At 36.7% G+C, this 144,179-nt stretch overlaps 1 protein-coding gene across 1 annotated transcript; it reads left to right on the forward strand.

Moving 5' to 3' along the window:
• The first annotated feature begins 21,334 nt into the window (after positions 1-21,334).
• Positions 21,335-72,345, forward strand: PPP1R3A (protein phosphatase 1 regulatory subunit 3A). The gene is made up of 4 exons (XM_056118631.1): positions 21,335-22,126; positions 64,281-64,339; positions 64,430-64,554; positions 66,485-72,345. The coding sequence occupies exons 1-4, from the start codon at positions 21,339-21,341 to the stop codon at positions 68,840-68,842; spliced, it is 3,330 nt and encodes a 1,109-aa protein (XP_055974606.1). The 5' UTR covers positions 21,335-21,338; the 3' UTR covers positions 68,843-72,345.
• Positions 72,346-144,179: the final 71,834 nt, after the last annotated feature.

The raw sequence follows: 144,179 nt of genomic DNA on the forward strand, positions 1-144,179 counted from the left end.
TATAGTAAAATCACATTGTAGTTCTTTCTTTTTATAAGTTTTCTGACATATAACAAAGTTGATTTTTTTTCCCATTGAGATATCTGCCTTTCTAAAATGTCATCAGATAAGTAGATTGACTTCTGTAAGAAACAAGAGCTTTTCTCTCTTTGTGTATTGTTTTTCCATTATGTGATTTCTGTTTTCAAAATACAATGTTCTTTTCATAAGTAGAATGCATTTTAGATAGAATTCATTTGCAATGTCTTAGGTAAATTCTTTATGACTTTTGTTTCATATTTAGGTCTATAGTTCACCTAAAATTAATTTATGGCTAGGAAATAAGGCAGAAGAATTAATATTTGTTTTTGCTTAATGAAAATTTCTATTTTATTCATCACTATTTATTGAAAATATTGTTCATTTATCTTTACACTGTGGTGTTACCGTAGCACTAAAATTAATGACCAAATGTCTGAATGTCTATTTCTGTATTCAAACAGTACAATTGGTCACTATTTATTTCTTTTGTTGTTGTTTGCTTGTTTTATATATCACATTTTAAACCTTATAATCTGATAATAAGTCTTTAAGTCTTCTAAATAAATGTTAACTTTTCCTCTTCCAAAATTTCCTTGACCTTTTTGCAAATTATTTGAGTTTAGAACTAGCTTGTCAATTTCTACCCCAAAACCTGCTTTGACTTTACTTGGAATGTATTATGTAGATTATTTTAAGATAATTAACAAGCATATGATATTGAGTTTTCTAATATACAACATTACATATTCCTATATTTTTCAGTTCTTTTTAATTTCTCTCAATAATAATTTGCAGTTTACAGTGAGAATCTCTTGCAAATGTATCATAAGATTTACTTCTTGATGTCTGATGTCCTGTGCTAATATAGTGTTATTTAAAATACTTAATTTTCTATTTTTATTTATGCTGGCATATAGACATATAATTATTCTTGTATACTATATTTGTCTATATGTATTGTGAGATTTATTTATTAGCTTTCATAATTATTTAGTTTTTTTATATATAGAATATAATCATCTATTAATAGTGAGTTTAGTGACTGGAAAGAGAACATACAGTGTGGTTGGACATTGGCCTTCTGGTACCAGACTGAGGTTCAGTTCCAATACCTCATGTGTCCCCAAATGCCTTCAAGAGTGATCCCTGAGCACAGTGCTGAAACTTCCTGTTTTATAGTTTTTTGTTTTTCAATTTGGGTTTTGTGTCCGTACTTAGAGGGTTTCAGGGCTTACTCCTCACTCTTCACTCAGGGATCACTCCTGGAAAGCTCAGTGGACCATTTGGAGTGCCATGGACTAAACCTGATTCAGCTGCATTCAAGGTAAGAGCTTTACCCAATAATCACTGTACTATCCCTCTAGCCCCCTAAGTTACATTTTCAGAGGGTCATAACCACTGTTGCTCAGGGACTGTTCCTGTCTCTGTGTTCAGGAATCAGTCCTAGAGGGTTCTGGGGACCATATTGTGCTGGAAAAACCGGACGGCTACATGCAAAAAGGTGGGCTCAGATCTCTGCCTAATGCCATGCACAAAAGTAAGATCAAAATGGATATATGACCTAATCATCAGACCGGAATCCATAAAGTTCACTGAAGACAAAGTTGGCAAAACCCTCCATGATATTGAAGCTAATGGTATCTTAAAAGATGTCACACCACTGGTCAAGCAAGTGAAAACAGAGATAGACAAATGGGACTATCTTAAACTAAGAAGCTTCTGCACCTCCAAAGAAACAGTGACCAAAATACAAAGACAGTCTACAGAATGGAAAAGGATATTTGCCAAATACACATCCTACAAGGGTTTGATATCAAGGATATACAAGGTACTGGTTGAACTCCACAAGAAGAAAACACGCAATCCTATCAAAAAATGGGGCGAGGAAATGAACAGAAACTTTCGCAAAGAAGAAATCTGAATGGCTAAAAGGCACATGAGAAAATGCTCTACATCACTAATCATCAGGGAGATGCAGATCAAAATAACAATGAGATATTATTTCACACCACAGAGACTGGTCCACATCCAAAAGAACAAAAGCAACCAGTGATGGCTGCTGGCGCGAATGTGGTGAGAAAGTGACCCTTCTTCACTGCTGGTGGGAATGCCGACTGGTCCAACGCTTTTGGATAACAGTGTGGACGATTATCAGAAAATTAGAATTTGATCTCCCATTTGACCCAGCAATACCACTCCTGGGAATATATCCCAGAGAGGCAAAAAAGTATAGTAGAAGTGACTTCTGCACTTGTTTGCTCTTTGCAACACTGTTTATAGTAGCCAGAATCTGGAAAAAGGCTGAATGCCTATAACAGATGACTGGTTAAAGAAACTTTGGTACATTTACACAATAGAGTAGTATGTAGCTGTTAGAAAAGATGAAGTTATGAAATTTACATACAAGTGGTATTACATGGAAAGTATCATGTTAAGCGAAATGAGTCAGAAAGAGCAGGATAGACACAGAAAGATTGCATTCATCTGGGCAACATAAAGCAACAAAATGGGAGACTAACACCCAGCAGTGGCCGATATTAGTACCAGATATTTTGCTCCATGACTTGGAGGCCAGTCACACATGCTAGGGGAAAAGGAAGCTCAGATAGAGAAGAGAGCACCAAATAAAGGGTGTTCGGAGGATCCTCCCAGGGTGGGAGAAGCATGCTGAAAGTAGACTATAGACCAAACATGATTGCCATCCAATGCCTCTCTTGCAAACCACAGAACCCAAAAGGAGAGAGAAAGAGAACAAAAGGGAATGCCCTGCCACAGAGGCAGGGAGGGATGGGGGGGATGGGGGTTGGGACGGATGCTGGGGTTCATGGTGGTGGAGGATGGGCACTGGTAGAGGGATGGGTACTTTATCATTGTATAACTGAAACCCAAGCACAAAAATTTGTAAGTCTATAACTGTACCTCATGGTGTTTCACTAATAAAAAAATTAAAAATTAAAAAAATTTTAAAAATAAAAATAAAAAAATAAATAAAATAAAATAAGAGCAAATCTGAAACCAAAGAAATTTAATGACATTTAACTAAGAATTTATATATATATGCATCTATATACATATATGTGTATATATGTATGGCATAAGACACTGGTAAAACTTTACAAGAAAAAACATTCCATCCCATCAAAATGTGGAAAGAAGAAATGAACAGAAACTTCCTCAAAGGAGAAATACAAATGGTCAAAGGCACATGAAAAAATGCTGTGCATCACTAATCACCAGGGATATGCAAATCAAAACAACAATGAAATATCATCTCATACCAAAGAAACTGATACACATCAAAGAGAACAAGAGCAACCAGTGCTAGTGCAGATGGAAAAAGGGACTCTCCTTCATTCTTGGTCAGAATGCTGACTATTTTAGCCTTTTTTTTAAAAACAAGAACATTCCTCAAAAGGCAGTCTCCTGCCCCTGCGCCTGACTGTCCTCACCGCCGGGGCCCCTTGGAGGGGAGCGGGTTGAGCTTTCTTCCCGCCCCGACCAGGGCTCCGGCAGCCAAAGACCTCCAGGACCAGCCACCACCATGCTGAGACCACTCTCCGCACACATGAAGGTACTGGCAGAGGGACAAAGTCACGCGGGTTCCGGGGCCGAGATCTCCAAGCCTACTCGGATTTGGGCCGAGCATCCTCCACCCAGATCCTCCAAATTCCAGTAGGCGGGGGTCACACCCACCAACTGGCCCCCGGCACCGTGTAATCCCATCAGTGGCCAAGACTCAGAGACTATAAAAACCAGCTCCCGGACCACGGCCGTGGGACTTCCTATTATAACATCTTATTATCTCATTCCTACTTTGGACAAACTGGCAGGCTACTGAATGTAGCCTGCCCACACGGCAGAGTCTGGCAAACTCCCCGTGGCGTACCAAATATGCCAAATACCAGTAACAATGATGGGTCTCATTCTCCTAAAGATCCTTGAATATAATCTCAGGACTAGGATGAAGGAGACGTTACTGGGGCCTGCTCGAGGCAATCGACGATTAACAGGATGATTCGTGATTGGGTGATTTGTGATTCCTCAAAAAGATAGAAATTGAGCTTTCAATACCACTTTTTATAAAACAAGGGCATCCCCAAAAAGTTAGAAATTGAGCTTCCAATACCACCCAGCAATACCACTTCTATACCATATACCCTGGGGCCTAAAACCACACTGCAGAAAAGCCAACTGCACTTCTCTGGTCATTGTAGCACTATTCAGAATAGGCAGAATCAAGGATGACTCCAGACATTGCTAGGGGACAATATACAATACTGGGATCAAACACAGGTTCTGGATGTGTGCAAGGTAAGCGCCCTACACGCTGTATTAATTCTCAGTCCCTATTTCAGGTTCGATCACGATCACGACCATCCTGTTGTTCGTCGATTGCCTCGAGCAGGTCCCAGTAATGTCTCCTTCATTGTAGCACTGAGATTTTTTTTAAAAGTGCCATAGTCAAGGCTCTTTCAGGGTTAGGAGAATGAGACCCATCATTGTTACTGGTATTTGGCATATTGGGTATACCACAGGGAGTTTGCCAGACTCTGCCATGTTTCAGGTTATTTTTTAATAAAATATTTTCTGAGTTTAGATGGCAGTCAAAACATTCATGAAACCTATGCTAATCAGGGAAACAAATGCACTTACATTTAATTTTAAAAATTGTTTTGTTGGGTTTTCAACCCCTGATCCGCGTGGGACGGGCACAGAGGCCCAGCTCTGGGCAACAAAGCTGAACGGCTCCAATTCCAACAGGTACAGCCCGCCCCCAAGGGCCTGGGTTCCTCTCTGGGCACGCGCAGCTAGAAACAGCCCCGAGACAGCCGGTTTTCAACCCCTGATCCGCGTGGGACGGGCACAGAGGCCCAGCTCTGGGCAACAAAGCTGAACGGCTCCAATTCCAACAGGTACAGCCCGCCCCCAAGGGCCTGGGTTCCTCTCTGGGCACGCGCAGCTAGAAACAGCCCCGAGACAGCCGGTTTTCAACCCCTGATCCGCGTGGGACGGGCACAGAGGCCCAGCTCTGGGCAACAAAGCTGAACGGCTCCAATTCCAAACAGGAGACATTCCCAACTCCTCGCCCAGTGCCAGGGACTCTTTCCGGAGCCGCGGCCGCTAACGCGGCCGCGAAATATTTTCCCACTACATATGCCATAGGAACCATAAGCTAACTTCTTAGATGGAAACTTCTCTATTTTAGCTCAGCCACTAGAAATACAGTTGCCAATAACTCATAAGCCTATCTTAACTCACACTGCATATCAAGCAGAATAGTAACACTGAACGTGAAGGACTAAACCACACCTCTCACAATGGTAAAGCAACGCAAAAGCCCACCAAACATTCATATTGAAGAGTCTAGCCCAGATGACACCAACAGTACTGTAGTGTTAGACAACCTCTCTGACAAGGAATTCAGAAGGGAGCTACTTAGGATGCTTAGGGAATTAAAAGAAACAATGGAAACCAATGCCAATAGAAGACAAGAGGATCTGAAGGCAGAAATGAGGAAAATGCAATCAGAAATGTCAGACCTGAAAAATCTCGAAGGCGAATTGAAAAGCTCAGTGGAAGGCCTCAGCAGCAGAGTAACAGCGGCTGAGAACAGAATCAGTGAGCTCGAAGATGAAGTTCAGAGACTCTCCCGAAAAGAGCAGAAAATGGAAAAGAGACTCACAATTCGGGAACTGATGGCAAGAGAAGATCGTGATGAAGCCAAGAGGGGTAACATAAGAATTATTGGAGTCCCAGAGGGACAGGAAGAAAACCTCGATGAAGAAGAAACTGTCAAAGACATCATTGCTACAACATTTCCAGAGCTGAAGAAAACTTGTGACCACATTCAGGAGGCCCGAAGGGTACCAGCTAGAAGAAATCCGAATAAAAATACCCCAAGACACATTCTGATCAAAATGACCAAAACCTTAGACAGAGACAAAATTCTGAAAGCAGCAAGATCGAAGAAAGAAATCTCTTACAAAGGAGCATCCTTAAAATTCACAGCTGATTTTTCTGATGAAACCCTCATGGCCCGAAAACAGTGGTGGGACATAGTAAAAAAACTCAATGAAATAAATGCCTCCCCCAAAATACTTTTCCCAGCAAGACTCTCATTCATAATAGAAGGAACAACACACAGTTTCACAGACAAACAACAGCTCAGGAACTTCATAGACTCAAAACCATGGTTAAAAGAACAACTAAATGGGCTACTTTAAGGCAAGAAAGGCCCCTCAAATACACCAAATTTTAACAGAACAATGGGACAAAATCCCATAACAATAATCTCTCTCAATGTCAATGGGCTAAACGCACCAATTAAAAGACATAGAGTGGCAGGATGGATTAGAAAATTGAACCCAACATTCTGCTGCCTGCAAGAAACGCATCTCAATAGTCAAAGCAAACACAGACTCAGAGTCAAAGGCTGGAAAACAATCCTACAGGCAAACAGCTCCCATAAAAAAGCTGGGGTAGCCATCCTTATATCAGACCACATTGATTTCAGAGTGAGGAAGGTCATAAGAGACAGTGAAGGCCATTACTTATTGATCAGAGGATCTGTACAACAGGAAGAACTTACAATAATAAATGTATATGCACCTAATGAGAGACCAGCAAAGTACTTAAAACAACTACTCATAGATTTGGAAAAAGACATCAATAGCAACACAATATTAGTGGGAGACTTCAACACTGCTTTGTCACCTCTTGATAGATCAACCAGACTCAAGCTTAGCAAGGACATACTTCATTTGAGGGAAACAATGGAAGAAAGGGACTTAGTAGATATATACAGGACACTTCATCCACAAAAAGCTGAATACACATTCTTCTCAAGCGTACATGGAACATTCTCCAAGATAGACCACATGCTGAGCCACAAAACATGCCTCCATAAAATTAAGAAGGTAGAGATTGTATCAACAATCTTCTCAGACCATAATGCGCTGAAATTAGAAGTAAATCACACACAAAAACAGAAAACTAAATCAAACACCTGGAAATTAAACAGTGCACTATTGAACAACGAGTGGATTAGACAGGAAATCAAAGAGGAAATCAAAAGATTCCTAGAAACGAATGAAAATGAGAACACGAGTTACCAAAACTTATGGGACACAGCAAAGGCTGTGTTAAGAGGAAAGTTTATACCTCTACAAGCATTCCTCAGGAAGGAGGAGCGAGCACACATAAGTAACCTAACCTCACAGCTTAAGAGCTTGGAGAAGGACCAAAAAAAGGAGCACAACCCGAACAGGAGAAAGGAAATAATAAAACTCAGAGCAGAGATTAACGAGATGGAAACCCAAAAAACAATCCGAAAGATCAATGAAACCAAGAGCTGGTTCTTTGAGAAAATTAACAAGATCGATAAGCCTCTAGCAAAACTCACAAAGAAAGGGAGAGAGAAAACCCTAATAAACCGAATCAGAAATGAAAAGGGGGTCATTACGACAGAAACCACAGAAATTCAGAGGATCCTCAGGGAGTACTTTGAGAAGCTTTATGCCACGGAACATCAAAACCTCGAGGAAATGGATAAATTCCTAGACTCCTACAGACTCCCAAGGCTGAACCAAGAAGACCTGGAATACCTGAACAGACCTATCACCATCAAGGAAATTGAAATGGTAATAAAAAGTCTCCCCAAGCACAAAAGTCCTGGCCCGGATGGATTCACTAGTGAATTCTTCCAAATCTTTAAAGAGGACTTACTCCCAATGCTCTTTAAGCTTTTCCACGAAATTGAAATATCAAAAACACTTCCAAACAGTTTCTACGAAGCAAATATCACACTGATACCAAAAGCAGACAGAGATACCACAAAGAAAGAGAATTACAGGCCGATATCCCTGATGAACACAGATGCAAAGATCCTCAACAAACTACTAGCAAATAGAATCCAACTACTCATCAAAAAGATCATACACCATGACCAAGTAGGATTCATCCCAGGGATGCAAGGATGGTTCAACATTCGGAAATCAATCAACATAATCCACCATATCAACAAAAGAAAAGATAAAAAGCATATGATCATATCAATAGATGCAGAGAAAGCATTTGATAAGATCCAGCACCCCTTTATGATGAAAACCCTAGCCAAAATGGGTATAGAGGGGACCTTCCTCAACATAATTAAAGCCATCTACCACAAGCCTACAGCAAGCATCATCCTCAATGGGGAAAAACTGAGAGCCTTCCCTCTAAGATCAGGGACGAGACAGGGATGCCCACTCTCTCCACTGCTGTTCAATATAGTACTGGAAGTACTTGCAATAGCGATTAGGCAGGAAAAAGATATTAAGGGCATTCAGGTAGGAAAGGAAGAAATCAAGCTCTCACTATTCGCAGATGATATGATACTCTACTTAGAGAACCCAATAACTTCCACCAAAAAACTCTTAGAAACAATAGACTCGTATAGTAAAGTTGCAGGTTATAAAATCAATACCCAAAAGTCCATGGCTTTCCTATACGCAAACAGTGAGAGAGAAGAAAGCAACATGAAAAAAACAATCCCATTCACAATTGTGCCCCAGAAAATCAAGTACCTAGGATTCAGCTTAACTAAGGAAGTAAAGGACCTGTACAAAGAAAATTACAAAACGCTACTTCAGGAAATAAAAGAGGACATGAGGAAATGGAAAGATATCCCCTGCTCATGGGTCGGGAGACTTAACATTGTCAAAATGGCAATACTACCGAAAGCATTGTATAAATTCAATGCAATCCCTATAAGGATACCCATGACATTCTTCAAAGAAATGGAGCAAACACTCTTGAAATTTATATGGAACAATAAGCCCCCACGAATAGCTAAAGCAATTCTTGGGAAAAAGAAAATGGGAGGAATCAACCTCCCGAACTTCAAAATGTACTACAAAGCAGTAATAATTAAAACAGCATGGTACTGGAACAAAGGCAGAACTGCAGACCAATGTAACAGGGTTGAATACACTGACATCTCTCCTCAATCATATGCTCATCTAATCTTTGATAAAGGTGCAAGTAATGTGAAGTGGAGTAAGGAAAGCCTCTTTAACAAATTGTGCTGGCATCACTGGACGGCTACATGCAAAAAAATAGGCTCAGAACTCTGCCTAACACCATGTACAAAAGTAAGATCAAAATGGATTAAAGACCTCAACATCAGACCAGAAACCATAAGGTACATTGAAGATAAAGTTGGCAAAACCCTCCATGACATTGAAGCTAATGGTATCTTCAAAGATGCCACGCCACTGGCCGAGCAAGTGAAAACAGAGATAGATAAATGGGACTATCTTAAACTAAGAAGCTTCTGCACCTCCAAAGAAACAGTGACCAAAATACAAAGACAGTCTACAGAATGGGAAAGGATATTCACCGAATACACATCTGACAAGGGGTTGATATCCAGGATATACAAAATACTGGTTAAACTCCACAAGAAGAAAACATCCAACCCCATCCAAAAATGGGGCAATGAAATGAACAGAAACTTTCTCAAAGAAGAAATCCGAATGGCAAAAAAGCACATGAGAAAATGCTCTACATCATTAATCATCAGGGAGATGCAGATCAAAACCACAATGAGATACCATCTCACACCTCAGAGACTGGCCCACATTCAAAAGAACAAAAGCAACCGATGCTGGCGTGGATGTGGCGAGAAAGGGACACTCCTTCACTGTTGGTGGGAATGTCCACTGGTTCAGCCCTTCTGGAAAACAGTATGGACGATTCTCAAAAAATTAGAAATTGAGCTCCCATTTGACCCAGCAATACCACTCCTGGGAATATATCCCAGAGAGGCAAAAATGTATAGTCGAAGTGACATCTGCACTTGTTTGTTCATTGCAGCCCTCTTTACAATAGCCAGAAACTGGAAGAAACCTGAATGCCCAAGAACAGATGACTGGTTAAAGAAACTTTGGTACATCTACACAATGGAGTACTATGTAGCTGTTAGAAAAGATGAAGTCATGAAATTTACATACAAGTGGTACAATATGGAAAGTATCATGCTAAGCGAAATGAGTCAGAAAGAGAGGGATAGACATAGAAAGATTGCATTCATCTGGGGGATATAAAGTAACAAAATATGAGATTAATACCCAAGAATAGCTGAGATCAGCACCAGGAGGATTACTCCATAACTTAGAGGCCAGCCGGGTATCCTAGAGGAAAGGGCTATTCAGATAGAGAAGGGAGCACCAAATAAAGGATGTTTGGAGGATCCTCCCAGGAGGGGAGATGCATGTCGAAAGTAGACTATGGACTGAACATGTTTGCCACTCAATGCCTCTTTTGCAGACCACAACACCCAAAAGGAGAGAGAGAACACAGGGGATTGCCCTGCCACAGAGACGGGGGGATGGGGGGATGGGGGTGGGAGGGATATTATCCATGGTGGTGGAAAATGGGCACTGGTGGAGGGATGGGTATCTGATCATTGTATAATTGAAACCAAAGCACAAAAAATTGTAAATCTACAACTTTAAAAAAAATAAAATAAAATAAAGGGGGAAAAAAAAAAAAGAATTTACCAGCTTTCACAGAACTAAGATCTCATCATAAACTTTTTTTCTCATGAAAAAAAAATTGTTTTGTTTCTTAGCTATGCTGATAAACAATAGTTTTTACTCGTGACCTCCAATTGGATCAGAGCTTGAAAACTCTTAGATATTTTAATTTAGCTTTTTTCCCCTTGAACTTGTGACAATAAAACTCTAGCAATGTAAATATAGTTGACAATAAAATGAACTATGTATGAAGAAACACACATATATACAAATTCACATATAGTACCTGAGTGTATTTATACATGCATTTACATACTAAATTTTTCACCACTGATATATTTTGTTGGTTTTCTAGATCCATTCTTTTTTTAACCTGCTATGTATAGCATACTCTGCTTAAGGAGACCAACCTAAAAGAACTGTACTTGTCCCAACAGTTTATGGACAGTGGGTAGCCCTATTAGGACAAATGAAATGAAGAGTTAATTCATTGAATTTTGTCATTTGGTCACTCCTGACAGGGTCATCTTCAGTGACTATTAATTAAATAATGATGATCCTGCGCAACCAGCAAACAATTTTATAATACTCAAGTTTTTCAAGCTAGGGTGACTACTTCATTCCCATATCTCTTAAGAAATGATAAAACTGATGCAAATGACCCTCACTTTACTGCACTAACTGTGGCTTTTATGTATCTGTACTTCATTATATACCCTTGTAAATAAAAGACCACCTATAAGTGTCTTATTTTGAACATGCCATTGATTTCTTGTAAACAGGGGTCCTGAATGATGTAGTTGCTTACATTTGCGATATAACTATGGGAATCTGGGGGAAAATTTTGATTGAAAAGAGAGTGTAATGTGAGAATACAAGTTGCGGTTTATAAGAGTTCTACATCTGCTTTTAAAATGTTGTGTAAATGCAGTATATCAGAAGTGATGAAGAAGAATGTTCTGAAAGCCATGTTAAAACTCTGGTAGCAGTGGCTATGATGAGAAAGTGGAATGCTGGTTTAATCCAGAATATGGAAAATAAACAAGATGATGTGAGTTTTAAGTGAATACAAACACTAAGTCACAAGACTGAGGCTCGTAGTGTTTCTTTACATGCTCAGAAGACACTTGATCTGTGATACTGCATTCATCTGGGGGCAAATCATTAACAGAATAATATAGTAAGGCTGGATGGAATTCATAGAGGAGTAACATAATGATAAAAAGCACTGGAGGATTGACATATGAGTAGAGATTAAAAAAGATGAAATCACTCTGCTTCAGCTATGTGGTGACTGAGGGGGAATATGTCAACCATCTACAATTATGTCAAGGTTATAAACTTCAGAAAAAAGACAATGATTACTGCAAATTAAAGCAGTAATGCTCTGTGTAAAGAGACAAATTAAAAAGGGAAAAGTTTACCTCAAATATCAGGACCGTTTATTACTATAGAGCTATTTTATGACATCTAGAGCTAAGTGATACATTATACAGTTCTTGGAAAAGACAAAAACAAGTCATATTACAAAACATGGCTTAATATTTTATCTGTATATTCTGGATAGAGTATCTGTCTATTTATCTAACCAGTATATCTTAGCTTATCTAGGCTCTTGATACGTTACCTGTCTGAATGCAAGGTTCCGTCCTAATGGAAAACCAGTAGGACTGTTCTACTGTACAAGAAGGGAGACAGCCATGACATTGGCAACTATCACCCAATCTGCCTGTTGTCTGTTGTCTACAGGCTGCTCACTCGAGTAATCCTGAATAGGATTGGCAGAACACTAGATGAAGGACAACCATGCGATCAAGCCAGGTTATGGAAAGGATTCAGCACCATCAACCATATCCACATGATAACCAAGCTCATTGAGGTTTCTTGGGAGTTCAAGATGCCTCTCTGTCTAACATTCATTGATTTAAAGAAGGCCTTTAATTCTTTAGACTGAAGTGGTCATTGAAGCCCTAGTGAAACAGGGCTTTCAAATTCAATAAATACATCAGGATTCTCCATGACCTGTATTAGAGATTCACTACCAGGATCTCACCATTCTGCAAAGATGTGATCATCCATGTCAAGAGAAGGGTTCGGCAAGGTGATACCATTTCACCCAAACTCTTCAGTTCCACCCTCAAGAACATTATACGATGACCGGAATGGAAATGAATGGGAGTGAAAATAGATGGTCGGCAACTACACCACCTCCGCTTTGCTGATGATATCGTTCTAAAAACACCAAACATTAGCCAAGAGGCACAAATGCTGGCTCACTTTGACCATGAGTTTGGAAAGGTCAGACTGCAGCTGAATCTCACGAAGACAATGTTTATGAGAAATGGACTCATTCCTGACCTTCCATTCGCTCTCAATGGAATGAACATCTCCAAATACAGCAGTTATGTGTTCCTAGGTAGAGAAGTCAACATGACGAATGACCTGGCACCTGAGTTGCGCAGGAGCAAGAGAGTGGCTTGGAATGCCTTCAAGAGTGTCAAAGAAATAGCTAAGAGGATGAAGAACCTCCGGCTCCAGGCACATCTCTTCGATTCCACTGTTCTTCCTGCATTAACATACACCTCAGAGACCTGGACTCTAGGAAAACAGGATGAGAATGCTATTCGGGTCTCTCGAAGAGGAATCGAAAGAGCTATGCTTGGAATATCACGATTCACTCAAATGAGAGATAGAATTCGGAGTTCTGATCTCCATCAACGCTCAAGAATCAGGGACACTGTCTCATTTGCCAAGGCATGAAAAATCAGATGGGCTGGACACGTAATGAGATTTAGAGACGACCGCTGGATTAGAGCCATTACCGACTGGATTCCACGGGATGTCAAAAGATCGCGTGGCCGCCAACCTACAAGATGGTCAGACTTCTTTGTCGAGACCCTGAACAAACGATTTGAGGCTCTTTGTGTTTATTTCCCAATAGTAGGTAAAATAGTAGTCACATTCAGGATACCAACTAAGGGTCTTCATTTTTCTGCCTTTGACTATAATCCCAGTAGAGATAAATTACTTTAATATACTTTTGTATCTGCTAATTTTATTTTTATTTTATTTATATGATTACATGAATTATTCACTAATTCTGAGAAGTGTTTTGTTACAAATATTCTGAATATCCAGTGACATAATTTTGGTTACAATATATTTATAAAACTGCTTTCTTATAGAAACTATGCTCTAGGGTTTTATCTTTAAAAATAATTACCTCTCATGCTTAATTTAATCTGGGTTGAAATTACATGTCTAATATTTCAAAAAGCACAAAGACTATAACGTAAAGTGGAAGAATCTCTTTCCTTCGATAGCCCTTGATCTCAGTGGTTAGTGATTGCCACTGCTAACAGTTTCTCTTATGCCTTTCTAGGAATTTTCTATGAACATTTCTGTGTAACTTTCTTTTTCATCCCTTAGATATACCTTTATTATAATCATTCTATATTAACACATAATGTCATTCTTTTTAGTGACTATGCAACATTCTTATATATGTTTGTACCATAATTTATACACTTATTTAGTTATTAGAGTTCAAAAATTTATAACTTGTCTGGAAATACATCTATGTTTATCTTTGCATAATTATTACACACTCATAAAAAACTTTCTAGCTGGTAGAAACAGCCCCTAGACAGCCGGTTTTCAACCCCTGATCTGCGTGGGACGGGCACAGAGGCCCAGCTCTGGACAACAAAGCTGAACGGCTCCAATTCCAACAGGTACAGCCCGCCCCCAAGGGCCTGGGTCCCTCTCTGGGCACGCGCAGCTAGAAACAGCCCCTAGACAGCCGGTTTTCAACCCCTGATCTGCGTGGGACGGGCACAGAGGCCCAGCTCTGGGCAACAAAGCTGAATGGCTCCAATTCCAAACAGGAGACATTCCCAACTCCTCGCCCAGTGCCAGGGACTCTTTCCGGAGCCGCGGCCGCTAACACGGCCGCGAAATATTTTCCCACTACATATGCCATAGGAACCATAAGCTAACTTCTTAGATGGAAACTTCTCTATTTTAGCTCAGCCACTAGAAACACAGTAGCCAATAACTCATAAGCCTATCTTAACTCACACTGCATATCAAGCAGAATAGTAACAGTGAACGTGAAGGACTAAACCACACCTCTCACAATGGTAAAGCAACGCAAAAGCCCACCAAACTTTCATATTGAAGAGTCTAGCCCAGATGACACCAACAGTACTGTAGTATTAGACAACCTCTCTGACAAGGAATTCAGAAGGGAGCTACTTAGGATGCTTAGGGAATTAAAAGAAACAATGGAAACCAATGCCAATAGAAGACAAGAGGATCTGAAGGCAGAAATGAGGAAAATGCAGTCAGAAATGTCAGACCTGAAAAATCTCGTAGGCGAATTGAAAAGCTCAGTCGAAGGCCTCAGCAGCAGAGTAAGAGCAGCTGAGAACAGAATCAGTGAGCTCGAAGATGAAGTTCAGAGACTCTCCAGAAAAGAGCAGAAAATGGAAAAGAAACTCACAATTCGGGAACAGATGGCAAGAGAAGATCGTGATGAAGCCAAGAGGGGTAACGTAAGAATTATTGGAGTCCCAGAGGGACAGGATGAAAACCTCGATGAAGAAGAAACTGTCAAAGAAATCATTGCTACAACATTTCCAGAGCTGAAGAAAACTTGTGACCACATTCAGGAGGCCCGAAGGGTACCAGCTAGAAGAAATCCGAATAAAAATACCCCAAGACACATTCTGATCAAAATGACCAAAACCTTAGACAGAGACAAAATTCTGAAAGCAGCAAGATCGAAGAAAGAAATCTCTTACAAAGGAGCATCCTTAAAATTCACAGCTGATTTTTCTGATGAAACCCTCATGGCCCGATAACAGTGGTGGGACATAGTAAAAAAACTCAATGAAATAAATGCCTCCCCCAAAATACTTTTCCCAGCAAGACTCTCATTCATAATAGAAGGAACAACACACAGTTTCACAGACAAACAACAGCTCAGGAACTTCATAGACTCAAAACCATGGTTACAAGAACAACTAAATGGGCTACTTTAAGGCAAGAAAGGCCCCTCAAATACACCAAATTTTAACAGAACAATGGGACAAAATCCCATAACAATAATCTCTCTCAATGTCAATGGGCTAAACGCACCAATTAAAAGACATAGAGTGGCAGGATGGATTAGAAAATTGAACCCAACATTCTGCTGCCTGCAAGAAACGCATCTCAATAGTCAAAGCAAACACAGACTCAGAGTCAAAGGCTGGAAAACAATCCTACAGGCAAACAGCTCCCATAAAAAAGCTGGGGTAGCCATCCTTATATCAGACCACATTGATTTCAGAGTGAGGAAGGTCATAAGAGACAGTGAAGGCCATTTCTTATTGATCAGAGGATCTGTACAACAGGAAGAACTTACAATAATAAATGTATATGCACCTAATGAGAGACCAGCAAAGTACTTAAAACAACTACTCATAGATTTGGAAAAAGACATCAATAGCAACACAATACTAGTGGGAGACTTCAACACTGCTTTGTCACCTCTTGATAGATCAACCAGACTCAAGCTTAGCAAGGACATACTTCATTTGAGGGAAACAATGGAAGAAAGGGACTTAGTAGATATATACAGGACACTTCATCCACAAAAAGCTGAATACACATTCTTCTCAAGCGTACATGGAACATTCTCCAAGATAGACCACATGCTGAGCCACAAAACATGCCTCCATAAAATTAAAAAGGTAGAGATTGTATCAACAATCTTCTCAGACCATAATGCGCTGAAATTAGAAGTAAATCACACACAAAAACAGAAAACTAAATCAAACACCTGGAAATTAAACAGTGCACTATTGAACAACGAGTGGATTAGACAGGAAATCAAAGAGGAAATCAACAGATTCCTAGAAACGAATGAAAATGAGAACACGAGTTACCAAAACTTATGGGACACAGCAAAGGCTGTGTTAAGAGGAAAGTTTATACCTCTACAAGCATTCCTCAGGAAGGAGGAGCGAGCACACATAAGTAACCTAACCTCACAGCTTAAGAGCTTGGAGAAGGACCAAAAAAAGGAGCACAACCAGAACAGGAGAAAGGAAATAATAAAACTCAGAGCAGACATTAACGAGATGGAAACCCAAAAAACAATCCGAAAGATCAATGAAACCAAAAGCTGGTTCTTCGAGAAAATTAACAAGATCGATAAGCCTCTAGCAAAACTCACAAAGAAAGGGAGAGAGAAAACCCTAATAAACCGAATCAGAAATGAAAAGGGGGTCATTACAACAGAAACCACAGAAATTCAGAGGATCCTCAGGGAGTACTTTGAGAAGCTTTATGCCACGGAACATCAAAACCTCGAGGAAATGGATAAATTCCTAGACTCCTACAGACTCCCAAGGCTGAACCAAGAAGACCTGGAATACCTGAACAGACCTATCACCATCAAGGAAATTGAAATGGTAATAAAAAGTCTCCCCAAGCACAAAAGTCCTGGCCTGGATGGATTCACTAGTGAATTCTTCCAAATCTTTAAGGAGGACTTACTCCCGATGCTCTTTAAGCTTTTCCACGAAATTGAAATATCAAAAACACTTCCGAACAGTTTCTACGAAACAAATATCACACTGATACCAAAAGCAGACAGAGATACCACAAAGAAAGAGAATTACAGGCCGATATCCCTGATGAACACAGATGCAAAGATCCTCAACAAACTACTAGCAAATAGAATCCAACTACTCATCAAAAAGATCATACACCATGACCAAGTAGGATTCATCCCAGGGATGCAAGGATGGTTTAACATTCGGAAATCAATCAACATAATCCACCATATCAACAAAAGAAAAGATAAAAAGCATATGATCATATCAATAGATGCAGAGAAAGCATTTGATAAGATCCAGCACCCCTTTATGATGAAAACCCTAGCCAAAATGGGTATAGAGGGGACCTTCCTCAACATAATTAAAGCCATCTACCACAAGCCTACAGCAAGCATCATCCTCAATGGGGAAAAACTGAGAGCCTTCCCTCTAAGATTAGGGACGAGACAGGGATGCCCACTCTCTCCACTGCTGTTCAATATAGTACTGGAAGTACTTGCAATAGCGATTAGGCAGGAAAAAGATATTAAGGGCATTCAGGTAGGAAAGGAAGAAATCAAGCTCTCACTATTCGCAGATGATATGATACTCTACTTAGAGAACCCAATAACTTCTACCAAAAAACTCCTAGAAACAATAGACTCGTATAGTAAAGTTGCAGGTTATAAAATCAATACCCAAAAGTCCATGGCTTTCCTATATGCAAACAGTGAGAGAGAAGAAAGCAACATGAAAAAAACAATCCCGTTCACAATTGTGCCCCAGGAAATCAAGTACCTAGGAATCAGCTTAACTAAGGAAGTAACAAAGAAAACTACAAAACGCTACTTCAGGAAATAAAAGAGGACATGAGGAAATGGAAAGATATCCCCTGCTCATGGGTCGGGAGACTTAACATTGTCAAAATGGCAATACTACCGAAAGCATTGTATAAATTCAATGCAATCCCTATAAGGATACCCATGACATTCTTCAAAGAAATGGAGCAAACACTCTTGAAATTTATATGGAACAATAAGCCCCCACGAATAGCTAAAGCAATTCTTGGGAAAAAGAAAATGGGTGGAATCAACCTCCCGAACTTCAAACTGTACTACAAAGCAGTAATAATTAAAACATCATGGTACTGGAACAAAGGCAGAACTGCAGACCAATGGAACAGGGTTGAATACACTGACATCTCTCCTCAATCATATGCTCATCTAATCTTTGATAAAGTTGCAAGTAATGTGAAGTGGAGTAAGGAAAGCCTCTTTAATAAATTGTGTTGGCATCACTGGACGGCTACATGCAAAAAAATAGGCTCAGAACTCTGCCTAACACCATGTACAAAAGTAAGATCAAAATGGATTAAAGACCTCAACATCAGACTAGAAACCATAAGGTACATTGAAGATAAAGTTGGCAAAACCCTCCATGACATTGAAGCTAATGGTACCTTCAAAGATGCCACGCCACTGGCCAAGCAAGTGAAAACAGAGATAGATAAATGGGACTATCTTAAACTAAGAAGCTTCTGCACCTCCAAAGAAACAGTGACCAAAATACAAAGACAGTCTACAGAATGGGAATGGATATTCACCGAATACACATCTGACAAGGGGTTGATATCCAGGATATACAAAATACTGGTTAAACTCCACAAGAAGAAAACATCCAACCCCATCCAAAAATGGGGCAATGAAATGAACAGAAACTTTCTCAAAGAAGAAATCCAAATGGCAAAAAAGCACATGAGAAAATGCTCTACATCATTAATCATCAGGGAGATGCAGATCAAAACCACAATGAGATACCATCTTACACCTCAGAGACTGGCCCACATTCAAAAGAACAAAAGCAACCGATGCTGGCGTGGATGTGGCGAGAAAGGGACACTCCTTCACTGTTGGTGGGAATGTCCACTGGTTCAGCCCTTCTGGAAAACAGTATGGATGATTCTCAAAAAATTAGAAATTGAGCTCCCATTTGACCCAGCAATACCACTCCTGGGAATATATCCCAGAGAGGCAAAAATGTATAGTCGAAGTGACATCTGCACTTGTTTGTTCATTGCAGCACTCTTTACAATAGCCAGAAACTGGAAGAAACCTGAATGCCCAAGAACAGATGACTGGTTAAAGAAACTTTGGTACATCTACACAATGGAGTACTATGTAGCTCTTAGAAAAGATGAAGTCATGAAATTTACATACAAGTGGTACAATATGGAAAGTATCATGCTAAGCGAAATGAGTCAGAAAGAGAGGGATAGACATAGAAAGATTGCATTCATCTGGGGGATATAAAGTAACAAAGTATGAGATTAATACCCAAGAATAGCTGAGATCAGCACCAGGAGGATTACTCCATAACTTAGAGGCCAGCCGGGTATCCTAGAGGAAAGGGCAGTTCAGATAGAGAAGGGAGCACCAAATAAAGGGTGTTTGGAGGATCCTCCCAGGAGGGGAGATGCATGTCGAAAGTAGACTATGGACTGAACATTTTTGCCACTCAATGCCTCTTTTGCAGACCACAACACCCAAAAGAAGAGAGAGAACACAGGGGATTGCCCTGCCACAGAGACAGGGGGGATGGGGGGATGGGGGTGGGAGGGATATTATCCATGGTGGTGGAAAATGGGCACTGGTGGAGGGATGGGTATCTGATCATTGTATAATTGAAACCAAAGCACAAAAAATTGTAAATCTACAACATTAAAAAAATAAAATAAAATAAAGGGGGGAAAAAAAAACTTTCTAGCTGGAACATCTATTAATAAAAGCATGTGCACATTTAAAATTTTTATATGTTTTACCCAATAGCTCTCTGAAAAATATTTTACATTAACACAAAATATTTTTTTTAATTTATTTTTTTTTATTTTTAGTGAAACACCATGAGGTACAGTTGTAGATTTACAATTTTTTGTGCTTGGGTTTCGATTATACAATGATCAAATACCCATCCCTCCAGCAGTGCCCATTTTCCACCACCATGGATAATATCCCTCCCACCCCCATCCCTCCCATCTCACCCAGCCTCTGTGGCAGGGCAATCCCTGTGTTCTTTCTCTCCTTTTGAGTTAACACAAAATATTTTAATCCATCCAAGTCACCAACTTATATCAAACTCCAATGTACCATGGCATTATTTCTATTTTGTAGAATTAAGATAGCAACGATGAACATTTTTTTCACATAAAATTTTTACTGTTCGGTAAGGATTACATTTGACCCTTTATATTTTTCAATCAATAGTATAACTCTTCTATGTGTTTTGCTTAATTGAAAGAAAGTCACTGTCACTGTCCTCCCACTGTTCATCGATTTGCTTGAGTGGGCACTAGTAACATCTCACAACAACTTGTGAGACTTGTTACTTTTTTTTTTTTGTAATATTGAATATGTCACAGGTAGCTTGCCTGGCTTTGCCTTGTGGGAGAGATACTCTCAGTAGCTTGCTGGGCTCTCCAAAAGGGATGAGGAATCGAACCTGGGTTGGCTGCGTGCAAGGCAGACGCCCAATCCGCTGTGCTATCGCTCCAGCCCTGAAAGAAAGTAATGTTTAAAATAACTGATTTGATGAATTCTTTACTCGAGTCATGCTAAATCTGCCTCAGTCCAAGTTTGCATTAGATATTAGTCAATATATTACCCAGAAGGTTTATTTCAAGTGTTATCTTTATCTAAATCATGTTATTTTTTCCTCAGAACACCCACCTACCCACTATACTATTTCTCGAGATTAAAAGATACGGAGTCTTCCCAGCTTTATCTAAAAACTATCCTTATCTTCAGTTTGTTCTTGCCTGCTCCAGTGGATTTGTTTTTAGTTCTAAGTACATGTCTAGTATTATGATATCATTTTCACTTTCTTTTTATTATTACCTTGCTAAATAATATTTTAATTGTAATATTTAAAAATTCTGTACACACAAAGATTTTGAAGTACCTCTAGGAGATAGGTTTATATCAATTTGAAGAACTCAGAGTTAAATCTGAAACATTCTGGTGAGATTGGCATGAATGCTATCATGTTAAAGGCTTCTAGAGGCAAGCTAGCATAGTTTACACGCCAGCCGACCTATTTATAGAGCTGACTCCTTTCTGCAATGTCAACTGTAACATTATACTTATTTTAAGCTTCAGCATCTCAAATATCAGCGTCTACTAGTTGTACAGTTCTCTCTTATTTGATATCAGAAAACCCAATGGAGCCTTCTAAAGAACCTAGTAGGATTAGCAAAGATAACTTTTTAGAAGTTCCCAGTTTATCTTTTTCTTGTTCTGAAGATGACGAAGTTGAAGCTACTTTCAAACCTGGTTTCTCCCCTCAGCCTGCTAGGCGAGGTTCTGATCCTTTTGAAAATATGTACTTGGACACACCATCTTCAGGTACGAGAAGAGTCTCATTTGCTGACACCTTTGGACTCAATCTTGTGTCTGTCAAAGAATTTGATTCCTGGGAATTTTCAAGTTCTGGAACCAATTTTGACATTAAAAAGGACATTTTCCATACAGAAGAATATGTTTTATTTCCACAGTTTGATTTGCCTCCTTCAAAAGAAGATCTTATGCAACAGCTACAAGAGCAGAAAGCAATTTTGGAGTCAACAGAGTGTTTTCCTGGGTCTACATGCATGAAAGGCATTATTAGAGTGCTGAATATTTCTTTTGAGAAGTTAGTATATGTGAGAATGTCCTTAGATGACTGGCAGACACATTATGACATTTTAGCAGAATATGTTCCGAATTCATGTGATGGGGAAACTGACCAATTCTCCTTTAAGATTGCATTAGTTCCTCCTTATCAAAAAGAAGGCAATAAAATTGAGTTTTGTATACGCTATGAAACTTCTATTGGTACGTTTTGGTCAAATAATAAAGGCAAAAATTATACAGTGGTTTGTCAAAAGAAGGAACAAGAGCTGGAGCCCATGAAGCCACAGGAAGAAGTTCCTAATAGACAAATAAAAGGCTGCTTAAAGGTAAAACCAAGGTGAGGATATATCTTAATATTTTTACTCTTCATGATCATAAAGTTTAAAAAATATTATCTCATATTTGTAAGAAATAGCCATTCTGTTTAAGACATAATTTCTGTTGTGTGTGAAACAATGGTGGTAGGTCAACACTATTTAAATAACAACACTATTTTTTTCTTCTTCGATGAAAGGGAAAACATAGATATAATGTAACAGACTTTGAACACTGTGTTTATTATGTACCTAATGAGTTATGAATGGCTTAAGCTCAAACCATGGAATATAGTTTATGAACATGTAAAACTATTTTGTCATTTAAAGTAAATTTATTTCCAGAGGTTTTGAAATGTCTTTCCTATACTTAAAAAGCATTTCTCCCCAGCTGTTTAATATCAGCTGGTAAGAAATATAAAATTTTTATATTTTTAATATAGAACTGTATAGAACTGTTTACATACCTACCTAGTGTTTATAAATTTGCATACACCTCCTAGAAGTTGTAACAAACTTCTTAATGATTAATCAAGTCACATAGACAAACTTAGAGTTATACATGTAAAGTTAAATCACAAGAGCTATGATTTAATGATAAATGTAGAGAAATACATAAATATATAAGTAATGTATACATTACACATAAAATTTTATAATTATAATCAAGTGTAACATTATGGAAGATAAAGTAGTATAATTTAATAAAAGTAAATGGAGCAGAATAAAAATGACCCAAATAGAAATAAGAATACTCAGCTTTAGAGATTTGGGATATGAGCTCTCATTAGTAACCTTGTTCTCTTACTAATATAAAAATATAAATAGAAGTGGCATTCAGTTCTCTCTACTGCAAAGTTAACTGATTTTTGTGACACTAGGTTAGTAGATAAAATACCCAGAAAGCATATAATCTCCCCCTACTCTTCAGTGTGTGTGTGTGTGTGTGTGTGTGTGTGTGTTTGTGTGTGTGTTCATGTGTGTGTGTGTGTGTGTGTGTTTCATAACTGATATACTAGATACAGCCAAGTGTTTGATTCTTTGAGAGGTCCATACTATCACTAAATCCCAAGATTGTAGAAATTGTTCTGGAAACAGTATAATATGATGAAAATAAAAAAGTGCACAAGGAATCAAAACACCCAGATTCTTATTGGAATTTAACAAAATTCAAGAAATCATTTTTTTAGCCTCTTTATGCTTACAGTTTCTTTTCTTTTCTTTTTGGGCCATACCTGGTGATGCTCCTGGGTTACTCCTGGCTCTGCACTCAGGAATTACTCCTGGTGGTGCTTGGGGGAACAGCATAGGATGCCAAAAATTGAACCCAGGTCGGCAGCATGCAAGAAAATCACCCAACCCACTGCACTATTTCTGCAGTCCATTATCATTTGTTATATGTTAATAAGTTATCCTATTAAATGTGTATTCTAATGTTTAATGAACTAGCACTGGCAGAAGAAATTTAATCAAATAAAAATTCCTATTTGCATAATCTTATAAAGTCATTAGAAATATTGACTATTTCGTTAGTAAATTATGTTACTTTTCTTAATCCAAAGTAAGTCTTTACAGAATTTAATTGATGCAATTGATATACATGCAAAAACAATTATTTTTGTTTATAAATATACTCAGCAACATATTAGCTTAGACAAAATAAGTTCAACACTTTTTACAAACATACATGAGCATAAAAAACATCAAATATTTTACAAATAAATAGTTGTCAGTATCTGTCAAAAATGCTGCATAAACAAACTTTACAAAAAGTTTAAAAGTCAAATTTTGGCTCAGTTGCTTTCCTGAAAGATCAAGCTGAAGCTTTAACTCTATTAGCAGTATATATCAAATAATGGTATAGATTGGTATATCTTTCATAGGGCAAATTCGACCCGATATCAAGAAAAAGAGAAACAAATAAAGCCAGTATTCTACCCTGTTCTTCATATTTTTGGAATTTTTCCTTTAGCTATGTGTAACTATATACACATATACATTTGTATACAGAAAAGTAATCACTTGGATTCATAGTGGTCACCTTTCAAGTTTTAATACCTGATTTGGGGAAAAACCTGAGAAGAACTAAACCACAAGCCAGTCCAAATGCTGTAAAGTTTCCTAATGACTTATAAAAATGGAAAAAAACCCTCCCTTTTTCAAAACCACAAATACATTTTCTACACTTCTATAACTTAAAATGACCAACATAATTCATACCACATTTTGAAAAAACATTTTCCTCTGGAGGAGGCCTTTTGTGCTACATTTCAGTCCAACATGAATTTCTACATCTGATTTATATACCACTCAAAATGGAGTGCATAAAGGAAATCCTGACATATCTGTAGAACAGCGTATGCCATAATATAATATTTATACAGCTTTTCCATGATATAATTTATATGCAATGGGGTTTCAAATATTTCTAAAACTCACACAAGAGAGCATTATCAAATTTCTAAATGAACATTGCAGTTGGATTTCACTGCAGAGTATTTGGTTAGGGGATATAGAATACTTTAGTAGTATTATTTTACAAAACATGGACTTGGCTTCATACAAATGAAATAACACTTATTTGATCAAAAATTATAACTTTTAAAATATTCTCTTTCTGCAGAGTTACAGAATTTATTTTTTTTGTTTTTATTTTGGCTAGTCTTTAACTTTTTTGTCCTTTGAAACTTAGAAGTAATTTCTTTTAGAAGATAATATAAAAGATAAATTTATGTGGATTTTTACTTCTTACATGCAGTGAGATTGGTATTACTCTATAATGAAAGTCAGAATTAAAATGAAGCGAAGACTTTTCTAATGCAGAGAGGAACACTTAACTTGAATTATTTTTAATACCAAAATTAATTTTATATCAGAACCTAGAGATTGTTTTTCAGAATGTATCAATCAACTTTCCACCAAATACAGATGAACTGTGGGAATAGATTTAATGGGGTAAGATATATGATATGTCAATCATTCTAGGCACTATGGTTAGATTTTGAAAATCTCTACATCAGTGTGATTGTGTATTTTCCTTGATACTTCTTAAATCTATCCACTGTGTCCAGAAATAGATATCTAGGTGAAAAGGAAACAGAGTTCCTTTAGTAGGAACATGTGACTTAGAGTGACCCAAAGCTATTCAGTTGCACTGAGAGGCATGCATCATGAGATACTTCCTAAGTGACACCTATATGTGGCACTGGGATATGTGCTATCAAACAAATTAAGCAGATTGCTGATCTGCAGCCAGTGGGCTTTATTTCAGAATAAATGAACTTAAGTGACCAAAATATATAAATACACTGATATAAAAATTACATTAAATATACACAGATAATTAAGTTGAAATTTCATGCTGAATGAAAGAACCCTAAAGTTAAGAATATGGATATTAAAGTTAAACATAATCTTCACCACATTTTAACTAGGTTTTTTAATCTGTTGCTTGGGAATCATAGCACCCTTTCATCCAGGGTTGTCTGAGATTTCCAGTATATAATACAATTTACTGGTAGATAATACTTTTTGATAGGGCTATTTCGCTATATAATGAAGTTATCAATAAATACTAACTCTATAAGTTGACAAACTAACTCAAGCTTTAAATGGTTTTGTAAAATCCTAGCAAGAGTCAACATGCCCCAAAGTCTCCACTCTCTGACTCAAAATACTGCTTTAAAGAGTCAGTTTTGTCTTTTGAAGGATTTTAATAAACAAGCAAAAATACTTTAATCATAATATTTTGAGAAAGGCTACCTTATATCCAGAATATCTAACAGCTGGAAAATGTCTAAGAACTACTGATAATTCCATATTTAATGGATAAAAAAAAGAAAGACCAGCCTAGAAAGTGTTTTTTTCAAATATAAATTTTATTTTTTTGATTCAAAACACATTTTTAAATTCGTTTATTATACAACATGATCATTCAAATATTTAACCTCTCTCTTAATCATAATTTTATAATCTCTTATTTCTTTTTAATAGTGAGACATCATGAGGTACAGTTGCAGACTTACACATTTTTGTGCTTGGGTTTCAATTATACAATGATCAAATACCCATCCCTCCACCAGTGCCCATTTCCCACCACCTGGGATCCCGGTATCCCTCCCACCCCCCACCCCCCATCCCACCCTGTCTCTGTGGCAGGGCATTCCCCTCTGTTCTCTCTCTCCTTTTGGGTGTTGTGGTTTGCAAAAGAGACATTGAGTGGCAATCGTGTTTCGTTTATTGTCTACTTTCAGCATGCTTCTCTCATCCTGGTAGGATCCTCCCAACACCTTTATTTGTTGTTCTCCTCTTTATCTGAGCTCCCTTTTCCCCTAGTATGTGTGGTTGGCCTCCAGGTCATGGAGTAAAATTCCTGGTACTAATATCGGCCATTCTTGGGTGTTAGTTTCCTATTTTGTTACTTTATGTTCCCCAGATGAATGCAATCTTTCTATGTCTATCCCTTTCTTTCTGAGTCATTTTGCTTAACATGATACTTTCCATGTAGTACCACTTGTATGTAAATTTCATGACTTCGTATCTTAAACTAAGAAGCTTCTGCACCTCAAAAGAAACAGTGACCAAAATACAAAGACAGTCTACAGAATGGGAAAGGATATTCGCCAACTACACATCTGATAAGGGGTTAATTTCAAGGATATACAAAGTACTGGTTCAACTCCACAAAAAGAAAACATTCAACCCCATCAAAAAATGGGGAGATGAAATGAATAGAAACTTTGACAAAGAAGAAATCCGAATGGCTAAACGACACATGAGAAAATGTTCCACATCATTAATCATCAGGGAGATGCAGATCAAAACCACAATGAGATATCACTTCACACCACAGAGACTGGCCCATATCCACAAGAACAAAAGCAACCAGTGCTGGCGTGGATGTGGTGAGAAAGGGACGCTCCTTCACTGTTGGTGGGAATGCCGACTGGTTCAGACCTTTTGGAAAACAGTATGGATGATTCTCAAAAAATTAGAAATTGAGCTCCCATTTGACCCAGCAATGCCAATCCTGGGAATATATCCCAGAGAGGCAAAAAAGTATAGCCGAACTGACATCTGCAATTGTCTGTTTATTGCAGCACTCTTTACAATAGCCAGAATCTGGAAAAAACCTGAGTGCCCGAGAACAGATGACTGGTTATAGAAAGTTTTTTTTAAAAAAAAAGCTAGTAATTTTGTGTTGAATAGACATGCACCAAATAGCTACCTATTTGGCCACAGACATATTATTTTTATTTCTTAAAGCATCTGTTTATATACTTTTAACATAGGGAGAACAATTACTGACCTATAAATTAAATCCAAGTAAATAATGTCTTTTTTAAAAGTTTAATATTTGAGCTATAGCACCGCGGGTGGGGTGTTTGCCTTGCATGTGGCCAACCCGGGTTCAATTCTTCTATCCCTCTCAGAGAGCCTGGTAAGCTACAGAGAGTATCCCACCCACACAACAAAGCCTGGCAAGCTCCCCATGACTTATTCGACATGCCAAAAATAATAACAAGTCTCACAATGGAGATGTTACTGGTGCCTGCTCGAGCGAACTGATGAGCAACTGGAGGACAGTGCTACAGTGCTACCATGTTGCACATATATTAAAGTTGTCATTGAAATTTAACTATCTCTGCCATTGTTTTCAAATCTTGTCAAACTAATTTCCCAGTATTTGAATTTGTCTTCTTACTCTGGACATTATAGGTCTCTTGATGTTCCCAAATTCATTCAATAAGACTTCATTAAGGGCTAGTGTAGAGGTACCATGTTATTAAGTGCCAGGATTCAACTGAGAAACCTGGCTAAAACTTGTGACAGGGTGGTGTGAAAGAGAGGTTCCAAAAAGAAAGAGAAGTAGGGGTTGACAGCAATAAACGGGAGAGAGAAAGAGAACACAAAAATGGAGTCAGAGTCTTTGAGAATCCATCAAAGTCATGGATATAAAATGAAATAGCAAATGTTTATATTGTGTTATTTTGTTTTCTAGTATATGGCCTGTAACCAATCTTGTGCACTGGTGAATGGGTGTATTTTTTGGCGTTCTTTCCCCCCACAAGCTGTTAAATGTATGTTCCTAATAGTTGAGTACATTGACTGACTTCATCTCATCTTGTATTTTATGAAGTGAAACCAATATTGTTATTTTATGTAAAGAAACACCATGATATAAGTGTTATATGGCATTTATAACTTGGCCATGTGAATGCAAATAAATTCCTGAAAGATTTTAATGCCAAAGGAGAATTAAATTGATGTCAATTTTGGTACCTGAGGAATAAAAGAAGGCATATTCAAGATTGGGAAGAAGAGAAATACTTTTTACAACATGATCTCAAGATAACAAAATTTATATGTCAAGTTGGTAAAACCACTAGTACACAATCGAGGAAAGCATTAGAAAATGGGGCATAAGATAGGATTATGTTGCAGGTTTCAGAAAGAACCTTTGGATTGGACACTGCCTTAATTTGCAGTAGAATCTGCCATCCTGGAAATATTCCAAAGGTGTAAAAAGTCTCATGAGGCTTTTATAGTATTCCAGAACTAACTTATTTTGAGTGCATACTAATTGTGGAAGCCACGTCTGATTAAGGGAGGGAGCTCTGACAAGGGCATATGGAAACATAAAGTGCAGCTGCACAGAACGCATCAGGATGACTGTTTAGATTCTGCCAGCTGGTTGACAGCAAGGAGCCAACTCGCTTTGTATTTCCTTAGACTTGTACCAGGGCTTTGGGGCTTCCTGGTGTTGTGGAAATCAAAACCTTCTAAGCCAGAGTTTCCCTAGTTGTGAAACTTTTCTGGTAGAAAAGGAAGAATATGGTCTCATCATTCAGAATTCCTCCCAAGCCCCAGTTTAAAAGAATCGTTACAGATGCCATGGGTTGGAATGGATCCTTTGGGGTCTCAATGAGCCAAACTTCCCCATTTGAATCCCATCTGCAGTCTGTAAACACTAGGGGCCAAGAACTCTGAGCCAATACAACTCCAGGCCAAAAAAAAAATTGGAAAGTGAAACAGGTTCTTTTTTCACCTTCTTCCAATTCTATTGACTATGACTCTTGTTTTTGTTCTGTTTTTATCCCAAAAGGAGTAATGTAAGACATGACTTAGGGTGGACATCTGAGTGGCTCTAATTGTCTAGTGTTCTGCTGATTTAAAATATCTCCTATGCTCTGACACCTAACTATAAAAATACATTTGTATATTTAACTTATGTGTATTTTAGGTATATTTATAATCCATTTATTCAGGTATCCTTTTATTCAGATGGGTAATAATTTCTACTTGGCAGAGTTGTCATGAGATATATATTAGCTCTCACATGCTAGTACCTATCCCAATTGTTGACACTTTGGGAAACAAAATGGCATTGGTGATAAAACTCACGTGTTAAATTTTTTGAGTGTTAGCTCTAAACCTGAGATTATTGGAGGAATGCTGTTTTTCTCATTATCATTAAAAGTGCCAGGACCCAAATTAGTCCAAATATTTTCAAGATTAGTTACAGGTTCAATAATTTGGGACAAAAACCATGGTATAGTATTTATGGCATTACTTATGAAAAAAAATAATTTCCAAATTCCAACAATGTCTATACTAGCAAAGAATTTTGGAACATTACCTATTCCTAAGTTGAACACCAGTTATTTTGCGTGTGTATGTATGTGTTTTAAAATAACTACAAATTTTCTCCAAAGGTTGTTTATAAGATTAGTGTTTTGGAGTAAATAGCTGAATACAAAGCTAACAACTCCACCTTGCCATATCTGCATAACTAAAACTAGAACATGGAATTAAATTTTGTATACTATTTTTCTCAAAAAATATATACAGTTAACTCTTGGCCTTTCCTTTGTTTTAACTATATTCTGTTTCTCACCACCAAGTAAAAAAATAAAAGGTTCTTCACACATATCTCTCAAATCTTTTTAAGTATTTATTTTATTTCTAATAATTTTCCCTGAGTCACTTATTTTAGTTATATCTAACACAAAAATAGACATTAAAATAAATAGGATTATCTTTTACTTAAAGATATTTATGGAAAATAAGAATTAGTTTCTTTTTATTTATTTATTTATTTATTTATTTATTGCTTTTTGGGTCACACCCAGCGATGCTAAGGGGTTACTCCTGGTTCACGCACTCAGGTATTACTCCTGGCGGTGCTCAGGGGACCATATGGGATGCTGGGAATCGGACCTGGGTTGGCCGTGTGCAAGGCAAATGCCCTACCCGCTGTGCTATCACTCCAGCCCAAGAATTAGTTTCCTAATCAGATTATTTTATTATATTGTTCAATGACTAAGTATATTAAACAAACCTGCTTAAGGAATTTGGCCATTCCTTTCCTCTAATGCAATTCCTCAAATGGTCTGTCTGTGTTGTATGCCAGTTGTTGAAATCACAATTGCAAATGGAATACTAACCCCCTAAAACAATGATTATTCCTTCTGTGGAGCAGTGGCTTTGAATTTTATTTACCATTGGAGAAAATTGCAATAATAGAAAACATCAGTATATCTGTCAAATTTATTTGTAAAACATACCAAGTGTTTTTTCTAATTTTGTAAAACATGTTTTATCATTATTTTATACTGATGGTATTGTGATTACTTGTGAAAAATTAAATCATGGTCCGAACCAAACTGATGTCACTCTAAAATTATAAGAAAAAATTTAATTCTAACATCCATTGTGAAACATAGGGGCATTGATGGAGGGTGTGGGTACTGCAGTGATGGTGATGTGAAATAATTTTATACATCAATTACTCGATTTTAACACTGTATTCCTAAACTATAGTGAAAAGTAAAACTTTTAACCAAATAGATAGCAGAGTTTTTCAGGTGTTGCCTTGCAGGTGTACCTGAGTTTGATGCCCAGGACTACACCTGTTCCCTGAGGCATGCTGGGAGTAATCACTGGGCACAGTCAGGAGTAAGGCCTGAGCACTACTAGGTGTGGTCCTCCAGGAAGATTTTTTTTTAAATTGTAACTATATTTACACAGTTACTTAGGATTGTTCTGATAAATACCACATTTATCAGACATCTATGGAAGAAGCTGGACAAAATTCCAACATTTTACTTTCTGTGAGAATTAGTCTCTGGAATTAGTTCCTATGAGAATTCATCTTTGGAAATAACTAATAATTGTTACATCTCAACTTTTTCAAACTTTTTTGAAGTTACCAATAGAAAATCTGCACTTTACAAAAACGTAATCCTCATTATGATGCTAGAAATAAGACTTTTCTTTAGTGCAAATAAAGTTATAATCATTTCAATGTTAATACAGAACTCTATTTCTGAACAATTTTGATTGAACTGTACTGCAGAAGACACAATTTAATTCTATCCTTTGCTTTCAGGCAGAATGATTCTGAAAACTACCCAAGCCAAATGGTTAAATATTCTCTCCTGGGAAGATTTTTATTCTTCAGAAATGTATCCTATGGGGAAATGCTATGTATTTTTTTGTGGGCATTAGTACTATCCTATGTATTTAATATTGTCACTAGTTTACTTTGATTTTCATTGAATTAAGTGTTGTAATTTCTATATTCATGCTTTCAAATTGAGCAGAATTATATTATTTCTGTGACTGATTTCTACTTTCTAAGTAAAATAACGTCAATATGTTTAGATTCCTTCTGCCTCCTTGTGGAGGTCCTAATAAACTAACAACCAGTTTGTAGTACTTTAAAAGGAATCTCTCATATTAAAAACATCCTGACTAGATTTACTTGAAGGTAAATGATGTTGATATTACAAGGATCATGCAGTGCCAGCACTAATACATCAGGGGTGGCTCAACAAATTGGTAGCAAATTAGCTAAAGAGGTTTTCCAATTCTTCCCACTCAAAAGAGTACCATTATTATTCTAGTGTTATTATTCCTGTACTTCGTATAGGTGTCAGGAAAGGAAAGGAGATGATATTTTACAAAATTTACAGTGCTTTAGAACATTATTCAACTGATCAGTTCTATCAAAAAGATTCCTGTGTTAAAATTTCTAAAACACTTTTTTTGGTTTGCTTGATTTGGTTTGGGGGCCATACTGGTAGTGCTCATGTCTTATAACTGGCTCAGTGCCGAGAGATCAGTCCTGGTGGGCTTAGGGAACCATATGGGGTTACAGGGATCAAACCTGTGAGAGCAACATGCAATCAAGTGCCCCATCTGCTGCATTATCTCCCTGGTTCTATAAAATTTCTAAAACATTTTTAGATATGTAAGGAATAATTTTGAATTGCAGTTAGGCTAGTTTTCTGTTATATAATTTGTAAATGAAATTTCATTTAAGACTAATTGTATAGAACTGGAAAATCATCCTGTGGGTATGATGCTTTCCCGAATCCCATAGGGTTACCCAGAGCCTTACCAGGAGTGAATCCAGAGTGCAGAGCTAGGAGCAAGCTCCAAGCACTGCAACTTGTGACCACACCCCGAAAACCAACCAAACAAACAAGACTACTTGTATAAGATGTTGAAAAGTTGAGCCTGGAATTCCTTAGCATATTTTATGAATAGAAAAAACTTTATTTCAAGGATTGCATTTTGTTCATACCTACCTTTATAGTTGCCTGACACTCCTAAAATGTAAGTGCAATATTTGATCACCAGAATATTGGAGTTACCAAGAAACCACCAGAAGATGTAAACATTTTCTATCTTCTTAATTTGTTTCAAATGTAATTTTTTCCTTTACTGAAGGTAAAAATTTATTTTCTCAACACCATAAATACTTGAAATCTGTTTTAGTTGTGAAGAACTTTCACTCAGATTTCTTCCTCAGGGATGCCTTGAAATTCTGAAATAATTTAACTTTCTACTTTACCCAAAGTGAAAAAAATGTTGGAAAGAGATTTTAAATAGATTTGTAACAATCAAACATGAAATAGACTAGGTGATTTTTAAATTGATATAAGTGTATCTTTTGTAGAAAGGCTCTTTTGTATTATTGTCGATAAGCAGTATTCATTGAAATATGTGTTAGATTTTCTTATTCTGTATGTATGTAGTTTACTTCAAAGTTATTTGTACTATTCCAATTGTGTATGAGCAAAAACTGGAACAACTAATCCAGTTGATTATTTAGAAAATTTATCATAACAGTATAAGTTCTGCAACACATCTACATTCAAGTTATGATTGATGCATTACTGTTTCTGATAAAAATTAACACACAGACATTTTTTATTTAGACCTTGTCTCTATTGTGTGTGTAGTACATATAGAAATACATTTTTCATAGTTTTGTAAAAATAATTTCCTATTTTAGAGGCTACTGCCTTACATGTTGCTGACCTGGGTTCTATCTCCAGCACTCCATATGGCCCCAAATCCAGCCTGGCGAAATCTCTGTGCACAGAGCCAGGAGTAATCCCTGAGCATCTCAGGTGTGGCTCAAAACAAAATGACAAAAATAGTATTCAATATTTTCTGTGTTGATAATATAGTCGTTCAAAGCAGTGACAAACCAAGTTGTTTTTAGGTGATGCTCGTTAAATGAACATTCAAGGAATTTGTTTACCTATTCCATAAAACGCTTGTAGATTAGTTGGACTCTTATTTCTTTTGTAGTTCTCTTTACATGATGTCACTTGATTTTGTATTTTCATTACTTTATGATACCTTCTGTAAGCCACACATATTTCTGCCCATATCTTCCCATGAAGTTGCCATTATTGAGATAGGAAAGAGAACACCCAAAATGAAACAGTGTTGTCTGTCATATTTATAAGCTGCTATGTTACTGGTCAGAAACAAAATGAACATTTAATATTTATAATTTTTATATGCCTGGACTGTAGTCAGATATTAAAAAACAAAGTATAAAAGGGATATTCATGTTTCTATCAACCAAATCATTGTCATTCAAAATTCAAAATCATACAGAATTGAGCATATTAACAGTTTTAACATCTAATAAACTCCAAATTTAATCATTTATCTTTAATTACCAAGACATCTTACTGTGGAATATTCTCATTATTGACTTCCTCTCCCCCACTTCCCCCCGCCAAGCCTTCTTATGTTAAGTAACTGTCATTGTCCTCCCGTTGTTCATCGATTTGCTCGAGCGGGTCCAGTGACGTCTCCATCGTGAGACTTATTGTTACTGTGTTTGGCATATCGAATACAACACGGGTAGCTTACAAGGCTTTGCCGTGGGGGCGAGATACTCTCCTTGCTGGGCTCTCCGAGAAGCGCGGAGGAATCGAACTTGGGTCATCCATGTTGGCTGCATGCAAGGCAAACGCCCTACCGCTGTGCTATCGCTCTAACCCATGTAAAACTAAATATCTTAGATAAAAGAAATATTCATTGATCAGACTTTAGCTTTCTTCATGCTATGATCCAGATCAGTAAAACCAGAGTCAGAAAAATCTAAGAAGCTAAATAGTGAAAGATTGGAGGCAGATGCGATGGAGGCTGTTGTCTCAATAAATGTGATTCTCACTGGTTCTGACACTCTGGATTCTTGGTCTACTGGTTATACTGTATGCTTTTCTTTACCTAATGACTTCCTTTGACTGGGTCTTTTGCCTCTAACATATTTCTCCTGTGCACCTATACCAAAACACTATTAGGTTAAATAACAGTTTTCATTTGTCTTTAGATGATAATCTTGGTCTTTTTTTATATGAAACAATAAAAAGAAATAGAGATAAATATGTGATTCATTTTGATGTTTGATGTTAAAATCAACAAAACGGTAACATGCTTTGAATGTTTTGAAACTTTAAAAAGAGAGTTTTGTTAAACAAAATTTTTCCTGCTTTGTAGTTAGTTACTTGTAGATTTTTCAGACAACAAAAACATTTTAAATGATTTATGAATATAGTAACATACCCAAATGGTAGTACTGGTATCTTTAGCTATAACGCATTTAAACACATTTAAACAATACTGTATTTTTTGTAGATATGAAGAATTGTAAAATATTTTAGAAAATTTGGAAAGATAACTAATTTTATGACAATAGTAATAATAATTTTATGATATGTATATTTTCTATTGTTTTGGGGACTGTGCTGGAGTGCTCAGGGCTTATTCCTGGCTCTGAGCTTGGGGATCACTCCTTTCAAGCTCTGGGAATCATGTGGAGTGCCAGGAATTGAACCTGGGTGGACTACATGAAATGCAAGTTTCCTGCTCTCCATAGAACACTTAATCTTATCAGCACCACCCTCAAAGCTCTGGGGATACAGCTCAGTGGTAGGGTACTTGCTTTGTATATATGAGTCTCTGTGGTCATTGACATACCAAAAAGTAAGTTTCATTGTAATTTTTCTAATATCCTAAAATTTTTTACAGTATAAAACCAAGTGTCCAGTTCAAATACAAATGTATTATTAAAGTTGGCAGCGCCTGGAATTTCTAAAAACTTAATTTTTGTTTTTCCATAAGTATCACAATAAAATAACTGCAAATTAAAGTTTTATCATTTACATTTACTTTCCATTTAGCTTTCATTGTACAAATGTGAATGAATTTTCATTGAAAATGTTTCCTGTGATACTAGATTAAATAACTTTTGGGGGAAAATCTAAGTATTGATGGATATGAAAGGAAAAAAATATCTGTTTGTAATGAATTGTAACCTCTGAGAAAATTATATTTTTGGAAGCACTTTATAAAATCACTGTATCACCGTATCACTGTCATCTTGTTGTTCATTGATTTTCTCGAGCGGGTGCCAGTAATGTCTCCATTCGTCCCAGCCCTAAGTTTTTAGCAGCCTCTCCTTACTCATCCTTCCCAACGGTGCTGTACTGGAGGTTCTTTCAGGGTCAGGGGAATGAGACCCATCATTTTTACTGTTTTTGGCATATCGAATATGCCATGGGGAGCTTGCCAGGCTCTGCTGTGCTTTATAAAATTATGATATGTAATTATGTGTAGTTTCCAGCATCCCAACCCTTGTATTTCTTCAATTCCTGTAGAATTTTGTGACTGCCGGTGGTGGTTTGGAACCAATTTGGAACCAGTTTTCCTCATTTTGTATCTGAATTATAACATTTGTTAGAATTTGGCTATAAAATCAAGATGGAAGTTTCATCATATATATGGACTATAACCTAGTGACCACTTATATCCTATACTTTGTGACTTAATAAGTTTGATTATTTAAAAAAAGAAATATCTAATTATATAAATTAAGAAATAGATTATAAAATTTTACTACTATTACCTAAGTGATATAAAAATTTCTCTCAGGGAGATAATGACTGGAGCACATGTCTTGCAGCTGCTGGCCTAGCTTTGATCCTTAGCTCCACGTGGTAACCTGGTATTTCTGAGAGCAAACCTCTAGCACAGAGTCAGAACAATCTTTGAGTACCACCTGGTGTGGCCCTAACCCTTCAAACAATAAGCATTAAAAATGAAATTATTTCTCAGTAGATTACTTTTATGTATTACAGAGTTGATAAAGATCGTTTCATTTCACCTAAATAAGAAATGAAGAAAAAAAGGATTTATTCAACCAAGTCCAAGAAACACTTAAGAAGGAATACATGTTTTTCAGTTTAGAGCCAACAATTCTCTAAAATGTCAATAATTCAGAAAGAATCATGAAATTCTTTTTTTTAAATTGTAGTCTAGATAATATGTTTACAATAGTATCAGCATTAATGGCTTTGTTGTATATTTACCACACCTCATCACCATCAAATGCTCACTCTAATCTAGCAATGTTCCTATTGTATATAACACTTTTATGGGAAGTTTCTACCCTCAAGTGTTAATTTTGCTAAAGGGTAATATTTACATACATAGCAATTTAATTGTCAACACATTGTGTGTTAAATGTATAACACATAATTAGAGGATGACTTGGAACATACCAAGCCATAAACATTAGGGAAAAGATTGTATGTAGGTTGTCCCGATTAGAACCTTTCTAACAAGGAATTGAACTTAAAAGAGAAGAACTTGAGCAGATGGGATACGGGAAGAAGAATATTTACAAAGAGTAAAAAACATCTGTTACAATGATACCTAGAAGGACAAAGTAGGGTCAAGCTTAAAGTACCTGGAAAGAAAATAACTGTGATAACATGGCTGGAAAAAATAAGGCAGAAATGTTGAAAGAGAAATATACAGTGTTGTTTGGCTGTAGGTTTTGAATTTAATTCTTAGGTCAAAGGTCAAAATACTTTAAGTATATTATTGTGAAAAAAGTATTTGAATATTGAATTTGAATATTATTTTCCCAATTTTTCAAGATGTTTATATCAACAATTTTACATAAAATTTTATTATCTTGAAAAATTGCATATGGTATTTATGAATTTCACCATACTTAAGATTAGATTTGGTGTATATAATCATTTGTGTTTATAGCCACTTCACTTGCTGCATCTTTTTTAGAATGCTTAAAACAAAGTTTTAATCAATTTTTCACTATTAATATTATTTATGAATAGGGGATATTTAACATAAATATATAATAGGTATTATGATGTTTATTTGAACCAATTTCCTACCTATATTGAACTAATTTCTTACTAATTTCCTTACTACTTTGATCATGCTTAGGCAAACATCTACCTTAAAAATAAAGCTTTAACTTTTCATATTTATTAAAACTTACTATTCTACACGTCCCAGTTTTTGTTATCTACACATCATCCCAGTTTCTGTTATTTGTATAACGTATTGAAATAAAATTGGTATGATTTATTCTATAGTAACAATGACCTCAAGATTGATCAAAGACGGGTAGTAGATTACATCTGTCACTGTCACTGTCCTCCCGTTGTTCATCGATTTGCTGGAGCAGGCCCAGTAACGTCTCCATCATGAGACTTGTTGTTACTATGTTTGGCATATTGAATACATCACGGGGAACTTGCCAGGCTTTGCCGTGCAGGCTGGATACTCTCCATAGCTGGCCGGGCTCTCTGAGAGGGGTGGAGGAATCGAACCCGGCTCGGCTGGGCTGACTGCAAGCAAGGCAAATGCCCTGCTGCTATGCTGTCGCTCCATACTCTGGTTTCTCTTCAGATGGCACACATCTTACATTACCTAAAAGAAAAGAAAATCAAGTTAGTTTCAACACACTCTTTAGCTTGTGCTTTGATAAGGAATAAAACAGAAAATACAATGACCTGAAGAAATGAAAGAAGGACTTATAGATTCACAAATATTAATTGAGCACGCACATGAATGTAGTGGGCACTTTCCTATACACTCGATCTACAACAGTGGAGTAATGGCAATCTACGTCCTCCTGGAGCTTCCAATTAAATGGAGGAAAAACTAACAAACAAACATTGGAATAAATAAATTATGTTAGAATATGATACATAGAATTGAGAATACAAAACATAGAGTGAGGTATCAAGAATAAGGAGCAAAGATTGTACTTATATTAAAAAGGTGCCAAGGGTTGGAGTGGCAGTACAATGAGTAGGGTGCTTTCCTTGCACATGGATGACTTGGGTTCAACCCCTTGCAACACATATGATCTTCTGAGCCCTCCAGGAGTGATCCCTAAGCACAGAGCCTGGAGTAAACCTTGAGTGCATGTATTGCTCAAAAATAAAAAAATATATATATATATATATTACCAAAATGATTACACTCAAAGTCTGTCATGAAGAAATCTGTGGCAAGCATATTCCAAGTTTTTTCAAAGACTCAGAGCAAATTCAAAAGATTTTCTCTAGACTAAGGCTTATTTCCCATAGGACAATCATTACGCACAGGGTTCTGAGAGATTTTGTGAGGGTAGGGTAGATGCAGATGAAATGCAAACATGCAACCAACAAATAGTTTGCTTTAAATCTAAACTCTCAGAGCCTTTATCTTTTGTGCCTCTGCTTTTCAGGAGTCTAGACTTCCATATTCTGTCTTTTTCATTTTCCTTTCCTGTGAAGAACTGAATTTCATATCTGTTTCTGAGACAGTAGAGTTATACTATAAATAGTACAATTAAGAACAAATTCTACAGTTAAGTTGTCTATAAAACATTAGATAATTCTATTTGCCATTAATTTTTTTTTTTTGCTTTTTTGGATCACACCCAGCCATGCACAGGGGTTACTCCTGGTTCATGCACTCAGGAATTACTCCTGGCCGTGCTTGGGGGACCATATGGAATGCTGGGAATTGAACCTGGGTCGGCTGCGTGCAAGACAAACGCCCTACCTGCTGTGCTATCACTCCAGCCCCTACCATTAATTTTTTCAAGATGCTTTGAGTATCCTCACTACAAGCATTATAGATACAAGCTATGTTTATATAAATTGGTACTTATAGAAAGAAAAATTTTAATAAAATGAATTTATATATGTATAACTCAAGTAAGTCACTATAAAACTGTGGTTCTGAAAGATAGCAATATACTCCTGTAATTCCTTCATTTACATGTAAAATTGGGAATAACAAGGTCATATTATTTTCTGTGGAATAGTCTTTTATGTATAATAAATTGCAAATACATTAAACTATTAGTCTCAATGGCAGATATATTTAAAAACAATTAGCTGAACATCTGTCTTTAAGAAATACTCTCACTTGGGCATATAGAAAGAGTACAGGGTTTGAGGGCCTTGCTATACGTGCAGCTGTCCCCAAAGCATGAATGGGAATGATCCCTGAGCTAAGTACCAGGGCACAGTCACCAGAAATGATCCCTGAGCTCAGGACAGTAAACTGTAAACACAGATGGATGTGGTCTGTGAAAACAACAAAAAGAAAACAAAACAAATAACAAAACCCAAGAAAACAACAAAAATGTCAACTCTCCCCTTTTATCTATTAATTTTCACCTTTAGACTCTCATTGTTTCTTTTTTTTTTCCCTAGTGTTTGTGTCGCCGCACTCAGGTGCTCATAGATGACTCCTGTTAGGGATTAGGGATCATGTCAAGGATCACCCCCCAACAACAGCCAAACCACATGCCCTATCTGTAGCTCTCCAGTCTGCTAATCATTTCTTGATTGTTCTTAGTTTTCTATGCATTACACTTTATACTACCTGTATTTATAATGGTTGTCTGGGTAATTCACCACTTAATACAACTGTAACACTGTCCTCCTGTTGTTCATTGATTTGCTCCAGCAGGTCCAGTAACATCTCCATTGCGAGACTTGTTACTGTGTTTGGCATATCGAATACGTCACAGGTAGCTTGCCAGGCTTTGCCGTCAATATGTCGAATATGTCAATACGTCGAATATGTCACAGGTAGCTTGCCGAGCTCTCTGAGAGGGGCAGAGGAATCGAACTCGGGTCAGCTGTGTCGGTCGCATGCAAGGCAAACACCTCACCTGCTGTGCTATGGCTCCAGTCCAATACAACCATATAAATGAAAAAGAATTTAGTAATCTGGATCTAAATCTTCACAAATATGATCAGCTTTTATAAGGAGTAATATAATTTTAAACAGAAGTAACTAGTGATTTTTAATGATTTTTAGCAAGATTTAGGATTTTTTTCTTAAAATATAAGGAAATTAAAAATCACTGAGGAATATGTAGGAAGTCCCAGGATGAACAAAAATGTTTTATAGACCTAGAAGTGGGAGAACTGTTGTTTATATAAATTTACATTAATTCCTACATTGTTGTGTATACTCTTTTCTACCCACATAAAATATTTGCGAGTATCACTTACATACAAAATGCCATGCACCTATGCTTTCATAGAGCAAAAACCATTATAGAAAAATATTAAAAATCTTTGTTTCTCAATTATTTTTGCATATAGTAAGGAAAAATTACAGCATCCCTACCCAGGATCCAATAAAAGATTTAAAAAAGGCTCCAATAAAAGATTAATATAAGTAATTTGGAGCTGGACTATGTCTAATATAGAGTATTTTTAAATTTTTCCAGATAATTTTATATGCGCTAGGGTGACTGGTATAAACAGAAAACATGTTATGGGATAATTTTTCTTTCATTTTAAAATGATGTAGTAGTTGCTAAAAGAAAAAATATAATTTAAACAAATGAATATTAAAGTAGCACTTTTGAGAATATGAGAATTTTTTATGTTTACAATTCTTTTTTATTTTTATTTTTATTTTATTTTTAAAATTTTTATTAGTGAAACACCTTGAGGTACAGCTGTAGACTTACAAATTTTTGTGTTTGGGTTTCAGTTATACAATGATTGAGTACCCATCCCTACACCAGTGCTCATTTTCCACCACCACTGATCCCAGTACCCCTCCCACACCCTGTCTCCCCCCATTCCACCCCGCCTCTGTAGAAGGCCATTCCCTTTTGTTCTCTCTCTCTTTTTGGGTGCTGTGGTTTGCAAAAGAGGCACTGAGTGGCAATCATGTTTGGTCTATAGTCTACTTTCAGCATGCATCTCCCATCCTGGGAGGATCCTCCCAAAACCCTTTATTTGGTACTGCCTTCTCTTTCTGAGCTACCTTTTCCCCTAGCATGTGTGGCTGGCCTTCAAGCCATGGAGTGACCCTCTTGGTACTTATCTCGGCTATTCTTGGGTGTTAGTCTCCTATTTTGTTACTTTATGTTCCCCAGATGAATGCAATCTTTCTATGTCTGTCCCTCTCTTTCTGATTCATTTTGCTTAGTATGGTACTTTCTATGTAGTACAACTTGTATGTAAATTTCATGACTTCATCGTTTCTACAGCTCAATTGTGTAGATGTACCAAAGTTTCTTTAACCAGTCATCTGTTTTGGGGCACTCTGTTATTACAGTGTTAATAAGTCTGAAACTTTCTTTTTCTTTTTGGGTCACACTTGGGCGATGCACAGGGCTCAGGCACTCAAGAATTACTCCTGGCGGTGCTCAGGGGACCATATGGAATGCTGGAAATTGAACCTGCGTTGACCGCGTGCAAGGCAAACACCATACCTGCTATGCTATAACTCCAGCCTCAACTCTGAAACTTTTAAGGCCAGAGAGATAGTCTAAAGATTACAGTGTTTGCCTTGCACACAAATGACCCAGGTTTGATCCCCAGTCACCTATAAAGTTCCTGAGCCCACAAGGAGTGATCCCTGAGCACAGAGCTAGTAGTAAGCCTGAGCAAAGCTGGGTTTGGGGCCAAAACCACAAACACAAATGAAAAATTCTGTGAGACTTTAAATACAAAATAAAGGACACATTAGAGTGATTTTATCTTTCATTTAGAATGAAGTGAATTTTTATGAATTATTCATTTTGTCTTACTGAAAAATGTATCATTTTTAATTCAGAAAATCAAACTTTAAAAATTTCATTGCTAAAGTAATGTGTTTACAAGGATGTTGACAGTAATGGTCTTTTAGTACACAGTTATCTTCCTTCCTACGACCAAAAACTTAGATATATAACATGCAACCAGATTATAAACCCTGACCCTCCTTTAGCTTTGTCTCCTTTTTGAGTCCATTAATTATACAGCAGCTGCATAATACCATTCCTGGGCACTTCCTTACCTGAATTTTAGGTAACTCTCTTATTAAGTTCATTTTTAAAATTATATATTTTTTCAAATTCTGAGAGGTGAAATTTTAATCCTAAACCTCTAGTTCTTATCTACTCATCTTTAGACTGCAAGAGTTATGAAGTTGGAGGTGCTCTTTTTTTTAATCTGCTTGTACAGGTGCTTTAATTTTTAGCATGAGACCTAGTACAGTTATGTTGAGTGAATGCACGCTGAATTTTGTCTAGCATTATTCTGAATTAGAGCGATATTCAAAAGTAGCACAGTCTATTTTTAAACTTATGTGTATTCTACAGAGTGATAACTACAGATTCTCGTGCTGCCTTGTCAAGGTATGGAAGAAAACACCATTCTTGGCAAAGTCTCAGGAGGATTTGGTTTGTACACCTGCTCTCTCAGTCTGTGCCCAGCTACTTTAGACAATCACCTGCTCCTTGCCCTTCAGTTTATATCTAGTTTCCAGCTCATCCTTTCCAAGCATCATATTGCTCTTGACCTAATAATCCCCAACCATAGTCAATCTTACTGAGGAGCTCTCATTTCAATTTAGCATTCCCTGGTAGTTAACTTTGCTCTGTTTAATCAGGGATCTAGAAGTCATCAACTGGGAAAGACAAGTGTCAAACTCCTTCATTTTCACTGCATTTCTCCAACTGTAGACTTAGAGAAATAAGAGAAATTTGTACTTAAGACATCTTACATCAATTAAACTTCTTTGAAAGCACAAGTTCACTTGATTTATCTTTGAATCTGCTTATAACTATCAGTCTAGCACCTGGGGAAACAAATGTCAGATTATTTTTCAGTATTTACAATTATATCTTTTACTAAGAAAGATAGTTCTATTAACATTATATTGTGTCCTACTTAAAGGATTTTATTAATTATAATATATGTATGTTTTATTCAGGAAAACAAAAAGCTTAAAGCTTATTTAAAATTTATATTTAGAGAGTAACCAAATCAAAAGTTTTTGCACTTGAAAAGATATAATCAAGAAAGAAAAATACAACTCACAGATGAATAAATATATTTATAACTCATATACATAATGGAATGACATCCATAACAGAATAATAAAATAAAATATGTTGATAGAAAAATGAATGATGTTAGGGAGAATTTGGATAAAATTTCCTCTGAATAAAAGCATATAACTATTGGTTTGTGCCAGACCCAGTAGGGCTTGGAGCTTCTATTGATTGTGTGCTAAGGAGTTGCTTCTGGCATTACTCATAGGGCCACGTGGTTCCACAATTAAATCTGGGTCTTCCACATGTAAACCATGCATCATTAAACAGTGATTGCTCTGCCCTGAAAATACACTGAACACAGACACACACACACAAACACACACAAGAAACAAAAGCATATAAATTGTACTGGACACTACTGATCACTAGAAAAAAGTAAATCATCCATAATGCGATGTCACTTCATATCCACTAGACTGACTATAATCAATAACACAGAATTAGTGCTGGTAAGGGTGTAAAGAAATAAATGGTGCATTATGGTTAATAAATCCCTTCATGGTTGAATTGAAAAGTGGCACAAACATTTTTAAACTAGTGTAACAGCTTCTCTAATTGTGAAAGGAAATATTACCACAAAATAAGCAACTTCACTTCTCAGTATCTTATCCAGGGAAATTAAGACATATACCCATACAAATAATTGTTAAATGTTTATGGAAACATTATTTTAAAAATCAAAAGGGGTCACAACTTAAATGCTCAGCTACTTATGAGTGGATAAACAAAGTGTAGCCTTCTATACAATGAAACACCAGTGTTTAGAAAAGAAGTAAGTTTCAATACATGCTACAAAGTTGATGAAGTTCAAAAACTTGCTCTGGAGTCCAAAGAACACATGTTACATAATTCCATTTGAATGAAATCCACAGAATAACAAATAATATAAACATTTGAATAATTCATAAGCATTATTTAGAAATGAAGGTGAGAATGCGAAGTAAGTCTGATACATGTAAGGTTTCTCTGTGAGATGATGAGGATTATTTGAATTAAATTTGTGTGACGGTTGCATAATTATAAAAATACTTTAAGAATTGAATGGATGGATTTTATGATATATGGATTAAAACTCAAACATGTTGCTAAGAACAATGAAAATTATATGATTTATACAGAAATAGGGATATTTTATGATAAATATAGTCTGACAAATTTACAGCTTTAGAGCATTTAAAGGTAAAGGCCCTCCCGTTGATCGTCGATTTGCTCGAGCGGGCCCAGTAACGTCTCCATTGGAGACTTTGTTGTTACTGTGTCTGGCATATCGAATACGTCCCAGGGAGCTTGCCAGGCTCTGCGGTGCGGGCGAGATACTCTCGGTAGCTTGCCGGGCTCTCCGAGAGGGGCGGAGGAATCGAACTCGGGTCGGCCATGTTGGCTGCGTGCAAGGCAAACGCCCTACCGCTGAGCATTTAAGTTTAGAAATAAGGACTTTTTTTTCTCCTCATATTTAGTAAATCATTCATTTTATTGAATTACCTTTGGAAGAGAAGGAAGGCCACAACTCTAATTGAAGGCTTTATATATGTGAAGCAAAATTTTCTCCACTGAGCTACATCCTCAGCCTTACAAATGTATTAAGATAAGTGTAGAGTTACCAGGTAGTTAGAAAATAGATATATGATGCCTATAAAATCCAGCTGATAAGTTATGTCATCATTTGCTTGTATGCTGTGTGATAAGAAAAATTACCTTTTCACTAATTCTGTAGTTAATTTTAGAGAAATAAGAATAGAAATTTGATCCCCTTGATTGTACGTTAAAGATTAAGCAACTTTTAACTCTTTTGGGCTTGGGGATCACACTTGACAATTCTCAGGGGTTACTACTGTCTCTGCACTCAGGAATTATTCCTTGCATTGCTCCAGGGACCATGTGGGATGCCAGAGGATGAACCCTGGTGGGCCGCATGCAAGGCAGACACCTTAACCACTTACACTGGCCTCAGACTGAGCAACTTTTACTCTAATATTTTTCTTTTTGTTTCAATGAGATAGTCGATGTTTATATTTTTGCATAAGTATAAGATCCCAACACAATAGTCAATTGCTTGTTCTATGCAGGACACTAGAGGGTGTTACATCTATTTCTCATTAATCTATTGTGTTTATATTAGTATTTGCTGGATTTAATTGCATTTTTTTGTGTGTGTCACTTTTGAGCTCTGCTGGTTATTTTTTTTTCTTCTCCACAACTCTTTTTTCTACCCATACTCAATCTAGATCACTCAGTTGCTCGTTATGCTATTCATGTTTCAGACTCTCATTTTTCAAAAACAAGCACAATGTTCATGTTGCTATGTCTTCAGCCAAAACCAATTTGACATTTGAAAAAAAAATCAAATCAGATTTTGTACTGAATTTTGATTGTGTTAGTCAAAATGTTCAAGTGGGTTTGTATATGTAAACCTTCTTGAAAAAATTTTTTAAGAAAGGGGCTGAAGGGGAGGTCTTTGTGAAAGTCAATTCTGCGATAAACATTGGAAGAAAGAAAACAGTTCACGAAAAGTATGGGTGAAAGGTTGGCAAGGAAAACATGTAACAGAATGTGGACGTTTATGAGGTATGCCTCGGTGCATTGCATTAATGATTTGCATATTAAGAAGTCACAAGTCTTCACATTAATGAATTTCTAACTAGTCTCAGACACAATAGACTGAACCGTCCCTGGAGTAGTCATTATGGCCTATCATGTCAATGATCCGCATATTAATGAATCTCTTACATACTCTTCAACAGGTAGCCTAATAGGTTTCCATTGAGTTCTTTTTCATTTGCTTTTTAAATGTATCCTCTCCTCCCTTCCTTTTGTAAAACTATTGTGAAGAATTGACAAAAAGGTGCATTAAGATCATTTTAATGTGTGACGTAAGTTCACAAAAGCATTAAATTTAGAAATAATGCTTTAAATCTTATGGAGTCTGCCTGGAAAACTTTTTAAATGCAGTTAAATACAAATCCAGTTGGATAATAGGGTTCTTATTTGGATTTTAACACAAACCAGCCAATCCAATTTACCATATTTTTCTTTTGTCTGGTATATCAATTTATTCTGTGATTAGCATAAGTAGAATAGTTAGTTTGAAAATATGTTTGTGAAATTGAATTGCTTGAAAACAAATTAATTCCAACAGATTTCTTCAGATCACAGAGGTTAATAAACAGTTATTAAAACAAAAAGCAGTGCTTGATACTATAAAAATTGAAATATAGAGGAAATACTAAACATATATTAATTAAATATCAATAAACGATTCCAGAATCTAAACTAAGAGCTTCATGACTTTTAAATTCATCACTTAATTAAAAAGAGTCACAGGAAGTTTTAGGCACTTTTCTCCTTTTTCTTTTCCTTTTTTTTTTTTTTTGGCTACACCTGGCTGTGCTCAGAGGTTACTCCTGGCTCTGTGCTCAGAGATGACTCTTGGCAGGGCTCAGGGGATCAGATGGGTTGTGGGGGATCAAATCCAGGTAGGCCAATACAAGACAAATGCCAATGTACTATCACCCAGGCCCATTTTCACCATTTCTAATTTGCCTTGGCATGCTTTTATTTTTGTTGTTCCAATTATTGATCTTAGATATATGATATTTTTAATAAACATCAAAGCTATAGCATCCTATAAGAAGCACTGACAAATTGTTCTGCTATTTTTACTGAGTGAAATATTTTAATTGTGAATTCACTGGATTTACTACGTCAAGAGAGAGAACTGGGATAAAAGCTTGAGAAAAAGTTAAGGTTTGAAACTTTGTTCCCCATAAAAAAATAACAAGTGATCAACTACTTGTAACTGTTAATCTCTTGAAGAATAGAGTGTACAGATGTTTAGGCTGCAGTTTGATAACTGTGGTCTCCTACCTTTACCCCAAGCTTGGTAACAAATCTCTTTTTAGACGGGTTGCTTCTGAAATCAGTGATGTGATTCAAAACCTGGACTCCCAGGACCCTTTGTGGCAGCTCCTCCTCCTGACCTTCCCAAGAATATACTGAGGATATCAATTTACACTTTAAATGATCATTTCCTAAAACAGTTTTCAAAACAAATTAGTGTTCTTATGTAAAAATACAAATGCGGGAGAGCTTAAAAATGTCAAAGCTAAGGTCGAGGAACTAAAACCCTTAAGTGATATTTGCATGTGTACTCTAGAAAAGACATTAGATGGGAGTTTTTTAAAGTTTAATTAAATGGCTATCATGACATGTAATAATTTCTTTACACAACCTCAAAGAAATAAATAAATACTACTGTGAAGAAATGTCTGGAATTACTCTGACAAAAACAGATATAGACAATGATCAAAATAATCTTCATAATTTGAAATTTTTGAAATATGGAAACATGTAAAGCTATTAAGAGTCATTTTGTAAGGGATTTATAGAGAAAGAAAACTCAGAATCAGATGAACAATCTACCAGAATATTATCACCTAGATCTTTCTGTGGGTAACATTATCACCTCAAAAGCTCAATAAAAATAAGAACTATAGGTTAATATATTAATCATTTTTCTTATATTATTATAATTTAAAGTCTCTATTTTTCCAGGGTCCATCATTTAAAACATCTTTATATCTCTTTAGTAAGTGTCAAGTTGTGTTAGAGATTACCTTTATTTGGTTTACCTACTACATTTATTCAGAATTCATGTATCTGTTTGTAATTACATTTTTTTACACAAAACAATCTACTGTCTTTTAGTTCACACCTGGATTTTCATATACTATATATTTATATACTATTTGTTCATTATTTATTGTCTGGTTGTACATTAGATATTCTTAATGAAATAATTGTTTTTAAAAACTTTAACAGGGTACTTAAATTTAATCATGGGCTCAAACCTAAAATGTCTTTTATTCCTTGATTCCTGTGGGATATCAGGAAAACAAAATTAATCTTTAATTTTGACATGACAGAGCTGATTAGATTTGTAATTCATAAATATGAAACAAAGGATTAGGAAATGAAAAGAACTTTTAGAAGAGAAACTTACCAAAGAATTCTTCCACACAGTTCTGTTTTTCAGTTTTTTCTTTCTTCTACTGCATTTTTTTCTAATTAGAAAGGCATGGTGCCATCCATCTCTTTCAGTTCATTTTCAGGATCAAGCACTAAGGCAATTGGATAGTGTTCTAATATAAAAAGAAAATTTTTAGGAATGTAGTAATTGAGCTTTATGGAAAAACAGAAAAATAACTCAATAAGACCATCTGGTCACTAATGTTGTGGTATGTTCTTAGTTTATTGAATGATTGAACAGTGAACTAGAGTTTACTCAAGGGGCCTATGGTTTGCAATGGGGTTATGACTATGTCTAAAAGTAATAAATTAGGTCGTGTAATATATTTGTACCTAATACATTTGTTTTTCCTAATCAGTTATAGATATAGATAGTGTTCCACCACTTGAAAATTTTTTGCGTAGAGTACCATGGAATAAATCATTTTGTAATTTATACTGCAAATAATATCAAACTAGCTTACAAACTCTGCAGGTAGGATTTCTACCAATTTGAAATGATAATGTTGACTATAAGACTTAATTTATAATTTATCTTTGAACAGAATTTTAAGTAAACTGTTATTTCTGTTGATTCTACTAGGAATTACATTCCTTTAAAAAGAAAAAAATTGCAATTGTATCTTTCAATTCGTTAAGTTAATCATACTATGTATATAAATATAGAACTCTAAACCAGGATTATTTAATAGAATAACTGAGTGCAAATTAATATCAAAAATGAGAAGAAAATAGTTCATAAATATAAGCCTACTAAAGGGGTTTATAGGTAGTAACTGCCTGACTATATAGAGGAAGGTGACTTACCTCAGAGTGTTCTTGGGCTAATTCCCTGCTCTATCAGCAGTGATTGTTATCCCTAATTTAATTCAGAGCTTTCATTTCGAAGATCAAACATGTGATCTTACAGACAAACCATGTATCTCGCCATGATAGGTATTAGCTCATAGATTCAGAGTGTGTAGGGAATATACAGTTATTTCAAATGTTTGACATTATTTTCTTGAGGTTATTTTTTACCTTATTTTAATTCCTGTTAATGATCATAACTATATCAATTTAGATTTTCTTTACGGCATTCTCATCAAGGGCCTGAATTTAAAGCGTTTTTTAAATCAAGAATATGTAGCATATTATCTCTTCAATTTTTTCCTTAGATATCGCTGATCACAAGGTCTCTCTCTAATATATTTTGGTCAAATATCTTTCTTCTTATTTTCAGTTTTATTCCTGATCAAGAGAAGGCTTCTGGTATTCTAACATCCAACAAATGGATAATAAGCTTTATTAGTCCATCAGTGTATTATAAATTAAGCTTTCATTAAGTACCAGTTTTGAATTGCTTACTTCCTCCAATTCATTAGGCATTAAAATCTTAGAAAACAATAGGCTAATTTTAAGGGAAATATGCCCCCAAATTATGAAAACAGATAGTATACAATTTGATATTATTTACCATAATCAAACATTTTCAGTGTATCTCTGATTCAAATTACGAGTGCCAATACTAACATACTGTTCTAAGTGTGTGTTTCAAAATATCTTAAATTAGCAACTTATCATTTCTAATTTCATAACTCTACCTTTAATTATTTCCCTTTCCATTATTAGGGAAAAAAAGAGTGAGGTAATAAATGAAGTCAGAAGTTTCAACAGAAAACAGGGTCAAACCTCATGTGCAATTTAATATTTATTTATCATAAAGTTGGTTATTATAAATTAGAGGGTGATGCCCAAGCATTCCAAGTTTGATTGTCTTCCAGCAGTGTTGAGCACATGTAAGAAAAGTGTTAAAATACAAATATATAATATTCACAACTCACTTTGAAAACAACCACCCATTTTGATGCCAACCATTCAATTTCTCTTGGAATAGAGTTATATTTGCTGCCTATAACCTAATTCTGACATTTATCCAGAGTTTGGGTATTCCATCATATCAGACATCATATTAGATTATGTGGAACAAGTCTCTGAGAAGTTCCTTTCATATTGAAGAGACGTATGGATTTTAAGCATACTAAAGAACCAAAAGAAAATTCTAGATTACTACATGCTATAATTTCAAAATTAAACCTTAGTTTCAAAAGCTATGTATCATGCTCCCTGAAAATGCAATAATATTAACATAGTTCTTAAATTCTAGCACCAAATAAATCAATTGAGTAATATCATAAAGTGTAAATTTGCATTCTCATTGATTGTTCTACTTGGAGAGGAAACTTTTAGTATTTTTAAAATAAAATATCTTTATAGCAATATTAATATTTATGTTCTAGGCTTGTATTGCTACTAAATCACACCTATCATCTTCCTTCCTCCCAACCCACCCATTGTTTTCCTCAGGTCTGTTAGCTGATATCTCGAAGTTTGTTTTCATTGAGAATTGTGTCTATTTCCTAGTTGTATTTCCTTAAACTCCACATGAGAGAGGTCATGTATATTTTGATATTTTCCTTCCGGCTTATTTCATTTAGCATGATGCTCTCCATTTCATTCATGAATACACACATGTAATATGCACATATATATTTATAAAGTTACATTATTGCTTGGGCTAGAGCTATAGCACAGCCAGTAAGGTGTTTGCCTAGCATGCAGCCTACCCAGGTTCGATTCCTCCGCCCCTCTTGGAGAGCCTGGCAAGCTACGGAGAGTATCTCACCCACACAGCAAAGCCTGGCAAGTTACCTGTGACGTATTCAACATGCCAAACACAGTAACAACAAGTCTCACAGTGGAGATGTTACTGGGCCTGCTCGAATAAATCGATGAACAACAGGAGGACAGTGCTACAGTGCTACATTTTGCTAATGTGTCAAATCATAGATGACTCCTTTGAGTTCAGTATCGTATAAAGTTTTTTTTAATTATCTCAGTGTATTTTTCAGCAAAAAGGAAATTTCATTCACTGTGGGTGAGAATACTATGGAAAGTTCTCAGAAAATTAAGAATAGAACTTCCTTATAACCCAGCAATTTCACTCTTTGGCATCACAAAATATTATTTTGTAAAGATATATTTTTGGGGGCTAGAGCTATAGCACAGCGGTAGGGCATTTGCCTTGCATGCGGACAACCCGGGTTCGATTCCTCTGCCCCTCTTGGAGAGCTCGGCAAGCTACCGAGAGTATCTTGCCCGCACAGCAAAGCCTGGCAAGCAACCCATGGCGTATTTGATATGCCAAACACAGTAACAAGTCTCACAATGGAGATATTACTGGGCCCGTTCAAACAAATCGATGAACAATGGGAGGACAGTGCTACAGTGCTACATATTTTATGGATTTGGGTCCAATAGTGTGTTCTTTCATGAATTTTGAGTTCAGCTTTTTTGCATGCTATGAAACAGAGGTGCTTTTTCTTTTTTGGCATATAACTAATGAGTTTTCCCAACAGCATTTGTTCAGGAGACTTTCTTGACCCAGTTACTGCATTTCTCTCCTTTAAGTCTCTATATATCTAAAGGTTAATTATAAACTCAACTCTCTTCCTGCATGTGAAATATGCACATTAGGGCTGGAGAGATAGTGTAGCAGATAAGGTGCTTGCCTTACATGCAGCTGACCTGGGTTTGATCCCAGGCAACCATATATTTTCTTAGCCTACTAGGATTGATGCCTGAGTGCAGAGTCAAGAATAAGCTGTAAGCACCACTGAGATTGGAGCCCCCAAACAACTTGCCACTGAGCCAGATACTCAGCATATGGGGGAAACAAATGTTTAATTTTACATATCATCTTACATATTCTTCAGGTAATGGTCCCCTGACAATACATTCAAATATATGATAGTTTTAGGTAAGAAAGAAGTGTAAGAAATGTATAATATTATAGTGTAGAACTAATGATCATTGTGGCAGTTGCCAAGTTTTACTAATATTAACAATGGCACAAATAGTAATACTAAGTTTCTTAATCACTTCCACACATACTAAATAAGTGTAAACACAGTAGGTGATATTTTGGGGAGGAGATAAAGAAGTTTCATATCTTATTATTGAATGTAGCCTGCCCACACATGCAGGGTCTGGCAAACTCCCCGTGTTGTATCCAATATGCCAAATACCAGTAACAATGATGGGTCTCATTCTCCTAAAGAGCCTTGAATATAATCTCAGGGCTAGGATGAAGGAGACGTTACTGGGGCCTGCTCGAGGCAATCAACGAATAACAGGATGATTTGTGATTTTTGATTTGTGATTTGTGATATCTTATTATGACCACCTTGCTAGTAAATGGTTTTAGTAATAAATAACAAGTCCGAGAGGCTCATACAAGTCTTCTATCCTTCTTTACAACTTAATCACATTGTATAGAAAAATTACTGAGCTAGTGTCCATCAAATGCATCTAGTGGTTATTATTTGGTTTGTGTGATTTATGTCACGTGGAGGTAGAGGAGGTAGTGGAGGTCTGCTGGGCTTCGGGGAGTAGGCAGAAGATCTCTCTGAGCGAAGCCCCACAGAACCAGTGAAGCATAACTCTGTGACCTTGGGCTCCAGGCTCAAAGAACCCAGGAACAGAGATTCTCTGCCTGCTCCCAGTAGCCCGGCCGACTTCCACCACCTCCATTACCCAGCCATGCCACACTCCAGCATGCTTTCTGGACTCACGACACATCAAAAAACACTTAATACAAGATTACTGAACCATATTTGGTGGGGTTCAAATATGGTCTGAACCATGGGAACACAGGCAAGGATGATTAGAAGCCGCCCTAAAAGCCACTATTCCTCTCGTAGAGCCTGGCTAGCTACTGAGTGTCCAACCCACACAGCAGAGCCTGGCAGGCTATCCGTGGTGTATTCGATATGCCCAAATCAGTAAATACAATGAGTCTCATTCCCCTGACCCTGAAAGAGCACCAATACAGCAGTGTTAAGGATGTGGAAGAAGAGGTTGATAAAATCTCAGGGCTGAACTAGGCTGCCAAAACGAAAAAGGACAAAAATGACTGTCTGTACTTTCAATGCACGTACGCTGGCATCCGATGCATCCATCAAGGCCCTGATGGTGCAAGTGCGAAAGATCAAGTATGACATCATTGGTCTGACTGAGATGAGAAGGCATCAATCACATCACACCGTTTTTGAAACTGGAGAACTGTTCCTTGGAATATGTGACAAAAGAGGCATCTGAGGTGTCGGTGTCCTTGTCAACATGAACTTGGCCATAAACATTGATTCATTCAATTGCCTAACAACCCAAATTGAACGATTACACTTGAATAGATGTGGCTTACTGCTGGCAGTTTCTATCTTCGTTGTCTACGCAGCAACATCCAATTGTGATGAAGGAGAAATTGAGAAGTTTTACATGGAGCTGGAACAGTTCTATAAAGAAGACCACACCTTCTACAAGATCATTATTGGTGATTTTAATGCCAAGATAGGACCGAGAAGATAAGCCAAATAACTCCACATCGGAACCCATGGCCTAGAATAGAACAAAGAGGGTGAGAGACTGTCTGAGTTCATCATGTCGACCAAGAACATCCATGGTAACTCACAATTCCAGAAGGCCGAATCTAAATGTTGGACATGGGAGTCTCCCAGTAGATGGTTCCACAATGAAATTGACCACATCACATTTAATTGTTTTCACTCTTTACAAATTCTACAAATAGACAGGAACTCATATCTATAAGGATTTCATACTTCTATTAAATCATATTATAAAATCCATTTAAACAATATGGCAGAAATCACTTGGTCACTTGATCACTTGACATCCCATTACTCGTCGATTTGCTCCAGCGCACGCTAGAGAAAACATTTGTGTAAGGTTTTTTGTGGTGGGTACAGCGAGGGGGGGTCTACACCAGAAGTGCCAAGGGTTACTCCTGGCTCTGCACACAGGAATTGCTCCTGGTTCTGATCATGTGACAAAATGGATGCAAGGAATTGAATCCGGGTTGGCACATGCAAATCAAGCATCAGAGTTTTAAGATTCAGAATTAGGGAACCTCTAGGACTCAATTTCAGAATGAATAGTTAATATAGCAAAACAAATTAACATTTTTTGTTAATTAAGTTACAAGTATCTCAATTCCTACACTACCTGTTTTACAATTTTAACCTTTTACCCAATTTTATAAGACAAATTTACTAGTTTTTACAGTTCATTTTTTTCTGGGAATCCATGAGATTCATAAGCAATTTTGTTCTTCTATGTCTAGAATTACAGTTGTACTTGCATAGATGGATGCGACTTGCTGAAAATCTAAGGCATAAAGAAGAAATTACTGAACTATTCTCCTTGTGTCTCAAAAATGCCTGAAGTCCCTTTCTGTTTTGAGCCAGCTCTGTTTAGGGCTTCCATTTTGCTGTGTTCTCAGAGATCCATCCTGGTGATTCTTGTGGACACTATATGGTGCTTAGGTATTGAACTGGGTTCAGTGGAATGTAATGTAAGCATCTTGTCCAGTCTAGTATGTCTCTGGCCGCATCCGGTAGCTCCTTTTTATACATGAAGTTATAACAAACTTTCTCCAATTATTAGTATATCTAGGAACCTCAAATTTTAGCAAGGAATACAGATTCCCACTCCTTGCTCATAACGTACTAATTTGATAGTTTTAGTGTTTAGTTCCCTGACATATTTGCTATTACTACCAGGTCATTTCTCATGGAGATGTGATTTACTTCACATTTTTAGAAGTTACTGTTAGGATTTAAGTTTGTGTTCCTGAAGCTGATTGATTACAGTCAGTGCCCAGATTTTTCATCTTTCATTTTCCTGAATCATACTTTCAATGTTTGACATATTTAGAATCATTGTGTTGGACTGATTTGGCATTTGCACATGATTCCTTACGGTTTGAGTTGTTACTTGCTCTTCTCTAATAATACTACTCATTGTTTTGATGTCAACTTAGAGGTCAGGTTCTTCTGGAATTCTTTCCTGACCCACTCTCTACTTTTCTGATCACACATTTACTACACTACGGGTTTATGTCATTATTTAATTGTCTTTTTTCCCACTAACATATAAACCCTTTAAAAGAGAGGAATCTGCATATTTAATACTTACAATCTTGTATAATATTTGAAAACTTGCGGACACTCAAATGTCTGTCAAATGATCAATGAACAAATTAGATTGTTCTATACTTAAAATTACAACTAAATATATATATATATATATATATATATATATATCTAGTAATCATTTGGAAACCATTCCCTTTACAAATTAGGACATTTAATACCTACTTGAGGCCATCATGTAAAATTTCAATTCTAAGTTCCATTTCTCCGAAGAGGAGAAAAATTTACCTAAAAATTTATCCTGTATTTTTATTATTAAAACTTTTTGATATTTTATTTAATTGGAGGTGGGACGAATTTTTGGTACACATCAAGTAGTGTTCAGAGTCTATTCCTGACTCTGCTCACGAGTGGCATCTGCAGATTTTCCCCTTTTGTGCTGCTGAGGACTGAACCAGGTCTGTCACAGGCAGGCAAGAACCTTACTTCTTATACTATCTCTCTTACCCACTATCTCAAATTCTAAAGATTGTGCATGCTAGGAAGTCTTTCTGCAATTAGATTGTGAGAGACTAAAGAAAAGGAAAAATTCAGGGCATTCTTAATTCAATAAACTAATTTGGAGGGACAAAGTGATAGTACAGAAGTTAAGTTTCTTGCCTTGCACATGGTTGACACTGGTTTATCCCAGACACCTCATATGGCTCCCTAAGCACTGCAAGGAGTGATCTCTGAGTATAGAACCAGGAATAATGCCTAAGCACAAACCAGGAGTGAGTGCTGAGCATTGCGAGGTGTAGCCCCACAAAACAAAACATATAAAAAAAAAGCATTACTTTTTATCTGCCAAAGATTGTCTTTCAATTGATCTGGTTTTCCTTTTTATTCTCCTTTTGAATTCTCCATCTCAAGTGGTGAAGTTTCCTGGCTTTTAAATTCTCAAAAGAGAAATCTCTACATTATTATTTTGTTCACTTAAGTCATAACTGCTCTCTAAATAATTGAAAAGTATCTACAAACTCATAAAACTAATGAATCGAATGAGAACTATATTCAGGGTCAGAAGTCTGAACTAAAGAGGAGAAATGGTTCTCTCAACTGTTTATCATTTACCAAAGAGGCTGTATTACTTCTCTGAATACAAAGGGCTTAGTTCTCTAACATACATTGTCATCTGAGGGTCTGCAAATCTGGCCTCCTATGTCATTCCTATGAACTTCTTCGCATCGTCATTCTCCAGTCCTCTCCCTTATACTATGCACATGTCTCTTAATTTAGAATTTACAGAAATAGGGCTTGGATTTCTTTGGAACTGCTGTCATGTTCAAGAGCTATGGTGTTCTTGCTAGAAGAGAGAAGTGATGTATCAAGTTTCTTGAACAACTGGAAGCTTAAAGGTCATTTGTAGTTTGTTTTTCTAGTTCTTTGGTAATTCTTCCATTTGGAATACTCAAATAGAACAAAGTACATTGGTTATTACTCATAGATGTGCTAAGAAATACTTAGGAATATTATTAATCCAAGTAAACAAAGTATGAATGGGGAGGCGTTTTAGAATAGTATTAATCCAAGTAATACAAATATGAATGGGGAAAGGTTTTGATTTTTCTCCACAGAAAGACTGGAATATAAACCAGAAACATGTGCATGATCCGTAAACTTGCTGAATGAGTGTCCAATAATGTGACAGGATATGGAGAAAGACTGAAAGTGATGTCTACATAGGCACCTGAGATACATGGCCCAGCAAAAGGTGAATCAGAAACCAGTCTATATAGTAATTCAAGACTTACTGACTACATTGCAGAAGTTGCAGTCTTAACTTCTTTGCTCTTTGTCTTGTAAGAGGCAATATAGCATTGCTAAATCTCATGAGTGCAGCAAATTTCAAAGATTTCAAAGAAAGACATTTTAAACACTTTGTACCAGGAATTAATCAATAAATAATATGGATGTGACACACAAATCTGTAATTCATACTTGAATCATTGCCAATATCTTTTACTCTCATTATTTTTTGTGCCCAGTGGTCAGAGTTTCATAGCTCTTCTTGTTCCACTGTGGGTCTTTGAATCTCAGCTCTCCTGGAAGTTTCCAAAGTGTTCTTTCTGTGATTGATCCTGAGATTGAATGTAAATCTGACAATGTCTCTCTTGTGTCTAATGGACCACCCTCCATACTGGTTAAAAGTGCATAAAGAATTCAGACTGATTTTGCCTACCAATCTAAGCCCTCTAATCTGGATTCAAATTTATTTCTGTTCTTTGATGTTCTCTTTTCCAAAGCCTAATCTAAATCACCTGAACATCTCATTGTTCTTGCTCCTGGTTATTTATGCTTTCTTTTTCTTTTCTCTTTTTTTAAACTATGTTTTCTCTTTTCTCTTTTCCTCTATTTTTTAATTTTCTTTTTTTCTTCTCTATCTCTTTATTTTTGGGGGAATACTGGCAGTGCTACTGGCCGGACTCCATGACAGGCTGTTTTCACTTGGGAGCTAGGCTGTTTTCACTCGGGATGGGTGAGAGCCTTCCCCGCCCCAAGGCACCCAGCCCTAGCAGCTGACCTCCACTACCAAACCGTGCCACACTCCAGGCCACTTTCCGGACACACTTTAAGACACTTCCTATCCATTTTCCATAATTACCACACCATATTTGATGGAGTTCAGACAGTAGGAAACAAATCATAGAGATAAATATACATGTAAATATATATGTATATAAATATCCTATATATATCACATATCTATATACACACCTTTCGGAGAGTCCAGCAAGTTACCGAGAATATCCCTCCCACACGGGCAGAGCCTGCCAACCTCCTTGTGGTGTATTCGATATGCCAAAAACAGTGATGATAAGAGGTCTCATTCCCCTGCCCTGAAAGAGCCTCCAATCATTGGAAAGATGAGTAAGGAGAGGCTGCTAAAATCTCAGGGCGGGGAGGAATGGAGATGTTGCTGGTGCCCACTTAAGTAAATCAACGAACAATGGGATGACAATAATACAGTGATACTGGCAGTGCTTGAGGACTACTTCAAGGGGAGCATGTGGTGTTAGGATGCTGCCCGGGGCTCTTCCATGGAGAGCATATGCTCCAGCACTCTGAGACATTTCTGATCAGTTTTGTTACTTACCCTTAAATCCTTGAAACTTATTTCCTCTACCTGAATGACCTTACCTTCTACTTTAATTGGAAAACTCCTAGTATTTCCTAAATAAAACCTTGTAGTATAGCTTCCTTAGTGAAAACTCCTCAATTCAGCCCAAAGTGCCTTCCTTTTTTTTTTTATTTGTTTTGGGGCCACACCTTCAGTATTCAGTCCTGAGTCCTGACTTTGCTCCCAGAAATCACTCTTGGAGGTGCTCTGTGGCTGAACCTACATCAGCCACATGCAAGGCAAGAACCCTCTACACTATGCCTCCAGGTCATTTCCATCATGTTTAATAAAGTGATATCAAATAATAATTATTTATTTTAATATCTATTATAAAAACTTAAACAATTTCCTGATAATAGGTTTATATCCACCATTCCATTATAACTTTATTGAAGGTAAGACTACCAACAACTTATTTTTTTTTATCTCCTATTCATTAATACAGTTTCTCTAACGACTGCTCAAAATATTTTAGAAGAATGTCGACTTATTTCTATTTATTTTTATTGAGGAAAGGAACCATTGACTAGAACACTTTCCATATTAGTGTTTCATACTTCAGTACTACTTCATTAGTACCACCTAAGGGTGCCTATCTCTTTCCTATCCATGAACATGGTATATGCATTAATTTTACTAGTTCTTTAATATTTCTCAATCACTTGATCACTTGATCACTTGACATCCCCTTACTCATCAATTTGCTTGAGTGGGAACCAGTAACATCTCCATTTGTCCCTGTTGCGTGCTAGTGTAGACCAATGGCGTCTTCTCTCTCCAGGAACACAAAGAGCCTCAAACCATTTGTTCAGGGTCTTGACAAAGAAGTCAACAGCCACGCGATCTTTTGACGTCCTGTGGAATCCAGTGGTAATGGTTCCAGTCCAGCAGTCATCTCCAAATCGAATTACATGTCCAGCCCATCTGATTTTTGATGCCTTGGCAAACAAGACAGAGTCACTGATTCTCTATGGTCGACGGAGGTCGGAACTCCAGGTTCCTTCTCTCACTTGAGCGAAGTGTAATACTCCAAACATAGCTCTTTAGATTCCTCTTTGGGAGACCTGAATAGCATTCTCATCCTGTTTTCCTAGGGCCCAGGTCTCTGAGGCATAAGCATCTTCCTTCCAATGGAGGAAGAACGGTGGAATCGAAGAGATGTGCCCCGAGCGGGAGATTCTTCATCCTCTTAGCTATTTCTTCGACACTCTTGAAGGTGTTCCATGTCGCTCTCTAACTCCTGTGCAACTCAGGTGCCAGGTCATTCATCATATTGAGTTCTCAACCTAGGTACACATTTAAATCCTGCATTCAGAGATGTTCGTTCCATTGAGAGCGAATGGAATGTCAGGAACGAGTCCGTTTCTCATGATCATTGTCTTCATGAGATTCAGCTGCAGTCCAACCTTTCCACACTCATGGTTGAAGTCAAACAGCATTTGTGCCCCTTGGCTAATGTTTGGTGCTATTAGAACGATGTCATCAACAAAGCGGAAGTGGTGTAGTTGCCCACCATCTATCTTCACTCCCATTCCTTCTTATTCCAGTCGTTGCATGATGTTGTCGAGGGTGGCACTGAAGAGTTTCGGTGAAATAGTATCACCATGCTGATCCCTTCTCTTTATATCGATGATCACTTCTTTGTAGAACGGTGAGATTCTGGTGATGAATCCATAATACAACTCGCAGAGGATCCTGATGTACTGAGTTTGAATGCCCTGTTTGGCTAGTGCTTCAATGACTTCTTCAGTCTCAACAGAATCAAAGGTCATCTTTAAATCAATGAACGCTAGATAGAGCGTCATCTTGAACTTCCGAGAAACCTTAATGAGCTTGGTTACCATGTGGATATGATCAATTGTGCTGAATCCTTTTTGGAACCCGGCTTGCTTGCATGGTTATCCTTCATCTAGTGTTCTGCCAATCCTATTCAGGATGACTCAAGTGAACAGCTTGTAGATGACAGACAACAGGCAGATGGGGCGATAGTTGCCAATGTCACGGATGTCTCTCTTCTTGTACAGTAGTACAGTCCTACTGGTTTTCTACTGGGACAGAGCCTTGCATTCAGAAAATAGTGTGTGAATTGCTGAACCAGTATATTTACTTTGTGTGTAGTCTACCTTGGTTCAACCCCTGGCACCACCTTATGAGGTCCACAGACCAGGAGTTGAGAGCCAGAAATTAGTTCAAAGCACTCCCAGGTGGCCAAACTCACTTCCTCTCTAAGCCAGTTTTATTTTTTTACTTCTTTCTCATGCAGCCATTAAAATTAATAATAATAATAATAGAATTTTAGTGAGACAACTTAGGGAAATAATTTGGATGATTTTTGTTAGGGCAGAGCACAAACAGATAGTATAAGGATTAAGGCCTTGCAAGCTAACCCAATTCTATGCTGTGCACTATACTTACTTGCTCCCTGACCAGGAGTGACCATAGAGCACAGACCAGGAGTAAATGTTGAGAGCCCTGTGTGTAATCCATAAAGTTAAAAAACAAAAACAAAAAACAAAAACGAAGACTTTAATAGGCTATGGCAGTTGTTTCCTCCTTACAAATAAAAAAAGTAATATTGTCATTTGAATAAAGAGGAAGAAAGAATAATGTTCAATGGCTTATATGTTTTTATTAAATTTAAAATTTTTATTCTGGCCTCCCAACTAGTGCTCAAGGGATTCAGAGGTCCCACTGGCGATCCTGTGACCCATGCTATCTCTTTAGCACAAGGCTCAAAGATGCAATACTTCTGGACTTTGCAGTGCTGGGGATATGCAGGCAATCCTTGTGATACTGGAACCTCCAGGCCTGCACCCACCAATGCTTGGGAAACTGCATGGTCCCAGGAATTAAGCTGGGTCTGGTGCACGAGCTACTATTATCTCTCAGCCCCATCAATGGTTTTACTCTTTTCAAACACACAGGCATTATGCTCCTTAAGAAAAAAAGTTCTGCTAAATCTGTAGTTCAAATATACAAAAAATTGTATTCATTTATTGGCCTCATTAAACAATATTAATGATAGACTAAGTAAGAACTAATTATGCAAATACTATATTTTTCTAATAAAATTCTATTTGTGTGGAAGCATTTTAATTTATGGGTGCACAGGAAAGTGCAAAATAATTTTAGTAAAGCTAGAAGCATTATAAATATATAAAATGATTAATAACCTTCTTATATAGTCAAAGGGCTGGAGTGATAGCACAGCGGTAGGGCGTTTGCCTTGCACGCAGCCAACATGGCTGACCTGAGTTCGATTCCTCCGCCCCTCTCGGAGAGCCTGGCAAGCTACCGAGAGTATCTTGCCCGCACGGCAGAGCCTGGCAAGCTCCCTGTGAAGTATTCGATATGCCAAACACAGTAACAACAAAGTCTCCAATGGAGATGTTACTGGGCCCGCTTGAGCAAATCGACGAACAACGGGAGGGCCTTTATTATTATTATTATTATTAGTATTATTATTATTATTACTATATAGTCAAAGTAGAAGAGTTAGCGCATTTCTTGTGATTTGTTGTAATATGATTCTTTCTTGGGTTTTGATCAAAGTTGCCTATGCAACAAAGGCTAGGCTTCTCAATAAAGTTTATCAGCCATTTCTAAGTCTCTAGATTTATTTTATTGTAACAAAATCATTGTGACAAATCACTGGATATAAGATAGTATAAGAGATAAGACAGTATAAAAATTGTGAATACTAGAACAATAATTCCTTAAAGGTTTATCAGTGACAAACCTATATACAAAATATTTTCAATAGCATTTCCCCTACTTAGTTTTGAAAACAAAACTAAATTCTAATGATCTCACAAATATTACCAAATATTTTTTAAAAATCTGTGTTTTTCAGTATACAGCATATAATAAGAAAGGGGATAAAGCATGAATAATTATAAAGGTGATATTGAAGCTTCAGTTATAAAATTATCCTGTACATCAGACATGAAAATTTTTAATTGAGTAAAAATTTAACTTTCAGTTTTTAATAAGTTTGTTTCTACTCCTCCTTATTTGTAGACACAAACCATTAATGTTATCAAAATAAATAGAAGAATCTCCATAAAATGGGGCACTTATAAACAAATAATTTAAACCTCAGAATCCAATACCCATAACAAAATAGATTGTCAGTTCATAAAACTTTGCATTTAAACCAAAAGAAAAATATTCTCTCACAAAGATTAAATTCTTGAATGATGGAACAATTTAAGTTTACATATGATTTTACTTTGGTTATATAAGTTATGGGCTGGAGCGATAGCACAGCGGTAGGGCGTTTGCCTTGCACGCAGCCAACATGGCCGACCCGAGTTCGATTCCTCCACCCCTCTCAGAGAGCCCGGCAAGCTCCCGAGAGTATCTCGCCCGCACGGCAGAGCCTGGCAAGCTCCCTGTGACGTATTCGATATGCCAGACACAGTAACAACAAAGTCTCCAATGGAGACGTTACTAGGCCCGCTAGAGCAAATCGATGATCAACGGGAGGGCCTTTACTTACTTATATAAGTTAGATGATATATGTAATATGTTATATATGTTACATATATATTACCAACACACTTAGAAAGTGTGAATTTTCTCTTTACAATAGGCAGAATCTGGAAGAAACCTGAGTGCCCGAGAGCAGATGACTGGTTAAAGAAACTTTGGTACATTTACACAATGGAGTACTATGTAGCTGTTAGAAAAGACGAAGTCATGAAATTTACATACAAGTGGTACTACATGGAAAGTATCATATTAAGCGAAATGACTCAGAAAGAAAGGGATAGACATAGAAAGATTGCATTCATCTGGGGAACATAAAGTAACAAAATAGGAGACTAACACCCAAGAATGGCTGAGATTAGTACCAGGAATTTTACTCCATGGCTTGGAGGCCAGCCACACATGCTAGGGGAAAAGGGAGCTCAGATAGAGAAGGGAGCACCAAATAAAGGGTCTTTGGAGGATTCTCCCAGGGTGGGAGAAACATGCTGAAAGTGGACTATAGACCAAACATGATTGTCACCCATTGCTTCTTTTTCAAACCACAACACCCAATAGGAGAGAGAGAACAAAAAGGAATGCCCTGCCACAGAGGCAGGGTGTGATGGGGGGGTGGGAGGTGGGAGGGATACTGGGATCTGTGGTGGTGGAAAATGGGCACTGGTGGAGGGATGGATATTTGATCATTGTATAATTGAAACTCAAGCACAAAAATTTGTAAGTCTACAACTGTACCTCATGGTGTCTCACTAATAAAAATTAAATAAATAAATAAATAAATAAAACATTCCAAATAAAAAAAATCAATAAAAGTTTAAAAAAAGAAATAGTGTGAATTTTGAAAAAGTCTACAATGTTTACTATTACATCATTTTGAGTGATCAAATTAATTTTTTAAAATAAAGTAATGCAAGAAAAAATGAGAGTTATATGGTATTTATTTGATTTACTTCATTAAATTTCTTCCGGCATAAAAATATTGAGATGATGCAATATCATAAAAAAATAATGCTCTGTTTTACTTTTAACAGCAAAGAAGAATCATCAGTAACATCAGATAAGAATAAGTTTGAGAATTCAAATATTACAGGTAATATTTAATTTTTAAACCAAATTTATGTTTTCCTAAACTCTACAATTACAGAAATCTCACATAGTTACAATTATATTAAATTTTCAGATACCTCTATTCCAGCAATTGTTTGTTCTCATGAAGACAAGAAAGACTTGGAAGCCAGTAATCAAAATGTAAAAGATGTAAACAGGGAACATGATGAACACAATGAAAAAGAATTAGAGTTGATGGTAAGTGTTCTGGTTGCAACAGTATTAGAGAAGATGAATCCATTTATGCTTCAGAGATGCTGCAATGCCTTAAATGGCTTCAACTAATATAATTTACAAATGTGAAAGCACAGCTATTCTGTTTCTGGATCTGTAGCTTGATCAACAAGGCACTTTGATTTCAGTGCTTCCCTTCTGGTCGCTGCAGTGGTAAATTAATGACATTCATTTCTTATCTTTTTACCAGAGGCTCTGAGTAATAGTTTGCAGGAATTACAGAAGAAGTGGTTGTATCCTGATATGCATTTCTAATCTTTGTGACAAGTGTATACTTAACATAAACTCTATAAAATGAGAGGGCTGCACTAGGTGATTGTTAGGGTTCTTCCAATACAAGTTTGATTTTTTTCCCTAAGCAGCATTAAAAAAAATTACTCACATCTTTATAAAAATCTCAAAGTTCTATGTTATTGGGGAGTTTTAAACTACCAAATAAGGATAAAACAGCCTGTGCCATGATTTTTGAACAGGAAACAAATTCAGTAATGTACAATTTAGTATTAAATTTTTTATCATGAATTTCACACTTGGTGAACATTCAATCTATTTGGAATTGGGCGGAGGCTGGTGATTTGGATAGCATTTTTATTACAAAGGAAGGAATAAGAGTAAATGAGTCACATAATGCAATTTATCCTTTACTGTATGTGGCTGGAGCTCATATTCTTAGGATACACGTATTCATAATCATCTAAGATTAAAATGACATTTGCCTCCTCAAGTGTCAGTGCTGAAACAGAAAAAAAAAATAGAGCTCATCTCTTTCCCACACATTCCACCTTTTCTATAGTGATATATAGAAACTGCACCACTAAAGTATGCAATTTACTATGCTCCAACTTTAAGAAACTACAAAGTTGTCACCCATTGTGAGGATTTTCACCAGCTGAAAGTTAACATCGCCATTTTTTTCTTCAAACCATAGAATATAATGAAAGAGTCTGAAAAATCACATACTCCTCCAATGCACCTCATTACAATGAGCAGGCTCAAATATAAAAGTTTATTTAGAAGTTCCTGAGATTGTACGTCCAATAAATGAACAGGGAGCTGTAATTTAGATGCTAATTTGCTCCATGCTGACGTTAATGCATAAAACAATGAAGCTCTATAATAGATGGAAATACAACCAAATCTGTGGAACCCACAGGCATTGGCTTACAAGACAGCTGTGCAGTTGACAAGTAACATGAGCCTTATGTGAGAAGAAGGGGAAAACGTAAGATTTGCATATAATTATTGAGATCATGCAAATGTCAGTTATGAGGAGGAAAAAAAACACACAGGCATCTCACTGTTAAATCCTGACAGTTGGCATCACTGAAGAGCTCAAATACATTTGAGTACCAGTTGGCAGAGGGTCATTAAAACAGAATTTGCAGAGACATTAACTCCCTCACTTTTCTTTGAGTGACGTTTTGCTATTAATAGTTTGCAGAGGCTTTGCAGAAAACATATTAATAAGAGAAACTGTAATAGGGGCACCTACAGCAAGTGTAAATGCAGCAAGGGGCACCCAGGAGCGGCTCTCTAATTGATTAGCATGGAGCTATCAATGTGTATATCCTAAGTGAGGAGAAAATGCAATGACAAGCAAGAATAGTTGAATAATACAATGTGATATTTGGAGACTGGGAAGGAGAATGATTAATTTTGGTCCCTTTTCTTACTAATCTCATTCCTAAGTCATAACCTACGAGGATTTCCCCAAAACATCCAGGTTCCAGAATTTTTGCAAAAGTTACAAATGAAATAAATCTAGGAAATCTACCGGTGATAAATCTAGAAAATCGATCAGAGAATTATTAACCATGTTAATGAAACTTTTCTAATTTTCATATATTTAAAATAATTTGATCGTTTTTTTGTTTGTTTCTTTTCGTCTCTTAAGATAAATCAACATTTAATAAGAACCAGAAGAACTGCTTCCAGAGATACAAAGGATTCATTTTCAACAGGTTCAGTCGATTTTCCAAACAAAGCTGAGGAGCTAGAGAAGAAAAAAGTCTGCGAGGAAATATGCATTGACTTGTTTAAAAGGCCATTGTCTCCAAATTCATCAGTTGAAAACTCACTAAACAGAGGTCTTTACCACAAAGAAAATGAGTGCGCACATCAACCATCAGAGGAAATTACTCCCAGTTTGGAAGAAATCAAACAGTTGTTGGATGATGATACCAGTGGTGATGACTATGTAAGGCTACATACCAATGGCAGAGACATGCTGGATGATAATGCTAATCTAGCCAAAGGGAAGGGTAGTATGCAAAGATATTTTCTTTCCTCAAACCAACCAGTGGCAGATAATGTTAATGAGAAGCACGAAGGAGAGGCCAAGGCAACAGAAGGAAAGGACTGGGAATGTTTAAGAGGGGAGTCCCACTTGAAAGACTCAACAGGAAAGGGTTCTTCTGAGAAAGTTTATAGCAAGAGTGAGGAAGAGGAAGGGGAGGGAAAAAGAACATACTTAGTCATTAATGAAAAATCAAATATAAGTTTTCAAGACCAAGATAGAATGACTGGTCACTCTGAACTAAGTATGGAAAGGATTGGTGCTAGTAACCAAGACCTAGCTTCTCTGCCAAGAAAAGATACAATTTCTGGTCACACCATCACAGAAGATATGTTTTCTTCACTACAGACAAATCTAAGTTGGAAAGAAACTGTGTTAACACGCCCAGAGTGTGATCTTTTGAGCTTTAAAGGCACCACTTTAGGAGCGACAACTGATCAAGTTTGGTCACCAAAGAATGGGAACGTTTTGAGAAATGATGATCTGTCCCAAATTGAAAAAGAAAAATCATGGGTTCATCCTGAAGACCAGAAAGAGAAAACACAGCACAAGCATAGTTGCAATGTCCTAGAAAGTCAGGGACAAACAAAAATGAGTAAGACAAGTAGAACCGAACAGATCAAAGAACTAGCAGATTGTCAAGACACGTGGGAAAAAAGAGATACTACAAGGAGTTTGAAAGCTACTCCTACAGAAGAATTGTTTACCTGCCAAGAAACAGCAATCTGTGAACTGTCTTCTCTAGCTGATCGTGGTGTTACTGAGAAAGCAGAAGCAGGTACAGCTTATATAATTAAGACAACATCAGAAACTACTCTAGAAAGCATGTCTGCTAGAGAAAAAGCAATAATTGCTAAGCTACCTCAAGAGACAGCACAAAGTGACAGGCCCATGGAGGTAGAGGGAACAGTGTTTGATCCGCATGAAGGGAGAGATGATAATTCACATTATACTCTTTGTCAACGGGATACAGAAGGTGTAATCTATGACAATGATTTTAAAAAGGAATCATGTTTAGGTATTTGTAAGGTACATGTAGATGAAATAGGCACAGAAGAAACCAAATCCAGGTGCCCTCCTGGGAAGATATATGACACGAAGAAATGTAGTATTGGAGATAAAACATTTGTGGAAGAATCCTTACAGGTCATCACAGACAATCAGAAAGCTGCCTCGCAACTTGATTTTCATTTGAGAATGTTGCCATCAGACAAAAACACATTTCCAGAAAATAAAGGTCATGAACAGGTCCAGGAATTACCAAAGAAAACAGATACAGTTATTCATTCTGCTTTTAACCCAGATAATAATAGATCTTCTTCTAATGATTCTTACATCTCCAAATCCCACTCTAAAATGTCAGTATTGTCTGATAAACAGGCATTTGCAAGAGAGAACACTGTTAGTACTACGAGTCTCCAATCTATTTCTATGAAGTCAGAATATAATTACAATCCAACAAATGCAGTGCAACATGCTGAGAAATGTTATCCTGATTCTAAACCTGGAGATATGTCCAAAAATTCAGAAATAGAGACAGCAGGATATAGAAAGGATAAATGTGAAGACCAGATTTGTCAACAAGGAGACTACAATATGGAACAATCTCCAGGGTCAAAGATTTTGATCAGTGGAGATTTTGAAAATATGGGGAAGGCATACCATGAAAATGAGGGATTAATAAACTCTGGACAATCACTGTGCTCTTCAGGTGACAAGGAATCCGAGAGCTCTGTGTCTACAAGTCTCTTTGCCCAAGAAAGTCAAGCTGAAAGCAGCAAATCACTCCTTTCACGATATATGCACTCTAAAATATCATATTTTCTTTTGTTTCTGATCTTTCTTGCAACCATCTACCACTATGACTTAATGATCGGATTGGCATTCTACCTGTTTTCATTGTACTGGCTCTCATGGGCAGGAGGGAGACAAGAAGAGACTGTCAAAAAGAAGTAACCTCAGCACTATTACAATTGTCTCATAAAAGATAAGCTATTTAGCCCCAAACATTTGGTCTGGTGAGAGAGACTATTCATTGTTCAAAGAGCCAGTGCAGTTTTTCTCTTGAAGGATCATTTAAAAAGGAATGCGTATGAAGTTTGCTCCTTCATATAAGTAATTATTCTATATAGAACCATTATGTTTGGATCATTAAATACCTATATGAATATGAGATCTGAAGCACGTCAAGTTGAAATTAGGTACAGCTGTTGCTCCTTAGCAGGCTATGAAGTTGCAATGCTTCACATCTCTTCACTACTTAAAGTGCCATTTCTTGCATTCATTTCTTTTGCAGTAAAGCTTCATTTTTTCCCCTGAGAATATTTCTCCCCCATAGACTTTATAGAAATAGATAAGACATGGACAATGGCAGAGGACTTTTTATTATCTTTTAGTATTGACCATGTAATTTTCATTCATCACTGTATAAATTAGCATATTTTGATAGATCACATATTTCAACATCAATTTAATATTTTAAAGAATAACACATTATAATTGACATTCATAAAATTAAATTTAAAACCATGTAGTTTGAACAAGACTTTATATGTAAACACAGCTTTTCTGCCTTTATAACTACCAAAAAAGCACCTTCATAAATGAAATATGACAATGATTGAAGAAATTTGGAGATGATGTCTTAGTTACACAAAATTTTTGTGGTGACCTGTCTTTAAGAAATGTTTTGCCTTATAAAGACAGACTCTATAACACAGCTGAGCAAATTCAATGTCAACTAGCATTCACAGTTGGAAATTTAAATGAAAAGTTCCACAAGCGTTGCTTTACAATGAATTTGTACCTATAAAGAAAGCACAAAGCATTAAATGATAATGATGATAGAAAATTTCCAAATCAACGATTCCACTTGATAGTATTTTTTTGTCTTTAGAAAATTTAAAATTTTTCTCATTATGCAACTTGAAATTATCTTCAGCTAATTATTATTACTAGGTTGGCTATGTAGTGAGTAGATTGCTCACAATTTTAAGTAGGTGAATAGGTGTACAAAAAAATGAAACGAAGAGAAAATGAAAATACAATATTGCCAATATTACACTATCTTTGGCTAATGTCAAAACATAAAACTAATTGTTTTAGTTACATTGGATTATAATATAAAGTTTCTTATGCAATTTCTTTTAACTATTTCAACTCTTGATTAAATAACTATTATACTGTGTGATCTGTTCTATGGCACAACATTTTCTTTGCTAATCTATATAGCTAGTCCTGAGGAAGCATGAAAATTTTTTATACATTTTACCTGATTAGAAATACAGAATAGTTTCAAGGAAGTCATTCTGGTGATTCTTTTTTCAAAGAAACCTCTTTTATATTGTATGTAACATTAATCTTCAGAGAAAAAAGTAATGTTTGTTTCTCTGTAAATGAAATTCAGTGAACGAAATGTACATTCACCAAATCACACATTCTAGGAAATAAATATTTTTGAAAGACAAAATAAGAACGGACGTTTAGGCTGACTTTTTGTAATAGTAAATTGTTTCCTTAATTTTCATTAGGTATACAGTTATTTCCAAATTTCCTAATTGCATGCTTGTCTCAAGTACCACTGAGATTGAATACTTGACTTTAACTTTTAGTTGAACAAATACAAACATCCTGAAGTAGAATTCAGGGCAAATATTTGATTGTTTGAGAAAGCTCATTTACGTTAAGTAAAAGCGGAATACTATAAGCAGTACCTAGAATATTATCTCTAAAATTACTATGCTGATAATTTTGTTGGCAGGTCTAAATTACAATGGAGTTAAGGTTAACATTTCTTCAGTTCTTAGTAGCTTTATTTTTGTATTATACCCTTAAGAGTTTCAGTCAATATGCTTTGCTTTATTAATGTAAAGAATACTACATTGCTTTATGAACACAGGTGCCCAAACTATAATTATTCCCCTCATACATAAAAGAATGTAACTACTTTTATCTTTTTATTTGACTGTTGGTAATATTAACTGACTAAAACTCTTCATGCATATTTGTAGTATGACAATAGAAACTTCAAAGAATTTAAAACACCCAACTGTATATTTTTCTGCATGCATGGGGCAAATGATTGGTGATTTAACTGACTTTCCAAATAAGAAGAATTTAAATAAAATTATAAGAACTTATTAAACTAATACCAAGTGAAGAAGGAGAGTTTTTGCAACATGTTTAGGTCAAACCATTGTGCTTAATAAGAAAAGTAGGTCTCAGGAAGAACTGGCAGCCACTGGTTAATAAAGATTCAGCTTTAAATCTTCATGATTCAGGTAATCATTAAAAGCCAAGATACTTTTGCTGTGATTCCTAGACTATTGATTGAAAGCCAAAGAAACTTGTGGACCTAGAGGAAGCAGAGAAATACATCAATTACCTGTTCTTGTTCTAGGTAAAAATGTGATTTAATAACCATCATCTTTTTTCTTGCTGGTCTTACAAATAACAGAAACAAAATTCTATAACAATGTCAAATAGAGCAAAAGTAGGTAATAAACATTTTAAAATATCACATCTGTATACGTCATCATTATCTCACTAGATTTTACAACAGGAGCATACATGAGATGACATTCAGCACTAAATATGCAAAACATGGGAATAATGCATATTTAGTGCTTCTTTTTCAGTGGTCCCCTCCTGAGCTCCGGTATTGCGATAGACATTATTTGAAAGAACACATAAGCGCGTGCACAAACACATCCATATATAGTACAATTTTGTCAGAGAAAAAATTTTTATTTATCATTTTTTTCAGTCTTCTGGTTAAATGCAGTACTTAAAATATCTAAACCAAATTTGGGGAAATAAATAAAAGTTATTTTTCCTAAAGAGAATTAACTTTCTTAATATACTTTCTATATTTTTAATATTTTCAGCTGTGAATATTTCTTCTCACCATACCTGGTGATCATGCTGAAATTTGCATATGAATAAATAAAGTAAACTAGTCAACAAAACACTCTAGCAGAAGCACTAGTAAGGATCCCTGCAGGAAGTAACCTCTAGGTCCAGGACGTCTGCTAGCTATCTGACTTTTCTTTCAAGTTTTCCCAGAGTCATAGATGTGCATGAGAAAAAAAAGGGTGGTCAATTGTATGTGACTCTTGTCTTAGACAGTTTCTATGGAACTGAGGAAAAGGAATTACTGATTTTGCAACAAGATATGAAAAAACTATCACCGTTCATTGCTGTCTCAGCTGTGCACCTCTATGAAGAAAAGCAAAAATTTTAGTTTTGTGTAATTCATTTGTTATATACTTATATGACCTTCAGTTTACAAGTCTGAAACAATACAATATGTTAATATATACTATGTTAAATTTTACTATGTTGAAATTTAACAATAATAATATACTATGTTAAAATTTAAGAGAAAGCAAGCTTGTGATTTTAAATATATTCACATTTTTATATTCAACATAATAAAGAAGAAAATGTGTAAATCAGCACTTAATAAAAAATCATTTTTATTTGACTAAATTAGTTCCAAGTTCTGACACTACTGCATACTTAAACTTCTAGTTAACTTATGGTCTTGGTTGTTGCCTAATTCACTTGTTGCCTAATTCACTTATGGTCTGGTTGGCATTATATCATCTTTCTAATCACCTTACCTAAATCAGTTTCCACTACTCTTTGCCTCAAATTTTCCTCAAAGAAGTCACTTTATACCTAAGATATACCATATGCTTTTTCTCCTTTCACTTTTCTTACATGTCCTGCTCCACTAGTAGACACTTAAGACATACATCGATTTGTCTTCCTATCTGATTCTGTATACACTTCTCTCAAAACAATTCAAGCTCCCAAACATTGGAAATATCCTACTATTTTGGTTAGTAGGATCTCCTAATTTTCAGATCCCTTGTAATGTGTATTTTTTCAAATCTACACTGGCAAGTATGGCTTGACTTAATTTTAACTTATTTTCCTGTGTGTGCTATCTGCTTGTTGGGTCAGAGACAATGGTCTCCTTTCCCCTCCTATGATAGGAACCCTCAGTCAATAATTGCAAGTGAAATTAAAATGCCTTCAATTGAGATATCAATACAGTTGTATTGATATTTCATTTCTATGCTCTCCATGAATTTTGAACAGGGTTCTTTCAGTTCTGATTTTTTAAATGAATAAGCAATCAATTTACTTAATTTTTTACGTTTATGACTTCTTCACAGGAGCAGACATATTTTCTTCACTCTATTTACTGGTAAATAATATACAGATTTTACATTAAAAGCATAACATAACATAATTAACTGACTAATATGAAAATTAATAGAATAATATATTTTAGATAACATGCTTATTAGTTTAATAACCATTAAATATTTCAAGGTATTAAGTGTAAGAAACTTGATATTCCAGAAACGGTAATGCCCTTTGAAAATAGCTGATATCTCAACATCACACCTGCTCTGCTTGTAAACTTTCAGGGTAAGTAAACACAATGACTACTATAATAATCAATGGATTTTTAAAAAATGAAACATTTGCAGTCTATGATATAATGTAATAGTAAAATATGTGTTTTGTATGTTCAAGCTCATGGGTTAAACACCCTACTACCCTAACAAAATAAAAACAAAATATTTGCCTAATTAACATTTAAGCATTTAACATTTAAGCATACATAAACATACATACATGCACACAATTCTATATTAGATATTTTAATGATGATGAATGTAGTCTACTAAAATAGTGAGTAGTGATGTATACAAAAAAAGATTTGTTTTTTTCCTGGAAGAAAATAATTCTATCATTTTTGATGTGAATTACAATAATAACATGATTTTATATATTTTTTTGAGAAACAGTCTAATGAAAAGCAGCACGTGTTCTGAAATTTTAGTATATCATAAGATAGCTTAAGATCACCAGCAATTTCTTTTTTTTATTAATAAGGGCTAGAGCGATAGCACAGCGGTAGGGCGTTCGCCTTACAAGCGGCCAACATGGCCGACCCGAGTTCGATTCCTCCGCCCCTCTCGGAGAGCCCGGCAAGCTACCGAGAGTATTCGATATGCCAAACACAGTAACAACAAAGTCTCCAATGGAGACGTTACTGGGCCCACTCGAGCAAATCGACGATCAACGGGAGGGCCTTTACCTTTATCTTTACCTTTACCTTTACCTTATTAATGTGGGAGTACTGCTATTTATTCAGCCACTGATTAGGCTGATTGAATTGGGCATGAACTTCATAGCAAACAATTTCTTAAGACTTAAAGAAAACAAAATATTTTTTAAAAATTCATCAATTTTGTGTATTTACTGACTTAATACTGAGTGGAAATAGATTTAAAATTTTCTAAAGATATGCAATATTAAACAAAATATCACATTGAAGAAGAAAGTGCCAAAACCTTTCTATAAGAAGTTAAAACATTTTTGTAAATACTTAAATAACCTATACTTACTCTACTTTTAATCACTTTATAAGAAGATCTTTAATGTACAATTTATAACAGATTTATCGTGTTGCATTTATAAAAGTATAATATATAAAGATGATAATATATAAATGATACTTTTTTCTACTTTAATTGGCTTTTCCCAAATGGTGATTAATACTTGGGGATTCTAACTGTAATTTCATTATGCATATAATTTTTCCTTTTTTAAAAAAAAGAAGAAAATCTGAGTCCTGCTCATAAAAAGGAATAAAGGTCAAAATTATTATTTATAAAGTATAAAAAATATTGTTCTATACCTTCATGGGTATAGGTGGAAATTTTTTAAATAGATTTTTATACTTTGAAAATTAGAAAAAGAACTAAGAAAAAATACATTTTAATTTATTTTAAGGATCAAGGAGTTAAGGTACTTGCTTTGTATATGGTGACCCTGGTTCAATACTCAAAAACTGAGTACCACATGATTCTTTAGCACCACAGGAGTGATCTCTTAGCACAAAATCAGATATATCCCCTAAGCACTGCAGAGTGTGGCCCAAACCAGTTTAATAATTAAGGTAAAGTTGGTAACACATGTTGGACAAATGGCCGTGGACATACATTGCTTCTTACATTTCAAAGATATAACATCGTTTTTTAATACTCCTTTTAAATAGCATTAAAATAAAACCCTCCAAATGTCTTATTACAGCTTAGCCTTATTTGCATAACAACTACAATGAAGATGCATCCTGATGTGATTATTATAGTATCTATTTATACCTGATATCTCAGTATAATTATTAATTATACTCCTTACACTTTCAAAGACAACATGGTTTGGATGTAAAATTGTAAGGTCAAACTGAAAATCCAAGAAAATATACCAAGCAGTAGTCATAAGTTTCTTTTGTCACATGAAAAAAATCATTTCATGGAAAGGAGTAGTTTGTAGTATGAATACTATCAGCAACCTACAGATACACTGCCATCATAACCGGTATCAGACAAAATAGTTCAAGTGTATTCTTCCCTGTTCAGACTGAGTAAAACTTTAGAACTATTTTTACAGATTTAGAAATATAGAGGTCACTGACTAAAAATTTAGAAAGGGATACCATATAAAGAATAAGGTATAGTCTATAGTATTTTATAAAGTTGGTCATTCTCATATTTATTCATTAGGGACAAAGGAAATTTAATAATAATAAATGGTCCTTCATTATCTAAGTCGTTTGTTTAAAAATAACCAATACTGCTCAAATTAGTAATAAGAAAGGAAGGGAGAGATGGGGGGAGAGAATAAAAGAAATGAAAAAGAATACAAAGCAAGAATAAAGAAGAGGAGGAGATGGAAGGAGAAGGAGGAATAGGAAAGGGGAGGGAAGAGTCAAGAGAGGGGAGGAGAAATGAGCTTATAATAATGAAATAAGACAGCTATGTAGGACTGCAAGGAAAATAGAAATGAAAATAGGCAGCTCTGAGTACAGATGTGAAAAGCCATCAGGAATAGAGATCTGCCTGGCTCTCATGCTCTCCCATATGCTTTTTTTTTTCACCCACTTGAATTTTCTGTTTTTAACTTTACTTAAATACCATGATTTACAAAGTTGTTTACAATACAGCATTTTCAAGTATTCAATGCTCCAACACCAATCCTACCACAGATGTGCACTTACCTCCACCAGTGTCTCTAGTGTCCCTGCCTCCCCCCTCAGCCTGTTCCCTTAGCAGGCACGAATTAATTCGCTTTATGTTGCTTGTTACAATATATATCTTATAATGATGTTGATAAAGTTATGACCCGAGGATTTACTGAGCTGTTACATGAGAGTTGGTTCTTCTGCGTTATTGCTTTCACTCATTGAGCTTGGTGACTTCTACTCAATTTTCTCAGTTGATTTTCTTGTTTTTCCTGGGTTGTCAGCTTTAGGAATTTTGGAGGTATAGAGCATCTACATATGCTCTTTTTGTCAGTGGATTATCTCCTTGAGATACATAGTCCTTAAGGTTGAATTCCCCTTAGAACAGAGCATGTTAGATGGTAGTCTTCTGAATATGTCCCTGAGATAAACATAAGCATTTTTCTGGACCTCACCTCCAAATATCTAAAAGAGAAAAATCCACTGACTCCATTTGGATTGAATACTTGTTCTGGAAACAACCGACTGTATGTCAATAACTGAAAGTGGAAGTGTGTTGTTTATCAAGCAATGTGTTAGAGGGCATGCTGAAAGGAAGTGTTGCAAAGTTCTTAATTTGTAGATATAATTCAAGACTTGTGATGTGAACATATCATTTTTTTTCTCAAATTTTAATGGGTATGTACCTCTGTCTCTCTTTTCCCTTTGTAGGTATGCATGGCCTTAATTTCTGTAGATTTACCTGAGGTCTGAAAATCAGTGTCACAACTAATTTTCTACCCTTCATTAGAATTCTGTTAACTTGTAGTACCAGTTTATCAAATTTCACAAATACTTTATTGGAGTTTTATTTAATATGTATATTAATGAATATTGACTTTCTAAAATCAATGACTCTTTTCAACCACCAGTGAATTTCTTACTATTTTTCTTGTTTTCATTTATGATTCATAGAATTTCAATGAATATGTTGTGCATTTAATACTAATGTGTTGCTAGATACCTTCTGGATTTTGCCGCAACTGTGAATTAATATTTTCCCCACTAAAATTTTTGGGGGAGTTACAGATATATTGTAACACTTGACTTTTGCATGGTATACACTTGTCACTACCAGAGGTGTTTGGGAAACCATACAGTATCAGCGATCAAACCCAGGACTCTTTCATATGTTCCAGTCTTTCAGTTATCTCCTTAATGTAATACTTGATTTTGTATTGTTTGGTTTTATTTTATTTGGGGACCACACCCAGTGATGCTCAGGGCTTATTCTGGCCCTCCACTTAGAGTTCACCCCTGGCAGGGCTTGGAGGAACATGTGGAGGGTCAGGGATTGATCCTGAGTAACCCATGTGCAAGGTAAACATTCTACTTGCTGTGTAGTTAACTGCTCAGGCCCAATACTTGATATTTATGCACTGCTTATTCAACTACTCTACATAACTATTTCATTTTTCTACTGAGTATTAATTTGTTTTTCCAGAAATTATGCCCAAAACATAAGAAACATTATTGATTTTATGCATTATTTTTTTATTTTATGCTTCTTGTTATGTTCTTCTACTTGTGTTGCTAGTATGATGTACTATTTTTAACTCATATTTTCTTTTTCTTGGATTCTTGAGGCAGATACTCACACATCAATGCTCTCAAAAATATATGATACATAAAAATAAACTAGAGTTTTAGAAATGCATTTTATTGGTTTTGATATGTTTCTATATCTCAAATATATATTTACATATGTATTTAAAATATTTCCCTTCTAGTTTGTACTGTAATTCTTATTCTCACTGTAATTAAAATTGTGTTATCAAAAAAATGCCATTTTTTATTTTATATTATTGTTCTCAAAATTACTCCAGGCAATTGTCATCACTTGATCACTTGACTTCCTGTTACTCATTGATTTGCTCAAACAGGCGCTAGTAATGTCTCCATTCATCCCTGAAACGTGCTAGTGTAGCCCAATGGCGTCTGTTCATTCTAGGAACATGAAGAGCCTCAAACCGATCATTCAGGATCTTGACAAAGAAGTCTGACCATCTTGTAGGTGGGCAGCCACGAGGTCTTTTGCCGTCCCAGGGAATACAGTCAGTAATGGCTCTAGTTCAGTGGTCGCCTCCAAATCTCATTATGTGTCCAGCCCTTCTGATTTTTGATGCCTTCGCAAACAAGACAGCATCCCTGATTCTTTACTGTCGACGGAGGTCAGAACTTCAGATTCTTTCTCTCATTTCAGTGAAACGTGATCTCCAAGCATAGCTCTTTTCATTCCTCTTTGGGAGACTCAAAATAGGGTTCTCATCCTGTTTTCCTTGGGCCCAGGTCTCTGAGGCGTATGTTAATGCAGGAAGAACAGTGGAATCGAAGAGATGTGCCAGGAGCCGGAGTTTCTTTGTACTTTTAGCTATTTCTTCGACGCCCTTGAAGGCGTTCCAAGCTGCTCTCTTCCTCCCATGCAAATCAGGTGCTAGGTCATCTGTCATGTTGACTTCTTGACCTAGGGACACATAACTGTTGCATTTGGAGATGGGCGTTCTGTTTAGATGAATGGAACATCAGAAACGAGACTGTTTCTCATAAACATTGTCTTCATGATATTCAGCTGTAGACCAACCTTACCAAACTTATGGTCAAAGTTGGCCAGCATTGGTGCCTCTTGGCTAATGTTTGGTGTTATTAGAACGATGTCATCAGCAAAGCGGAAGTGGTGTAGTTGCCGACCATCTATCTAATCTCCTGTTCCTTCCCATTCCATTCATGACATGACATTCTCAAGGGTGGCACTGAAGAGTTTCAGTGAAATGGTATCACCCTCCCGAGCCCCGCTCTTGACATGGATGATCACTTCTTTGTAGAATGGTGAGATCCTGGTAACGAATCCGTAATACAGCTCATGGAGGATTCTGATGTATTGAGTTTGAAAGTGCTGATTGGCTAGGGCTTCGATGACCGCTTCAGTCTCAACAGAATCAAAGGCCTTCTTTAAATCAATGAACGTGGCAAGAAAGGGACCCTCCTTCACTGCTGGTGGGAATGCCGGCTGGTCCAACCCTTTTGGAAAACATTATGGACAATTCTCAAAAAATTAGAAATTGAGCTCCCATTTGACCCAGCTATAGCACTCTTGGGAATATATCCCAGAGTGGCAAAAAGATATAGTCGAAGTGACATCTGCAATTGTTTGTTCATTGCAGCACTCTTTACAATAGCCAGAATCTGGAAAAAACCTGAGTGCCAGAGAACAGATGATTGGTTAAAGAAACTTTGGTACATTTACACAATGGAGTACTATGTAGCTGTTAGAAAAGATGAAGTTATGAAATTTACATACAAGTGGTACTACATGGAAAGTATCATGTTAAGCGAAATGAGTCAGAAAGAGCGGGATAGACACAGAAAGATTGTATTCATCTGGAGAACATAAAGCAACAAAAAGGGAGACTAACGCCCAGGAATGGCTGAGATTAGTACCAGGAATTTTGCTCCATGACTTGAAGCCTACTCGGATTGGAGTCGAGCATCCTCCACCCAGATCCTTCAAATTCCAGTAGGCGGGGGTCACACCCACCAACTGGCCCCCTGGCGCCGTGTAATCCCATCAATGGCCAAGACTCAGAGACTATAAAATCCAGCTCCCGGACGAGAACAGTGCAGTCTTCTGCCCCCGCGCCTGGCTGTTCCTCGCCGGGGCCCCTTGGAGGGGAGAGGGTTGAGCTTTCCTCCCCGCCCCGACCAGGGCTCCGGCAGCTGAAGACCTCCAGGACCAGCCACCACCATGCTGAGACCACTCTCCGCACACATGAAGGTACTGGCAGAGGGATAAATCCACGTGGGTTCCGGGGCCGAGATCTCCAAACCTACTCGGATTGGAGTTGAGCATCCTCCACCCAGATCCTCCAAATTCCAGTAGGTGGGGGTCACACCCAGCACCTGGCCCCCTGGCGCCGTGTAATCCCATCAACGGCCAAGACTCAGAGACTATAAAATCCAGCTCCTGGAACCGCGTGGCCGCATTTGCGGCCACGCGACATTTTATCAGGATATCTTTTTATGACATCTTATTATCTCATTCCTACTTTGGACAAACTGGCAGGCTACCGAATGTAGCCTGCCCACAGGGCAGAGTCTGGCAAACTCCCCGTGGCGTACCAAATATGCCAAATACCAGTAACAATGATGGATCTCATTCTCCTAAAGAGCCTTGAATATAATTTCAAGGCTAGGATGAAAGAGATGTTACTGGGGCCTGCTCGAGGCAATCGACGAATAACAGGATTATGAAATGAAATGAAATGAAATGAAATGACTTGAAGGCCAGCCACACGTGCTAGGTGAAAAGAAAGCTCAGATAGAGAAGAGAGCACCAAATAAAGGGTGTCGTGAAGACCCTTCCAGGGTGGGAGAAGCATGCTGAAAGTAGTCTATAGACCAAACTTGTTTGCTACTCAATGCCTCTCTTACAAAACACAGTGCCCGAAAGAAGAGAGAGAACAAGGGGGAATGCCCTGACACAGAAGCAGGGTGGGACGGGGGGGATGGGAGGCGGGGGGGCTGCTGGGACCTGTGGTGGTGGAGGATGAGCACTGGTGGAGGGATGGGTACTTGATAATTGTATAACTGAAACCCAAGCACAAAAATTTATAAGTCTATAACTGTACCTCATGGTGTTTCACTAATAAAAAAATTTTAAAAAAATAAATCACTATCACTATCCTCCCATTGTTCATCGATTTGCTCGAGTGGGCCCAGTAACATCTCCATTGGAGACTTTGTTGTTACTGTGTTTGGCATATTGAAAACATCAAAAACAGGGCTGGAGCAATAGCACAGCGGGTAGGGCGTTCGCCTTACAAGCGGCCAACATGGCCAACCCGAGTTCGATTCCTCCGCCACTCTCAGAGACCCCAGCAAGCTACCGAGAGTATTTGATATGCCAGACACAGTAACAACAAAGTCTCCAATGGAGACGTTACTGGGCCCACTCAAGCAAATCGACGATCAACGGGAGGGCCTTTACCTTTACCTTTTTACCTAAAAAAATAAAAACTTGCTTCTAAAAAAAATAAATAAATCAATGAACGTTAGACAGAGTGGCATCTTGAACTCCCGAGAAACCTCAATAAGCTTGGTTATCGTGTGGATATGGTCGATCATGCTGAATCCTTTGCAGAACCCAAATTGCTCGCATAGCTGTTCTTCATCTAGTGTTCTGCCAATCCTATTCGGGATGACTTGAGTGAACATCTTGTAGATGACAGACAATAGGCAGATCGGGCGATAGTTGTCAATGTCATGGATGTCTCTCTTCTTGTACAGTAGTACAGTCCCGCTGGTTTTCCATTGGGATGGAACCTTGCATTCAGACAGGTAGCCTGTGAAGAGCCAAGCCAGTGTATTGATGAGTACTGATGGTAGGTTCTTCAGGTTTTCAGGTCTGACTTTGTCTGGGCCAGGAGTTGCTCTTTTTTTTACTGATGAAATGGCATGTCGGGTTTCGGAAGGGAGAATGTTGGGAACGACATATCCATTCTTCGGAATTTGGTATGTGGGCAGGTGGACATGGATATCAAAGAGATCTGAGTAGAAGTCATGGATAATCTCCATTGCCCCTCTGGAAGATGTAATAGATCCATCAGGATGTCGGAGGGCAGTCATCTTCTTGTAGTTGGCGAAGGACAGGCAAGCGTTGCAAATGCTTTTCCCAGCTTCTGCCCCATATATCAGCACTGCTGCTCTTGTCTCTTTTATGTCTTCCTTTATCTCATCTCTGCACTGCTTTGGGAGCTTGGATGTTTGCTTGCAGTTGCCTGAGGCATGTACCAAGCCACGTTGGCGAATAAGCTCAAGAGTTTTCGAAGGCAGGATTATTTTCTGGTTATCTTTCTTTTGGCGTTCCTCACACAATCATGGAGGTGCTGAACCAGTCGATCATATTCCTCGTCAATGTGGCCAATGACGGCATCTTCCCAAGTTGCAGCAATAGTGCCAAACACCTCCCAGTTGGTGGTCCTTCTGGGAGTTCTTTTTTTAAACTTTGCAGCCCTTTCTCCCTGCTCCATGAAGTAGAATTTTGCATGAAGGAGATATTGGTCAGATCCTGTGTGGAATTTTGGGACAACAACAACATGGGTCAGGGAAAACCGTCCATTGAATTTGATGTGGTCAATTTTGTTGTGGAACCATCCACCAGGAGACTCCCTTTTCCAACATTCAGATTCGGCCTTCTGGAATTGTGAGTTACCATGGATGGTCTTGGTCGACATGATGAACTCAACAGTCTCACCCTGTTCGTTCCATTCTAGGCCATGCGTCCCAATGTGGAGTTCTTCCGCTGATCTTATCACTCCTATCTTGGCATTAGAGAACAAGGGGGAATGCCCTGCCACAGCGGCAGGGTGTGACGGGGGGGGGGAAGGGGGGTGGGAGGGATGCTAGGACCTGTGGTGGGGGAGGATGGGCACTGGTGGAGGGATGGGTACTTGGTCATTGTATAACTGAAACCCAAGCACAAAAATTTATAAGTCTATAAATGTACTTCATGGTGTTTCACTAATAAAAAAAATGATTAAATAAAAAAAATAAAAAAAAATCACCAACAATGATTTTGTAGAAGGTGTGGTCTTCTTTATAGAACTTCTCCAGCCCCATGTAGAACTTCTCAATTTCTCCTTCATCATAAATGGATGTTGGTGCATATACAACAAAGATAGAAATTGCCAGCTGTAAGCCACATGTATTCAAGTGTAAATGTCCAATTTGGGTTGTTAGGCATTCAAATGAATCAATGTTTATGGCCAAGTTCATGTTGACAAGGACACTGGCACCACCGATGACTCTTTTGTTGCATGTTCCGAGGAACAGTTCTTCTCCTGTGTCGAAAACGGCGTGATGTGATTGATGCCTTCTCGTCTTGGTCAGACCAATGATGTCATACTTGATCTTTTGCACTTGTATCATCAGGTCCTTGATGGATGCATCTGATGCCAGCGTATGTGTATTGAAAGTACAGACAATCATTTTTGTCTTTCTTCGCTTTGGCAACCTAGTTCGGCCTTGAGATTTTATCAGCCTCTCCTTCCACATCCTTCTCAACGTTGCCATATTGCTGACTCCTTTAGGGTCAGCGGTATGAGAACCATTTTTTACTGGCTTTGGCATATAGAATACGCCACGGACAGCTCACCAGACTCTGCGGTGCGGGAGGGATACTCTCGGTAGCTTGTCAGGCTCTCCAAGAGGGATAGAGGCTTTTGGGGCAGCCTCTAATCGCCCTTGTAGGGGTTCCCATGTTTCAAACCATATTTGAACCCTATCAAATACAGTGCGGCAATCCCGGAAGATGGGTATTATGTGTCTTATAGCAATTGTCATAGACTATGCTTATTGCCAGTTACTTGAAAGGTGATAATACTGTCTTTGTCATTTGCTACATAGACAATTTGATTGTTATTTAATATACATATATTCTTTCCAGAGTCCAGATTTTGGTATATACATATAAGGACATGCATTTTATATCTATTGTTCAAAACTGCATTCTAACTAATACACAATAGTCTTCACTATCATTACTTGGAATTCCCTACTGATTTTATGCAGAAACTCATGTTTTTTTTTCTTGTAACTGCCAATTTTGCTGTGATGCCCTTTTCCTTTGATTCTTTTTAATTTTTTTGCTTTTTTGGGGTCATAATCAGGGGTGCTCAGGAGTTAATCTTGGCTTTGCACTCAGGAATTACTCCTGGCGGTGCTTGGGGAAACATATTGGATGCCAGGGATTGAACCCAGGTCTGCTGTGTGCAAGGCAAATGCCCTACCCGCTGTACTATCGCTCCGGACCCTTCTTTGATTCTTAGTACTTAGTTACATTAAACTTTTAAATTTTCATTGCAGATAAGCTAATTTTATATTAGTTATTAATAATTTACTTTTTTTATTATATATGGTATCTTTGCTTAAAATTTGCTTAGATTCTACAATAACTGTTGCAGTACCGAGTGTCAAACCCATGTCCTCCTACGAAAGTGTGTGCTCTACCACCGAGCGACATCTATGTCTTTGTGCTACTTTTGTAACTCGGCTGCTAATGCAGTTTTTCCCATCTCTTTTTTTTGCCATAGACAAATGTGGGCATATTTTTAAAATTCCAATCAAATACCTATATGTAAACTCTTCTGATTAGAAATGCATTGGGGCTTATTTTTGTTATGTGGTTTTGAGTTTATAGTTTATTTTTTAAAAGCTCTTTGTTCTTGTTATTGCTCTCTAAATGAATTCCTTATTTTCAAATTCCAATTTACCAGTTCTGTCTCCTACTTGTGTAGGTAGAACCACTTTTCAAATTATAGTAACCATGTTTTTTTCTACTTTTATTTAAATATACAGATTTTGAAAAGCATAGTCATTTTATTCTTTTTTTCTTTGGAGAGATAACTAAATAACTCCATTAAAAAGATATCTCAGTAGGGTGAGCACTTAATCACTTAATCACTTAACTTCCCGTTAGTCGTCGATTTGCTCGAGCAGGCGCCAGTAACGTCTCCATTTGTCCCTGTCGCGTGCTAGTGTAGCCCAATGGCATCTGTTCGCTCTGGGAACATGAAGGGCCTCAAACCGATTGTTCATTATCTTGACAAAGAAGTCTGACCATCTGGTAGGTGGGTGGCCACGCGGTCTTTTGACATCCCGTGGAATCCAGTCGGTAACAGCTCTAGTCCAGCGGTCGTCTTTAAATCTCATTACGTGACCAGCCCATCTGATTTTCATTGTGTATTCGATATGCCAAAACCAGTAACTACAACTGGTCTCATTCACCTGACCCTGAAGGCTTCACCGACATGGCAGCACTGAGAAGGATGAGAAAGGAGAGGCCGACAAAATCTCAAGGCCAACCTAGGCTGCCACAACAAAGGAAGACAAAAATGATCGTCTGTACTTTCAATGCATGTATGCTAGCGTCAGATGCATCCATTGAGGACTTGATGGTACAAGCGTGAATGATCAAGTACGACATCATTGGTCTGACCGAGACAAGAAGGCACGAATCTCACCATGCTGTTTTCGACACTGGAGAAGAATTTTTCCTCGGAACATGCGATAAAAGAGGTGTTGGAGGCGTCGGTGTCCTTGTCAACACAAACTTGGCCAAGAGCATTGATTCATTCTAATGCCTAACAACCCGAATCGGCCGTTTACATTTGAATAGATGTGGCTCACTGCCTGCAGTTTCTATCTTCGTTGTCTATGCACCAACATCTCATTATGATGAAAGAGAAATCGAGAAGTTCTACATGGAGCTAGAGAAGTTCTATAAAGAAGACCACACCTTCTATAAGATCATTGTGGGTGATTTTAATGCCAAGATAGGACCGAGAAGATCAGCTGAAGAACTTCACATCGGTACCCTTGACCTAGAATGGAACGAACAGGGTGAGAGACTGTCTGAGTTCATCAAGTCGACCAAGACCATTCATGGTAACTCACAGTTCCAGAAGGCAGAATCTAAACGATGGACATGAGAGTCTCCCGGTGGACAATTCCACAATGAAATAGACCACATCATATTCAATTGACGGTTTTGCCTGACTGATGTCGCTGTTGTCCCAAAATTTCGAACGGGATCGGACCACCGTCTCCTTTGTGCAAAATTCTACTTCACAGAGCGGGGAGAAAGGGCTGCAAAGTTCAAAAAGAGAACTCCCAGAATGACCACCAACTGGGAACTCTTTGGTACTATTGTGGCAACATGGGAAGATGCCATTGTTGACAACATTGACGAGGAATACGATCGACTGGTTCAGGGTGAGCACATGCTTTGCATATGGGAGACTTGGGTTCCATTCCTGGCACCACATGAACCACTAAGCAGTGAGCATAAGTGACCCCCAAATACAGAGTCAGGAATAACCTCTGAACTCTTTCTAGTATGGCCCAGAAACTAAAATAAGCAAATAAAAAAATTCCTTGATATTCAAAACCTTAAAAATAGTTTTCTATGCATCATTGTTTGAACTAATACTTTTGAACAATTTTATAAGATTTTTTTGGAGTTAAGTATTGATTTTATAGCTCTATTTGTTTTGATTTTCTCAAAAGTTTTGCTTCATTGTATCTTTGTGAATTAATTTCTCCCTGTCTTTCGATTTTAAGGGATACTAAATGTGAAACTCAGGGTCTCATACTTGTCAAGTGTGTGGTCAATCATTGAGTACATTCCTGTCTCTCTCTGGGTCTCAAACCTGTTTTTGGTTATTGTCATACACTGGCATACTTCAATGAAATACTTTATTTCGAAGGTCTAATTAATGAATGTCAGTTTTAACAAGAGCAAGAGATACTGATTAAATATGTTCTTCATTATTTTCTTTGATGAATGCTGGGTTTCTTAAAATGAATAGGATTTACATCAGAGATGCTGTATTAAACTGTTTTATAAAACAACTGTTTATTCATAAAGTACATAACTCCCTAGTCTTTAAGAAACTCAAAATACAAAAAATGTAAGTTTTAAAATTATTATGCTTGAATAAAAGGAAGAGACCCATTATTAGGTATTAGTAGACATTTAGTAAATGCTATTTTCATTGTAATCCAAGAATTCTCTAGGTTTCAAAAAATGTATGCCTTTATAACTGGTTGAAGTAAAACTTTTCGTTGTCATAAAATCCAGGTAGAACATTTAAAATAGTTGCTATTGAATCTAATATTTTTCTCGTGTATTTATAGCATTAAAATGAAATGTGGCTTTTATAAACACATCATTTAAAACCTGAGAGAAAACAATTTTGGATGTTCTAAATTATTTTTCCGTATTAAATATCAGTTTCTTCTGTCCCTCATCAAATCTTTGCATCATTATTAGTTTGACTTTATCTCAGTCATAATCTATGTACTTTATATTTATATATAAATATGCATAATATTCAAAAATATGAAAACTGGGAAATGTAGATTTGTGTTTGGTATTATCAAACTAAAAATATGAAATAATATTGAACATTGCCTATATTTATAACAAGAAAAAAGGAGGAAAAGGATTTTCAGCATAAAAATTACATTGGGTACTGATTTTGACTTAGTCCACTCTCATGTTTCAATTTACAAAGGCCCAAGGCCCAGTCAAAATATAGCAACATTAAAAGCACTATATTACTACCTCTTCTCAGGTTGTGTCACTCCTAAATCACATTATGCAGTATGGCTGTCCTGACAATTGTAAAACGCTCTCCATTTTATTCAGTGAAAATGCCTGATATGTATTTACTTTTCATTATAGGAAAATACATCTTTATGGATTACCTCATCAAAACATGCCTTAATATAACCTAGAAAATTGAGCATGGCTCCTCAGATACCAAAACAATTCCTTTATGGGAAAGATTGAATTAAATTGGGATTTTACTAGCATATTGAGTAAACACTTCATCTTTGATGGGCTAAAGCTACCTAGGGACTCTGAGAGACTTTTTTCTTCCAATTTTTAAATTGGAATTGGGCTTTAGTTGTGACCAAGTTTAGAGTTTTGTTTTGCATATTCCCACATAGGTCTTTTGAAGTATCTTGCTTACTACCTGATTAATTTTCATGTGTTAGGCAAGTCCTTGAAAAGATTTATTACAAAGAACACAAGTTTAGATAATCATGTTTTGTTTTTCTTTATAAATGTTAACTCTATTGCTCATTCTCAAATTATTGCTAATAATAACTGGCTATAACGATTTTCTAAAACTATCAGCTATTATGCATAGCTATTATAGAAAGGTGTACAATATTAGGAAACAATAATCTGGTGGCAATGGGAATGGTTACACAGAGAAGTTGTCTCATGAATAGATTCATACAGGTTTAAGAATTTTGATAATTGGTGAGAAAAAATAAAAGATTTTACTTAAGATGGTGATTACTTAAAACAAAATACAGTAAAATGCTCTAAGTGGCACTGATGTGCCAGGCACTATTTGAAGTATTTAATATGAATGATCAAACTTAATCCTACAAACTTAAAAAATCCTATGAGTTAGATATTAGCACTACTATTTTTATAAATAAAGCCCTGAGGTAAGGAGATTTCACTCAGCTATTAAATGGTGGAATCAGGATTCATTCGGACCAGTGGACACCAGGGGCCACACTGATTAAAACAGGATTCTAGCATAGATGGCTGCGTTTCAAATCCTGACTCCAAACAAAGCACTTTAGGATGTGCTTACCACAGGTCAAGTGACTAATACATGCCTATTCCTTTCAATTATATTTATTGTTATTCATAACTGCTTTGTCAATGTCACTGCCTCATGACTGTAAATTAATCAATGAACTGCAAATGAAATAAATACAGTAGAAGCTCTCAGTCATCAATGATATTTCAGGTTTTCAGACACATTGGATATATACCCCCAGGGATATAAAAAGGACTAAACATGGGAGAGATTAACTCCAACTGAATCAGAAGAGATTAAGGAAAACACCAGAGGTGGTGTTTGAGCAGAACATAGGATGGATAAGCTTGTAATTGAAGAGATAAAAGGAATGGTATTACTGGGTGAAAGGACAACGTGCACAAAAAGCAAAATGTTTTTAAAATGTTCACAATGTGTTTGGAGAATAGCTTGACTTGTTTTTACTTTTCAGTGGGGGATGAAAGGGTTGGGCGAGGAAAGGCAGGAAAACAACCTTAAGTTCAGATCTCACAGAACCTTGAAAGGGTCTTTAAAAGAGTCAGTGGCAGATCAAAGGCGCTTTGGGAAGATAATTTTGGTAACAGGGCAGAGCAGGAAAGGAAAGCAATGAGATTACTGTAGACATAAAAACTAATTCAGGCTTACTCCACAGTTCAGTGCCACCTTCATAATTCTAAACATACATTCCATCACTAATTTTTTGCATGTGTTGTTGAACATGTCATTTACTATTTTGTTCTCGTTTTCTCATCTGCAAAATATAGGATCTGAGTTGATAAGTATATGATCATCCACTTCTATAGACCTAGATTCTGTGCTTGAATGGTTCTTATATATTTTAACAAATAATTTTATTCGTGTTGGTTGTTCACACATAAAAATATCTTAACTATCTTATAATATTCGTGGCATATAATATTACACTTACTTTTATTTTTACCTTATTTGAATTACTTCTCAGTTGTTGATAAGTTAATCAACACAAGACTGCATTATACACTTTAAAATCTGAAGAGAAATTAGTGAAAGTATGGATCAAATACTATATAGTTTTTAAATTGATTAATGGCAATATAAAATCTGATCTTTGATTTTAGTCCTCTAGCAGCAAGTTGACAAATTTACCTGATCTTGATGTTGTAACAAATTTGACCTGCAAATTAAAATGCTAATTTATTTTAGCATCACTGCTTAGGTAAAGTAATGTATACTCATGTTCATCTTCTAAGATCTTTATATCTTCAAAACTGGCATATATACCATGAGAAGTAGAAAAGAGGATTTTGTTTTCAATGCAGATACTCTGGGCATTAGAGTAAGGCAATTATACAAGGGCAATTTTTTTCACCTTGAAAACTCTTAATATTTTAAGACTTTAAAATATTACTGACAGTATTTTTGAGACTTTAAAAATACTGAAAAATATTTAATATTTTCCAAGTAAAGAAAGGTGATCTCTATTTAGGAATCATCTTTTCTTCATGAATCTTTGTAATGATTTTCATACTGTGCTTTCACATTGCTGTTTGGACCAGAATAAAACAATATATCCCTTGATATTTGAAGCCTGAATGTCCCCCAGATACTTCAGATGCTACAGCAAACAAAGTTTTGTTGGTCTGAGAAGCCACTAGAGGTAAATCTTAAAACTAATTATGGTTCTCCTGCTGAGAGTTTCTATAAGAGCCACTTTCCAATTTCTGTCAAACATTTGCAGTTCTAGTACAAATACATTTGTTTTATTTTTTCAGAATTAAATCACTTGCATTTCAACTTGAAGCTAGTATTTGCCTTTCATTGTGAAATGTGAAAGGTTATGAAGAAACTTAAAATGAACTAAAATATTAACTCCTAAAATCCTATTTTAAAATGGCAAAACCTTAATAGGTTTAGTACTAATAGTTGAGTTAATAACTATTTTATGGATTCAGGACGATTCACTGCCAATTCAGGCTTTGCAGAAAAAAAGAAAAAATCATCATCTGTCTAAAATTGCCAATAAACCTTTGGTTGCATTTATTTTTATTTTTCTCTGTAAGGAAAAATATTGTGCAATGAATTTCTTGTACTTTTCTCTAATCAACACAGTTGAGACATTATAGATTGTGGATGATATGTTCACCCCAGTGGAGACTTTCTACATTTATGATGACTTTCTGGCTGACACAGATTTTGCTCAAGAAAAAGGAAGAGTATTGGATTTAGTCCAATTTGACTCTTGCCTCCATATGTTAGCATTTGTTCAAAAAGAATCAGAATCAGCATTATGCATAATCAGTCCATTTTTATCAATGAGAAAACTTGTTATTTAAGATCCACACCTGACACTTCATAAATACCATAAATTTGAAAATTAATTATGTGTTGGATTTGCATTAAACTGGAAGATAATTTTTAAAATGCTGTTGTTATTACCTTAACTAAATAATTCATGGAATTATTTTTTGTAGATTCTTCATATTAACAACCTAAATAGGACAAAGGCTACTATTTAGTTACGGACTAATAACTGGTGTAATGTTAACTAGGTTTACATAATGCATTTTAATGACAATCACAGCTCTTATGACATTCAAGGATATATCTGCTTAATAAATTTTAAATTCACGATTCACTTTTTCTTGGTTTGTTGTCATTTAACTGACCCCTCCCCCAGTCATACCCAATTAAAAATAATTTAAAAGTGAAGTTTATGTCAACTATTTTCATGAGCAAACATAGTGACTCACCTTCCCAATAAAAGCATATCAACATGAAAGTTTCCCAAGGGTATATTCTAGGTCATAATCTTTATGTTAATGAATTCCTTACTGAATAGTAAATCGTAAGAATATATTACCTTATTCCTACAATACGTTACCTGTCAGCAGGTAATTATCCATCAAAACCTAAACAGAAAGGAAGATTGCCCTGTGACACCAGTGACCCCTACAGGTAAAATTAAAGAAAAAAATACATTGTAATGAACAAAAAGATATACTACAGATTAGAATATAGCTAGATAATGCCAAAGTAAAAAAATCTCCTAAGAGATTTTTTACTCTTATGTTCTAATTGTCATTGGCGTTTTGTCATCTGTACTGAGGTGAAGCATGTGTCTTGGGAATCTATATACAATATTAAATAGTCACCTTTTGCATATTACCTATCATTTCCAGAGAACCTTATCCTTTCTCAAGATATTTTGAGTCAGGGCTGGAGCAATAACATTTTTGCCTTGCACGCGGTCAACCCGGATTCGATTCTCAGCATCCCATGTGGTCCTCCGAGCACCGCCAGGAGTAATTCCTGAGTGCACAACCAGGACTTAACCCCTGTGCATCGCCAGGTGTGACCCAAAAAAGAAAAAAAATTCCATAACTTCACTAATTTAACAGGTCGTTGTGGCATTATGCACTGTTTAACTCATCAGCATCTTATACTTGGGCTAAGCCCAAGAAAAGTAATTACCGTAATTTCCTACTTGAAAGTGTTTTTATCTTTTGTATTTTTGAAGATCAACCTTTTTTCTGTCATTTTTAATTAAAAAGATTTTAATTTAATCTGGTTGAAGAACACAGACCCAGTACATTGAAAACATTATAACAACTTCATTTGTTTGCCTGGTATAACAAATATTGAATTCCATTCAATCTACTCAGCTCCCTTATTTTAGCATCACATCACTATGTCCTCTTGGAATTATTAAGTCAGTGAGCCCAGACATATCTTGTACAGGGAAATCTGAGAAAATAGTTGTCTATCATGGAACTAAAGAGATTGGATATTCTACACTCAAACTTTATAAGAAGATATTTACTTCAAATAACTACAATTATTTCATTCACTTATATGTAAAATAGAATGACAACATAATAGGAATTTAGGCAGAGAAGTATGAAAGGTATTTTATCCAGAGTCTGGCACCTAGCAAGCATTTGATTTATAACTACAGATACAGACCTACCTAAGGAGAATTGAACTCACATTGAATTAGGAATTTAAGAAAGCCTATGGTTAGTCAGGAAATCAGAATGATTTATTTCATGTTAATTTAAAAATCCTACCAAGTAAATAATAAACAAGGAATCAACATTCTTCAAACATCCTCTAATTTCAAAAATATAATTATCAGAAGATTTCTGTAGATTGAGGTGAAAAAGATCAGTGAAATTCAAGAAAAACCTTTATTTCTAGCTTAGATATAATTCTTAATGTAACAACAGACTTCAAATTATATTCGATTTGGGAGAGAAAAAAATGAAAATTGTGCCTGTTGAGTAGTTTCCATCAGGAAAGAAAAGCTGAAGTCTTAATCCACCAACTCATTAGCACCTTGAAATGGTACTTCATAAATAAGGATTTGACAGATGCAATTAGTGAAGATGAGTCATACTTTGGTAGAATAGCACTTAGTACAATATGATTGGTGTCCTTGTAAGAAGAGAAGACAGAGAAAATGTGTCAACAGAGGCTGAATGTTGGCTTGATGATGCATGATGTTTGCAATTCAAAGAACATCAAGGATTGCTTTCAAACTTTAAGTGTGAGAGTCACAGAATGATATTTCACTACAGATGATTTCAGAGGATAGATGCTCAACACTTCGTTTCAGACTACTACCTTCCAGTAGCATTGTAGCACTGTCCTCCCGTTGTTCATCATTTTTCTCAAGCAGGCCCAGTAACGTCTCCATTGTGAGACTTGTTCTTACTGTGTTTGGCAAATTGAATACGTCAGGGGTAGCGTGCCAGGCTTTGTCCTGTGGGCGAGACACTCTCAGCAGCTTGCCCAGCTCTCTGAGAGGGGTGGAGTAATCGAATCTTGCTCCACCAGGCATTCCACAAGCAAGGCAAACACCCTACTGCTGTGCTATTGCTCAGGGTACTGTGAGACAATACCGATTCATATTCTTAATCTAAGTCACTCTGTTGTTACTTTGTCTGAGCTTCAGGAGAAAATGAATACAAGAGGAAAACCACACAGTGACTTAGTTGGTTGTAGTTTTATATCTACAGTTTTTCTCATCAAATAAGGAAAAGCACAGAACAGATGGAATGAGAGTGTAAATAGTATTTTATTCTTAACCTACTTTTGATATCAACAACAGTATGCTGAGCAAACAAATTAGGAATATATATACACACACAAACAAGACTAAAGAGCAAACAAATGTCCTGCTTACCCCAATAAATAGATCTTCACTTCAGTTCTGAGTTATTTGTCGATCATTTAACTGACAGAAAGTTTTATTAGACTTTTAGAATGCCCCCCACAAGCTGTAGAGAAGTAAGATTTAATCCATTGACTTCATGCATCATTAACAAAGGTGCCGTTGTGGTTGGTTTGCAGACATCTCCTTTATTGGTGATGATGTTTGAGACTAGATGAACACAATTGGATACTCTTTTTCAGACCTGAATTTATGAAATCGGACTTACAGTGCTGCAAATTGGAGAAGCTTGTTTTTTAGCCTCTAAAAACTGCATATAACTTTGTCAGTATATTAATATGCATGGCATTAAAATAGCTTATGTGTACCAAAATCCTATATTGCGAGATAGCGTCTGGCTAAAAACTAGCTTTTTTCACTTGGTGCTCTTTCTGTGACCATTATACTTCTCTGTGTCTTGTTTTTCCTGCAGATTTATTTGCCATCAGTTTTAATTCATTTTCGGGAATGAAATTAAGGCAGAAAGTCAGATGAGGTATGCAACTCAACTTTCTATCATTCAGTTCCCTCCGCCTCTGTCAGAATCAATGAATAGTCTTTCAAAGTCATTCAAATTTACAAATAGTCATCCTGAATCACTGCTTTCAAAATATGGGTAACTTTCGAGGTGCTCTCTGAAATCTATAGTGCATAGCATAGCTCTTGAATTCTGTTAAAGACCAAGTGAATATGAGAAAAGGTACTTACTAGAATTAATACAGGTTTATGTGTGTTCTGAGATCCATCCACTCAGTGCAAATACCAAATAGTACATTTTCTTTATACTGGATATAGATTATCTTGTTTCTAGGGACTCTTACAATGTTTCTGTATTGTTTGAAACTGTCTTTGAACATGAATAACGTCTTGCAAATTTCCAATTTTATACAACACTTTCAAAGCACACTAAAAGAAAGTTATTCAAAATCAAAGACATAAATAGTGATTGCTGACTTTAAAATGAATACTGGAGGGATGCTATATAGAAACGTCTTCAATAATTCATGCGAGGCATGTGTGAATATTAGCATCAAAGAAATTTACATGTAATATTGGCCATTGTAATGTAGGCCACGCAAATACAGGCTTTGAGTGGATCCATGTGCTTAAGTTTCTCACTCTCTTTGACCTTAAAGTTATTAATGTGATACCTTGAATTTCTTCTTTGAAATTTTACCTTTCTAATTCTTTTGTTTCCTGCAGTTTGGGGTTTTACTGGTATTCTTTATGGATTTTCTAATGCTAAGAGAAAGGGTGTGAAAAATACATCTGCATGAACTCAGCAACCTCTACCTTATTTTATTTTATTTTTTTAGTTTAACTTGGCTCAAAGCTATTATAGCTGATGTTTATTATTTAAAACACCATTAATTCTTGCTATGTGATTCATTTCCATGTAAATTTTTCTTTTAGAGCAGTTTGATTTAGAGCAATGTATGCATTAGATGGAAAACATCATATAATTATTTACTCAAAAAACAAGAGAAAGTAGAGTTGAAGAGAGCATATCCCATGAGATTTAAGACTGACAGATTAGCAGCAGAAAACCTTTTGTCTGGAAGTAAGAAAATGATTCTAAGAACTAAACACAATATACCTTTCATCTTGTCAAAACCAAAGGAAGTGCTTTATACGTGTAAAATGCCAAATTCTCTATTCTCAATATAACTAACTTGGAAATGCATCTGTCTTGGAAAATAACCAAATTTACAATAAAAACTGCAATTGCAAAAATAACATTTTATAGATAAAAACATAAGTTCATTAGATTTTTCAGTCGTCTCCTTTTGTTGTTTCATATTTTCAAATATTAATTTTGTATTTCAGTATTTAACTTATTGCAAAAGCATAATTAGTTGACAACTTATGGGATATAGAACATAAAGCATCAAAATTTGAGGGATAATTAAATATCTATACTTTGTAAGCACTTACAGTATTCCAAAGATCATGCCAAGAACTTAGTTCATGTTTCCCTAAGTTACTGCAATAGTCATATGAATTTTATAGAGTTATCCCAACTAATTATAAAGTATCTGAAAAACCATAAAATGTTTTAAAAACTAACGTCACCAAGAGCACATCATTTAGCATCATGGTTGAGGAACACATGCACATTTGTTTACCCTACCATAGGTGTTTTATTTACTGTTGGTGTGCAAGATGCTATGCACTCCAGAGAGACAAAATGGGAAATTTTGACAAATCACTCAATTTCCTGAATTAGAAACTCTCTCTTTTCTAATTTCATTCCATTCCTCTCTCTTTTCCTTCCTTTCTTCCAAACTCTTTACTCTTTCTTTTATTTTTTTAATCTTGCCTTTTAATTTAATCACCATGAAGTAAGTATAAGTTATTCACAACCGAGTTTCACTTGTGCAATGTTCCAACCACCAGTATCTTTGTCATTGTCCACGTCCCTCCATCAATATCTCTAGTTTCCTTCCAACCCTCCAGTCTGACTCTATAACAGACACTTTTATCTTTTTTTCTGTTTTTTCTCTTTTGGTCACTGATGTTTCCATTATTGTTACTGATAGGGTATCATGTAGGTCAGGTCTCTTTACCTCCATTCAGCATCTAGTCCTGGTCCAGAGTGACCACTTGCCTCTATCATTATCATAGTGGCTCCTTCTTTGACCTATACCACCCAACTCCAAGTGGTAAGCTTACTAGTAAGGATCAGTTATCCTTCCCTTTTTCTTTCCTTCTTTAATTTCCTTCTCTATTTCCTCTCTCTTATTTCATTTATGTCCCAAAAAATAATTTCAAGAGATAAACTAAAATGCATATGTAATATAACCAACCACAAAAGAAAATCCAAAGCTATAGTCTACAGATGTGTGTGAAATCAAGGATTAGTAATTACAACAATATTCATCTTGAAATAATATTGAGAGACTGTTAGCACTTTATTTGCTAATGTAGTGTTTACCAATTTAACACAAAATTTTGAACCACTCCTATAGTCTAGCAATTTTGGAAGTGTAGGATAAATACATTGCAGGACTTTCCTTTATAATACATACTTTATCATATAAATATACATTGAGTAATATATCAGCAATGTTGTGAATAGAAGAACTATGTAAATATGTTCTAGGAATTAAACACATTCCATCGTAGAGTAAGAATTTCAAGGAGCAATAAAAATCAAAGGTTGTTTAGGAGAAAGGTGAGAGATGGTTCTGGAAGGGAAGGAGTCAGGATTTTCCAGTCCTGCACCAAACTGTGTGGTCATAGTCAGGGATGTGGTAAGATATGAGACATAAAACAAAACTGGAATATTTATAGAATAATATTAAGCAATTTTAATATTTGAGCCATGTATAATTTTAAAATTATGGGGAAACTATCTCCCATATATAAGGAAGCAAATATATACACCAAAAAAAATCTTTTTCCTGAATCACTTGAGAGTAAGCTTCCAACTAAATATGTTACTATACAATCACTCTAAATTCTTTAGTAGATGATGCCTCTTAAAAATAAGAATATGCACCCCCATGACTGCTAAGTAATCTTTAAATCAGGAAATCAGTGCATTTTGATATATTATGCTTCATGGTAATTATTTTCACTTTTTTTAAAAGGAGGGAAGCCCTCAAACATTACTCAGGCAACTCAGGACCATTTCCAATAGTATTTGACTTATAGTTCAGTGCTTGGCTTTCTGGGTGAGAGAGGTTAGAGGGCTATCCCAGTGGTGGTGCTCAGGGGTCATCAGGATGACCCTTCTCAGTGCACTGGGGTCCATGTGCATTTCCATGCACCAAATGCTGGAAATGAGACCCAAGGTCACACATCTGAATAATGTGTCCATATTTCCTGTGTTCTCTTCCTATTCACTGATTTTAATTTTGTTCTTTTTTGCATTTGTTCTTTTTCTTGGACTATTTTTCTTTGTCAAATATATTTTTGAAACCAATCATCACAAAACTTCCATCAAATACCCCTAAATTTTTTTTACAGTTTTCTTACTTCAGTTGGAATTAGCTTATTCTCATTATAGAAACTTGTACTTCAGTTCACTGTCTACCTGGACAAGATCCTGCATCTGATGTTTCTTGCTTTTCTGGAGTAATGTCCAGGGCACTAGATCTATACCCTAACTTTAGACATAAGGTAAAGGTAAAGGCCCTCCCGTTGATCGTCGATTTGCTCGAGCGGGCCCAGTAACGTCTCCATTGGAGACTTTGTTGTTACTGTGTCTGGCATATCCAATACTCTCGGTAGCTTGCCGGGCTCTCCGAGAGGGGCGGAGGAATCGAACTCGGGTTGGCCATGTTGGCTGCGTGCAAGGCAGACGCCCTACCCACTGTGCTATCGCTCCAGCAAATTTCTAATGTATACTAAATCCCTAAAGGATAACTTTTGTGTAAAACACCAATGTAATTTCTACATCATTACACTATGTGCAAAACCCCACCATGACCACAAAAACCCCCTTCCTTAGCTCTTTTAATTTCTTTGCTACATTTACTGGATCATAGACAAAATATTACAAAAATATTATATCCTATAAGATTATAGAAATATTTGTAATATTGTCAAAAAGTGCTTTAGTCATTGTGATTTATAATACTGTTAATGTTAGGCTTTTCACAATCACGATCATCCTGTTGTTCGTCGATTGCCTCGAGCAGGCACCAGTAACATCTCCTTAGTCCTAGCCCTTAGATTCTAGAAAGTGTCACATTCAAGCTTCTTTCAGTGTTAGGAGAATGAGACCCATCATTGTTACTGGTATTTGGCATATTGGGTATTTGGCATATTGGGTAGGCTTTTATGCATAAAAAAACTTCAAAACCATAGCCCCAACAAATGTCTACTTCCCTCCACCAATGTGACAGTGTTTTCCCCTCAACCACCTATCCAATATTTACACACCATGGTAATGCTCAGTTTTGTAGAACAGTTCTCAAGCTCTGTTGCTTGTTTTTGTTTGTTTGTTTTTAAATTTTTATTAGTGAAACACCATGAGATACAGTTGTGGACTTACAAATTTTTGTGCTTGGGTTTCAGTTATACAATGATCGAGTACCCATATTTCCACCAGTGACCATTCTCTACCACCAATGATCCCAGTATCCCTCCCAGGCCCCCACCCCCACCATCCCATCCCGCCTGTGGCAGGGCATTCCCTTTTGCTCTCTCTCTCCTTTTGGTTGCTGAGGTTTGCAAAAGAGGCATTGAGTGGCAATCATGTTCGGTCTGTAGTTTACTTTCAGTATGCATCTTGCATCCTGAGAGGATCCTCCCAACACCCATTACTTGGTGTTCCCTTCTCTATCTTAGCTGCCTTTTCCCTTAGCATGTTCGGCTGGCCTTCAAGCCATGGAGTGAAACTCCTGGTACTTATCTTGACTATTCTTGGATGTTAGTCTCCTATTTTGTTACTTTATATTCTGCAGATGAATGCAATCTTTCTATGTCTGTCCCTCTCTTTCTGACTCATTTCACTTAGCATGATACTTTCCATGTAGTACCACTTGTAAATTTTATGACTTCATCTTGTCTAACAGCTGCATAGTACTCCATTGTGTAGATGTATCATAGTTTCTTTAACCAGCCATCTGTTCTTGGGCACTCGGGTTTTTTCCAGATTTTGGCTATTGTGAACAGTGCAGCGATGAACATACAAGTACAGGTGTCATTTTGACTATACTTTTTTGCCTCTCCGGGATATATTACCAGGAGTAGTATTGCTGGGTCAAATGGGATCTCAATTTCTAATTTTTTGAGAATTATCCATACTATTTTCCAAAAGGGCTGAACCAGTCAACATTCCCACCAGCAGTGAAGTAGAGTCCCTTTCTCGCCACATCTGCGCCAACATCAGTTGTTTTTGTTCTTTTGGATGTGGGCCAGTATCTGTGGTATGAGATGATATCTCATTGTTGTTTTGATCTGCATCTCCCTGATGATTAGTGATGTAGAGCACTTTCTCATGTGCCTTTTATCCATTTGGATTTCTTCTTTGAGAAAGTTACTGTTCATTTCATTGCCCCATTTTTTGATGGGGTTGGATGTTTTCTTCTTGTGGAGTTCAACAGTGCTTTGTATATCCTTGATATCAATACCTTATCAGATGGATATTGGGTGTATATTCTTTCCCATTCTTAGATTGTCTTTGTATTCTGGTCACTATTTCTTTGGGGGGGGTGGATCCCCTACTCGGATTGCGGCTGAGCATCCTCCACCCAGATCCTCCAAATTCCAGTAGGCGGGGGTCACACCCACCAACTGGCCCCCTGGCACCGTTTAATCCCATCAGCGGCCAAGACTCAGAGACTATAAAAACCAGCTCCAGGAAGAGAACAGTGCAGTCTCCTGCCCCCGCGCCTGGCTGTCCTCGCTGGGGCCCCTTGAAGGGGAGCAGGTTGAACTTTCCTCCCCGCCCCGACCAGGGCTCCGGCAGCCGAAGACCTCCAGAACCAGTCACCACCATGCTGAAACCACTCTCCGCACACATGAAGGTACTGGCAGAGGGACAAAGTCACGTGGGTTCCGGGGCCGAGATCTCCAAACCTACTTGGATTGGGGCTGAGCATCCTCCACCCAAATCCTCCAAATTCCAGTGGGCGGGGGTCACACCCACCAACTGGCCCCCTGGCGCCGTGTAATCCCATCAGCGGCCAAGACTCAGAGACTATAAAAACCAGCTCCCGGAACCGCGGCTGAATTCGCGGCCACGCAACATGTTATTATGACATCTTATTCCTACTTTGGACAAACTGGCAGGCTACCGAATGTAGCCTGCCCACACGGCAGAGTCTGGCAAACTCCCCGTGGCGTACCCAATATACCAAATACCAGTAACAATGATGGGTCTCATTCTCCTAAAGAGCCTTGAATATAATCTCAGGGCTGGGATGAAGGAGACGTTACTGGGGCCTGCTCGAGGCAATCAACGAATAACAGGATGATTTGTGTTTGTGATTGTGTTTCTTTTGAGGTGCAGAAGCTTCTTAATTTAAGATAGTGCCATTTGTTTATCTCTATTTCCACTTGGATGGTAGTGAGTGGAGTGTTGTCTTTGAAGATATTGTTAGCCTCCAGATACCGTTAGTCTTAATATGATGGAGGGTTTTACTGACCTTGTCTTCAATGTACCCTATGGATTTTGGCCTGATGTTGAGATCTTTAATCCATTTTGATCTTACTTTTGTGCATGGTGTTAAGTCGAGGTCTAAGCCCATATTTTTGCATATGTTTGTCTAGTTATGCCAGCACCATTTGTTGAAGAGGTTTTCCTTGCTACACTTCACATTTCTTGCTACCTTATCAAAGATTAGATGTTCATACATTTGGGGTTGTGTGTACGGATATTCCACCCTGTTCCATTGGTCTGCGGCCCTGCCTTTGTTCCAGTACTATGCTGTTTTAATTATTACCCCTTTGTAGTAGAGTTTCAGGTTGGGGAGGGTAATGACCCCCGCCCCCGTCTTTTTTTCAAGAATTGCTTTAGCTCTTCGTGGATGTTTTTTGTTCCATATGAATTTCAGGAGTGCTTTATCTATTTCTTTGAAGAATTTCATGGGTATCCTTATAGAGATAACATTGAATCTGTATAATGCTTTGGGGGGGTGCCATTTTAACAATGTTAATTCTTATTCATGAGCAGGGGATATGTATTTCTTCGTTTTCTCTTTAATTTCATGAAGTAGTGTTTTGTACTTTTCATTGTTGAGGTGCTTTACCTCTTTAGTTAGGCTGATTCTGAGGTATTTGATTTTCTGGGGCATGATTGTGAATGAGATTGTTTTCTTCCAGTCACTTTTTTCTGTCTCATTATTTGCACATAGGAATGCCATGGATTTTTGGGCATTCATTTGATAGTCTGAGAATTTACTGTACAAGTCTATTGTTTCTAGGAGTTTCTTGGTAGAGGATTTAGGATTCTCGAGATATAGTATCATATCATCTGTGAATAGTGAGAGCTTGATTTCTTCCTTTCCTATGTGCATGCCTTTAATGTCTTTTTCTTGCCTAATTGCTTTGCAACTACTTACAGTACTATATTGAACAGAAGTGATGACAGTGGGCATCCTTGTCTTGTCCCTGATCTTAGAGGAAAGGCCCTTAGTTTTTCCCCATTGATGATAATGCTTGCCATGGGTTTGTCGTAGATGGCTCTGATTATCTTGAGGAAAGTTCCTTCAAAACTCATTTTGGTGAGAGTTTTCATCATAATCAGGCACTGGATCTTGTCAAAAGCTTTCTCTGCATCTATTGATATGATCATATGGTTTTTATCTTTACTTTTGTTAATATGATAGATTATGTTGATTGATTTCTGAATGTTAAACCATACTTGCATCCCCGGGATGAATCCCACTTGGTCGTGGTATAGGACCTTTTTGATGAGTTGTTGGATTCTATTTACTAATATTTTGTTGAGAATCTTTGAGTCCGTGTTCATCAGGAATATTGGCCTATAGTTTTCTTTGTTGGTGGTGTCTTTGTTTGCTTTTGGTATTAGGGAGATATGTGCCTCATAGATGTTGTTTGTCAGAGTTCCTGTTTTTTCAATTTCCTGGAAAAGCTTGAGGAGAACTGGCAAAAAGTTCTTCTTTAAATGTTTGGAAGAATTCACTAGTGAATTCATCTGGGCCTGGGCTTTTGTTATTGAGAAGACTTTTGATTACAGTTTCTATTTCCTTGATTTGAATGGGTTTATTCAGGTATCCCAAGTCTTCCTGTTTCAATCTTGATTTATTAGAGGAATCCAAGAATTTATACATTTCTTCTAGGTTCTCTTGTTTTGTTGCATACAGACTCTCAAAGTAGTCTCTGATGATCTTTTGAATTTTATTGGTTTCTGTTGTGATGTCCCCTTTCTCATTTCTGATTCGATTTATTAGGGTTCTCTCTCTCTCTTTCTTTGTGAGTCTTGTGAGTGGTTTTTCAATCTTGTTTATTTTCTCAAAGAACCAGATCTTGGTTTCATTGATCTTTCGAATTGCTTTTTGGGTTTCTATTGTTAATTTCTGCTCTAGGTTTTATTATTTCTTTCCTTCGGCCAAATTTGGGTTCCTTTTGTCGGTCTTTTTCTATGAGCTGTGAGGTTAGCTTATCAATGTAGACCTATGTAGACCATTTCTTCCTTCCTTAGGAATGCTTGCAATACTATAAATTTTCCTCTTAGCACAGCTTTAGTTGCATCCCATAGTTTCTGGTAGCTTGTGTTTTCATTCTCATTTGTTTTCAGGTATCTTGATTTTGTCTTTGACTTCCTTCCTGACCAACTTGTTGAACATTGAGTTGTTTAATTTACAGGTGTTTGATTTGTTTTTCAGTGTCTTAAAGTGATTTGCCATACCCTAAGCTGATCCCAGGGTTGCGCTGACCTAGGAAACTGCAGAGAAGGGCAGTGTCCTGAAGTGGTAGGTGAGAGGACTGGCAGAACTTGGACAGGTGTTCCCCAAAGTCTCCTCTAGCTGCCTGGTAGCCGAGGCAAGGCACAGGATAAGGGGTGCGCATGTGGGGTATGGGAAAGGGATGCACTCCCCGGTTCCTCAAGGAACCTGCAGAGGACAGTGAGGCCCTGAAGAGGTGGGTGGGATGTCCCAGTTCTGTTGCTTTTGACCATTTTTTATTCTCTACTTTGGTTCCTTAGATTCCACAGAGGAGAGAGAGCATTCTGTACCCTTCCCTCTCCTTCTAACAACACTCAGTGGTTGGAAACTCTCCAGATCCACCCTTATAATGGCAAATTGTATTATATTGTCTTTTTGTGTAGATGCCAATAGCTCTGTATTGATTTATCTGTTTTTGAAAATCTTGGTTGTTTCAATATTTTGGCTATTGTGAGTATTGCTGTATTGAACAAAGGAGCACAAATGTCTTTTCTGAATAGAGATTTTGCACTTTCAAGGTAGATAAGAATTAGGATTTCTGGTTCATATTAAAGTTTAATTGTTTTTCAAAAATACTGAACCAGTCTTGTACTAATGACTATTTTGGGATCTAATTGCAACAAATATAGAAATATTTACCGTATATTAGAATTAAGTCTGTCTAGAAATGGTTTGCATACTAAATTGTGCATAAATATATACTTGAATGTATAATTTTACATATTAACTTTTAAAAATAGTTCCCTGTCTCTCATCCTCTTTTTCTAATTGATTTACATCTCCCCAATATGAACTGCTGAGTAAAAGAGTGTAGTTAAAATTTAGTGTCTTTAAAGAATTGTTCATAAGTAAACAAAGTCAACTAATTTTTAAAAGCAGAATTAATTGGAAGGGCGAACCAGTATACAAATTACTATGGTGTCTCACATAGTATTACAATTCAAGCTATTATAGATAAAAGTCATGACACTCTACAGATTTAAAATTCATTTGGGGTAACAAATTATCCTTTAAAATGTGAATATTAGAGTTGTATGTCCTTCTCTCCAGGAAGGGAGTATAATATGACACTTGCCATAAGCATGCCACCGGATCCCGCACCAGGCTGTTTCACTTGGGGGGAATGCCCAAGTGGGGGACGGGTGAAACCCCTCCCTACCCCAAGAGACCCAGTGCAGGCAGCCAAAAACCTCCAGAACTCAACTGCCGCCATACTCATGGATGCTCTCCATACACTTGGGCAGAGCCTCACCCATGAGTGAACCTATTCCTGGACCGCGTGTGACAGTTCACACCACACACCCTACCCATACTTCAAGATTACTGCACCACATTTATTTCGGTTCAAAGTAGGAGGCAACCAATCTTAGAGAGAAATATTTTTTCATATATATGTTATATACATACATATATTATATATAAATATGTATGTATATATGTATATGTATATATATACATAAAACACAAAGCTCAACCATTAAAAACATATTAGTGATCTGTGAACAGATGCCATTGGGCTACACTAGCACGCGACAGGGACAAATGTAGACGTTACTGGCGCCCGCTCGAGCAAATTGACGACTAACGGGAAGTTAAGTGATTAAGTGATTAAGTGATCTTTTATAGAAGGGCTTAATTGTCCCTGGGTGAAATACAAAAATCTTCACACTCTTTCCTCTAAGGAAAATTTTTTGCAGCATTTTTAGTGGTTTTTCATAATAAATAAAACAAAATATATTATTTCGGTTCTGCTTTGGGGCAAAGGTTGGGGTTCAGGATAGAAATATTGAAATGTGGTGGTGGGAAGGTGTAATGGTGGTGGTATTGGTGTTTGAATATTAAATGGAATAAAATACTGTGAACTCCTTTATAGAATAAATTATAAAAAATTAAAAATGTAAATAATCTTTATTGAATTTAATAAGTGGTATCATTTTTGCTGGAGCAATAGCATAGCGGGTAGGGTGTTTGCCTTCCACCCGACTGACCTGGGTTCAATTCCTTCATTCCTCTCAGAGAGCCGGGCAAGCTACCGAGAGTATCCCGCCTGCACAGCAGAGTCTGGCAAGCTCCCCATGCTGCATTTGATATGCAAAAAATAGTAACAACAATGTAGGCGTTACTGGTACCTGCTCCAGCAAATCGATGAACAATGGGAGCACAGTGCTACAGTGCATAATTTTGGCACACTTTGAAATAATTATCCTTTCTGTCCATGCTTTTTGATATTTTTCCACCATCTAGTTGAGATTACTGGCATTGAGTTAGAGAAAATGGAGATATTCATTGTGAATGATACACAGACCCATAAAAATCCAGGGTAGTCCAAGTGTGTCTCACAAGTCAATGTGTCTACAGCATCAATATTTCCATAAGGAAATAGAAGAAATTCTAATGGGCTGATTAATATTTAAGACAGCATCTCCATCACAATAGAATAACATACTATGGCTATGGGTACAAAGGAGATAAACTGTTTATATTGAGAGGCAGAATTAAAACCCTAGCAATTAACAGGGTCTCTCCTTTATTTCCCGTGACTTCTCAATGCATTTAAGCAAAGTTTACCAGAACCTATAAGACTTCACAAGATCAGACCTTATATTTTTCATCCTCTCTGCAACTCCATTTCATCTGAGCTCACCAAATTTTAGTCACATAGACATTGCAGTCATTCCTTGAACATGCTAAACTTGTTGTCTTTGTACTTGGTGTTCCTTCTGACTGGAATACCAACACCAGATCACCTGGTAGTCTTGTTCATGTCATTCACTGTCCAGATCAGATGTCATCTGCTTAGAAAGGTCTTCCAAATTAAAATAGAGATTCTCCCTTTCCACCAACCCTCCTGTCTACATTCTCTATATCTCCACTCTTATATTTTCAGCACTTTTCACTTTCTGAAATCATCTTATTTACTTATGTCTGTTTGTCCAGAGCCTTTAATTGCTTAAGAGAAGGAAGTTTGTCTTACTTTGTGTACCAACTTCTAAAACGATGCCTGGTTTATAGCAAGCATTCAGTAATACATGTATATCTCCATAAATAAGCTATGGAGATCTTGAAGACACAAGTTATGAAGACACAACTCAGTCTTCTCATTTGACAGGATAAAAGGAAAAAGAACATGGAAAAGACATGACACTGTGGACAGTGTACAGGATGGAATAAAAGTTCAAATTTGATACTATATGTCAAGAAAAAATTACTTAGCCTGTTAAATGTACTACATTTAACTATATAATTATTATTGTTATATATATTACAATTTAAAAATCAACTTAGGTTACATAATGAATATATTTACATATACATCTAAGAGTGTGGGCTGGAGCCATAGCACAACGGTAGGTGTTTGCCTTTCACGCAGCCAACCCAGGTTCGATTCCTTCGTCCCTCTCGAAGAGCCCAGCAAGCTACCAAAAGTATCCTGCCCACAGGGCAGAGTCTGGCAAGCTCCCCATGGCATATTCCATATACTAAAAACAGTAGCAAGTCTCTCAATGGAAACATTACTGGTGCCCTTTTGAACAAATCGATGAACAATGGGAGGACAGTGCTACAGTGCTACCTAAGAGTAAGGTCACAAGAAGGCTCTCAATAAATAATAGTTATTATTACCACATATTATGACAAATGAATTTTTGCTTGTTTAGAATGTTATAAGGAACATGGGAAAGCATAAGAACTCTCCTGTCAATTTTATTTTTTTTTCTGAAGCATGAATTATTATATGTTTCTAAAGCTAACATTAACTTTGCTGTATTTAGGATACCAAATAAAATATTCATATAGACTTTATTTTCAGATTCAGCCAAATAATAAATTGGGCCATAAAGCATAAATGCTGTACCAAGCAATGAATAGTAGTATACATTAATAGAAGGGACATAATAGTTAGTCATAAAATACGATTAATCTGGTTGAAACAAAAACCCTTACTACCTCACAAGTGGTGAACTCATTAGTGGGTTATAAGAGTTCCACATGAGTGAGGAAATCATGTATAATAGCTGTTCATTACATACCCTATTTACTCATTGGAGGAGTTTTTGAAGTTTGTGTTTTCAGTAAAGTTTAAGCAATAAGAGAGTAAGATATGCTTTTAGAATCTACCAACTATATTTAAAAATAGTATAATTATAGGAAATAGTTTTAATCAGGAAGGATGAAAAAGATGATTTATTTTAATCAAAAGAAACTTAACATTAAGTATAAAGTGTATCTGTCAAGCATTCCATGTAAATATTCATTTAATAATACATTAAATTAAGATAAAAAACCGACAAATATTCACCTCATGTTTTCCTCCAGTAAAATATTTTTAGTATTAAAATTCGTCTGTGTTTGAAACTGAGTGTGGAAAGTAGGTAAAGGGATATACCTGAAGACCTTTCATTACCTGTCAAACCATACGGTCCAAAAGGAAAGGGGAGACACACGCACAGAGAGAGAGAGAGAGAGAGAGAGAGAGAGAGAGAGAGAGAGAGAGTGAGAGAGAGAGAGAGAGAGGAAAAGTGCCTGCCAGCCTGCCATAGAGGGCAATAGAGGCAGGCAGGGTGGGGGGAGTGGAAAGTGGGAGGTAAACTGGAACCTTTGGTGGTGGAAAAAGTAGACTGGTGAAGGGACAGGTGTTGGAACATTGTATGACTGAAATTCAATCATAAACAACTTTGCAAATGTGTTTATCACTGTGATTCAAACAAAAAATTTAAAAAAATAAATTGAATCACAGAGTTATTAATTTATCTGCTTTGAAAGCTAAAAAAAGTTGTATTTCACCAAAGTTAAAGATTGCTTTTGGTTGGCAAATGTTTTAAGTAGTTCCTCAATTTAAAACTTTGATTTTAAAACAAGATTTTTGTAGGACTAAGAAATATAGTAACTTTATGATATAGCCAATATTTAATAATCTATACTATCTGCTTAAGTACTCAAATTTGAATAAATTTGTGATGATTTATGACAATATTATAATGTTAGCAAAATTCTATATCCTCAAAATTTAAAATTTAGTTTTAGAACCCCATTGAAATAATCCATAAAGAATATTATTGAAGGATGTGAGTAATGGAATAAGGAAGGTAAATTTGTTATCAGTTTTAATTAATTTAAATAGATAACTCCTATGATTAACAAACATATTTATTGTTTTTTAAGAATAGATTTGCAAATATAAAGCATCCAGTCACTCCAAACAACCCTTTAATTTGTAAGTTTTATTACTCATTGATTTCATGTTTTCATAATTTCTTCAGCTTTTGACAGATTCAAGGGTAGAAACAGCTAAGTTTTCCATTTGCTGGATGTGTTCATTAACTAAAAGGAAGTGATAATGGGGTGGGGGTGGAGATAATGCTTAATAAAGGCTAAATATTTTGCTTAATAAAGGCAAATAGACTTTGAAGAATAATTTTCAAAGTTACTAACTCAACTCACAGTATCTTATTTGGTTTGGGCTGCTTATTCTACCATGATATTTTAAGTGATTTCATATTATATAGTATTTAGTAAAGGCAACTTTGGGTAAAGATTAAAAGCATAAACCTGGATGACAAACGTATGGTTTTGAGTTCTCAGTCTCAAACGTTTGATCTATGTAATACAAAATGCAATCATTTCATTTCCCTTGTATTGTGCTATACTCATCTATAAAATATAGCCAATCACATACTCCCCTCACAGGTTGCAAATCTTAATGGCAAAGTGCTTAGTAAAGCTAAAGTGGTCCTTGAGGAAGGATGTCTAGATTGCAGAGGTTTCTGAAGTATGTTCTCTAAGAAAAAGGAAGTTAGGGGCTTATCTATAAGAAGAAACATGTTTAAAGTTAGGAAGTGGAGAGTTAAGGCCATCCTATTATCCTTTCAGAGTATCAGCAGAGAGAAAATCACAGCAGCCCAGGGCACAAGGTCACACTATGGATTAGCTAAACACCGTATACATCTGCATGCTCCAGAAATAATTTACTTTATCTGCCTTTATTAAACAGGTGACTTAAAATATGTCTGAATGAATAAAAGAACATGTCAATGAATGAGCTCCTAGAAGCAGGTGGATCATTTACAAAAGTTTAACTTGGGGTTTCTTTACCTCTTTTTTTCCTGTCAATCAACCAGAATTAAAATCAGATAATACATTTTGGATGCTTAAAACATGGATTAATTTTTAGTTTTATTTATTAAATTGCTATAAATCTAATTGTAAGCCAGTTTAAAAGTAGGCAAGCATTTATTCAGAAGTATGCTAAATAGGGATCAATTCTTCTTATATATGATAACTTCATGAACAAACAAAGCAACCTCTTATGATAGACATTCGACAAACTTATTATAAAATGTTGCTCTCAGGTAGCATGAATAGTTTTAAATTAATAAAAATTTAAATTCTGAACATCTAGACAGTACCTTGCACAGTGAAAATCATTTAATGCATTTTATAGCAAATATTAATGGAGACTGTGCTATTCCTTCATAAGCTAAGCACTGAGATAAATAAGACAATCTCTGTCCTTGTGCAGTTGACAGTATTGTAAGGAACTGAGGTAAATAGAGATTGTCATCTCTAATGTGGCATGAGAGGTTTTGGAAGAGAATATGTTCCTGGCATTATAATTCTTTAAGAGATTATAGCTTATTGTGGTGTCATTAGTTAACTCAAAACATATTTATTGAGCTCTCCCTCATGTCATATATCATGACATGTGCTGAGGAATTATTAAGGAACAAAACAAGCTTTCAAATAGTTTATAAAACAGTGAATGTGACAAACAATACAACCCCAAACTCCAATATAATGTTAGGATAATGGCAACTAATATAAAGAATTCTAAAAACCTGTAAAAGAGAAGCTAGTATCAGGAAAGTCCTGTTTTAGATAAGATTATAGGTGTGAAATTTATTTTATTTTTTATTTTATTTATTTAGTTGATACTTTATTTCATTTTTTATCTATTTAATTAAAAAAATTATTAGTGAAACACCATGAGTTACAGTTGTAGACTTACAAATTTTTGTGCTTGGATTTCAGTTATACAATGATCAAGTACCCATCCCTCCACCAGTGCCCATTTTCCACCACCATGGGTCCCAGTATCCCTCCCACCCCACATTCCCCTCATCCCACTCTTTCTCTGTGGCAGGGCATTCCCTTTTGTTCTTTCTCTCCTTTTGGGTTTTGTGGGGTTTTTTAAATGAAGCAAGATTGTCTCAGGTATTCGACTGAAGTTAGAAAGAGTGTCATGCAAATATGTGAAGAAAAGCATTTCAACCTGGAGTAACAGCATGTGTAATGTGGCTCTGTGTAACTAGAATAGAAGGAGCAATACGAAGATTGAAAGTACATAAGCTATATAAGGACAAGAATTACGTATGAGCCAAGTAAAATATTGTAATAACCATGTTTAATATTCTTTTACTCTATATTTTATGGGATACTGGTGGACAATTTTCAAAGGACTCAATATGATATGACTTTATGGGGTTTCTTGGGACTTAAGTGGTGGATGAGACAGAAAGAGAGAGACAGAGAGAGACAGAGACAGAGGGAGAGACAGAGAGAGAGACAGAGAGAGAGATTCCTGATGATGTTATAGTTTTGCTTTCCTCTGGAAAGTCACAAACATTTTAGCCAGGTAAATAAGTTCTACCAAATTTCATGGAGCACAGAAGCATAAAAATATTGTTGTAGAAGGAGAGACATATGTAATTTGGGGAGACATAAGCAATGATACCTGATAAAAGGCCATTTCACCCAATAGAGATAGAGACAGTAGACAAGGGCTCTTGATATTACAAAGACTTGAAAAAATATTGAGACCTACAAATTATTTTTTAAATCTGGAATAATAAAAGAAGAGTGAGCTTAAAACATCAAACTGGCATTGTCATTGTCATTGTCATTGTTCTCCCATTGTTCATCGATTTGCTCGAGCGGGCCCAGTAACGTCTCCATTGGAGACTTTGTTGTTACTGTGTTTGGCATATCGAATACGTCACGGGGAGCTTGCCAGGCTCTGCCGTGCGGGCGAGATACTCTCGGTAGCTTGCCAGGCTCTCCGAGAGGGGCGGAGGAATCGAACTCGGGTCGGCCATGTTGGCTGCGTGCAAGGCAAATGCCCTACCGCTGTGCTAACATCAAACTAGTAATTATATAGCTAAAGATAGAATGTATAATCTTGCCAATTGTGTTTGAGATATTTTACTGCCTGAAGTAGGGACAAGATTATAAGGGCTATTATAATCTTGAAGAGATTAATTAATGAGTCACTGTCACTGTGCTCTCATTGTTCATCGATTTGCTCGAGTGGGCCCAGAAACATTGTGACACTTGTTAATGTGTTTGGCATATCGAATACGTCACATGTAGCTTTCCAGGCTTTGCCATGTGGGCAAGATACTCTCGGTAGCTTGCTGGGATCTCTGAGAGGGGCGAAGGAATCGAACCTCGGTCGACCAGGTTGGTCTCATGCAAGGCAAACGCCCTACTTGCTGTGCTATCGCTCTAGCCCAGCTAATGAGTGAGTGAACAAATTAGTTTCATTTTGTAGAGCATGACAAATTTGCTGGTTGAAATGTTTGAATAACCAGTCAAGTTTGTTCAAATTTTATGCATCAATTTCTATTCTTCTTTACGTGGAAAAACAAGTCTGATAAGATGTAGAATTCCAAAAGGAATCAATCCCAGGACCTGTGAGTCATTAAAAGCTCTTTTCCTTGGGAATTAGAAAATAGTTGAAAGATATGACAGCAGTGGGTAAAATTCTAAGAAATGAATCAGAATCTATAAGCAAAACCAATCACAGAGGGCTTTCTACTGTCAGAAGAGAAACATGTACTTCATTTTGAAGGAATAATATAGTAAATATACAAATAGAAATCAGGGTTATAATTTAAAAGTGCACCCTTTTTCACTTTGACAATAAATGTGATTGAAATAAGAGAAGACACAAATAAGATTGGAGACAGGTTAAAAAATAGTTGTTGAAATGTGAGTATGAAATAAACATGAATTGATCTGCAATGTCAGGCCTTGAGAATAATGAGACATGAATTTACTTAAGTTTATTAAGTCAATAGTAATAATATAGATTTATAACTAGTTGTATAAAGAGAGAATTATAAATGACTCAGTGTATTACCATATTTATAATACTAGAGAAGAGAGATAGAAGAAATTTTTATATATTGATTAACAAACTGATGACTTGTTAACGAAGCTTCTAATCTATCTCCAAAATTTGCCACCAATTAAATTTTGGGTAAATGACTAATCTCATATCTTTTTTCTAAAAAAAACAAGGGTAATTTGACCTATTCAGTTTGCTCACGGGGTTGATTTGAAGAACAAATAATAATTTTTCTAATTTTGAAAATATTTAACATCATAAGCATGCAAATATTACATAAGTTATGAAGCATGATATATAAAATGAAACTTTTGAGGCTCTATAAAAATTAAGACATCATAAATACTATTGAATTGATATGCTTCTCTCCATCTTATCCTTAGCAGTAGCCAATACCATCAATTTAACTTAATTTTTTTAATTTCAAATTTAATATACTTAGGATCAAAATAATAATAAAGGAGCAAGGTATTTACTTGCAAGTAGCCAATCTCAGTTCAAGTCCCAGTACTACATATGGTCCCTGGAACCCTAATAGAATTGATCCCTGAGCACAGGACCAGGAGTAAGACCCATGTAAGCACAGCTGGGTGTGACCAAGACTTCCCTGATAAATATAAGTATATATGCATATATATACACATATCTGTACATATATACACAGATATGAGTATATATGTATATATGCATACATATACACACACAAACAAGTTACAGTGTAATTTTTTTCTTTTCTTTGAGTCTTTACAAAGATGATAATACCTAGTTTATGCACCTTGCTTATATACATTTTTATTATGATAACAGAATTGTGTGTCAAAGCAGAGAGTCTCACTGACACAATGATATTTTCCCATTAAGAGATTTTGACCTTTAACCATGCTATAACTTAGAAAAATTTTTAACCACTCTGGTGTACACTCCGAATGTCCTAATATTTCCTCTTAGAATGAGACATTGACCATTTATGCAAGCTGCCAATCTCCTCCACACTCTCCTTTTACAAAATTCTATTTTAATGAAATGGTTTTGACATGTAACAACTGACAGGTCACAATCTGGAATCACTGTATGCTGTTTAAGCAAGTGGTTTCCACATAGAGTTCCAGGTATTCATGGTTTTAAGGTCCAGAATACTTTTTTTTTTAAATTTTATAATGTAGTAGTATTGTTATCTATTCAACCATTGATTAAGCTGATTGAATTGGGCATGAAATTCATATTATTTTTTCTTTTTTTAATTCAGAATGTTAATTTTATTATTTTATTATTATTTCCCCCCGACCTCCCTTATTTTTGATTCACTCTGATTACTTTTTAATAATGGGGTGGAAATACTCATTAAGACCTTAAATACTAGGGGGGAAGTACTAATAAGTTCATTTTTCTTATAGAGAAATTTTAAAGCTCTGCATCTTAATTCACTTTAACTTTTATTGACACTAGATTGGGTACTCCTTGGATTTTATTTGCTTTGCTGTTTATTAAAAAGAAATAATGTACTTTAAAATCAATTAGGGCAAATTTGTCATGCAAAGAAATCAAGAACCACTAGGATTATTCAGATACTAGGCAAATAATCAAGCACATTTCATAAAGATTAATAAGAGGAAAGAGAAGAAGATGTTTATTAAAACATAGATACCTCCTATATGCATAGGAAAGATTTTAGAAAAATTACTCATCTTGTGGTTTTAGATTTCATCTTTAAGTAACGGGAAAATGAAGGTTAAGGTCATTTAGATTATTTAGGGCAGTTAAAACAGATTATCATTCGATCACTTGACTTCCTGTTACTCATCAAGTTGCTTGAGTGGGCGCCAGTAACGTCTCCATTCGTCCCTGTCGTGTACTAGTGTAGCCCAATGGCATCTGTTTGTTCTAGGAACATGAAGAGCCTCAAACCGATCATTCAGGGTCTTGAGGAAGAAGCCTAACCATCTTGTAGGTGGGCAGTCACACGGTCTTTTGATGTCCCATGGAATCCAGTTGGTAATGGCTCTAGTCCAGTGGTCGTCTCCCAAATCTCATTATGTGTTCAGACCATCTGATTTTCGAAGCCTTGACCAATGATACAGTGTCACTGATTCTTGACCATTGACAGAGGTCAAAACTCTGGATTCTTTCTCTCATTTGAGTGAAATGTGATACTCCAAGCATAGCTCTTTTGATTCCTCTTCCAATAGCATTCGCATCCTGTTTTCATAGGGGCCAGGTCTATGAGACATATGTTAATACAGGAAGAACAGTGGAATTGAAGAGATGTGACTGTGACTGGAGCCAGAGTTTCTTCATCCTCTTAGCTATTCCTTCGATGCTCTTGAAGGCATTCCAAGCTGTTCTCTTCCTCCTGCGCAACTCAAGTGCCAGGTTATTCGTCATGTTGACTTCTTGATCTTGGTACACATAACTGTTGCATTCAGAGATGGTTGTTCCATTGAGAGTGAATGGAACATCAGGAACAAGACTGTTTCTCATAAACATTGTCTTCATGAGATTCAGCTGTAGTCCGACCTTTTCACACTCACGGTCGAAGTCAGCCAGCATTTGTGCCACCTGGCAGATGTTTGGTGTTATTAGAATGATGTCATCAGCAAAGCGGAGGTGGTGTAGTTGCCAACCGTCTATCTTCACTCCCATTCTTTCCCATTCCAGTTGTTGCATGACATTCTCTAGGGTGGCACTGAAGAGTTTCTGTGAAATAGTATCACACTGCCGAACCCCTATCTTGACATCGATGATCACGTTTTTGTAGAATGGTGAGATCCTGGTAGTGAATCCTCAATACAGCTTATGGAGGATCCTGATGTATTGAGTTTGAAAGCCCTGATTGGCTAGGGCTTTGGTGACTGCTTCAGTTTCAACAGAATCAAAGGCCTTCTTTAAATCAATGAACGTTAGACAGAGCGGCATCTTGAACTTCCGAGAAACCTCGATGAGCTTGGTTATCATGTGGATATGGTCGATGGTGCTGAATCCTTTGCAGAACCCGGCTTACTTGCATGGTTGTCCTTCATCTAGTGTTCTGCGAATCCTATTCAGGATGACACAAGTGAACAGCTTGTAGATGACAGACAATAGGCAGATCGGGTGATAGTTGCCAATATTGTGGATGTCTCCCTTCTTGTACAGTAGTACAGTCCTGCTGATTTTCCATTGGGACGGAACCTTGCATTCAGACAGGTAACATGTGAGGAGCCAAGCCAGCGTATTGATGAGTACAGATGGCAGGTTCTTCAGTGTTCAGGTCTGACCTTGTCTGGGCCAGGTGCTGTTCACTTCTTTACCGAAGAAGTGGCATCTCGGATTTCAGAAGGGAAAATTTTGGGAATGACATATCCTTCCTGTGGAATTTGGTATGTGGTCAGGTGGACGTGGCTATCAAAGTGATCTGAGTAGAAGTCATGGATAATCTTCTCCATTGCCCTTCTGGAAGATGTGATAGATCTATCAGGACATTGGAGAGTAGTCATCATGGTCTTGTAGTTGGTGAAGGACAGGCAGGCATTGAGAATGCTTTTTTCCAGCTTCAGCCGCATCTACCAGCACTGCTGCTCTTTTCTCTTTTGAGGTGTTCCTTGACTGCTTCTCTGCTCTTCTTTGCGAGCTCGGACGTTTGCTTGCAGTTGCCTGAGTTATGCGCCAAGCCACGTTGGCGAATAATCTCAAGAGTTTTCAAAGACAGGCTTTTTTTCTGTGGCTATCTCTCTCTGCGTTCCTCGCACAATTATGGAGGCGCTGAACCAGTCGATCATATCCCTCGTCATTGTTGTCAACAACGGCATCTTCCCCTGTTGCAGCAATAGTGCCAACGTGTTCCCAGTTGGTGGCTGTTCTGGGAGTTCTCTTCTTAACCTCTGCAGCTCTTTCTCCCTGCTCTGTGAAGTAGAATTTTGCATGAAGGAGAGGGTGGTCTGATCCTGTGTGGAATTTTGGAACAACAGCGACATTGGTCAGGCAAAACTGTCGATTGAATATGATGTGGTTAATTTTGTTGTGGAACCATCCACCGAGAGACTCCCTTGTCCAACGTTTAGATTCGGCCTTCTGGAACTGTGAGTTACCATGGATGGTTTTGGTTGACATGATGGACTCAGACAGTCTCTCTTCCTGTTCGTTCTATTTTAGGCCATGGGTCCCGATGTGGAGTTGTCCAGTGTCGAAAACAATGTGATGTGATTGATGCCTTCTCATCTCGGTCAGACCAATGATGTTATACTTGATCTTTCGCACTTGTACCATCAGGTCCTAGATGGATGCATCTGATTCCAGGGTATGTGCATTGAAAGTACAGACAATCTTTTTTGTCTTTCTTCATTTTGGCAACCTAGTTTGGCCTTGAGATTTTATCAGCCTCTCCTTCCACATCATTCTCAACACTGCCATATTGGTAACTCCTTCAGGGTCAGGGGAATGAGACTCATTGTATTTATTGGTTTTGACATATCGAATACGCCACGAATAGCTTGCCAGGCTCTGCTGTGTGGGCGGGATTCTCTTGGTAGCTTGCCAGATTATATAGATTTAAATTTTCTTTCTCAGTTTAGGAGAAGGGGAATTAGGTATTTTGCAGCATAGGGCTAGAGCGATAGCACAGGAGTAAGGGCATTTGCCTTGCACGTGGTCGTCTTGGGTTTGATTCCTTCACTCCTCTCAAACAGTTTGGCAAGCTACCAAGAGTATCTCGCCTGCATGTCACATTCTGACAAGCTACCCATGACATATTTGATATGCCAAACACAGTAACAAGTCTCACAATGTAGAAGTTACTGGTGCCTGCTCTAGCAAATCGATGAACAATGGGAGGACAGTGTTACAGTGTTACATGGAAGGAAAAGCCATTAAGGGAAATTTACAAGTAAAAAATCTTTTTCACCCCTAGAGTGTGTGGAGAATGGGCACTGGTGGAGGGATGGGTATTCGATCATTGTGTAACTGAAACCCAAGCACAAAAATTTGTAAGTCTACAACTGTACCTCATGGTGTTTCACTAGTAAAGTAAAGGCCCTCCCGTGGATCATCGATTTGCTCTAGCGGGCCCAGTAACGTCTCCATTGGAGACCTTGTTGTTACTGTGTTTGGCATATCCAATACATCATGGGTAGCTTGCCAGGCTCTGCCGTGTGGGCGATATACTCTCGGTAGCTTGCCGGGCTCTCCGAGAGGGGTGGAGCAATTGAACTCGGGTCGGCCATGTTGGCTGCGTGCAAGGCAAACACCCTACTGCTGTGCTATCGCTCTAATAAAAATTTTTTAAAAAATCTTTTTTTAGAGATACTCTCCATTCTGCCTTCAGGAACCCTCCCATTCATGGTGGTGTCAGCAGGATGTGAAGCTCCAGGTAATTTTGTTAAGTAGCACTGTAACACTGTAGCACTGTCCTCCTGTTTTTCGTTGATTTGCTCAACCAGGCACCAGTGATGTCTCCATTGTGAAACTTGCTATTACTGTTTTTGGAATATGGAATACGCCATGGGGAGCTTGCCAGGCTCTGCCGTGTGGGCAGGGTACTCTTGGTAGCTTGGTAAGAAAACCTAAAAAATGACTTTACTCTGACAACCCGTAGTTAAAGGCTGAGTTTCATTTGATTTCTTTGGAAAAGGCTCTACCAATCAAATTAAAAGAATCTCTATGGATACATGCGTTTTTACTACGCTTATAGTCAGGTTGTCAAATTTAAACTCAATTTGCAAATGAACTATCTTTATTTTTTAATACAACGGGTGTGAATAAAAAGTTTGCTGCTGTAACACATTGTGTTATTATCAAATTCAAGTCCTTCATGAAATTCCCTTAAAAATAAATGGACATGGAGAATATCATGCTGAGTGAAACAAGTCAAAAGGAGAGGGACAGACATATAATGATACACTCATTTGTGGGACAGAAAAACATAGTATGAGACTAATACCCAAGGACAGCAGAAACAGGGGCCAGGAGAATTGATCCACTGTTAGAAGCCTGCTTCAAATGCTGGGGGGGCAGTTGGGATACAAAAGAGACCACTATGAAAATGAATGTAGAAAATGATCACTCTGGATAAGAACTGTATGCTGAAAGTAGGTAACAAAATAAACATGATAACTTCTCAGTATTTGTATTGCAAACCACAATGCCCTAAAGAAGGGGAGAGAGAAGAGAAGAGAAGAGAAGAGAAGAGAAGAGAAGAGAAGAGAAGAGAAGAGAAGAGAAGAGAAGAGAAGAGAAGAGAAGTGAAGAGAAGAGAGAAGAGCCTGCTGCAAAGTCTTCAATGTTCAGTGGTGGGTGGATGGAAAAGGGGAGGAGGACAGGAGTGGGGAGGAAAAGGCTCGTTGATGGTTGGAAATATACACTGGTAGAGGGATGGGTGTTGGAACATTGACTAAAAGCTGATGCAGAACATCTTTGCAACTGTATCTCACTGTGACATAATTTTTAAAAAAATGTTAAAATAAAAGCAAAGATTTTGAAAAGAAAAAAATTCTAGTCCTTCTAATCAATTTCCAGTATTTTTAACAGTGAACTCAACTATTAGATTCTGAAATTTTTTGATGACCATGACTTCTAAACTAAAATTTCCACATGTTTTCCTAAATCTTTCTGATTTAAACTGATTGAGACTGAGATGCCCAGTCTTTTCCCTGAACAAGAGAAACAGAGCTTGATGTGTACTCCAGAGATTACTACAGAGATTGTTCATGGATAAACCTTGTGACTATTTGCTGCTTTCCAAATATCTGATGTTATCAGAGGTACTATGCCCAGGTGAACCTGTCAAATAGAGATACTCTGATGCCAATACCTAGAAATATATTACTTCTCCTGGTTGCCTCAGAACTATCATCTATATTTTTTGTTTATTGGTTTTTAAAAATTTTTTGGTCTCTTTTATATGTCTCTTTTATCTACTTATAGGTTTTTCTCAACAATTTGAACATACCTTTAGTTGTCCAAATCTGTTTTCAGACTTAGAAACCACTTCTCTGAAATAACTGAACAAATTAAGATCTGAATTATGGAACTTCTTCCAAAGTTCTAAAAGCAAACTATACTGCCCTATAAACTAAATATTAGTACAGTTTCCTGTTCAGTAGCTCTATGAAATCAATTATAATTTTTGCTTTCAGTCTCATGAATACAACCAATGTTTAAATTATCTATTAGGTGGGGAGGCAAATTTTTTTTGATTGATGCAAAGAAATACATTTTCATGAGAAATAAGAACAATTACCAGAGTTTTCACAGTCGACGGAGTTGCAGACAGAGGAAAATAAAAGGCACAGTTCTATTCACAAAAACACATAATCCATGAGATTATTATATGTCACAGTCAACCTCAAAAAAAGGACAATCTTAATTTGAAAAAAGCAAACATTATTTCAGGTAAATTTTTATTATAATTATATTGAACCTTAATAGTTCATCTTGTGTTCAAAGTTTTAATTTTGTAACTAACAATTTTAAACTAACAATTTTAAACATTTTTTCTCTATCATCCTGTGATTTTCTTCCCTCTAAGAAAAACTTGTATTTTTGAGTATTTGTCAAAACCCTTTTTGACAAATAAAAAATTTTAGTTTAAAATTAAGTTAAGTTACTTAAATTAAAACTAATGTAAATTGCACAAAGTCTTTTCTAAATGGCATAAGACTTCGAAATTATTATAATAAAAGATCTTACATGATATAATTTGAAAGTCATCAATTTTGTAGCATGAAGTACTTTAGAATAGCTACCAGACTAAAACATATCAAAAGAGTTATACATTATTTTAGAACATTAAATATCCACATGTTTTTTAAGAAGTAAAATATTTCTTCATATACTGCAAGAAAAGGCTTTGTTCATATGTATTTCTCTTTCCACAGGAGAATTTTTATAGGTCACTTTAAAGATCTTATAAGACTTTTTCCTCTTTTCTTTTTAGTCAATGTAAACTTTGTGCTCTTTTCCCACAATTCTTATTTCCAGAAAATTTTATTATGAATATTGAAAATACCTGAGGGCCAGAGAAATAGTACAGCAAATAAGACACTTGCCTTATATATGTGATATATAAATATATGCCTCTTGGAGATCCCGGCAAGCTACCGAGAGTATCTCACCCACATGGGCAGAGCCTGTCAAACTCCCTCTGGCGTATTCGATATACCAAATACAGTAATGACAACAGCTCTCATTCCCCTGACCCTGAAAGAGTCTCCAATCATTGGGAAAAGATGAGTAAGAAGAGGCTGCTAAAATCTCAGGGCTGGGAGGAATAGAGACGGTACTGGTGCCCGCTCAAGTAATTCGATGATCAACGGGATAACAGTGATACAGTGATATGTGATGTAGACAAGCAGATTAGGGAACAGCCCTCATGGCAATGAAATTCCTGGAATTAGTAAAACTACATTTTTTAAAAATTTTATTTTCATAAGGTTGTTCACATTCATTGATTACATTCTATATTTCAACACCAAGCAATTATTTCCTATTGCTTATTATGAATATCGGGCTGGAGGATAGCACAGCAGTTGGGCATTCGCCTTACAAGGGGCCAACATGGCCGACCCGAGTTTGATTTCTCCGCCCCTCTCGGAGAGCCCGGCAAGCTACCGAGAGTATCTTGCCCGCACGGCAGAGCCTGGCAAGCTACCCATGATGTATTCCATATGCCAAACATAGTAACAAGTCTCATGATGGAGACATTACTGGGCCCTCTCGAGCAAATCGATGAACAACGGGAGGGCCGTGTCTACCGGGTTTATTATGAATATCATGAGAGTAGCCGGGCACTTCTGGAATTCTAAATTTGTAAATAGTTGGGATCAGAGCCATCTCTGAAGGGAGCTAATGCATTCTGGAATTTATTTGGGAGTCTCTGGATCAAGGTTGTTGATGTGCTGAGATGGTGCCTGGTTCAGATCGTGGGCATGACAGACAGTATCCCAAGCAGGCAGGAAGATGGGAAGGGCTGGTCCATCTCTGATGCCATCTTGTGACCTGGAGTCCCTGAACTCGAATACCTGGTTTTTGCTTCTGGAAGTTCGTGGCCACCGGGGTTTCATCTGGAGCAGGTGGAGAGGACACACCCGCTCCATGTGAGATACCCTGAAACCACAGTCTTAAGGCCATCAGGATCCACCTTGTGGCTACAGCAACTAAGATCTGATGAGACCTTTACCTGGAGCTAGCCCAGACCAGAGAAGGCTGGACTCTCCCTTCCAGATAAGTTTCATCAGGAAAAAAGCCTAAGGAAGGAAATTTCAAAGAAGACCATTGACCACTCCCAACTACCTCTTGGTAACTACCCTAGCAATGAACTCCAGCCTAGCTAGGAAGCCCCAAGTGAGGCAGCTTGGAGAAACCCTATAAAAGCTACCTTGAACAAAGGAAGTGTATGCATATGCTGCCTGAGTCCATGTGCTGCTTGTGTCCATGTAACCAAGCATATATGTTGCCCAGAGAGATTTGTACTGAGGCTCTTCCCATCTTTCAAGACACCTGTGTTCTCTCTTGAGGGCATTACTTTCTCTCCCTTCTTCTCAACCCTCCTTCCTTTCCTCGAAAACCTCCAAATAAAATCTGTTTTTACTTCACTATCCATCTACTTCTGAAATTCTTTTCCATGAAAAGAACAAAGACCTGAAGGGCCTGGGTAAGGCCCCAGACGGGCTTTCCTTGACCAGTCCTAGCTTTCCCAGCAAGTCGAGGGTGGCAGAGGTGGATAGGGAGCAAGTGGCCATCTCTCTCCTCTTGGCCTCTTATAAGCAACCCCTGTGGACCTACCAATCTTTATATGGGTGGCCTGTTTTAGATGCCCAGTATCATGTTTTCCTCTAAAGTCATGAGTAGGACATTTAAATGAACAACAAATGTATTACACCAGTATCCTTAGATTAGAAGACATACAAATAAAATCTCATAATTTCTAGAACATGTGTTTGTTCTCATTACAACTTTCTAAACAATGCAACCAAGTCTTTACTTTAAAAGAAAACTTAATATGTTTTACAAAGCATGGAGAAATAAACCATGTCAGGGAAAGATTCCTTTAAAAAACAGTGAACATGCTCGTATGCCTCATACAATTTATACAAATATATCACTGGAGAACTTCTGATCCAGCCAAGTGCCTGCATTTTTTAAAAGAGTTGTACCTGAGTGATACAGCAGTAGTAGCGCATTTGTTTTGCATTAGGCTAACTCAGGTTCTATACCCTGCATCCCATATGGCCCCCCAAGCACCACCAGGAGTAATTCCCAAGTGCAGATCCAGGAGTGATTCCTGAGCAACACCAGCTGTGACCCAAAAAGCCAAATAAATATATAAACAAATAAGTAAAGATGTTGGATGAAAGCCCATAGTATTGTTGGAATGGAGAGAAACCAGAGCCCGTATTGCTTAAAAACAGGAGATTGGAGTCAGTTAGAGGTCCACGTTCAGGTCAAAGAAGAGAGCGGGCAAACCTTTGCAGACACTTGAATTTCCAGGAACCCAGAGGGGCCCTGAGGAAGCAGCCATTTGGCCTCAGTGACTGAGTGCTATGACTAGCTTGGGAAATTTTGGTAGTCAGAGTGTGGTAAATGAGCTCCCTACTTAACCCTTGGCAATAGCCTGGCTGGGGTGAACTTCTTCCCTGAGGCTCTATCAGACAAGGGGGGGTCTTTGCTGAGTGGTCTGTAACCTAAGAAGGGAAAGAGAGTGGCTTTTGCATCTAAGATTTTTAGCACACCAGCAAGCTCCTTTAGTGATTGCAGTGATTGAGCCAGGCAGCTGCCCAAGGTGGGAAACTGCAGACAAAAGCCACAGAAACTTTAGCAGACATAACTTGGCAGGAGAAATTTCCTACATGCTTCCAGTTATAAACCTACTCAGCTGTCAGAGCTTCGGGCTACAAAAAATCTTCCTTGTAATTTAGGCCCTGCAGAAGGAGAACTGGCATCGCTTGGAGAGTTAATACTCCACTCTCTTTTGCTGGAAATCCAGGCAAGACTCTTTTGAGAAAGGTTGCAAACACAGCAGAATCTGAAGACTAGTCTTCAGGAAGGATAGGGAACTGCAGTCATGTTGTTCAGACAGAACATGTTAGTCACAAGTAGAGAAAAGACAAGGAGAGATTTATATACCCAGGCTGCACTCAAACCTCCAGAGGTCTACCCTCAACTCCAGCAAACCCAAAGTCTTAAGAAAATGAAGCAGATCTTTAAAAGAGAACCACAATTCCTTCTACAATGAATAACAGAGCAAATTTTAAAAAGAGGTTAAATCCAGCTGTTGAATTAATGAAAAAAATAATTCTTCAGATCAATACGAACATGAAAATGGGGGAGTCTAATAGATCATGAATTTTAAATAATGAGTAGAAATGAAACCAATGAGTTATTACAAATGCACACAGACATAAAAAGAGGAATTTATCAAATGAGAAGGTACATGTAAGAGCAGAGGTAGTCTTCACCAAAGAAATTAAGGTTGTTAAAATATTTCAAAGATGCTGGATATGAAAAACAGCATAAGTGAAATTAGGACAACTAATAAAAACAAATTAGGTTGATATTTCAGAGGAGATAATAAGAAATTAAAAAGAAAATTCAAGCAATGCCTAAATAGAAGAGGTGATAAAAATAAGATTAAGAGAAAAATTTAAAAACAAATCTTTAATGTAAAGCTTACAACTTTTATAAAAAATTAAATGAAAATGTATCATAGATAAGGTAAAGGTAAGGTAAAGGCCCTCCCGTTGATCGTCGATTTGCTCGAGCGGGCCCAGTAACGTCTCCATTAGAGACTTTGTTGTTACTGTGTTTGGCATATGAATACTCTCGGTAGCTTGCCGGGCTCTCCAAGAGGAGTGGAGGAATCGAACTCGGGTCGGCCATGTTGGCCGCTTGTAAGGCGAACACCCTACCCCTGTGCTATCGCTCCAGGGCTGGAGCGATAGCACAGCGGGTAGGGCGTCTGCCTTGCACGCAGCCAACATGGCCGACCCAAGTTCGATTCCTCCGCCCCTCTCGGAGAGCCCGGCAAGCTACCGAGAGTATTCGATATGCCAGACACAGTAACAACAAAGTCTCCAATGGAGACGTTACTGGGCCCGCTAGAGTATCATAGATATAAATGTAAAATATTAAAACCTAAAACAAAATTCTTTTGAATCTAGAACAAAGTAAAGAATTCTTATACATGACACCGAAATTATACTTTAGAAAACAATTGATAAAATATACCAACCACATCAAAGCATAAAAGTTAGTTTTGCAAAAACTATTAAGGCAAGAAGTAAGCTACATATTGGGAGAAAATCTCTATGAACTGTATGAAGGCCATAATGTAGAATATGCAAAGTACTTTCAGAATTAAATAGTATAAATCCAACAACTCAATTTATAAAGTGAGCAAAGGACTTGAAAGGAGCTCAAATTGTTGATGTATAGAAAAAACTAGGATGAATGTTAAGATAATTATGCTGCATGTCAAGAGTCAGTCTCCAAAATTTATCTAAATATCATCTGAAAATGACTGTTGCTGAATGGAAGAATAGATTTGCAGATGCGGAGATTATGGCAGGTGGGTGGGAAAACATCTGGGGTTATGAGAAGACAACATTACATCAGAGATAAGTACAGTGATGAAAGTATTTTGTAACTTGACTGTTAATTTTAATATATTGTCTTCATTATTTTGGGGGCTAGTTTTATAATATTTGTAGATTTTATCAATAAGATAAATGAGATGAATGCTACATGAGATCTTGGTATTTATTTTCTTACAGCTATATAAAATTTAAAAAATTTAAAAAAATTTGAGTCCAGTAATATTTTGCTAAAATAAGTAAGACATTCAATGAATTACTATAATTAAACTTAATAAAATTTTGATTTTTCCAAAACCAAGTTGGGAAATGGTTCAGAATAAAGTCTCATAAAATTAACTTTCATTAAGACTGAACATTGCAGCTTCAGCCTCTCCAAGGGGGTAGAATATCAATCCAATCAATCTGGACTACACTAATAAGATTATCTGTTCTGAGGTAATCCTTTCTTTATTCTATAACTCAATTTTACCTAACTCTAAATTTTTAAGTTACTAAGATCTCTGAAAGTCAAATTATTAGTAGACGATTCTATCATTTGTTCAAATCTTTTACCTCTCCAGCATGTTTTCTGACCAAGTAATGTCCGACTAACACTATTGAGCAATTTGGTTTAGGAAAGTAATTCTACCCTGGTCCTGCTTTCTTTGTATTTATCACAACAAACTTGTAAGAGAATGAGAAAGAGAGAGAAAGAGAAGGAGAAAGAGAAGGAGAAAGAGAAGGAGAAAGAGAAGGAGAAAGAGGTTGGATTGTCATAAAGTCCTAGATATCTTTCTCTGTAGTCTTCTAGGAAAAGTAATTCCCAGCTTTTAACTAATAGTTCTGATTGAATCTTCAAATATTTTGCTTGAAACGGAATAATCTATCACCCCTTTTTAATTCTTCAGATTGGCAAATAAACAGGTTTCTAGCAGATTAATGACAGTATGGAGAAATTTATAAATATCAAACTTCCTGTATGCATGGAATTAATCCCACAAAGTGGAATAATTAACCTTCTTAAACACTAGAATGAAGGGGGAGGTCATGTATGGAGGTTACCAAAGGCAGGTTAGAGCAAGCTATGTGTAGTTATTTCCTACCTCTGCTTTGGATAGTTAACTTCTTTAGGTCTTCCCTATTAATGAAGTAGCGGTCCTTAAGGGAAGTTTACATGGAAATAAGTCCTTCAAAGGTAATCTCCATTCTTCTCTCATGGCCCCTCCCATTAAATGAGACTTTTGCTAAAAACATTTTTTGCCATGGCATTTTTTTTTATTCCCCACTAACTGTAGAATGCATTTTAGAAAAACATAAAACAAATGACCCAAATCAGATCTTTCCTCTTTCAGATAGATTTTCATTTACTTTGTAAATACTTTACTCAGATAGATCATTAGCAAAAAAAAAAAAATAGAATTAGCTTTTTAATATTTGTCAGCTAGGGCTAGAGAGATAGTTCAGAGTTAAGGCTGTCTTGTACATCACAATTCCAGGAAGCACTGAGACGGGAGTGTATCCTGAGTATAGCTGGGTGTGCCCAGCTAATGCAAGCAAATTTAATATTTATAATAAAAAAGTAAGTATAATGTATACATTATTTACAGAAGTTTTCACACATGATTAGAAACAACAACAATAAAACACATAGAAATGTCTCCAGCATTGAGGGCTTTTGTTATAGCAACTGCAGAAATTACAAAAAGAATGAAGGTGGAGCAGAGAGCTGACCACAGGAGAGCATAAGCAAACAAAATATACATTCAGGGTTGTAAAACTCAAGAATGCACAGCTGAAGGAATTCCTGAGAAGTCTACTCTAGGATGATTTGTGGTTTTCAGATGTTGATCTTAAATCAAAAGGTGCTGGGATAAAGGCCCTGGAGGAGTACACTCCCTCCTATTGTGCATTTAGCTGGGCCACACATTCCTACTAAGTGCACAGGGAGAATGATCCATAGATGTGGATTAACTAAAATACAAGAACCTTTTGTCCCCATCTCGAATGCAATGGAAAGTGCACACGTGTTAGTGCTTCTATTCTAAATAGAAAGGTAAAATCAGTGTCATTTAAGGCAGCAGCAGTTTTAATGAGGGTGAGTCATTGCACTCAGGAGGGGAACCTATTTATTTTTATTACACAACATGATTAACTGGGACCATTTAAAAAAGACCAAATGACAGACAGAGACCAAGATTAGATGCATCCTCAGTAGACAGCTAACCTGCCCTGCCAGAACAAGGATTTAGCGTTGTGTAGCTGGTAAGAAATAGCCAACAACGCTGGGACGAGGGAAGATGGAAAAAAATAAACTCCCCGATGAAAATGAAAAAAAGAAAAAGGGAAAAAAAACAGGTCACAGTAATTTCCCTCAGGACTAAAATGTGTGACATGAGTTTTTGCATTAAGTCAGAAAATCAGAGTTAGAGTTACAAGAAAAAAAGAAAAAAAGAAAGAAGAAAGAAAGAAAAGAAAGGAAGGAAGGAAGGAAGGAAGGAAGGAAGGAAGGAAGGAAGGAAGGAAGGAAGGAAGGAAGGAAACCATAGGGATTAATATTGCTATTGTATTTGGGAGGCTCAAATCATAAGTTAATAAGTTCTTTCTGAACTAAGTTAAATGATCTGCTATTTCTCAAAAGTATTGCTCCTAGGCCTTTTTTTCCTAGCTTATGTTCCATTACAGCAGCAAAATTAATAACCAATTAAGTCACTACAGTAAAAGAAACTTCTTCGCATAAAGGTAAATGTATTCCAATACTTACTGGATGACAATACAAATGATGGGATTTCTATTCATTCCCAACTATGAAGCAGTTTCAAGCTTCTAAAATTGACTGTCCAGTCAGATGGCTAGTCTTTCCAAGGCTGCCATGCTCTTGAACTGAACTAAAATAATATTTTAATCCATAAGTTTGTGTTTAGGTTTGAAGATCTTCCCTTGAAAATATTTTACTTTTTCCCTAGAAACAACATTAAAAAAATACTTAAAAAGACCTAAATAGTAAGCAACTCATCAAAAGCAAATAGTACACTTCTCTTAGACACAACAACTTCCAAAGACTGGGAATTCACTCACTAAATATAGAAACAAATCCACAGTGCCACAGTCATCCATATTACAAATGCTTCAATCAAAGCAGAAGTTGCATTTTTAATGCCCAGAGGAGCTGAATTTTATTAATATTTTAAATTTTATTTTACGTGTCATGGCTTGCGAAATTCTTAATGGTAGGACTTCATGTATAACACATTCTCTTAGCAGACTCTCCTCAGAGTGTCCACTTCCCTCCACCATTGTCCAAGTGTATCCTGCATCCAGATTGCCCCCTTACCTTCCCCTGTAGTTGCATTTTAAAGCTTCATACTTTCAGGATGGGACTCCGCCAGGAGGCTCTTAAGACCGAATGGACAGAAAGCGATGCCAAGAGCAAATACATTGTTTGCAACTTAATCAGTTCAGGCTGAATGATAACTGACAACTTTTGATGAATCAAATTATGAATAATTTCAAGTCTAAGGATTGCTACAGGTAAGTGAAAAAAAAAAGTCAAACAAAAGTTTTCCTATTGGTTGAAACTTCTATAATTGTAAGGTTCCAATAATGATTTGGGGGAAATGGAGAAAATCAAGTGATGCAAATAGTTTTTAGTTGATTTAGAAAATTAAACCATAATAGGTAATATATAAAATATATTATCTTGTTATTGTCTAATTTAGAACTACTAAAGGTAATTGCTTTTTCTTTATTATACATCATGTGTATACTTTTAATATTTTATGAGTGCTTATAAATTGAAATCTGTAAATAAAAGACATATGATTTATATTATTTATTGATTTTTGCTGCAATAATATTATTTACAGTTTACATATTTTCCTATTTATAGGTCATATCTTACAGTGCTTGTGAGGCACTTCTATACTAAGTATGGAAATCTGAGCCTCACACATGCTACCACTGTGATTACCCTTAGCCCACAACTACATATTTTTCAGGAAAACAATTTTACTTTTGTTCAAGACATGTTTCCATTCTGCATCCAGCACTGAAGTACCAAGGAAGTACTTTCCACCACAGTTCATTCATTTGATCCTCTCCCACTTAGTTTCTGCCTCCCAGGGCCACTGGTAACTTAAGTTCTATGGTCTAAGTTCAAGGGTTTTTTCGCACATAACTTTTTTCTCTCCACTACACATATGAATGAGATCATATTGGTATTTGTCTTTGTCCTTCTAACTTATTTTATTTCAGCAAGATTCCCTCTAATGTTATCCATAAAGTTGTGAAAATTGTGGTTTTTAAAAATATTTTCTTATAACTGAGTAGCATTCTAGTGTTTATTTATGCCATATTTCCTTTATTCACTCATCTATCATTGGCTACTAGACTAATTTCCATATTGCAGTGATTACAAATAGTGTTGCTATAAATAGGAGTGATAGCACAGCGGGTAGGGCGTTCGCCTTACAAGCGGCCAACATGGCCGACCCGAGTTCGATTCCTCCGCCCCTCTCGGAGAGCCCGGCAAGTTACCGAGAGTATTCGATATGCCAGACACAGTAACAACAAAGTCTCCAATGGAGACGTAACTGGGCCCGCTCGACCAAATCGACGATCAACGGGAGGGCCTTTACCTTTTACCTTTTAATATGATTAACTGTTAACAAAGTGACTCTATAATATACAATGATAACAGTCAATGAGTAAAAACAATGTATGTCAAAATATTAATGTCTTGAACCTAGGAGCCTGAAAAATAATATTGCAGGTTATCTCCCTTGTTGGCTCCTGATTGGGTTCAGTCCCCAGCACCACATACGAACATGAAAGCCGAAAATGATCCTTTACCACAGTTCCAGGAGTAAGCCCTAGACACTGTTGGGTGTGGTTAAAAACCTGAAACCAAGAAAAAAAAAAAGAAACAAAAAAACCCCAAAAAACAGATTAACTATATAAAGCAAGAAGCTTATACCAGAACAAGTCAATTTAAATTTCAGGGAAGAGTCTCTTAAAATAAGAATGCTAGTTTCTTTGTGTGTAAAAGGTGTTTCTAGAGGCAGTCCTTTATTTAGCAAGAAGGGATAATTCAAATATTATTCATTTAATTGGATTTGTTTTTCTGTTCCGTAGATGGGTAGGGCCCAGATAAAAATAAACAGAAAGTAAGAAAGAAATAGAATGAAGATGAGGATAAGAAGCAAGTTCCAAAGGGAAATATCTTAATGATGTGAAATAATTGATGTGGGGAGCAGGGAACGAACAAGTTTATCTGACCATAATTCACTTACTAAATAATCCAAAACAAACAAATTTGTTTTCAGATTTTCAAACTTTAGCAGAAACATGACATTCTTATTACAACTAAAAATAGTTTGATTTTTATGTCAAATATTGTAACACTTTATATTATTTTCAGTATCTTTCTTTAAAAAATGAAGACTGAATTAAAAAACAGACTCGAATCACAACACCATTTTAGATGTAAGTCTTCCAATAATTTGCTTTTATAATCATTACTGCCAGTGATCAAATTTTCCACATTGTCTCATGGTATTTTCAAGAATTTTCAAATAGGAATTCAAATAATATTCATGTCAACATCTAAATTAATTTTACTCTAAAGCTTTTCCTTCCATTTCTTGTCTTTTCCTGGAAATGCATGTGCTAATAAAGTGGGCTATTAGTTCTTTGATTCTATAATTTAGTCCACTAACATAATAAACTTTTTTGGCTAATCTCTTATAAAATAAATTGCATACCAGAGAATTTCAATTTCTCCCAGTGACATGTGATACTGACCATATTTTCATGTATCTGAGAATCATATCCACTAATTTCTTTTTCTGTTATCTTGTTACTCAGACATCTTGGATAGCAATCTATTATTTTCTTGTCTAGTTTTAGAAGTCCTTGATATATGAGGTATATTAATCCTTTGTGATATGAATTACAAATATTGACCTAGTGTGTCACTGTCATTTTACTTAGTTGGGGTGGTAGTGTATCCATGAATTTAGGTAGCTGTTTATTTCTAAATAAAAATTTTGTAAGTTGTTAAATTTATCAAGATTTTCGCTTCTAAAATTTGAGTCACTGAAAAAAAGATTTTTACCATTCCCAAGTTTTAAAAGAGTTCACATTGGAGTCAATCTTTTGTTGGGACTTGGGACTCAATCTTTTGTTAGTCTGGTCCAATACAGTGATATAAATTCTGGTTAGTATGGACAGTAAGCAAGCAGCAGTTAAGTGATAGAAAACTTGGAGAAGTTGGAAGTTGTTAATGTAGAGAAACATTTTAACCCATGGAAAATTCCCTTTCTAAAGGCACAGTAAGATTCTTTTATGAAATAGTGTAAAGTCACAATTAGTAGGGGGCCACAGCAAAACATACTTGAGGCCTCAGTCTTGATTTTACTAAAGAAGTTTACAACTAGATTATATACGGTCATATGCAGTGTAGTTCTTATCCATGTTACTTCAGCAATATTGAAACAAAATTGACTATTAATTTTGCTTCACCTTAATTTCAGTATATTAAAAAGAAATATTTGATAAACAGTGATTTTAAAAAAGGAAAATATTCACTTTCTAACTTTTTAATAAAATTTGGCTACTTTTAGATTAGAAGCAAGGTAACTTTGTGGTATAAATCCCATGACTACCGACTAGACTTTCTTTCATTTCCAATCTAATTTAGTGCTAGACTTGTGGTTATAAAACTATGCTGCCTGAGTGGTCTTAAGTGTATTCATTAATAATATAGGCAAAATGGTTTTTAGAGTTTTCCCTAGATTCACACATAGACAAACACCTATTGTTATCATCAGGTATATGTATAATCATATTTTGTAAAGAAGAGAAACAAAATAAAATAACCTTCAAATTTTCATTCAAAAGCAGTATAATTTCATACTGAATCACAGTAAATGTACCAAATTTTAGTGATTCAAACAGATCTTTTAGAAAATTTGCCATAAAAAATACATGGAAGAATAGCCAATTCATAAATTAATCTCTCCTTTTTAGGCAGGTGAAATAAAGGAGTTTTAGTTTTTAGGGGGAAAAAAACTTTTCCCTAAAATAAAAAGAATTCTGTAATAACTAGTTAATGTTCACAATATTGCAGCGACAATACCCCGAAGAACATGTCTCAGATTGTCTTGTCCTACTGCCATACGGAATTATTTTTCTTTTTGGGTCACACCTGGAGATGCACAGGTCATTACTGGTTCTGCACTCAGGAATTACTCCTGACGGTGCTCAGGGGACAATATGGGATGCTGGGAATCAAACCCAGGTTGACTGCTTGTAAGGCAAACACCCTACTTGCTGTGCTATTACTCCAGCCCTTGCCGTACAGATTTTTTAAAAAATTACCCTTATTGAGATATAATTAACAAATACAATTTTGAAATTATTTAAAGTCATCATCAGAGGTTCACAAAATTCTTTGGACTATCACTTCATTTTCAGAAAAAAAATGCTTTTTAAAGTTTCTCTTGGAAATATACCTACTTAACAGGAACAAATAGAATGCAGCTCAGTTGTACCAGGGTCCTACTACTTCCTTCCTGGATCATTTCACTGTCCTTTCCTCACAATCCCTAGGAAGGGAGAGTGTGACCTACTTTGGGATCAAATTTGGAAAAGACTGTTATATAGTATAGTGAATTGATACATGTATACATTGTGAGAAGATCTTCCCGTGTACTTAATAAATACATACCCATCACTTTGCATACCACTTATTAATTTCATATAATATTTAATTTCTACTCTTTTAGTCAATATCAATTTTACATGATAAAATTGTTAACTAGATGTCTACGTTTATAGAAGTAATTTAATAAATTCATGCTCTTTTTGTGAGACTAAAATAGCTATCTGATATAAAGGTTCTACCTCTTCCTGGATTATGTAATAGCTATTCAATAAGCACTTGTCTCCCTACAATGCCTTTTCTGTACCAAAGATAGACTAAAGATACAGATGAATCATGTGCTTGTCTTGAGATTCTAGCGAAGAATTGCTTTCATTAGTAAGGTCAGTGTATGACAAACACTGTTCCAGAAACCTGAGCTGCATCTCTTAACCTTTTGCAGTTTATAAAAAATCTCTGTGGATTGCAAAATGAACTGAGTTATTTACTGGCTCTTATGAAGGATGAGTTCTCAAATTAATTTATGAGCTCAAATGTTTCAGAGGACATTTGTCAGTCAGATTAGAAAAATTTTCACTTGACTAATCAGCAGAATTTCTCATAGTAATATAGACCTGACAATTAGACACGGTTAGGAGTATTGGGTGAAAATTAATAAGACAAGAATAAAAACTGAAAATTTGTCTTTCAAAGGATAAAAATGTGCTATATCTTTTAAGGTTTCATTCAGGAAACTCCAGTTGATTTTACACTCTAAAGTCTACTCCTAAGGAGAATAATACTGATAGTCACCACATATTGCATATTCTAAAGCCATTCATGACTTATGAATGTTGATTTTTGAATTGACTGAGAAATTTCCTGGGCAACTTGAAGTAAAACCAACTTCTTGGTGGAATGAGTCTAGAAAAGTTTCAGACACATATATTTAACTTTAGACAATATTTAGAGATGGTTAATAGAATGTATTTGTAAATGATGGAGCTAATTGGAAATGAATTTCTTCTAATTAAATTAGATTTTCAAAGACATTTCCATGGAATACTCTAGTTAACAGACAGTATTTTTCATTTTATTCATTTCATTGATCATCATGAAATTAACTGCACAAATTAGTCTGGATCATTGTAGATTTATGTTACAAAGTACAAAAGTTGGTCTTCTGGCATGACAAACAAGGCAAAAGAAATGAACACTTCAAAACACTGCCAATTTAGTGACCTACTTTTAGGGAAGATTAACCTATAGTGAGGAAGTGAAACTAAATTGCATTTCAGTTAAATACAAATATTTTTCTTCACATACTGAGTCATCTGATTCTGGCCCTGCAGGGCACAGTGTTACCTTGCTTGGCAAACTGCATAATTATTTATAGATTTTTTTCAACATTAAGCTTACCCCTTATCTAACTTTCCACAGGCAGTCTAGTTAGTGACTCTTATAGAGATACCCTGCTGTATAATATGGTCCCACATGGTAGGTCAAGGCCAATTGTCCCTTTTTCCATTCTTTGTTGATGGCTTGAAAATACCAGGACGATGACTGCATGACACATTGGTTTTATAATTCTTAATCTAATGTCTCTACAGGGGGAGGCTTAATTCCATATAACAGGTATAAAACAAAGAGATAAATTTTACTTATTATTGAGAATGGAGATGCAAGGATCTATTGTGAAGCTTTGTACTTATTGATGAAATTCTAAAACTAGCTTATAAAAAAGTCATTTCTTGATGAAACATTAACGATAAATAACAAAGCATCGGGAGGCTAAACTACTTAAATTCAAAGACGTTTCCATTTCAGGCATTTTAAGAATCTAACTTAGTGGAATGGATCGCAGATTGTATTTCACATATGATACAATATTAGTTCTACAACAAAAATTGCTCAGCTTAATTGTGTAACATACTTAAGGTCTTAAAAGTAACATAAATTTACATTTTCAGAACATATTTTGACTTAGATGATAAACATGGTTAATATTTCGACATTAGACTGATTTTCTCACTTTAGAAGTAAGGAAGGAAAAACTGTAGAGAAAAATACTGGTAATTTTCTTATTAGTCAAAGTAATATAAGTTAAAAAAACAAAGTGATAATGGTAGAATTTACAGTAAGATCTCATGGAACCAAACTGGACCAGATAAAGTCAGTTAAGTTGCCCATTTTTATAAAAGTCATAAAATTATCATAAAAATAGCCTTAAGAAAATTCCTAGGATGACTAGCATGACTTGCAGATTGGTATCAGACAATTTTCAGCTAGAATCAAGGCAATCATCTAAGTTTTGATCCTTCATTTTTGGTTTGGTTCACATATTCTATTTGGTCAATGTACCTAGGGGACAAAACAATCAAGAACATGATATCTGAGAGCAGAATCTGAACAAATTAAACTTGTAATTGCCTCCTCTGTCTCAACACACTTAACTCATAATATAAGGAATTTTCCAGTGGCATTAAGGATCAGTGAAGTCCATCAGCTATCAGTACCTACATCCAGCTCGACTTGAAGAAACTTTTTATATGGATTAGAAATTCTTGATTACTTAAGGCTAAATCTGTTTTTACTCTACAGAGTGATTGCAAGGGTGCTATGACAAGCTCCCTTTATGACTTATTGGTCAATTGCCTTTCTAACAATCAAGTTTTTTTAAAAAAAATTATGTGTGTATGCATGTGCGTGTATAGATAGATTAGGTTAAGCCTTATTGCATAATCTGCAGTCACCCTGTCTTTCCAATCACTGCTCATCTCTGTTCTTATCCATGAGTTGTTACTTTTAGTTTTCTCTAAGTTCATATTGCATGTCAAATTCTATACGTTTATCACCCCCCAAAATTTAATGAGCTCTCATAGAATTATGACTGTTCTTTCTCTTCAAAAAACCTTAGTAGTTCTAGTCAAATTTCTATTTGATGATACAATGATTTAATGTAACAAAGCATTCAAATTATCTGTAGTTGCAACTATTTCATAAATGATTTAGAACATCTGAATATAAATTCTATATTAATCATGACAAATTTGCATCTGGAATCAAAGAAAGTAATTATTTTTGGATTTTTTGGTTACTCCTCGCTTTTCACTCAGAAATTACACTTGGCAGTGCTCTGGAGACCATATGGGATTCTGGGAATTGAACCTGGGTTAGCTGCATGCAAGGCGAACACTCTACCGGATATCCAGTCACTCCAACCTCCAGAGAAAGTTAGTTTAAGATTTGTTCTTAAATTTAGTTTCCATTTAGTCTTTGTCTTATTTCATTTTGCATACTAGTTCATAAAACTTAGAACATGATTGTGAAAGTTAGCAAACAAAACTGCATCATTTTTTGTTGAACATGAAAAAAAAGTAAAGTTTTATCCAGTTCAAACAAAACTATCTCATTTAATATTTTCATGAACTTTGCTCCTGGGATTTGTTTGAAAGCATCACAGCTTTCATGCTGAGTAATACTGCATGAATGAGGGTTTCAGTGTAGAGCTTTGAATTACCTCATGATGTTTGCTTTGAGAAGAATAACTGCTTTCTAAATTCTATTAAAAAATCAATTTGGTTTCTAAAAACAGTGCTCTAATTAAAAAATTTCTCAAGACATTAGTCAATTTGCTAATAGCTGATTCCTTATGGGCAACATGAGCACTTTAGAAGCTACCTTTATGAAACCACTGTGCTAGCTGAGTGCACTTGAGTGTCACCCTCAGTAGAGGAGACAAAGTCCCAGAATTGGAGTTAGCGTATTTTAACCCTAAGTATAGGTGCAATTTCAAACAAATTATTTAATCGTTGTCTACTTGTCTCTATTATGAATTGGGTCATGGCCCCTCAAAATTTATATAGCAAGCTCCTGTCTTTCAGAATATTGCCTTATTGGAAATAGGTATTATCAGAGGTTTAAAAAAAAGTTTAAAACTAGGTCTTTGGAGGAGGCTCTAATCCAAGTTGCTGGTGTTCGTAAAAGCAGGAGAAATTTGGAAGGAGATTTATAGGAAAAACTAGGAAACATAAAAACAGTCATCTATTAGAGAAGGCCTTTGGAGTTTTCCCATGCTATTCTTTAGAAAGAACCGATTGAAAATTTAACTTAAAATTTGTGACTTCTAGCCTTCTCCGACGAATCTTGAAACATTTAGTATCTCTTTTTCAACCACTGACTATGAGGTGCTCTGTTACGGTGGCCCATGCAAAATCACTCTACCTTTTATGTTTTAAAGTAATAATGAACTCCTCTGTGATAGCCCTCTAGACCTTTATTTGTCCTGTGCACTAATGAAATTATTCTTCTATATTATGCTGGTGTAATCATATTTCTGAAAAAACAGTATGATTTAATCAATGCCCCACTTAATGTTCTTCCAGGGAAAGTCTGCAGAGAAAGGGAAGTCTCACCCCTGCATCTCGCCCACAGGACATTTCATAGTGTGATCCAAAAGTCAACTTTTCACATAGGCTTTCTTCACCCACTCGTGTTTATTTACTTCTGGATAGTTCTTGTCTGAGAGATCAAGACTAAGTGCAAGGGAGTTTTGATAACAGGAACCGAGTGTTGGAGATTATTTCAAAGGAGCACTGTAACACAGTAGCACTGTCCTCCAGTTGTTTATCGATTTCTTCAAGCGGGACCAGTAATGTCTCCATTGTGAGACTGTTGTTACTGAGTTTGGCATATCAAATACGTCACGGGTAGCTTGCCAGGCTTTGTGTGTGCGTGAGATACTCTCGGTAGCTTGCTGGGCTCTCCGAGAGGGGCAGAAGAATCCAACTTGGGTCTGCCAGGTCGGCCGCATGCAAGGCAAATGCCCTAACCACTGTGCTATAGCTCCAGGAGAGGGTGTGGAAAATAGGAAGAAAGAATAAGTGGTAAATTTGTGTAACTTCTGTGTAAAAAATCTGTTGGTTTGTTTTTAAGCACCAAGTTAAATATTTATATATTCTAATTTTTAAAATAAAAGTCATACCTAGCAGTCTCTGGGCATGAGGGGATGGATGGTTCAGTGCTTTAAGGTGCAATATTCAGGCATAGTTGTACTCAGGGGCCACTAGGACCATGCCAAACCATGTTTTGGGTCAGTGGAAGGATATGTAGAATTGGTGCTTAAATTCAGTGTCTCAAATACAATAGCTAAGTGCCCTACCACTTTGAGCAATATCTCTGGTTCTTACTCATATTTTTGTCAGGAGTTGCAACATTTTTTAATGAACTTCTTGTAGCATAAGTCACTGCTTTATAAAACATTATTTAAGTGAAATGAGAGGGTTTTGTATATGGAGACAGATGCCTTAATGAAGTCTTGGCTCTGCCCAGGCAAGACTAGTCGGTTTAGCTTTTTTGTTGACGTAGCACACTGTCTATACTTTCCATCATGCATTATCCAAAAGACAAATATAGTTCTCTGTCTATAGTACTGTCATGTATTTGAGTCAAGTACCATGCTTTAATTATTTATTGTAATTCATTAAACAAAATACTGAACTTGCTACTTGTTGGGTTAAAAAACAAGCAAACAAAGCAATAAAGAGTATGACTTAGAGATTTCCTCACAGTTTGATTTCTTCTGTTGAGTTTTTTTTCTCTAGAAATAGTCTTCAACACATTTGTAGCCATATAAAGCTTTCAATTCATGCCATTTTGAAAACAATATGCATATCTTATAAGTCATATTAAAGTTATTATAGATATGCTTGGAAGCTTCAAACTTACTTAGAAGAATAATATATTCTATTTAATTAGAAAACTCCCTTTTACTGCTTATTTATGAGAAAAATAAATAAGGAAAAGATCCTTATTGCAAGGCAACCCCTGTCTTCTGAGATACAGATTTGAGGGCTCTATCGTTTTCCTTTTCCCCTATAAGCACGTGGCATTTTTTTTTCTCTCTGCTGCCTTTTGTAACTAAAGAGTGATTGCAGGGTGACTGCACTTTCTTTAAGATTTCCTTTAGACCCATTATCTAGGATATTTTCAAATGAATTTTGTACGCACTATCACAAACGCATCTTCCAAATCCACCAGCTCATTCTGCTGTGATCCAATAACTAATGTAGTTAGAAGCTTGATTTTGATTTACAAACATGACAACTAGAACTGTAGCACTGTAACACTGTCCTCCCATTGTTCATCGATTTGCTTGAGCGGGCACCAGCAATGTCTCTATTCTGAGACTTGTTACTGTTTTTGGCATATCTAATATGCCATGGAGAATTTACCAGGCTCTGCCCTGCAGGCAGGATACTCTCGGTAGCTTGCTGGGCTCTCCAAGCTGCATGCAAGGCAAATGCTCTCTACCTGCTGTGCTATCGCTCTAGAGGTTTCTTAAGTAGAGAAGAAATTCGTTCAATAGCCTATCAAGTCTTTAACAATTTTTTTCTTGTGAAAATGCATATACACTTTAAGGATACATAGGAAACATGCGATTACATACAAACTTGAAAAGATTGCCAGTAGCAAAAAGATATACCATAAATTCGATTAGAAAAGATTAAAAGTGTGGAGGCCATAAATAGAACAAAGGGGAAAATTATTGAAGCAACAGTTCACTGGGTCTTTATATATTTCTTGCTACTCAAATGAAAATTGAATTATGGGAGTGAGGGTAGGAATTTTATTAAATGAAAACCCTCCACCATTTAGCAAGTTAATTGGTAGTTTAGAAAAATTGTAAAGTTTTTAAAATATAATTTCAAATATAAAGCGGAGTAACTTTATTGCTTTTAGGCCTTATTATTTTAAGTTATAATATTTTATTTCCTGAACGAAACGTAGAAGATTAAGGTAACATAATTTGGTTTCTAGGTCAATCTTGGCATTCTTCGCCACCTTGCCCAGATGTAGATGATTACATTGATTACATGTTCTATTATGTAGGCCATGGGACATGTGGTATTTTCATCAGAAAGTGATGAAAGAAAATATCTTTAGGAAAGCTGAAAATATTGCCTGACTTAGGAAACAAACTTCTTGGATTGTGACACTTTTTTCTTACTTGACTATCCATCAGTCTAAGTAGAGAATGTGTGTGTAGAGTGTTGAGAGAGGGAGTAGGGTTGGAAAATAGCACACAAACAAACCAAGAATATGCAACTCACAGGATTTAGTTCATTTCTGCGTCATTCATGCTTTATAAAACATGACTAAAGTAATATTTTATAATATTTGTTAATAGTAACCACATAGGTTAATATTATTTTATTCAAAGGAGAAAAATTAAACATATAGAAAGATGTTTTATTTCTGAAAAAAATATAAAATAATAAATATACATGCTAAAGATTAACAACAAAAGACCCCAATAAGTTCATCATAAAATGGATTGTTTAGACAAACAGATATTTTTCTTACAAGGACATAAGGTTTTCTAATAGGCTTACAAAAATGTTTATTATCACTTCTCATCAAGGAAATGCAAATCAAAGTGACAATGAGATAGCATCTTCCACCATTAAAAATGACCCCCAAACAAAACAGAAAAAGGAACTTCCTTAAGAGTCATTGCTTGTATTCCAAGAACACAAGAATATAAATTCAAAATGATGTTGTGTAACTATGTATATTAAATGTTAAATAGAACTGTTAAATGAAAAACCAGAGGAAAAGAACAAATACCAAATGAGCTGCTCATTTTTGAACGTATAAAGAGACATACTAAGGAATGGACAGCAGGAAAGGGAAGGGGAAGAAGAAGAGAAAGGTGACAACAATGACAACTAGGTGGACACCACTAATAAGAACAACTGGGTCGTTCTTTGGCACTTGAGTGAAGGTGAAGGTTTGATAACTCTGTTATTCAAAACTAGTCAGGTTAATATTTTTATCAATTTTACCTAAACAATAATATTAATAAGTACCTAAATAAATAGTTCAAAATTAAGACTTCATTCTCCATTGTTTCTGGATTTCAGTTTTCATTGGCATGAAACTAAACTGCAGTTCACCCATCTGTACTTTGAGCAAAAGTCAAACTTGAACTCTCTCTTTCACCGGATGAATTGGGAATTTTAAGTGATTGTGACTGGAAGTTCCACAGTGGAGTTTGGATTTAGATTTGCTATTGTGTCAGCTCTTTGTGAGCTGCTTGGTCATATGATAAACACTGGGATCGCATAAAATATTTTTACACTTCTTGCAGGAATTTGAATTTGAATTTCAATATCCTTACCATTCTAGGAATTTTAAAGCACAAGTCTTTTAAAATTAAGAAGCTAAACTAGTTAAGGAATTGAGTTGATGACACTATTAAAATGACACTATTAAAATGTCTTAAGACATAAAATGTTTTACAATGTTGTTATGTTTTTGGTCTCTCTACAGCTAAAACTTTCCCCCCACCCCCAAAGTGAAAAGCAACTAAAAGTTGTAGCAATGTTGTGTCCAATTAACAGAATCCTGTGAACTAAATGATCTCATTTTCTAAGAAATAGTCTTCTTTGAGAACCTGCTTTTCTAGAATGGTTACTTAATAAAGCTGTTGCTCAATTTGTAGTTAATTGTCATGATATTAAATATAAGAACTATCTTGATGCGAGAATAGTTACCAAATCCAGATTATTTTTTACATTTATATATGATATTTCAATAGAAAAGAGACAGTCTCTAGGAACAAGAAGCATCTGTAAAGAAAAAATAATTGTCATGACAAAAATAATTATGCTTTTATGTTAGCTACGAATACAAGCACTTTACTATTAATATTTATTTATTAAAATAATATCATTAAAATCTATTTCTAGTACTTAGATATGCAGGAAACATTTCTAAATAGAGTGTTGGTTCTTTCAAATGGAAATACTTTTCTCAAATGCAGACCACTCTCTTCCATTATTACTGAAATGATGAAGTAATTAGAAGTCCAGTCCACTATAAATATTAGAGTGTGCATCAGAGTACTTTTTTAGATGGCCATAGTCTAGGGAATATTTGCATATTTTCTTTTAAGTAGCAATACACATGAAAATAAATAGCTTTGGGTCAAAAAAACAAACTGCCAAAATTGCACAAAGTATTTCAAAACTTTTGAAAATATCTTTAAAGAAACAAATAAAATAATAAAGATGACCACACAATAAAGGGAAAAATACTTTTAAGAGCATGTTTTAGGTCATTAAGTAAATTTAATTGTAACAAATGAATTAAAAATAGTTATTGTGTATACTGAATGAGACCAGTTGTAGTTACTGGTTTTGGCATATCGAATACACAGCGGATAGCTTGCCAGGCTCTTCCGTGCGGGCGGAATACTCTCGGTAGCTTGCCAGTCTTTCCGAGAGGAATAGAGGCTTTTGGGGTGACCTCTAATCACCCTTGTAGGTGTTACCATATTTGAACCCTATCAAATATGGTACGACAATTCCAGAAGACGGGTATTTAGTGTCTTATGATGTGTTGCGCGGCCACTTTCGGCCACGCGGGTCCGGAAAGCGTCCTGGAGTGTGGCAACGGCTGGGTAGTGGAAGTAGTGTCGAGAGTGGAAGTCTGCCAGTGGGGTATTTATCTGGGTAGGGTGGGTCTCCTGTGCACAATTCGATCCCTGGGTGGTTGATGGAAGCAGACAGGGCAGGGTAGGGTGGGGCTCCTGATTAGAATCCCTTTGTCACCTGTGGTGGTGGGAGCAAGCAGAGAAGCTTTGTCCCTGGGTCCGCCGAGCCTGGAGTCCAAGGTCTCAGAGAGTTCCGCTTACCTTGTTCTGTGGGTCTTCAGTTGTGCGTGGGTCTCGGCCGGAGCTGCCGCGCGAGTCCGGAAAGCGTCCTGGAGTGTGGCCAAGAGCATTGATTCATTCGAATGCCTAACAACCCGAATCGGACGTTTACATTTGAATAGATGTGGCTCACTGCCTGCAGTTTCTATCTTCGTTGTCTACGCACCAACATCTCATTATGATGAAAGAGAAATCGAGAAGTTCTACATGGAGCTAGAGAAGTTCTATAAAGAAGACCACACCTTCTACAAGATCATTGTGGGTGATTTTAATGCCAAGATAGGACCGAGAAGATCAGCTGAAGAACTTCACATCGGAACCCATGGCCTAGAATGGAACGAACAGGGTGAGAGACTGTCTGAGTTCATCATGTCGACCAAGACCATTCATGGTAACTCACAGTTCCAGAAGGCAGAATCTAAACGATGGACATGGGAGTCTCCCGGTGGACGATTCCACAACGAAATAGACCACATCATATTCAATCGACGGTTTTGCCTGACTGATGTCGCTGTTGTCCCAAAATTTCGAACGGGATCGGACCACCGTCTCCTTCGTGCAAAATTCTACTTCACAGAGCGGGGAGAAAGGGCTGCAAAGTTCAAAAAGAGAACTCCCAGAACGACCACCAACTGGGAACTCTTTGGTACTATTGCGGCAACATGGGAAGATGCCATTGTTGACAACATTGACGAGGAATACGATCGACTGGTTCAGCACCTCCATGAATGTGCGAGGAACGCCAAGAGAGAGATAGCCACAAAAAGTCGCCTATCTTCGAAAACTCTTGAGCTAATTCGCCAGCGTGGTTTGGCGCATGCCTCAGGCAACCGCAAGCTAACGTCCGAGCTTGCAAAGCAGTGCAGAGATGCGATCAAGGAAGACCTCAAAGAGAGAAGAGCAGAAGTACTGGTAGATGCGGCAGAAGCCGGGAAAAGTATTCGTAACGCCCGCCTGTCCTTCGCCAACTATAAGACCAAGATGACTGCCCTCCGACATCCTGATGGATCCATCACATCCTCCAGAACGGCAATGGAGAAGATTATCCATGACTTCTACTCAAATCTCTTCGATAGCCATGTCCACTTGCCGACATACCAAATTCCACAGGATGGGTATGTCGTTCCCAACGTTCTCCCTTCCGAAATCCGACACGCCATTTCGTCAGTAAAGAAGCAAACAGCACCCGGCCCAGACAAGGTCAGACCTGAACACCTGAAGAACCTGCCGTCAGTACTCATCAATACACTGGCTCGGCTCTTCACTCGCTACCTGTCTGAATGCAAGGTTCCATCTCAATGGAAAACCAGCAGGACCGTACTACTGTTCAAGAAGGGAGACATCCATGACATTGGCAACTATCGCCCGATCTGCCTATTGTCTGTCATCTACAAGTTGTTCACTCGAGTCATCCTGAATAGGATTGGCAGAACACTAGATGAAGGACAACCATGTGAGCAAGCAGGGTTCCGCAAAGGATTCAGCACCATCGACCATATCCACACGATGACCAAACTCATTGAGGTTTCTCGGGAGTTCAAGATGCCGCTCTGCTTAACGTTCATTGATTTAAAGAAGGCCTTTGATTCTGTTGAGACGGAAGCGGTCATTGAAGCCCTAGCCAATCAGGGCATTCAAGCCCAATACATCAGGATCCTCCGTGAGCTGTATTGCGGATTCACTACCAGGATCTCACCATTCTACAAAGAAGTGATTGTTGATGTCAAGAGAGGGGTGCGGCAGGGTGATACCATTTCACCAAAACTCTTCAGTGCCACCCTCGAGAACATCATGCGACGACTGGAATGGGAAGGAATGGGAGTGAAGATAGATGGTCGGCAACTACACCACCTCCGCTTTGCTGATGACATTGTTTTAATAACACCAAACATCACCCAAGCCGCACAAATGCTGGCCGACTTTGACCGTGAGTGTGGAAAGGTAGGACTACAGCTGAATCTTACGAAGACAATGTTTATGAGAAACAGCCTTGTTCCTGACGCCCCATTCGCTCTCAATGGAACGACCATCTCCGAATGCAACAGCTATGTGTACCTAGGTCGAGAGGTCAACATGACAAATGACCTGGCACCCGAACTGCACAGGAGGAAGAGAGCGGCTTGGAACGCCTTCAAGAACGTCGAAGAAATAGCTAAGAGGACGAAGAACCTCCGGCTCCGGGCACATCTCTTTGATTCCACTGTTCTTCCTGCATTAACATATGCCTCAGAGACCTGGGCCCTACGCAAACAAGATGAGAACGCCATTCAGGTCTCCCAAAGAAGAATAGAAAGAGCTATGCTTGGAATATCACGTTTCACTCAAATGAGAGAACGAATCCGGAGTTCTGACATCCGTCGACGATCAAGGATCAGGGACGCTGTCTCATTTGCCAAGGTGTCTAAAATCAGATGGGCTGGTCACGTAATGAGATTTAAAGACGACCGTTGGACTAGAGCTGTTACTGATTGGATTCCACGGGA

Source organism: Sorex fumeus, unplaced genomic scaffold (assembly GCF_029834395.1).
Source record: "Sorex fumeus unplaced genomic scaffold, SorFum_2.1 ptg000037l, whole genome shotgun sequence".
In the NCBI taxonomy this organism is placed as follows: Eukaryota; Metazoa; Chordata; class Mammalia; order Eulipotyphla; family Soricidae; genus Sorex; species Sorex fumeus.

Excerpts from the sequence above, each read along its gene's own strand:
- PPP1R3A (XM_056118631.1), top strand. The coding sequence starts at position 21,339 with ATGGAGCCTTCTAAAGAACCTAGTAGGATTAGCAAAGATAACTTTTTA. Across the intron at positions 22,127-64,280 it reads TGCTTAAAGGTAAAACCAAG|CAAAGAAGAATCATCAGTAA; the intron begins GTGAGGATATAT and ends TACTTTTAACAG. Across the intron at positions 64,340-64,429 it reads TGAGAATTCAAATATTACAG|ATACCTCTATTCCAGCAATT; the intron begins GTAATATTTAAT and ends TTAAATTTTCAG.